The following is a 144,179-nucleotide window of genomic DNA, read 5'->3' on the forward strand; positions in this document are numbered from 1 at the left end:
ATTTCAGAAACTGATGCACAAACTGTTCAAGAACACTGACGGCGTACAGTACTTCCAAGATGACATCTTGATAATGGGCAGGGACAAGGCAGACCATGATGCAAAACTGTCCACGGTGTTGAAGGTCTTGGAACGCAATGGACTTACAGCAGAATGGGAGTAGTGTCGATTTGGGATGACGTCGGTCACTTACTTGGGCCACGAGATCAGTGACCAGGTTGTCACGCTCAAACAAGCCAATGCAAAAGCTATATGTGATGCACCTCCGCCGAAAAACAAGGAAGAGGTTCGCTCGTTCCTAGGAATGGCCGAATTTTATAGTAAATTTGTTCCACACTTCGCCACAAAGACGCACCACTTGCGTCAACTCTTCTGTGACAGGACATCCTTTGTGTGGACGGAGGAAACACAGGAAGAATTCCAGAAGATCAAAGCTGACATAGGAATGGCTGTTCCCCTACATGGATTTGATCCTCTAGCGAAATCCATACTGACGACTGATGCAAGTGAAAAGGGACTGGGTGCAGTCCTGATGCAGGAGACGCAGGAAGGAGAAGTGTCCACCATTAGCTTTGCGTCCAGGTCGCTGTCGCTGACGGAGCAGAAGTTCAGTGTCATCAAAAAAGAGATGTTGGCAGCAGTCTGGGCCATGGAGAAATTTTGTCAATTCATTTGGGGCACGAGATTCAGGCTCAGGACGGACCAGAAGCCCCTGGACAAAGTACTCACATTTGGAGGACATGCAAATGCTACCCCACGCATAGCAAAGATGACCTTAAAATTGCTGGACTACAGGTACGAAGTAGAAAACATCCCAGGAACAAAGTAGCAGATTACCTCAGCCGAGCATCTGCCATGGAGGAGGCTACATGCTGCCCTGAGGAAGAGGAAGTCAGCGTGGCCTTCATGGAGGATCACGAAAAGGTAATAAGCGCACAGGAGTGGAGAGAAGCATATGAGAACGATTCATATATTATAATGGTCAAGCAATTCATACTGCGAGGATGGCCGAAAAGAGGCACTTGAAGGCGGAATACAGGAAGTTCTTTGAAGTGAGGGATGAGTTGTCCATTGGAGACCAAGGGATCTTCCTGCAAAGAGGTGATAAAGTGATTCCACCCTATTCCTTGGTACCTCACTTACTCGCCATTCTGCATGAAGGGCATCTGGGCATTGTGAAGACAAAGCAGAGGGTGAAACAAACGTACTGGTGGCCAGCCATGGACAGCCAGGTAGAAAAACATGTCCGTGAGTGTTCGCAGTGCCAAAATGCTGACAAGTCACAAAGCATGATGCGCCCATCCTTGGGTACGTTTGACAACCCCTCTAACCCATTGGAAGAGTTGTCGATAGACATTCTCGGACCGGTGCTGGATGCACAAGGGGTCCCTAAATACGTGGTAGTGCTCGTGGTCAGGTATTCCAAGTGGCCGGAAGTCGACGTATAAGAGGACATGGACACGAAGAACGTGCTGAAGTTCCTTACCACCACATTCCTGAGGGAAGGGATCCCTCGTTCCATCCTGAGTGACAACGGACCTCAGTTCACGTCAGAGAAATGGAATACCTACATGGGAAGAAACGGCATCAAGATCACAAACACGTCAATATATCACCCCGCTGACAATGGCTTGGCCGAAAGGTTCAATAGGGTTATCATGAGCTCCATACAATCAGCGATAGGAGCAGGAAAAAACTGGGAAACAGAATTGAGAAGCACGTTGTGGGCCTACAGGATCACTCCAACCAGCACAGGATACAGCCCCTTCAAAATCCTAAGAGGACGAGATCCTTTCACGAAAGACAATGTTGCTTGGAAGGAACGCACCATCACGAGCAAATGGTTACCATCGGTGGTCCACTACAACTTGGAAAAAGCACCGAAAATATATACGGAACATTTCAACAAAAGGTGCAGTGTGAAGGAGGCGGTGTTAGAGAAAGGAGAATGGGTCCGGGTCAAACTGGCCCAGTTGAGAAGGAAGGGAGACAGTAAGTTCAGTGCACCTTTGCAAGTAAAGGAAGTTTATAGCAGAGCAGCCTTGCTGAGCGACGGTAAAGTTTAGTCTCAAGATCGGATGTCCAAGTGCAACAAGATATTGCAGGAAAGATCTAGCGAAGCGCTACAGAGGGAGAGTACGCCGAGGATTGAAAGAATCGGAACAAGATCTCTCCCGTGAATTAACGGAGGACACAAACAGTACCCTGGTGCGACGTAATTTTGCGGGCAGAATTGTGGTAAGACCAGTGAGGTAGAGACTTTGAGATGAGTGAGCTTAATGAGTGAGCTGTATATCAGACTTTGGGACATTAACTCTTTAGTTGTTAAGCATTAATTCCTTTTGTTGTTCTCTTTGTAAAGGAAGGAGATTTGTAGTTGTAGTGGGGGCCAATAATGACACAACTAAGTATGATATATAACTAGGTTTATTAACTACAAAGGCCCACGGGGAGCCTGGGGAAATAGCTGGCAGTAAGTAGCCGTGACAGCTGTCAGATGCCATTTGACAGCTGTGACGTCATATATATAGCCCTAATAACATTGGCTGATGACAGTGACGTACAATCATGGAAATAGACAACACATTCCATTACAGTACAAGATACGTGTTCAACATCTCCCTTTCCCCCAAATACAACTACTGAAAGAAAATACAAGTTATTCCAGAACGTAGTCATCAAAGTGTTTAGGCATCCTAACAATTCTTCCACTCTTAGACTGCACCCCAGAGGTACTAGGGCACGCAATGTCATTTCCGTGTTCCTTGGGGGATACAACTCTGTCCATGCTCCTAACTAACACGGACGTATCATTTCCTGAAGTACCACTATCTGTGTCAGTCATGCGACTCCTGTTTCTCTCCCCTTCTTCCAAAGAAACATTTGGGCTAGCTACCTGGCTGGAGTAGCTTTGTTTTTCGGATACGTTTTCCCACTCCAGTATACTATCATCTAGACTTCTCTCCTCACTTTCGTTATTTCTCATTATTATTTTTTCTTGACCTTTCTTTAAGATCACCACATCGTCTTTGCTCCGCCATCCACCTCCTTCGACATGAACGGCACCTTTGGATGCATCGCAAAATTTAACTGGCTTACTGAATTTTGTCTCTCCCTTTGATACCAAACCAGGTTTTCTCAATAACACCCAATCACCAGGTTGTACATCTTTTACTTTTACTCTGTTAACCATGTCTGAGTACTTCTTTGCCTTTTCTTGCTTTTCCACTATTTTTTTCCTTACCATAAGGTTTCTGTCATCAACTTCTTCTGAAATTACATACTCTTTGTTCCAGTCATTGAATTTGGGTGTAATTTGACTGTTGCATTTCCTCCCTCTCATTAGGAAGAACGGTGTTTGCTTAGTAGTTTCATTTGGTGTATTATTATATGTATTGATTTTCACCCTTATGAACTCTTTTACATCCATCTCTGAAGCCACAGCCAGTTGGATGCCTTCCTTTATGTATTTATTAACCCTCTCCACCTGGCCGTTACTCTTTGGGCTATACAAAGGTGTTTTTACCTGTTCAATTCCTGCTTTTTCTAGAAAATCAGTCATTTGTTTTGAAACCAACTGTGCGCCGTTGTCTGATACGAATACTTTTGGCTGGCCTTCTTTGTCAAATACTTTCTTCAAAAATTGTATTACTATCTCAGTTGTTACTGCATTTATGAATTTGAAATAGACCCACTTTGAGTAGTAATCAGTGAGAACAATCAGATTTTTACATTCATTAGGTAAAATTTGGAAAGGACCAGCAAAATCAATTGCAACTTTTGCCCACGGTCCGCTTGGGATTTCTACCATTTGAAGTTCATTTTTTTCTATTCTCCAATGTTTATCAGATTTCAAACACTGCTCACACTTGTCAATGAACTCTTTTATTTCTTTATCAACCCCGGGCCACCAATAGTTCATCTTGATGATGTTTCTAGTTGCAGTACTTCCTGGATGACCCTTATGAGCAAGAGAAATAGTTTTCTTCCTTAATCCATTTGGTGGCACAAAAAGTTCTCCTCTCTTTAGATAACCATTCTCCAATGACAATTCATTGCTCACTTGCTGGTAACTCTTTAATTCATTTTGCAAGTTCCTGATATGAGGCTACTTGGTTCTTACTAAACACATCACTTTTCCCAAGGTAGCGTCCTTCTCCATGTTTTCTTGCCATTCCTCCTCTGTTATAGATCCTTCGTACATGACAGTTGCGTCAATTAATGCCACCACACATTCAATGTCATCTAGTGCCTCTTCTCCTTTTATGTCTACTGGTAAACGAGACAAACAATCTGCTCTGTAGTTCTTGCCTCCTTTAATATGTTGTATCTCAAAATTATATTCTTGGAGCTTAGACAACAGCCTAATTAGTCTTGAGCTCGCCTTGCCGTTGCCACGACCCTCACCATCCATCATGTATACTAATGATTTATGGTCCGTGACAATGGTGAACCTTTTTCCCCAGAAATAGTCTTTTAATTTTTGTACAGCCCATACACAAGCCAATGCCTCCCTTTCGATTGTACTGTAATTCACTTCAGTTTCGTTCAACTTCCTTGAAATAAATGCGATGGTGTTTTCTTTTCTTCCTTCTAGCTGACAAAACACTGCACCTATTCCTTCAGCACTGGCATCGACTGTTACAACATTCTCAAGTTCAGAGTTATAGGGTTTTAGAGCAGGAGCTCCTGCTATTTCCTCCTTCACAATTTTGAAAGCTTGCACTTGCTCATCCAACCAATTGTAGGACACATTTTTCCTTAATAGCCTCCTGAGTGGTTCTACTTTTTTAGCATACCCTTGAATGAATTTGGCATAATATTCACTAAGGCCCAAAAATGACTTTAGTTTATCTTTGTCTTTAGGTTCTGGTGCCTCTCTTATTGCTTGTACAAGATCTTCTTTAGGGGTGATTCCCTCAGAAGTCAATACATGTCCTAAGTATTCCACTTTTTCTGTCATAAATTTGCATTTTTCTTTTGATACAGTCATACCTCTTTTTTCCAGTATGCTCAATACTTTTTCAATCAAATCCAGGTGCTCTTTTTCGGTTTTTGAATACACCAGGATGTCATCCTGGAATGCCTCTACTCCGCTTAAGCCCTTAAACAAAACATCCATTAATTTCTGAAAAACTCCAGATGAGGAGGCTAAACCAAATGGTAAACGGACATATCTGTATGCCCCAAATGGTGTTACAAAAGTTGTTAGATTTTTCGATTCATTAGTCAAGCATACCTGGTGGTAGGCTGCTTTCAAGTCAATCAAACTGAAAAATTTCGAGCCAGATACTGACTGTAAAATTTCTTGAATTTTGGGGAGAGGGTGACAATTTACGATTATGTTCTTGTTCAGGGACCTTAAATCCACACATAGCCTAAGGTCTCCTGTCTTTTTCTTCTTGGACACTACGATAGCAGAAACTCAATCTGATTCATCTGCCTCCTCAATGACACCCTCTCTAGTTAACTTATCCAATACCTCTTTCAACTCCTTCTTTATTGACATAGGTATGGTCCTTACTTTATGTCTACTGGGAATGGCTCCATTTTTCACTTTTATGTCATGGGCGAACCCCTTTACACATCCAATCTCATTCTTGAACACTTTCTTAAATTTGTCTAATGTACCTTTTAGATCATTTCTGTTGACATCCAAACTCACACTGTTCACCCAATCCTCTCTTAGAATTATTGGATCTTTAGCACCAGGTACTAACATTACTCCTAATTTGGCTAAGTCTCTCCATCCAATTAAAATTCTCCCTTTTTCAGCAACATACACTTTAGTATTAATCTTCCTACCTCTAAAGGTGACAGTGTCATGAAAATATCCTAGCATGTTTATGTCTTTTTCACCAAATGCTTTTGGATTGACATCTGATTCAATTAACTCTATATTTGACCATTTCTCTTCAAACATTTTATCAGAAATAGTAGTTATGGGCGACCCAGAATCGGCAGTAAACTGTAACTCTATTTCACCAATTTTCCCTTCACCGATGGGCCCTTTTATCTTACCTTCTTCCATTTCTACATATAAGATAATGTTTGCGCACATTTCCTCATCAAAATCCCCAACAGTATTTACATTCACATTACTATTGGCTCTTTTAGTTTTGCACAAAGCTGTTAAATGTCCATATATTTTGCATTTAATACATTTCTTGTTGATTGCTGGGCATGTTTTGCTATCAGCGAGATGTTCTTTAGATCCACACCTGAAACAGCTTAATTGCTTACCTCCTGTCCTTTTCTCACCCCAGCTTTTCTCACCTCTCACGCTGTCCCCTTTCTTTTTTTCCTGCATATAAAATACATTTGTATTACCACTAGCATTAGATAACATTTTTGTAGACACTAATGATCTTTCTATCCCTCTAGTGATATCAATAACTTCTTGCAAGGTTGGCTTTTTACATGCAAGCAACCTTTCTTGCACCTTTTTAGAATAGCAATAGAAAACAATTTGGTCTCTAATATAAATGTCAGTCATGTCCTCGAACTCGCATTCCATAGCTAAGATCCTTAAACACGCAATGTACTCATCAATGGTTTCTCCTTCCTGTTGCTTCCTCTTTGCGAATTCATGCCTACCAACCATGACATTGTTTTCCTCATCAAACTGTTTTTCTAGCCTTTTTACAGCTTCCTCATACTCATTTAATGGAATAAATGTGCCTGGTGGACTTTCATATTCCGGTAGGCTATCGAATACATCCTGTCCGGCTTTCCCTAGTAGTCCAAATAAAATAGAACACTTCCTTTCTGCATCATAGGCCTTCCCATCAATTGATACAATATAGTTCTCAAATGCTCTTATCCATTTCCTCCACCTCATAGCTGGCTTTCCTGGCTCGTCAAGAAAACGTGGAGGTGCACATATATTATTACTTTGAGCCATGTTTTTCCCTTTTTTATGGTTGATATTTGCCTCAGTTACACTTGTTGTACTTAATGTAATTCTTCACACTTGTTAGTTGTTATATTCTTTACTCTGTTTTATTCTTATTTCGATGAGTAAAACACTTTGTTTTTTTTTTCGTTTAGACTTTTATTTTTCCATCACTTTTAAATGTATATTATATTTCTCAAATATGCTTATTAGTTTGCTCTATAAGTCGCTTCCGATTTTGGGTTTATTGCCTCTTCACTTTGTTTGTTCCTCGTTAACTCTGTTGTATTCATAGATCGAATACACAGGATCGGTAACACTGAGGAGATTTTTTTTTTTAAATGGCCGCTCGATGGTCACATGTGATGACGTTTAACCAGCTTATCCAATCCTGTTCGACATCGTAGTTTCCTCCCAGAATGCCTCACGCGACACGTCTGAGAGGAATATTTCACGGTGCTGGCAATTTCCCTCAGGACTTACTGATCCAGCACAGAGACGGCTTGAAAAGAGTTAAGCTTCCTCACCAGTTCACTCGATCTGTATTTTATTCTTACTGTACGTCAAATTAGCGCGATTTGTCACAGACTTGTGCGCGTTAAAGGCTGAGCGCTACGCTGAAGACTAGCGCGCAATGGCAGAACTCCTCTTAACTTCACTTTCTGCGCTGCGTTAAATGCCGTAAGCGCACTTACTTCCAGTTCATTATCTTCCTCAATATTTTCCCACAACTGCACTTGTACCGACAATTCCGCTACCAATCTTCATTCAAAGGTGCGGTCCGGTATGCAAATTCAACATCGTCATCCGTGGGCCTTTGATCTCCACGTCCTCGTCGCCAATTGTAGTGGGGGCCAATAATGACACAACTAAGTATGATATATAACTAGGTTTATTAACTAAGTCAAGTCAAGTCAAGTCATAAAATTTGTATAGCGCACTACATACCCAGAGGGTTTCAAGGCGCTTAGGAAGGGGAGGAGGATTATTTATCAAATATCCACGTTTTAAGCAGCTTTCTGAACGCTAGGTGGTTCTGGGTGAGGCGAAGGTAAGCGGGGAGTGAGTTCCATGTTTTAGCAGCCAGGTATGAAAAGGATCTGCCTCCCATGGTGGTCTTGTTGATGCGAGGTACAGTGGCGAAGGCTTGGCTGGAAGAGCGGAGTTGGCGGGAGGGGGTGTAGAAGGACAGTCGAGAGTTGAGGCAATCTGGTCCGATGTCGTAGAGTGATTTGTGTGCGTGGGTAAGCAGTCGGAAAGTGATCCTCTTATTGACGGGTAGCCAGTGGAGGTCTTTAAGGTGACCAGAGATGTGTTCGTTGCGTGGGATGTCTAATATGAGCCTGGCTGAGGCGTTTTGTATTCGTTGTAGTTTCTTCTGGAGTTTAGCGGTGGTACCTGCGTAGAGGGTGTTTCCGTAGTCCAGTCAGCTCGTTACTAGAGCGTGGGTGACTGTTTTCCTTGTTTCGGAGGGGATCCAGCGAAATGTTTTTCTGAGCATGCGAAGAATGTTAAAGCAGGAAGAGGATACGGCGCTGACTTGTCTGTTCATTGAGAGTGAAGAATCCAGGATGACGCCAAGGTTCCGTGCGTGGTCTGTCGGGATGGGTGCTTTTCCGAGGGCTTCCGGCCACCAGGAGTCGTCCCATGCAGAGGGGGATGTACCTAAGATGAGGACTTCTGTTTTGTCTGAGTTCAGTTTCAGACGGCTTTGTTTCATCCATTCGGCGACTTCTTTCATTCCTTCGTGTAAGTTAGTTTTGGCGGTGCTGGGGTCCTTGGTGAGAGAGAGGATCAGTTGAGTGTCATCCGCGTAAGAGATGATGTTGAGGTTGTGTTGGCGGGCGATGGCCGCGAGGGGGCTCATGTATACGTTGAAGAGGGTGGGACTGAGTGAGGATCCTTCAAAGGCCCACGGGGAGCCTGGGGAAATAGCTGGCAGTAAGTAGCCCTGACAGCTGTCAGATGCCATCTGACAGCTGTGACGTCATATATATAGCCCTAATAACATTGGCTGATGACAGTGACGTACAATCATGGAAATAGACAACACATTCCATTACAGTACAAGATACGTGTTCAACAGTAGTGTAACGCTCTAGTCATTGCGGGATGACGCAACGACGTAGAGCGTGGTGGCCATTTTGGCGATATATCGCGGAGTTTATGAGGAATACAGATGTGCTTCCGGTGCTCTCCCGAGTTATTAAATAAAGCCCATACTTACCTGCAAACAAGTCTGTTGTTCTCATTAGGGGTGAGCCTCGATCTTACAACAGGTACCATTCCTCACACAATTAGCCCCCTGAAACTAACCAAGAAATGTTTTGTGAAAGATTGCACGCCATGAATGTGGGCCACTTTTTTGGGTAGCCCGGGTCGATTTTTGGTCCCAATCCGACCCTGTACATAAATATTAAGCTGCAGCACTGTTTACTCTGCAGCACGGTTTACGCTGCTCCGCACTATGTACATCATACAAACACTCATGAATGGCCGAAACGAAGTGACATGTCAGAGCGCTACATTTACTAGATTGAGTGAATAAAGGGTTATTGAGGCTGATGATATTCCTTCAGGCATGCCCTAGCGTTCAGAAAGCAGCTTAAAACGTGGATATTTGACAAATAATCCTCCTCCCCTCCTAAGCGCCTTGAAACCCTCTGGGTATGTAGTGCGCTATACAATTTTTATGACTTGACTTGACTTGACTAGCACCACTTCGATACGTGACATTGACTTAAAACAACAAAAGCTGCGCCGACTAATAGAACAAAATGCTGTTATCGTCCGTTTTCCATTTCAGCTGTTATGAATACTTTTTCGGCTTCTCGTCCTTCTTCTACTTCGATGACAGCGAGTCTGTCTTCTGTTTGTATTCGTGAGGTGACACCGGAAGTAAATAATATGTGTCGGGTGCGCGCCGGTGACGGAGACGCAAGAACTGACAGCGCAGAGGACAAGCGTAAGCCCTGGGCCCGGTACCCGTAGTATGGACTGATCGGAAGACCCCCGCACCAACACGGCAACCCCGCCCAGGGCCCGTTAGCGACGCACGGGATAAGACTGACATAAAACGGCACCTGTAACGTCCATCCGTCTCGGTCTAATGTCCATTACTAGGTAAAGAGCAGGCCTCCCAGTACCGATGCATGTCTCCCGTCCGTCCAGAAGCAGTCTGCTTTGGAGCGAAAACACTTCACTTAGGATCAGCCTCCTTCAAGCAAAAAGCATAACAGAGCATCTCACCGAAGATCAGTCCCCCAGTCGCTGTCCGACCGCCCGACTGCAGAAACCCATCACCCGCTCACGACTAATCCACAGAAAATCAGACGTCGAAGTGAGTTCCACTGTTATTTTTTACTGCTAAATAGCTCTACTGCTTTACTCCCGAGAAGACCACAGTGACTGGAAACACGTCCACTCATCCTCGTCACATACAGGATACAAGACCTAAAACAAGCATTTGCAATGCATACGTTCTCACATTTGTTAAAGTTAGAGGTGTTGGCGTTTAAAATGACAGTCGTTTTTACTTTTTTTTTATTTGCAGTGAAGTGCTTATATTTGCATAGCGCTATTGCCATTGGTATGAACTTGCTGCGCTTGAGAACCAGAGAATGGGAACTAGGTTATGAGGGAGGGGAGAGGAGTAATATTCTGCCTGAAGTAATAAAAGTTACAGCATCCTGGAAAAAGCAAACGCTGATGGGGAATGCAACATTAAGTAAAGAATGTGAAATGTAAGCAGGAACAACATAGATTCAGCGCTGAAGTTGCAAGTAAAAGATGAAGCACAGAATAGTACCTCCTGGAATGTTGCACTGCCCCACTCACGGCGGGCTGCTTATAGATGAAGGCGCGGTGGGTCCCGGACGAGCGTAAAATTAGCTGCCTTTGTTTTGTGGTGGGACCCCACTGGGAAGGTGCAGCACCGAAGCTGCAAGTAAAAGATAAAAAGCGGCACTCGTAAAACGGGAGCTGCACTGAGAGTATGTTCCTAATTATTTAAAAAAATGGTGGTGAGATAGCCGCGCCTTGCAGAAGAAAAGAAAGGCCTGGCCTCCATACTGCTAGATGAAGCTTGGCACGCCAAGCTGCAACATTTACAAACCAGTAATAAACAACAAACTGGTAAGAGCTGTGGTGCTGAAGAAAAAAGCGTGGCTGCCATGTTAAAAGCTGAGACTCTACGGCTGCCGTTTTGCAGAAATAAAACAAGCCATGAACTGAAGCGCTTGTAACTGCGAACTGAAGCGCTTGCAACAAATGTTATCTCCTATGCTGTGTGACGTTGCAGTTATACCCCAGGGCGGTTGCGGAAGCTGGAGAGCATGTTGTGCCTGCAACGGCAGCTAGGAGAACGTCATTAGGAAAGTAATGCTGACAAACTGTAAATAAAACATACTGAGGAAGATCACATGTAAACAGGGCAGTCCTCATGGGAGGTTAGAAATGGAGAAAAGGAGGGACTACTAATCAAATTAACCAACAAAATGAAGCATATCCAAAAAACAGTGAAAGGAGCCAATTGAAATCATGGACGGGAAATTGGCGGATCATAAAGCCCATATTCTGAATACAGTATACAGCAACAATCGGTTCATTCAAGAAATGCACAATTTCTAATGGAAAATTACATTTATCCTGATATATTCAGAAATGCCACTCAATGGTGCACTGTCTACGTCAGAATAATGAAGCTGACACACAAAATATCCTACACAGTATATTTACATTCATAAATTGGGAAGGAACACACAGATCGTATATCCAAGGCACAGGACTGTTATATAAAATATATAATTATATATATGTGCCTTATAAAAGGTACATTGCATAAAACATAATCCAAAAAACAGGACACTGGACATGATGTAATACACAGAAAAATTACTCCGTTGGACTTCCATTCATTACTGGAAAAAAATGTTCAAACATAGCCTTATTCCTTAGGTGTAGGTATGTAAGACATTGAGATGGAACACCTATGCTTTTCGACGTTTTAATCCTCAACGCAAAGTGTGTGAGTACAACACATCACATTGGGTCTTCTTCAGGACAAAATAAATTCAAAACAGCCATAATCGAATAGGTTCGGCATTTAAATTTGTGTAGGTAGAGGTACATCAAAACCTCCAAGATTTATACAAAATGTGGGGTCCTCAATCTGGACCTTCAGTGAAGTAACCCGTGTGTATCATTAAAAAAGGTGCCTATTCATTTCACGACACCATAGCCATAAAATGGAAGCTAAATATTTCCTTTTATCTTCAAGGATTCAAAAGGATTCTCTTATTCAGTTTTCAGTTTATAAACTTTATTTCGATTTAAAAAAAAAATCACAAAAGTCAGCACAAACAAACATCAAATCCGAGTTAGACATACCAAAATATCACTATATAACCATACTTGTTTACTACAAGGACATATGACAATCATCATTAAGACAATACATAATTTAATAAAAGCTCTAAAACAATCTGCAGTCGGTGGCCAGGAACTTACATAATGAACATTTTCTTATAAAAAGAGCATCTAATCACACAATGAATAAATCATACAATGATAATAAAATGTCAGTTGATAGACATGGGAGTGAGTTTATCTATATCTCCCTTCGGTCCACCGGATCACCCATACCCGACCCATGAATTTGGCTGTAGCTATCATAATGGGTCCGTCTACTGATGTTTTAAGTAATCTAAAAACCTCAATGCATGACCTGATACCCAGGGCTAGACAAATAGGTTTCAGCCAGCGTCGCCGCAGGTTACTATATACAGGGCATGCAAAGAAGATGTGAGGCATTGATTCTTCTTTATCTAAACAGAAGGGGCAGTTGCTACTACTTTCATCTGGGTTAGACCATTTCGAAGTAAAGGTCTTGGTAGGTAGAGTTCCCACTCTGAGCTGGTGGAATAGTTTTCTGTCACATGTAGAGGTGATTAAGTCCCAATACAGTTCAAATTTTGGTTCATGTTTGGTCTCCAGAAAAGTGCTAGACAGGGTAAGACTGGAAGAAACTGTAAACCGTCTGATATTTAGCAAATGCCAATAGGCTGCCTTTAGCTCTGCTTTGCTTGGAAATGCGCTTGTGGCTGGGGAGGTCCACAAACGACTTAGCCCCAGCTCATAAAGAATATTTCTGACACAACTAAACCATGCAATATTCTTGTTTACATACAAATCCCTGACTTCTAGCAAGGCCAGGGCATAGTTGGCCAGCTCTGGAGTCACCCAGAGTCTCCTCCAATATACTAGTAACCTATAATGTGCAACATCCTTGATGGACTGACAACCCAGATCTAAATATAAGGGAACCAGTGGGGTCGTTTGCGGAAGGCCAATCAATCTTAAAAATTTGTTTTGACCCACCACTAAGGATTTCAAATTCACATACCCCCACAGTTCTACACCATAGAGGATTGAAGCACCAATTCTAGAATTTTAGATTTGCAGAATAGGAGCTACTGGTTTAGTGTAAGAGCATCTATGCTCCTTAAGCAGCGCACCAGAAAGTTGAGCATGTCTCACCGTTAGGCTGTCTATTTGCGGCTTCCAGCTAAGTTTTTTATCAGTATCTACCCCTAAATGTGAAAAAGTCTCAGCTTGCTCTAACATACCTTCCTGCATTCTAACTTCACCGATGGATTTATTAGAGTTCTGGAGAACCATAAACTTTGTTTTGTCTACATTAACAACAAGGTCATGGTCTGCACAGCACTCCTCGAATCTCGAGAGGGCACGTTGTAGGCCCTGTCTTTTTTTTTTATGAGAGAGAATGAGGGTGTCATCGGCGAACATTAGAAGGGGGATCTTTGTTCCTGCCAGACTCGGGGCATCCGTGGGGAAATTATCAAAATATTCCAATACCCCATTTATGTATATTGAAAATAAGGTGGGAGCAATACACATCCCTGCCTTACACCCTTCTCTACGGGGAACTTTTCTGTAGTACTACCTGCCAAATCCATCTAACTTGGCCATAGTTATCTGTATAAAGTTTAATAACAAATGTCAAGATATCCAATGCCATACCCATTTTTAGGAGGCTATGCCATAGTTTCGAACGAGGGACTAGGTCAAAAGCGGCATAAATTGAACCTTTACCCAGGGTAACAGTGCACCAGGAAATGAGGACAAACCTTAAAACCTGGTCCACTGTACTCATACCCTGTGGAAACCCTGCTTGTAGATCGGAAAGGATGTGGCAATCCTCCAGCCAAGTCTGCATTCTAGCTAGAACCACCCTGGCTGATACCTTTTGAATGCAATCAATCAGGCTTATAGGCCTATAGTTACCTGGTAGGGAGCAGTCCCCCTTTTTGAAAATAGGGAGGATTACTGCACCCTTATCGATAGCATTCATTAACACTTGTATATACGTTGCCTAGGAGTCTATATCTTGGAGAAAAAGATCTGCAGGAATGCAGTCAAGACCCGGAGCCCTGCCCTTGGGGACCTGAAGGAGCGCATTTTCTACCTCATTCTTAGTAATATTGAGAGCAGGGGGAGGGGACGGCATTACAAAAGTAACCTGTGGACCCGAGTCCTTTGCAAACTGACATTTAAAGTGGCGGACCCACTCAGGGCTCGACAAATCTGAAAAATTGTACTAGTCCTGCAGGTCGAGTAACTTGGAAAATCCCCTCGACCCAACTTGACCTCTGTCTCTGAAAACGGAGCAAAAGTGACAAGTTAACAAGATTTAAAGGCATCTTTATTGCTCAGTCCCGTTGTGAGAAATAAAAATGCCTTTAAATCTTGTTATCTTGTCACTTTTGCTCCGTTTTCAAAGACCAAGGACAAAAGTTAGTTTGTCTTCCTACTCGCCAGAAAGGGCGAGTGGGACCTAAAAATAGCTCGTCCTCATCCATTCTCCCTCGCAAATGCGAGCGGGCGAGTGGATTTGTCGAGCCCTGCCACTGATCCGGTTCCACATGGTTCGTTGGCACATTTCTCGGGTCTCCACTTCACCAAGTGCCAAAATCTCGTCCTGTCTCTCCCAAACCACGCACTAAGCAAATCAGCCCAATGGGCTTCATCCCAGTCCCTTTAACCTGTAATTGTGCTGCCTTATAAGCCTGCCTCTTCTCTTTAATGGTGTCCCTTTCTTTACTCCTAATTGCCACTGCCAGAGTCCTATAGGCCAAGCGACAGTTCGAGTTATACCAGACTGCAGCCTTATGGTTGGATAATGCGGGGCCTTTTTTCTTCTTTATTATAACATTTTTTTTAAGTTAATTAAAAAATGCTCATGTGCCTGGCCAACTCTATCCAGATGGACCCCCTATACAGCATCTTCCTGGAGAACAGCTAGAGTATTAGCTACCAGATTGCTAATTTCTAGCAATTTCTCTGGGTGCAATCTTGGCCGAGTTAAGGCATCTTGTGTCGTTAGACAAGTGACCTTCTACAAAATCGACACAAGGTGGCAACGCATCAACATGCTTTAACTCCAAAGCCCGCAAAGTAACTAAGAGTGGATTATGGTCACTTTCTATCCGGGTTTCTACCACCATGTCTAACAATTTTGACCAAAACTCCTTGTTTCTGATAAAATACTCAATTTGACTAGAGCGATGCCCACTATTATAGGTTGGCGTCCCTGTTTTATCAGAAACTGTACGACCATTTGCTGCCCTCAACCCATGCTCCAAGCAAAATACTTTCAATTGGGGTGCAGCACTGGTCCATTTTTTTATGGGAGGAAGTTCCAGGGGTGGAATCAACCACTGAACATCCTCCTCTAAGATAAAATTCATGTCCTCGCAGTCAAGAGGTTCATAAGTGCAATTGAAATCCCCGGCTATTACTCTTATTCATATGGAGAGATGGAATAAAGCCAACCTGTTCCGCCTCACGTCTGGAATAGAGCAGGTTGGGTTTATTCCCCATTGAGGACCCCACATTTTGTATAAATCTTGGAGATGTTTTGATCTACAGCTAAAAATAGAGCTTGGCCACAACTTGCAGTGGTAAGGTGAATCTATGTCACTTTTCCTGGATCCTTGTATTACACTTATTACAGGTGAAAGGTGATCTCTTGTATTTGCGGTTGGTTTCCCGATGTTTATCACAGATATCTCATATTAACCTGGGCTTGCGGGAAGAGATGAATCTGCATTAAAAGGTTCTGTCATCAGTGAATTTGTAAACAAAGTGACCTGCTTTTGCATGTCTGTAAAAGTGTACCTGCAGGTGCAGCTTTGTTGACTCTTTCTACAAAAATCTGATCTTTAAGAAGGTTTCTGATGGATACTCGTCTGCATTAGTTTATTATTTAGTATTTACCTGTTGATAGCATTTAAACTATTATTTCTTTCAAGTGTGTACATTAATTATGTTTTGTTGGAGATAGGAGAAAATATCCTACTGATCTCAGGGCAGCTGCTGACTTATTAATTCAATGTTGCATAAGCTGTTGTGATTTCATTTCGTTTTAAGCTCTTGCATAAATATGATTTCAACTTTGTGACCTTTATAGTGGATGTTACTTCTAGTGGACTGTCTGAATTATTTCTCCATTGTAAAATAATGTATTTTTCCCTTGGATCCTGTGCCTTGTTAAAGTTGTAGTCTTTCAAACTAGTCCACCTGATTGGCAGTCTTGTTTTTCATTCTTCCAAGCCAGCTGTGGAAGTAAAGCATTATGTTCATATATCACCGAGGATCAATTTCTTTGCACTCTGTTGCAGAAAGAAAATCTCTATGTAAATAAGGCATGTTTGTGTAGCTACTGTCCTTTAAAACATTTTATACCCTAGTAAAGTGCATTACTTTCTTAATACAAACTCAAACTCTTTATTTGTTTCTCTTTGGACTTACATAGTACTAAACCTCCTTTACTTGTACATAAAGACTGAGATTTCCAGAAGGAATTAGAATACTGGGTACATTTCACTTGCCTTTGGTGGCGGTGTAGTTCTTTTGTTTACAGAGCTATGCTGGAGAGGGATTCCTACATTTGCCCATAACAACAGTAGGTATGTGTTGACTTGATTGAGTCAGATTCTCTCAGACACCTTCAGATCAAGTTGCTCCTTGGTCTACGGTTTCATGCAATTCATTCTTTCTCCTCACCTTGCAGTATTCTTAGGTATGTTACTCTGTTTCTGCTGCCAATAGTAATCAAACATGGCGGTGTTAAATGCAGACGGTATGGAGAGTTTCTCTATATTAAGAATGCATTTCAAACAACTATCGCTATAAGGGGGTACAGAAATGAAATGTCAAGATCCTTGGCCTGTTGGTAGCAATGTTACTTCCATCCCCCATTCTACATGCTGGACTCGTAGTCCGTTATCTAGTCAATGACATTGTAAGTGGTATCAATGTTGATCAGTTGTAAAAGAAATGTTGATCAGTAGTTCCTTATCCTCCAGTTAGCCACTGAGCCACTGTTTCCTCTTCTCTGTGACACTGACCTGTCTGTCAAACATCCCCTCTTTTCGTGTCATTCCGTTGGCTCCAGGAAGTCTGATGTAGATCCAGGAGGGCTGGAACCATGTCAGATTTTCAGATATTAACATAAAATAAAAACGCACACAATGAAAATGAATCTCGATGGAACGCCTCTTTATAGTTAATTGTTATCCTGAAAATCTGACATGGGTAAGGAACTTCTGGAACTACTTTTACAGTCCTGGCGTAGTTGTGTTTTTATTCCAGGTAGGATGGACAGAACAATACTGCTGGCCTGGTTTACTCAGTAGGGCGATGCAGATGAAGGTTTTTTTTTAAAGATTTTTCAGAATGCAGGAGTTTGTCTTGTTTTCATAGTTTATAGTGCATCTTATCAGTCTCTTGCCTCTGTACTTCGTTCATGCCACAGATTTCCATTTGTCAGCCTATCCTTTTTGTCATCTGGCTCATAATACCCACAGGTGTCCCCCAATTGAGTCCACAGACTGCCAGTACATTTTTTTTCCTGATCTAGTGGGTAAGGACCATCTCATTCCCCTGTCCCTTGAGGATCTGTTGCCTTTGTGTACAGTTCAGTTGAAAATTGAACTCTGGATTCTAAGGGGCAGGCAACACAATTTAGTAGTAGGCAATGTCCTCCTTTCTTGAATGGGCTTGGTTGAAGTGACAAGATTCTCATACAACCTTACCCATCCCCGGACACAGACCACTTGTAAATAAAGTTCTGGTCATAGTTTTATAACATTCGAGATAACCGAAGGGAATATATTTAATTAATAGGCATTTTATTGTGTGTGTGTGGAAAACGTCCAGGGTTGCATGTCCTTAGCTGTCCACTAGGCCAACCATACAATTTTCTGCCCTTATCTACACCTATTTTTTTCGCATTGGCCTTCTGGTCCTGAAGACCCAAGTGGAAACAGAAATGAATAGTCTCCCATTTCTGCAGATGATGGCCGGTGAGTGAGGGACACCAGAATTGTGACACCACACTTGCTCAAAGAGGGCGGCCCATCCCCACCATGCTATGAGTAGTTTAATGGTTGAAGACCTTGATTTCGTATTTCCGCGTACAGACTGTTTAACCTGCCTTGCTAGGAAAGAAGCTTGTTAGCACCCTCAATAAAAACATTTTAGTCCCCCATAACTGTGCACTCTCCCTGAATGGGTGCTTTTAGTTATGCATGGTTTACTGCAGTTCTGTTTCACAGTTCGATGCATTTGTGTGTTATGTAATGGACTGTTTTTGCACAAGGGGGTTCCTCACATAAATATAGAAAAAAAGGGACAACCTGACCCGATTCACCTACCCCCTGTTTGTGTTATTGGACGTGAAGGCCAAATCTTATGTCTAAATTCTACTTAAGGAGTTGGTGTCTTCGGCACTCCGGGCCAAGTTATCCCCTTCTATCAAACGGGATTTAGGAGACACTCTTTCATGCTGTAAAACACAGCAGCCCAATCTTACTTGGTTGACTGCAGCTTTCGACCTTCTCGGCTGCACTTATTTACATGTGTTTTTCACTCTGCCGCCTTTGATGGCATAATTCGAAATAAATGTGGTCTAAATTAGCGGATTGGAGGTATTAGAATAAAGTGAAGTTTCGATGTATGACTATCTAGGTGTGTGGTTCTCAGACACTGGCAAGGCCAGCCAGGATTTCTGCTAGGTTCATATTTGCCTTATCCAAACTAAACTGTCATCTTTTTGCACCTTGAACGGAAGCCATCACTCAAGTCACAGGGGCCAAGCTAATACCTACACTTTCATATGGTCATCTAGCTGATCTAGGGAACTTTGCTTCTATTTTAGATATACTACAATGTACTGCCTATAGAAGATAATTCCATTTCTTAAATGCAACCACTGTTCATTACTTCTCCTGAAATTTGATCTATCTGACCAAGATCTTAAATGCAAGGATTTCTTTCTTAAATATTATTATTCGTTACAGCAAGCCAAACCGGGCACTCTGAAAACTGCCTTACAAGAGGTCTTCTGTCAGTCAGACAATCCTTGGTCACAGTATTTAAAACAGATGATCATAGATTTACACGTGGATGTGCCCACCTTAACCACTGTCTTAATTCCGTATTCAGGTGTAAAAACCACCTTATGATACAGGCCCGATTTCTCTTGAGGATGGCGGATCTCAATTCGGTCCAAGATTGCAAATCCTATGAAGGAATGGCATTGTAATCCTATTTGAAAGCTGCACTCAGTAGGGGGATCAGACTTAAAGTTCTCTGCGCAAGACTGATAGTCTTACCAATCAATGACTTTTCACTCTAGCTGGGATTATGATTTCAGGACTGGTCCTTGCAGATTAAGTTTCTATAAGAGAAAGTCCATGCTTCTTTTACTTTGATGCTGTCCAGAATTTTTTAATGTACGACGCACCTTCCTGAGCCAATGTTCCAAAAATGTGGGGTATCTATCAGTAAGGATGTTTGTAATGTCTGTTTGACATCTGACATCCCGATGACCTTGACTTGCTGTGGCAAGTGTATGGATTTAATCTTTACTTCCTTCCCGTCTCCAAACCTGTTATTAGGAGTTTGGTAATGTGGTTGGATGAATCACTTAAATTTGATTCCCAAGTAGTAAAGCTTGCTGCTGTCTGTTTTGGTATGTGGATGATGCTTTATAAAATTCTCCCTATCCCACGCTCCTGCCCCCCGACCCCCACTTCGAAGAAGATGGCAGTCGAGGCGCTTATACTCTCTTGCATGGACTACGGCAACTCTCTCTATTTGGGAGCACCCAAAGCCACAATAATGAAAACGCAGGTAGTTCAGAACACTGCTGCCTGGATACTGCCCAATATTCTCAGGCACCAATCTGCCCGGCAATCTCTCTGCCTTCTCCATTGGCTCCCTGTTGCAGAGAGAAATACATTTAAATCACTGCATTGCTCATAGCTCCCGCCTTTAGAAAGGGCCTCTGATTTCATGTGCACTGATGTCCACCTACACTACCGGGCGATCTAGGCGTTCCTCCAGTGCTCATCTTGCCAAAGTACCTGTCATGAAGAGGGCAAAATACAAAGGGCCCTGCTTTGTATACAATGCTGATAAATTGTGGGAAAGCCACCCACTCTCTTCACTCAATCAAAAACTTGGCATTTTAAGATCGGGTCGCTTTCATTTTTCGTAACGATTCTATGCCACGCCTTTAGCGCTGGGATGCCTACAGGTAGCTTTTCAAGTGCTTCTTAGAAGAGAATAGACTTCCATTAAACTAACTGTGAGTGCAGGCTTCAGGTGCATTTGATCATGGTTGCAGCCGTTTTCAGTATCGCACTTTTTTATGGTTTTATTTGTTTTTAAATTGCTCTGCTTGCACTTTGTGAAACTCTGGGCACTTTATTACATATTTCATCAGACTACTAAGTATCCCATGCGCTGAGATTGTTAGTGATTTTTACCACCCTTTTACGTATCTGTGCAATTTGTAATTAATTTGCACATTAATTAAATACATACATATGCATTTATGTGTTATGTAACTGACTGTTTTTGCACAAGGTGATTCCTCGCATAAAGGGCATTGTAATCTTGGTAAGGTAACAGTTCCTCAGGTCTTGATAAGGAAACCTCATTGTTGTTTTCGAGCTATCTGGCCTGTGATATTAAATAAATGTCTAGCTGGGCACATGTTGTCCCCTCCTTTCTCTTCTTAAAAGCTTTTGAAAGGGAGACCCTCCTTTGTTTGTTAGTCACCTGAATTCAAAGATGGCATCAACATGTTTTTGATACTGGTGCCCTTAACCTTGAATACGTGCTCTCCCTGTAGAGCCACCATCTAGCAACGTTTCTAAAAGTTCAACTCACTAAAAGCGTTTATTTTTAGAACAGTTAAACAAGGACACTTTTTAAACGGCATTGTCAAATAGGTTACAAATGTATTCAATATGAAGGATAGATTAGGGAATACAGTTTTAGACAAGGTTTTATGAAATTCTGTTTCACTGCAGTGAAATTCATTGTTGCTGTTTCGCTTCAGTAGTTCAATTGATCATTTTAAGAAATCTATGTTTTTGTAGTAGTTTTTTTTATCAAAGATATTCTGCATAATGATACAGTTCGTCCCCAAAACCTGGGGAAAGGCCTAACAGAATGTAATAGAGGAATTCGAGTAGGGTACTTTAGACTACCTTTAGAAAAAAAGAAAATAAGGACAGGCTATATGGGTCAGTTGATTTACATGCTGCCTCTTGTTAGGTTAGCAGTTTTCCTAAACAATTTTCTTTCTGTTGTAGGCGTGAATGACAGAGGAGGTCCCAATCACAGCGCTTAGCGAGACAACATTGCGTCTTCTCTGTCGCGATGACATAGACATTGTAAAACAGCTCTGTGCTGACTGGTTCCCGATCGAGTAAGTAACATGACTGATTTCTGTTTTTTAAAGTAGTATTAAAATTATGGGTATGTTTCCTGACATAAGTAGTGGTTGTGCTTTTGATAGTGCATTATTGTGGAGTGCAGTTGCAGAAAGATGGATCTCTGTGTGTCCGATAGAAGGGGCGGGTAGATAAAACTAAAATGGCTGTTCTGTATATTTATGAAGCCTTCAAAGGAGGAGGGAGTTGTGTGTGATTATTAATTAATCAGAGAACAGGCTAATCATACTCTTCCTCCCTTTGTGCAGTATTCCTAAGTTTGTTGAACTTCTGCCTAGATTGTGGACATGCTGGGTTCTGACGTTCCCAAGACACAGATCGTTAAGCTCAGTAGGCTGCAGAATTTGAAATTTGGAATGTGCCCAACTCAAAAAATAAATTATCATACAACACTTTACACACATTTCTGTACTGGCTTCTGGTTGTACAAAGGACTTAATTTACTGTACTGTGGAACGTGTGTAAGGCAGTTTGTGACCGAGGTCCCAAATGCCTGCTATCTGACCACAGGCCATAACCCAGCGGAAACCAAAAAGCTAGTTGCCCTATTATAAGGCAGCATAAGATTAGAAAGAAACAAAGACAGCACAAGTACCATCCAAGAGCAGGGATCCATTCTCTGGAAAAACATCCCTTTTTCTCAAAACGTTTGGCCATCAACAAATTGGCTACTATGAATCCTCTCCTTCTAATTTTCAATTTTTTTTCCAATTTTATTTGATTTGATTCAGACCTCGACTGAGATCAACAAATACAAGGTAAAATTATTGTTAGTAAATTAAACTGACATTTTAAAAACTCTTTCTAAGATGGCAAAATGACGATATGTTGCAGACTGCTTATACAGCGTTTCATTGTAGAAGTATATTAACATTTTGCATTTTACCTTTAAAACAGCTTTAAAAAACTTTTAAAAAACGTCTACAGGTTATAACCTACAAATTCATCAACTGGAAAATTACACAGCAAGACTAATTCATTTGAGAAACGAGCATTATACTTCAATTGAATTGGAGTTATATATCGTCGTCGAACATCTACCATACTTGGATTAGGACAAATTAATAAAACGTGGAGCAAATCTTGCCGTCCACCATGGCATAGTTCCTCTCCTTCCAAATTTTTCCCATCCCCTTCGGACAAACTTTAATTCAAGAGCATGTCTGACCGTCGAACTATAGAGAAGCCCTCATAAGTAATTGACTCCTTGCCTATAAAAGCATGTTTTGGTCTAAGATGGTCTGGAACCATGCCATGATTAGAACCACACAGCATATGATCCTTTCTAAGAACGTCATTGATCAACACAAAGAAGTCTAAAGTAGATAAAAGGCAGTATGTTTAGCACTATATAAGACTGCCGTATAAATAATTCAATATTTGAAAAAATGCTATCGCCGCTACAGATGTTGTTTCCTGGAAGCACTCTTTGACGTAACACACAACTTACAAACTAGAAAGCAGAAAGGAATGAAGTTTTGCTGTGTTTCTGAGGCATACTTCAGCTCACCAGGCTGCATCATTTGTACAGGCCATTGCATCTGCAAGTAAATCATATTCAGATGAATAATTTACATTTTGAAAAGCACACCTTTTACCGAGAGGAAAGGTGAACTGTAACCAATAAGAGTGTCTGGCGTTAAAATAATACCAGAAAACCTGCCTGTAGCTAAAAGGAGGTTGAGAACAGTCTGATTTGGGAGCTAATTTTTGAATGATAAGACTGTGCAGAGCTCCAAGAGCTGCAGGGAGGCGGGTTGACAGGTTAAACAATGAAAACGAGCTTAGTTACCAAAGTAAACTTACTCCTGAGAGGACCCTTACTCAAAGAGACCCCTTCATTACTTAGTGGCACCTCACCCCTGATTTGTGTTGAGAACCCAATAGGAATGCATACTTTTTTCGAGCAGACTCCCTTCCGTACTTCTGTCCCCCTGCTCTCCTCTCCGTCGCCCACCCCCTCCCTGCTGCACTTGCACATGTGCATCTCCTCATTGCCTCCATAAGTTACTTCCGGTGTTGAATCGATAGTACAAGCAAAGCTGCTGAAGCGTGACACACATCCATCGTTTTGGCCTATTGTTTTTGGATGGCACATATCAACTTGTTTCTGTTGAGGGGCACCGTACGGATGCTCTGTCAGTGTGATCTCTCCTTATGGTTTTTATAATTATAATGTGATGTTGTCCATTCTTTGTCCCTGCACCATGTAGTTTGCTGACATTGACCCTCAAGGTTTTGTAACATTGTTTCAGTCTCGTTATTGCGCCGTGTGCTTGTTAGAGCAACAAAAACAAAGCTGGTAATACGCATAAAGTGAAAGATTTGCCAGTCAGCATCTATACTGCTAGTTGAAGCCTCCCTAGCCAAGCTGTTGAAAATCTTTTTATATGTGGCGCGGAGAAGGAAGCGGGTTCATGTTTAATTCCAGAACGAAAATTATTTCTGTTACAAGTCACGGCCTGCGGTAGTGAGTGTGAGTCTGTATACTGCAGCACCTTTGTTTGACAGTGGCTCCTCCATAAGCTATCCTCGTCGGCCATTCCCTAAGTTGTCAAGAAAAATGTAGTGCCTTCCTTTGTAGGTTTATTTTCTAAATGAGCAACACATCATTCAGTAGACTTGTAATAAATAGATTTAATTCATACATTGGAAATGCCTTCTGATTTACTGTCCTTGTCATATGCACTCTCATGGCACTATGGAAAATGCCTTGCTTGTAGAACACTGACACCTCTCTTGTCTCTTGAAAGTTCGAAGACATGAAAGGGTATCATAAACATGCCTGATTAACTTCCAAATAGTAAACCAAAGCCTGCTATAACCCAAACCTCACTAATCTCCATGTCACACTGCAACCATCATCATTCCAGCTGTGTCTTAAAAAATGACATTTTGCTGTTGTGAATAGCACATTAGTGTCCACTTGTGAAGCTACAACACCTCCTGCCAGGGTAAAAGGCACAAAAATGACATTTTCAAAATATTGCTTTGTTCGATAATGTTATCTTTGGGCTTCAGACTTACTGTGACATTTTTTTATCAGCTGTCCCTGTTATTGTTTTTGCAACAATATCTAAACTGTATATTGTCATGGTTATTTTCATAGTACTAACTAAGTCTGTCATCATTTTATTTATCCATAGCGAAAGGTCCTTTCTTAGCAAGGAGAAAGAGTTCAAGAATGTAAACAAAACGTGTAGGCAGAATGGGTGTTGCCATGTATCAAAATTAGTAAAATGTCCCCTTGTGTACATATTATATAATATTACAAGACATCTACTATTTCCGTAACCTTAAAAAAGAGCTTATCTTTGACCCATTCTTCTCTTGGGTCACAGAATTCCTCCTTGGTGACATGCAATATCCTCATAATGTACAGTATGTTCAGGGCCACTAAAATTATCTAGCAAGGCAAGAAAAAATTTGCGACCGTTTTGACTGAATTATGCGGCAACAAAAAGCAGATTATCTGGTGTAAGGTAACATATTTTGTACTAGTAGAACTTCGATATCCTGTCATTTTTAATTCTGGCATGCCAGACAACCTTTTAGTTTTGTGTAGTTAAGAGCCTCTTGTGGACCTTACCAAAAACCTACAGTGGGCTTGGAGTCTGACCATTGCTGACCATTTGTTCACCTTATTGTTACTATCATTTGCTTGCTAATTATTAGATAGCCTTCCTTCCTCCAATGTTTGTACCTTCACTGGAGCATAGCTTCCCTTCTTTAGATTGGCTGACTTGTATCCTTCCACTGCTCTCTTTAAGAAACCACTTTTTTTTTCTTGTTAAGCACCTCTTTTATCACTTTGAGAGAGTGCATTTGTTTTCCATCTCTCTCAGGCTTCTCCATCCGACAAATACTCGCACCCATGTGCTCCGTTTTGCTGCCTCTTTATGTGCTTCTACTCCTGCCAAACATCCATTGCGCTTTCTTTTGCTCTCTCCCTCTTGTGTTGTTTTTACTCTGCTTTTCCTCCTTCTCCTCCACTCCTTTTTATTTAATTTACCCCCACCCCATTCACTCCCTTTTGCTCCCCCCACCCACTCTGCCGTTGGTCACCCACCTCGATCAGCCCTTTAAAATATTTTTAAATCATTTTTTAAAGGGCCGGATACCTCTCATAGGCTGCTGGACTGCGTTGCTTGCTAAAATGCAATTAAAAAAAATGTTTTATTTACTGCCCCAAGTGGTGTTTGCCTTCTCAGATGAGTAAATAATACTCTAAATAAAATGGCACCCTCATCATTCAGTAGGTGCATTCATATGCCATGCATCCTCACTCATCAAGCATGCACAAGCGTACTGAATGCAGACACCATTAGCGTCATGACCCAATTTAATTTTCTTCATTTGTAAACCCAAAAGGTCCCAAAGTCGAGGCCTCTTGGCTTTAACAGTGCTTTTTAAATTTTCGGTCGAGCCTGAGCCAGGGCGCATGCGCTGCTCTGCGAGGCGTCTTGTAAGCACTCTAAACTACTTTGTGTGGGTCTGACCGCCCCCACGCACTGGGTTGTTTGTTACCTGTCATTTCATTATCGTGGCCTGCAAATGGCTAAAGGCGGACGCATGTCCAACCTCTTTTGCAAAGGTTCACTCCCACAGCGTTTTGCTCGCGGGAGCGAGCAGCGGCGCCCAGGGTGGTAGATGCATTCCTCTTTTTTTTCTTCCTTTCAGCGCCTGTGCACCACTTGCAGGACTCTGTTCTTTATGTAAGGTGCGTTTCCGATATTTTTAGGTGTGTCCGCAGGATTTTTTGTCTTCACAGTGTCGGTTTAGCCCCACCCTTCCCTTCTCATGCCTTGCAGTTCATTTGTATTTATTAAGGCGCTGCAGCGATTTTGGGCTTGAGGGTGACTGTGTCCGTGCTGCTTCAGCCCCACCATTTCCCTTCTCATGTTGTGCAGTTCATTTGCATTTACTAACCATGCGAATATTGATTTCTTCATTTTGAACAGTGCGCAGACCGCACTTTCACTTTCCTAGTAGCTGCTACACGCTCTACGCCTTCCAGTGCTGCTGCTCCCCCGGACTCCTATGACACCCCCACTCCTGAGCAGCAGAAGCCAGGAGCAGCGATGCCATCTGGTCTCAAATGCCATCCTGCACGAAGAAAGCAGGCGGCAATGCAAGGTAATTGGCACGGGATCCGCTTTTGTCAGTGTATCCCCTTAAAGTGGATGTGTGGACATTGCAGGCAGGAGTTACCCTCGGAAGTATGAACTTTTGCAGGTCATTCTGAACATAAACGTGCAAATATTCCCTTCCTTCAGGTCCTTCAATTTCACGGCACTAACCGCGCGTGCCATCATTCCGTCATGAATACATGCCTCGACCAGTTAGGGACGCGAACTTCGGGTCTGTTTTTGTTGGTGAATAAAATATACACTGTATAACGCAGGTTTTGCAATATTCTGCGTGTACAACTTTGGATCAGAGTCTCAATGTCTCATTTTTTGTGTTTGTGAAATCATTTGTAAAACACGCTACTTGGGCGCCATGTGCTCCTGCTGTCTAAGAGTGCTTGTTTCATGGATCTCATTACAACATACTTGTTCCTCTTCATTGTCCCCAGTAAGTCAGATAAGCTTTATGCATCATGCCTCAGTATTGGTAAAACAAGTGAAAGTACCAACGGTGCAGTACAAATGAGCATGTGCAATGCAATGACAGTTTGAGCTACTGGCGTTGCATTATTATTTGCAATGCCAATAGTTCAGACTTTTAGCATTGTAAGACCTATTGCATTGCAAATGCGTGTTATTATTATTGCTTATTTATTGCACAGCTATGAGACATGTCATTTTCTGTTATTATACTTCACTAAATCAAAAAGACAAGTTTGCCTTCAAAAACTAGGCTGCAAATTTAGGAACCTAGCAGGTGTCAATTGGTATGAAGCAAGAGAAGTAGCATGCTTCTGCAGAAATCTTGAGTTCTTCTAGTTTTTTAGGTCTCGCACCTGGCGATGCAGCGCGAAGCGCTGTCTCGCCTGCAAGACCTATAGTGATCGCCTATGCTTTCAAGGAGATAGGCACGCGCAGCATGCCGGAATGGGATCAGGTCGCGCGCGTGAACAGCGCTCCATTGTGACTGTGAACAGCATGCCGGAATCGGATCAGGACGCGGACACACAGACACACACAGACACACACACAGACACACACAGACACACACACACACAGACACACACACACACACACACACACACACACACACCCACACACCCCCACACACACACACACACACACACACACACACACTTTCTCTTTTTCTCTCCGCATCACCTGGCACACGCTGCTCATCCTGGAAAGTGAAGGTACAGCCTATTACGCTGGTTGTCCCTCTCTCCCTCGTCAGCTGGTCAGTCTCGGCAGCAGGCGGGGCTCTCCATGAGCATGGGAGCCCCACTAGCTCTTATGCTCACTTCCGGCTGGCTTCAGGAGCGCGGGGTAGGCTCCCGTCTGTGAGTTTCTCAATACGTGACTTCTGTCTTTGCTGGTGCAGCACGTCTTCGCTGCAGGCAACTCTTTTCTCTCGAGGATGTCATCATGGCTGCCAGCCACTAGTATCGCCGCTGCCTTTCTGCTTATGTTCAATCTCCAGGGAAACATGGGCAGTGTCCTTCGCCACCGACGCTAACTGTAGGGTGAGTTCTGCGTAAGGAAATAAGAGGCAGCCAGCGTCCCCACCCACAGGCGCCTGCCCTGAGCAGGGAAGGTGAAGCAATCTCACGGTTATGTTCTCAAATGCTGTGGCTTACCAGCAGTTCACATTGCTTCCTTTTCCGTTTTCATATGTTCACAATTCGGATCACTGCATAGAATTATGTTAGTTCTTAAAGTGTCCAAGTAATTACAAAGCCTCTGGATGTGCTTCACATTACAACCAACCCATTATTGTTTGTGTTTCTGTGTTTTATTTTCCTATTCACTTTCCACGTTCTCAGGGTTATTCCTATTTTGAGTCTGCTTCATTCTGCAGTTATTCAGAAGCGGTCAGCTCCATTATTTCTTTCGTTCGTGGAGCCTTTCATTTCGGGTCAGGCAAATTCAATCTTTCACAATTGCCCAGGGAGAGCAAGCCGAGATCAGTGGGAGCATATCTACATGAGCCCTCACTGTAACCATACTACTTTTGTAATTGTTACAAATTCACGGCTTAACTAATGTGTTTACTTTAACTCTGGCTTAAGCACTTATAATTTGTCTCAGCCTTGCAAATGAGCTCCCTGCCAGAAACGTGACCAGCAACCTAGGTTTAATTCTCGTCGATAGTTTCTGTACCATGCTGATAGAGGCTCGCCGTACCAGTTTCACTTCCATGAACTGTACATGCCTTTGTGCACGTTGCTGTTCTCTAAAACATGCTATAGTATATTCCCTTCCTGATTGGGTATTACATTAAAAAAAAAATCTTGAACATTGTTTTTAGAAAAGGAAATATGCATCCAGTCAGGCCACAAGCCCTAAACAAGCATTTGCAATGCAATAAGTCTCGCAGTTACTCAAGTTTAAGCTATTGGCATTGTAAATGACAATGCCATTAATTTATGTTTAAAAAAACAAAAACAAAAGGCATTGTCATTTGCAATGTCAATAGCTCATACTTGCGTAAATGCGAGACCTATTGCATTGCAAATGCTTGTTTCTTTAATTCGTCAGTCTTCCGGCTTTGACAAGAACTGACCTGATAAGCGAGAATTAGCCAGAGAAAAGCTTATTCCCGGATTCCATGTTCCGTCAATGGCTAATTGAATTAGGCATGTTGAAGAGACTATTTCTTCATAGGTTTTTCCCTATTTCCACAGTTTTTATTTAGTGGCTTCCCTCGAATAGTTTCTTGATCTGCAGTAATATTTGGAAATTTTCTATTTCTTTGTTTAGGCTGTGCCATTTTCACAGGCATTTCTGTTAAGTGTGCTTGACTTGAATTTTCTGATCTTTAGGGTGCCCTTCATATCAAGTGCATGGTGAATTAATGCGTGCTTGTTGCCTGTGATTCAGTGTGTTAGACCTCAAAGACTATATTTTAATTTTTGCAGTGGCTTGTGGGTTTCTTTTCCTTCAAACAGCTATGGGCTGATTCCTGGGCTAAAGCCAATGCTTAGTCATGAACAGAGACCATGCTTCTTTCTGCACCTTCTCAAGATGAAAACTGGGTATTTGTTGAGTAGTCCATTTTTGAAAGTCTCATCAGTAGTTTTTCTCACAAGGATGTGCACTTTTCTGGTACCATAATCCATTTTTATCGGTGAACAGTACAGCCCGTATCAACAATGCTTCCCCTGCCAATATACAGGCCCTCCAGGTAGTCGTCTAGTTTTTTTTTTTTAGGTGGAAGCACTGCTAAAGACATTTAGGGGCGTTTGGAAAGCTTGCTGGGAACGCATTCCGCCCATTGCTTACCATTGGCTTTGTGGTTTGTAATTCACATTTGCCTGGTTTCTATTTGCTAGCTGCTTTTGTTTTCAGCTGTCCAGTTTGAGTTTGTCCTTCCGGTAGTGTATCCCTTGTTTACTGTATCCTTTCATCGGTGTTTGATTTCTGTCACCAGGCCTTTAAATCTTGTTCTTATCTTGTAACACTTGCTGTGCATTCCAACACCAAGGTCAAATGCCAGGCTCTGTCTTCCCATGGAGCTTGGTGTTTATCTTTCTGTCTCTGGCACCAAAGTGAAAGGATGTATATGACAGTCATGCTGCCTACATGGGGGGGGTGCTGAAGTGAGGATGTGGGATGCTATTTCTTCTAGCAAACTACAACATTTAAATGTCTGTAAATTAAACGTGCAGATATTAAAAAATGTAAGTTTGGTGGAATAAAAAAAAAAATACCATAACAAATAAAAACACTAGGTAATGACATTTCCACACATTAACATTTATATGCTGTATAGTTTTATCAGCAAAACTGTATGTCTGTGCAAACGTAATGGTCATTCAAGTGAAGATGTGTTGTATGTAATGGCAGTGTACTACCACACCATGCGTACACCACTTTATGGCACTCCACTTCACTCTGCACCACTCCATTCTACACCTCTCTACTCTGTACCACTCTTCTGTATGCCAATGCACTCTACCCCCCTCTCCAGTCTAGCCTGTTGCACTCTGCTCTGCACTACTCCACGCCATGTCCCTCCACTCTTCCACTGTACTCTACGTTAATGCACTTGACTATGTACCACTCCACTCTACACCAGTGCATTCTATGCCAATCCACTGTACACCACTTTAATCTACCCTGCACCACTACACTCTACACCACTTTACTCTACACCACTCTACTTTTTGTCACAACACTCTACCTTGCACCACTTCCCACCACGCTACTTCACTCTATTCTGAAACACTCTATGCCACTGCACTCTACACTGTACCACTCCACTCTAATCCACTCTACACTATTCTACTCTTGTAGTGTAGTTCCTATATTCCCAATAGGCTCTGCGCATTGGAATAACATAAACAATAGCTTAGACGTAGGACTGAGGTCGACTAGGTCTCTATTGAATATGTTAGACTTAATTGTGTGTGCCAGCTAGCTCAGAGGTCACTAGAAACTTTCTTGAGTAAACAAGAAGGTATTAACTTTCCTGAATAGACAAGAAGGGATTAGCCTCTGACAACCATATAACATGACAACTTTGTTCCCCCTGAAATAAGGAATATCTCCAGAGTCGCGTAAACAATAGATAGTTATTTCACTCAGTCAATCGTGCATGCTTCGTTTCACCAGAAATGCAGAGAAAATAGAGAGACGGGCGTTTTCAATAAAAGGGTTATTTATTGAGCAGTCTTCTTTCTCATGCAAGAGAAGTGGATTGCCACAATTGCAATACTTGTCATAAAGTAAAGTGCGTACAGTAAAAGGAGTATTATGAAATAATACTGTAAAGCATTTATATGGTTTCTAAGCCATAAGATACTTAAAATGGATAAAATACATACAATGATAAAATGATGACTAAACCTACTCAACTGGTGTTTCTAAGATACGCCTACCCCAGTGTACCTAACCTAAACCTAGTACGTGGGAAGGAGTAGATGAGTTACAGTTTTTGCCAAGAATCTGAATCAAGAATTCTCTAAGGGTCTAATCAGCTCCGTACCTTGGGTATAGAATGAAGGAGGTCTTGTATCTCCCTCTCAGTACTCGATCTCCCAGTAACCCGCGAGGGTAGCAGGGAAACACTGGAGCTGGATTTCTCGGCAGGAGAAAAGACAGCGTCTCTCTCAGTGCGTCAGCAGGGAGGGTCGGCTTCCTTCGGCACTCGTTATCAGCTGGGCGTCGGGCAAGTAGATAGCCGATCTACTCCAAACCACCATGTGTTGCTTAAGGCAGATGTTGGTATAATTATACCTGGAAGGTGCCGAGTTTGACGTAAGGTTGGGCATAAGACGTCACTAAGAACTGGCAGTTCTTTCAGGACTCTCAGGAGTTCTAGGACAAATCAAAACAGAAGCAGGGGGAATTTCCGGTTCTGCTGGAGGCTTGGTTTGTTTAAAGAACGCGTTGTACTTTCTAGGAGTCCATGGGAGTAGCCTTGCTGTATTTGGACTGCATTGGCTATGACTTAATATGGATATGATTCTTATGCCTTTTATAAGGATATGATTTGTTATAACCGCATAAGGGCATAAATCGGGAATATCTAATTAGGGTCCTAGATACATTCACAACACCCACTCCACGTATAATGTCCATCATTACTAAATACTAAGCAATACTAAACATATAACGATGCATGTGTTTTTCAGCCCACCCCAAAATACATTTGTAAGCATTTGAAATGGTGTATACACGAAAATGAGTATAATACTGTACGTTTTTTTTGTAAGCAGTGGTGTCATTCAGATAATGCATTTTTTGTACATTTAGAATGTTGACTGAATGAATCACGAAATCTACATTTATGACATGGCTTTTAATACAGAAGAGAAGGTCGAGACCATTTCATCACATATTTATACAAGACTTTACATGTGCTAGAGGCTAAGTCAAAATATTGCCTCTAGATATTTCAAAAATAGAAATCTTGTTCTCTAAGAATAGTTCTACTTTAAGCAGAGTATCATGTGCCAAAAAAGGGGTAAATATTTTGGGAACTGGAGAAAAAATAATTTTGCTCTCTGGAAGTGAGAAAAAAATAGTTCCAATGTTTTTTAGAAGTTCTGTTTATCAAAACTGAAGGCCGAATTCAGAATTTCAGGGAACGCTGTGTGCTCGCTATTTCAAAAGTTATTCTCGTTGTTAGGAGAGAACATTAACTCAGATAGGCTGGTAAAAAAATTGTCTACATCAGTAGGTGAAAGTTGGACCAGGTCCGAAAAAGTAGAAATAGTGCATATGTGCGAAGCATTGCCATCTTCGGTGTTTAGATCAGCAATGGTCACGGAAGGTTGTACCTGTGTGCCGCTTTCATCTCGTACTTCACCACCACCTAATCGTAATGGTGAAGTCTCAACGAATGCCGTCATCAGAATGGGTAGCCGCTGGGGACAACACGTTGCATGAGCCGTTACCGAACCAAGAAAAGTATCGACATCCATAGGTACTGCTGATGGGAGTGTGAGACTGACGTCTAACACGCATTCTTCTCCGCAAAGCAAGCATCGTAGAACAGGTAGGATGCAATCTTGCCAGATTGGTCTGAATGAAAGAAACCAGGTCGTATTCAGATCTCTTAGCCGAGCCAAGCCGAGGACTTTAGTAATCCGCTCTCGGTATTGCATAGCTGGGATCGTGTCTTCCATTGTAGCCTGAGTTTTGTCTGCGACTTGACTTGCCATATCGAAGCAGAAGGAACAAAAATAAGATTCCTGCTACGAGTCCCAAGATCAGAGGCAGGCACCGAACACAGAATGCACGAAATTCGGGAAGATGCCAAGAACTGCTGCAAAGGGTGCTAACAGTCCCGAAAAAATTGTCTTAAATACATGTGCGATGCCACTGGTATCTGACATGTTTAAGATTTGACTTAACATTTCTACGAAATGCACGGGGCAATTTGTTGATAATATTGCATGTATCCCTGCTGCTTTCCTTGCAACTTGCAGATCATACGTTTCTCTAGACAAGGTTAAAGGCACAGTTGTTTGTAAAAGGATAGATTTCATTCTGCTTAAAGTATCAATTCGAATAGAAGAGATATTCAAAGAAGGCCATATTGCCGCCTCCATGTCTGGTTTGCTGTTTGGATACAATACTTGCATACAACAAGTGACCATGGAAGTAACGCTCACGAGATACGCTTTTCCTGGCACCATGCCACAACAGCTGCGGTCACTTATTATAACGTAGCTGCCGTTGGAAAGCTGTCTGAAAAAAGGTTCCATCTGTGTAGCAGGGGTGCCTTGCAGGTGACATGAAAGGTTATTTGATGAACCTTCGCAGGCTCCATGCAAGTTAATTCTTTGACACAGAAGTGTACCGCTTAGTGAATTTTTACAGTTGTTACCACTAAGAAATACCTCTTTCTGGCCCCCACTCCAACATCTATGTGTATAAGGCAAATTCCAGGTTGACTTGATGTATCCTTTACCCAACCTTTCATACAGGCCTGCTGGTATATACTTTTGGCAGTATCGAAACTGAAAAGTTGTGATCGGAATTGTAATTGTGCCATGTATTATCCATTTGATGACCAGTCGTTCTGACATTGTCAATGGTAATTTGTCTAGTTTTTCAATGCTCAGCACCGTATAGTCTGCCCCTCTTTGTGCCAAAGAGATTTGTTTATCAGTAAGGTTAAAGATTGAAAATAAGGACGTTGTGTTGATTAGACGCCATGGCACGTTGCCTGAACGCAGATTTTGTAACGTCCAGCCTAACTGTACAATAGAACGTACTTGGGACTGGCCATGTTGTAACATTAGCATATCCTGTTCTATTATATCAATAGCAGATGATACAATGCTGTCCAGTGAATAAATTCTGGAGGACAGAGTTGTTAACCCATTGTCCACTACAGACAGTGATTTTTCCAAATTAATGCGATCAATTTCTCGTATTTTTTCAGCAGTTTCAATTTGTGTTAGTTTCCAAGCTTCGTTGTAAGCTGCGTATATACCGGCGTATATGAAACGTTTTTGACGCTGTTTGCGAGGTCCCAGTATGAAATCTCGCAAGTCAGCAAATTCTTTAAGTGAAGTTAAGTGTTGCTTAATTTCGGGTAGTGTGGATTTCTGTAGCCATTCGAGGCATAGTTTTCCTACACTGTATGTTATACTTATCCCTGGATGTTGTCTCTGGGAATATCTTGGGTCTGGCCTATTCTGTTTGAACCCCTGTATTTTGTTCAGGAATCTATCTTGACAGTTATTAGTGTCTGTGGGCCAGATCAACCATTTGTTCCAATCAGGATTAGTTCTGTTTTGTTTTAATATATAGGACACGTCTAACCCCTCATCTGTAGTGTTATTTCTATCAGGCATAGGCTTTGGTATAGACGGGTTGTTTAAATCTTTTATCTTGGCTAGGCCAAGACAGGTTGTTTGCTGAATGGTGTCATTCAGGAACATCATTTGTTCTGGGATCATGCAGGCTCTGAATAATGATTCTAAACATTGTACCTGCCATTCTTTTGTACCCCAGACAGTTTTTGTCTCAATGTTGTTTTTCCAAAATTCAAAACCAAATGTAGACATTGTTTCATAACATTTTTCAGAATAAATCAATTTAGTATTTGTCAACATGTTTTTCACTCCTGTCTTATTCATAATTTTAAAATAAAACGTTTCTGGATCAGTGATATTAAACCCTGAGAAGTACGGGAATTTCTCATAAAATGTTTTTAAACTGCCTTTTGGCGGAGTTGGACAATGTTCCCACTGATTATAACTGAAAACATTTCTAGGATTAGCAGATTTATGCAAATAATGATGCCCAAAATGATTGAAGCAATACATTTCTTCATTATTCGATGAACCCTGTAAATAATAATGTTCTGTACATTTTGCTGACATTTCTAAATCTGACATCATATTATTAATATTTTCAAAGTCCCAATCATCAGAGAAAGTACTAGGTGATACAAAGTCACTTAAAGAAATCTTGAACTGATGTGGATATTTCAAGAGCTCAACCGGGCCATAGATTTCGTAATCAGTATTGTCCCATGCTACACCACCAGGTATAGGAATGGCTGTGATGTTCACTGATGATAGATCTCTTTTTTCAATGTGAGAGGATCTGTGAGGTTTTAGAACCAAGTTGATGTTCTGACTTGCTGTGTCCATTGTACTGTATTTTCCATCAATCATTCTTCCCAAGCTTAACACTAAGATGAGCCAGAGCAGGAGGAAAAGAACACCTAACACAATCCACAGTTCAATCCAGGGTGAAATCAGATATGTTTCTCCATGTTGATGAAAGAGTTCTGTAATTTTGTCTTTGAAAGTTTTTTTGTTTGCTGGCTTGTCTCCATGTTCACTTGGATCATCAGAAAAGTCATCGAAGTTGATAAAGTAGCCAGATGCAGTTCTATCAATTGTTGGAATTGCTTCCGGATTTTCATTATCTTTGGATTTGCTTCTTCCTTTGTCATTTTAGAATAGTCTGAGGCTACATCATTGTAGACAGGTGTTTCTTGACGAACTGTTGCAATTTGGGTTTCAAGAGGCACAAGTTCCATGGCTTTGTTGCATAGTCCTTTTTTATTCACTGCAGGTTTATCAAATGTGATTAGTCTTTCAGTTTGAACGTCTTGGATTGTAGCAAGGTTTGGTCTTCTGCTACTTCTTGGGAGTCCACTGGGCCTACTACTTATTATTGGCCACATCGTTGTGGTTTTAGCAGATCGATTGATACAACTCGGTTCTCCTTTTTACCAGCAAGGGGCGGTAGTACTACTGATCTTGTTCCGCTGATAGCTAAGACAGGTACTGCTTTTCTGTAAGAAGGCCCAAATTCCTTCTTCACCGCGATCTTTTCTCTGACCAGATCCCCAATCTTTGGAATCCAGACAGGTCTTGCTGGGACAGGTGGTTTTTCTTCAGTGGCCGTTGGCTTTAGTTTTGTGTTACTTAGACTTCTTCTTGTTTCATTTAAGTCCTGTAAAACAGCCAAACGATCTTCGATATCAAAAGCTTTTTGTTTCGCCACTGAAGTCTGACAATCGAGATCTTCGATTATCATTCTTGTACCAAACAAAAGTTCATACGGACTGATTCCCCCCAGAGAATTTCTTGGCAGATTGTTAAGAATACGTTGGACACTTATTAGATGTTTGACCCACCCATCACCCGAACCTAATACCCTCGCTGTTCTAGATTGCTTTATGTCAGTTTTTTCTCTCTACTACCGCATTTCCCTCAGGATGGAATGGACTAGAGTACCGCAATGCAATGCCCATGCTGGCCATGGCCTCTTTGTAAGCTCGAGAGCTAAACGCAGGACCCTGGTCAGAGTGTAGCATGCCAATTGCGTATGTGCCGATAAAGACTCGCAAATCTTTTATAACAGTTCTGGCCTCAGCCGAGCTCTGAGGCCACATCCAAATGAATCTTGTGCAGGAATCCACTGCGACCATGATATATTTATAGTTTCCATCCCTTTGTAAGGGACCACAGTGGTCCAGGTAAACACATGCTAATGGTTTATCTGAGATTAGAAGGGGCGTCTGCGCAGGTCGTTTCACTGTTGATACCTTCATTTTTTGGCATATTTCACATTCTAAAACATAGTTTCTAGTCTGTTTTCTCATGCGTGGCCACCAGTATCTCTGTTTTAATAACGATACTGTGGCGGAAACAACTGCATGTGCGAGCCCTTCATGTGCCGCTAAGATTAGTCCTAACCTATGTTCCATGTTTGGAATTGCCATATCCCCCACTCCAAGGATTACAGCAAAAGGAACATTGTTTGCATCAGTTTTGTATGAGTACTTTACTGGAAAGCCTTTCGGGAGTGTCTTACCACTGTCTTTTACTGAAGCACTGACAGCTAGCAGTATATCGCTGTCTATTTTTGTTTTTGACCGGGTGATTGCAGCTACGGAAGCCGTTTGCACAGCTGCCTTCGCGGCCTCATCAGCCAATGAATTCCCTGCAAAGTGAACGCCATCACGCTTATGACTCAGTGTATTTATCACGGGAGTCTTTTGTAGTTCTTTCTGCAAAAGAACTACTTGTTCCCAAAGCATTTTATGTTTGATTGTGCCACCTTTTGCATCTTTGAAACCATTTTGAACACAGTTCAGCAAGTATTCATTGTAGGACTGGACGCAGTAATATGAATCGCACACTATTAGTGTGGGAATTCACGATCGCTATTTTCAAGCGCCATTTTGAAAGCCTGTAGTTCAGCTCGCTGATCTGTACAATCTCCAAGTAATTGAGTTTTATTGACCAATGGTCTAAATTTTCCTTCGTGCCATCGACCTTTAACAATCGTGCACGCAGCACTATATGCTTGTTTACCCCCAACTGCGGGTTGTGCTGAGCCGTCTGTATATATTATACAGCTGTAATGTTCCAGAGGCAGAATTTCGATCGGCAGAGGACATTCGTATTCGTATTGGAGAAATTCTTGCATTTTTAAGTTAGGATCAAATTGTATACTACGTCTGGTGCAGCAAGAGAATTAACCCATTGTATCCATCTAGGATGTAAGGCTTTAGCATTTGGAATGCTTGCTCTTGTTACTGCCTCCAAGGCAGGTACTGGTGTAACGATTATTATACGTTTACCTTGTGCGAGGGCTCTTTCTTTTGCTACAGCTGTTTGAACCGCAGTTAGAATTTTTTCAGTAGAACTGAATTTCATTTTAGCTTGTGTGTACAAGTGTGATTTATAAGCTATTGGTACCGTTTCTCCCTCATTAGAGGTCAGGTATGTAAATCCGCATCTTCCTGGGACGACTCATTACAAGGTTGCGTTCGTTTGCGCGTGTTTGCAGTTTTGTTTCAGTTAACATGTCTGTTTGTAATGATCTTAAAATTTCTGTGTGTTTATGAGTCCAATTAATTGGTTTGAAATCAGGTTTTATTAATTTGTAGAGTGGTTTAACCCTCTCTGCATAATTTAGAATGTAAGTTCTTCCGAAATTCAGAAAACCTAGAATTGATTGTAAGTTTTTCAGCGTTTTTGGAGCTTGGAGTACTGCACACTTCTCTAAGAAGTTGTCTGCTAGGCTTTTGCCTTCACTTGATAATTCATATCCTAAAAATAGGACAGTTTGGTGGGCAATTTCGTGACTTTTTAAAGTTAAATTTGTACCCTTCAGATGCGAACCCAAGTATGATGGTGTTCACTCTTTTCAAGTGTTTCTCCAGGTCATTGTCTGTAAGATAGATGTCATCGACATAAGATAATGCCTCATCATCATACATTTGTAGTAACTCTGTTACCCTGGGTGAAAATAATCCTGGGCTATACTTGAATCCCTGTGGGAGACGACAAAATTGCTTTTGAGCCCCCATGCTGGAGAAAGCGGTCAAATACCTGCTTTCTGGTGCAATGTTTTGAGAGAGAAAACCATTTGAAATATCTAAAGTCGTTTTATATTTTTTGCGCACGATACTATTCATTAGTGCTGCGCTGTGTGAGTTTTGTACTGCAAATGTTTTGCAACAAGTGTTTAGATGTCTGTAGTCCAAAACTAGACGATATGAATTGTCTGGTTTGGAGACAGGAAACAAAGGATTGTTCATTTGTGAGGTGCATGTTTCAATCACCCCCTGATACTCAAGTTGATCTAAGATCTCCCTGACTTGTTTTTTAGCTTCTTGCTTAACAGGATACTGCCTCTGTGCAGTAGGTTGGTTTTTTTAACTGGATTTTATGGTGAGGAGAGTCCTCATCCCATCCTACATGATTTTTATATAATGCAGGGGCTTGGGCCACTGCCCATTCTTCTTGCATATGTGTATTTTATATGAATTAGAATGTGTTTTGAGAAGGCAGGCATAATCATTTCTTCGCCATGTGGGCACTCCCTAACAAACTCTGGTGGCCAGTCTTTCTCTGCTAGAAGGATATCATAGCCTTTAGATAGATTCTCCCAAAAGAGATCTCTTATTTTCCTAGTTTTGTCCCCTTCTATACGTAATGTTATTTCATATAATTTATGGGGCACGCTAACTCTGGTGTCTGCAGTTTCCACCTGAATGTATTCATTCGTGTCCACTGTCTCCAGAAGATTCATCAGGATCTTCCGAGCTATGGTCACTTCTGCTGCGCTGTCTAGCATTGTTTGGGCCCACAATCCGTTCTTGAGTTGTGTCCTCAGGATCCTCGGCATGTTTTACTTTAATGCTTGCTACCTTCTTTTTTGGAAATAGTAATTTTTTACTTTGATGAGCAGGTTCTTTGTCTTTGGACTTGGACGCGCTCTTCTTTATGTTCTGACCGTCCTCTTCTTTCCGATTTCTGTGAGGGAGTCTGAAAAGATCGAGAGGGACGTGTATAAATATCTTGATATCTTTCAGGTTTTCTCAAACTGTCCCTATTTCTAAGGTTATATCTTTTTTCAGAGGGCTCCCGTTGTGGAGACTTGCCCCCCCCTTCTGGAGATCTATCTCTTCGTTGGGGAGACCTTCCTCTGGTCTGAAAATGTTTTTCTCTGGGAGTGGTTTGCTTATTACCCTCCCACTTCTTCTTTTGAGAATTGAGATTATTTTTAATGAAAGTCTTTTCAGGATTTTCAGTTAGTTGTGGTTTTAGTGGTTTCCCACCCAAACTATCTCCACCTAATTCTTCATAGGATTTTTCAATTATTCTGGCAAGTTCAAAAGGTTGTTCTGCTATATCTGTTTCTTTTAATTTTTGGCGGATCGCCACAGATGCTGCTTCTCCTTTTATGTTGGCTAGTAGTATAGCCGAGACTTGCTTAAAGTCTTTCAGTAATTTCATACCTAGAGTTAAAGCAGGTTCTGGACCGTATTCATTTTAAATCGGTCTTAGTACATCTGGTATAACCGCCATAGACGGAACACCATGTGTTTTTGTGTAGATTGAAGCAAAGACTGTTCCCCAAGTGTCCCAGTTCTCCACATGTGGTGCAATCCCCATTGGCAGGCAGATTGTCAGAATTCTGTGTTTTTCGTGAGGGGTAGTATCAGGAAATACTGCCTCTATCTGAGTAATCTTTTGAGCTAGCCAGAATGGAATTTGTTCCAGTTTTGCGGATATTTTACCAATGCATGATTGTATATTCCGTGGTATAATTTTATTTGTGTTCCCCTGGTGAGGGGTGTGCTGTGGAATTTTTATTGCTGGTTGGACTAGTTTGAGTCCGCATGACATTGTACCAATTGTCTATGTATTTTAATTAGTTGTTTTAGTTGAACTAAAAGTTCTCTGTCTGACATTTTTTCAATGTCAGGATGTGGTGTATAGCTGGCTAGAACCGGCCATGTGGCTCCTGGTCTACCTAGTGGACCGAGCCTGGTAATGTAATTTTGATGTTTTAGGGCACCATTAAACCAGAGCTCATGCTCCTGGTAAGTTAGTGGAATTTCAACGTCCTCGAAAGGGGCGTATTCCTCTGGAGATTCCTCTATTTTGTAGTAGTGGAACTCGTGTGTCACAGCATTTGCTGCTGGAAAATTTATCCATGAATAGAATACCTCTGTCTGCCGATATTCATGTGCCTCGACAACAAATATGACTGTACCACCTCTTGATGATACTCCACTTTCTATAAGTTTTATAGTTATGGTTTTCCTTACATTTGCCGGGATGATTATAGCACCCGGGTCATTTTGTTGGAGTGCTGTGTCATCTAAGACTACTTGAGCTGCTATTCTAGCTCTTTCTCTTTCTTCGTCACTTTCCGTCATTTTTGCTGACAGAAAGTTTGCAGATCAAGTTTCAAGGAAACAAAGATTAGGTGCACAATATTTTGGAACACTGTATCCTTCAACGTTGACTAAACCAAAAACTAATACATAGGAATCTCTTCCTACTAAGTTCTTGCGGATATTAACCTTTTACCCACTCCAGACGTCTATTGGAGTTTTTACATGAAAAGGGGTATGTGTGAAAAGCACGACTGAGTTACTCTAGTATTTAGCGTTAAATTATCGCCTTACCAAACGTTGGGCGCCATGTAGTGTAGTTCCTATATTCCCAATAGGCTCTGCGCATTGAAATAACATAAAAGATAGCTTAGACGTAGGACTGAGGTCGACTAGGTCTCTATTGAATATGTTAGACTTAATTGTGTGTGCCAGCTAGCTCAGAGGTCACTAGAAACTTTCTCGAGTAAACAAGAAGGTATTAACTTTCCTGAATAGACAAGAAGGGATTAGCTTCTGACAACCATATAACATGACAACTTTGTTTCCCCTGAAATAAGGAATATCTCCAGAGTCGCGGAAACAATAGATAGTTATTTCACTCAGTCAATCGTGCATGCTTCGTTTCACCAGAAATGCAGAGAAAATAGAGAGACTGGCATTTTCAATAAAAGGGTTATTTATTGAGCAGTCTTCTTTCTCATGCAAGAGAAGTGGATTGCCACAATTGCAATACTTATCATAAAGTAAAGTGCGTATAGTAAAAGGAGTATTATGAAATAATACTGTAAAAGCATTTATATGGTTTCTAAGCCATAAGATACTTAAATGGATAAAATACATAAAATGATAAAATGACTAAACGTTCTCAACTGGTGTTTCTAAGATACGCCTACCCCAGTGTACCTAACCTAAACCTAGTACGTGGGAAGGAGTAGATGAGTTACAGTTTTTGCCAAGAATCTGAATCAAGAATTCTCTAAGGGTCTAATCAGCTCCGTACCTTGGGTATAGAATGAAGGAGGTCTTGTATCTCTCTCTCAGGACTCGATCTCCCAGTAACCCGCGAGGGTAGCAGGGAAACACTGGAGCTGGATTTCTCGGCAGGAGAAAAGACAGCGTATCTCTCAATGCGTCAGCAGGGAGGGTCGGCTTCCTTCGGCACTCGTATCAGCTGGGCGTCGGGCAAGTAGATAGCCGATCTGCTCCAAACCACTGTGTGTTGCTTAAGGCTGATGTTGGTATATTTATACCTGGAAGGTGCCGAGTTTGACGTAAGGTTGGACATAAGACGTCACTAAGAACTGGCAGTTCTTTCATCGACTCTCAGGAGTTCTATGACAAATCAAAACAGAAGCAGGGGGAATTCTCGGGCTGCTGGGGGCTTGGTTTGGTTAAAGAGCGCGTTGTACTTTCTACGAGTCCATGGGAGTAGCCTTGCCGTATTTGGACTGCATTGGCTATGACTTAATATGGATATGATTCTTATGCCTTTATAAGGATATGATTTGTTATAACCCCATAAGGGCATAAATCGGGAATATCTAATTAGGGTCCTAGATACATTCACAACACTCTAACCAATGCACATTACAGCACTGCACTCTACACCAGTGCACTCTTAACCACTTTACTCAAAACCAATGCACTCTATGCCACTCCAATACACTCTACGCCACAGCACCCTATGCCATTCTACTCTACGCCACTGCTTTCTACGCCACTCTGCACCACTGCACCCTACTCTATGACCCTCTAATCTCCAACACTGTACTCTCTGCCACTGAACTCTGCGCAACTCTGCACCACTGCACTCTATGCCACTCTAGTCTATACCACTGCACTCTCCGCCACTCTAATCTACTCGACACTACTCCACTCTAGGGCACTTCACTCTACTCTAAAACAATCTACTCTATGCTGCTGCACTCTACCCAACTCAACTGTACGCTACACCACTCCAATCTACTCTGCATCACTCCAGTCTATCATGTGCTACTCTACTCTGCACCCCTGTATTCCACTGCACTCTCCACCACTACACTGTACCAACAATCTACTCTTCCCCGCTGTACTCTAATCTACACCACTGTATGCCACTCCAATATACTCGGCACCACTGCACTCTATGCCACTGCTGTCTACTTCGCACTGCACTCTGCAGCCCTCTACTATGCACTCTACGCCACCCTATTCTACTCTGCACCATTGTACTTTATGCCACTCTACTCTGCACCACTCTACACCAGGGCACTGTATTCCACTCTATACTACTGCCCTCTGTGACACTGAACTCTACGCCGCTCTACTCTACACCACTGCATTCTATCTACTCTGTGCCACTCTCCTGCATGATCCACCAGTGCACTGTATGCCACTACACTCTCTATACCACTCTACTCTGCATCACTGCAATCTTCACCACTGCACTCTACTCTAATTTGCACCAATACTCTGCGCCACATCACTCTACAACACAGCACTCTGCACCATTGCACTCTGCGTCACTGCAGTCTATGCTGTGCCACTCTGCGCCATTCTACTCTTCACCACTCTACTCCTAAGCTATTGCCCTCTACCCTAAACCAGTGCACTCTATACCACTTCACTCAAAACCTATGCACTCTATGGCACTGCACTCTACGCTAGCCAACTCTTCACCCCTGTACTCTCTGCCACTTCAATCTAGTCCACTCTACAACACTTCACTCCGACATTACGCTCCATGATACTCCACTAAGACACGCTACTTCATTAAACTCTACTCCACTCTGGGCCACTCTGACACTTTACTCCATACTGTGACTCTCTACACCGCTCCATGCCACTTTACTCCACTATGTTCTGAGACACACTACTCCACTCTATGCTGCACCACAATACTCTATGCCACTTGAATCTATGATACTCTGCACCACTCCACTCTACTCCATTCAATGCCTCTCTACTGTATGCCAATATACTACACTCAAACACATTCTATTCAACTCTCTCTGCCACTTCACGTTACTTTATTCCACCCTGCGCCACCCTACTCTTCTTTACGCCTCTCCACTCTGACACACTACTCACTTCACGACACCCTAAGCCACACCAATCGATGACACTCTACGTTACACCATTCTCTTTATGCAGTGAACTTTTAGCCATGCTAAACAGTAGCCACGCTAGTGTACAACATGGCTAAAACACATTGACAAAGCCAATAGCTTATGTATAGTAAAGACCTCCTGGCTTTGCCGATGCTTGTTTTTTTTTTAAACCGTGTTCTATTGATTTTAGCTCAGCACTATACAGCATACAAATAGTGGTTATAGCATACATATATAAGAATGTTTACATTTCCTTTCGAAAGTTACTACTTAGCAGAGTATCACTGAGTAACTAAAGTCTTACGAGAACATTAGAAATGGACCTGCATAAATCAGTTGCTTACTTGAGCAAACAAACATTACACAATGTAGTTTGACAGGGAGTTGATATTCTCATGGTGACATGACCTGTATATATTGATATATTTTAAATTCTTTATTTGGTTTTGTAACTATGAAAAACAATGCCCATGCAATTTCAGTACATTGTTTATATATAGGGATCATTTGTGCTGTAATAAATACAGCTGGCTTATGCAGCTCAAAATCAGTCCAGTTCAGGATGACACATTCAAGTATGTTTCAGTGCCATATAAAATCAGCCATATATAATAAGTTGTGCTTAAAAGTAAATAACATTTCCCAGTTTTGTCTATGTAGCTATCCAGAAATGGGTGACAGTAGGGCTGAAGTGTGGGCACCGGGGTGTATCTCAGATACTAACTGGCATCAAGAAAGCCAGGCCTCTCCAGTTGCCTGTGGATGTCTGTTGCAATAGGAAGAGGGCCCTCACAATTGGCACTGCGGTCAAGCCTCCTGGTCTACTGTCTCTGATTCAGTAAAGCTAGCTACCACCTCCATCCACGGATCTGCCAAGAGTTTGCTGCGGAGGCCTCTGTAGTCTTCTATGCACTATGTAGCTCCCTCAGCCAGCACCCAGCTCACATCCTCTGTCTGTGTGGTGGGCCATCTTGAGATTTCCTATTGTATGCAATGTCCCTGCTGGCCAGGCCCAGAGCGAAGTTCAGGTACCTATTACCAGTTTCCCTCACCTCTCTTCTACTTGAAGGCCAAGCAAGCAGACATCTACTGTATGCAGCCTTTGCCTATTTAGTGTTCTCTTTAGCTCCATTGTAACCTGAAGCCAAAAGTGAGTTATCACTTGGCAGCTCCACACCATGTGGGCAAAGTCCGCATCAACAAGAGCACATCTGGGGCAGCTTTAAGTCAGCTGTGTGTAGCATGGCACTCATTCTGTGGGGTGTTTGGAAGGGTGTACGAAGGGAGTTGAACTGTGTGAATTTAAATAGTGTATTTTGTTAGATAATGTGCGTGCATTTCTAGGGTCTGTTCCCACTCCTTCCCATGAAATTGTGTGCCTATGATGGTCTTCCATCTGGTGCTCAAAGTTGTCAGGTTTTCATATATCATGGCAATTATAGTCTTGTAGAGCCAAGATAACATATGGTGGCCATGTCCGAAAGTTAGTAAAACCTGCAACAGGCCATGTGCGGGAGGTTCTGTATCTAACGCGCCCAAAATTGGCGCCATGGCCAGCGCTCCATAGAGTAGGAATTGGGTACCCGGGAGCTAGCTCTCTATAAACAGGTTCTCTAGGCTCCGAATGGTGCTCTCAGAGTAACAGTCCCCTATTGTTATAATTTCTGCATCTGTCCACTACCTCATCCAGCGGTCAGTGAAGAAACTCCCCTTTAGGTTCGGCAGGCCCACTAGGGGGCATATAGGGTGGTGCGCACCAAGCGCTAGAGTGCCCGCTCTAACACCTGAGGGTGATGGTGAGGAATTCTGGTTTCCTTCATGAGCCAGTTCCGCCCCCAGGAATGGCGCCAAAAGGGCACCCTCCTGTTGGGTCTCACAAACTCCCCCACTTCAGCAAGACCAGTTCCAGCTAGGTATTGAGCAGGTCATTTTAACTGTGCCACAAAGTAATATCACTCGTAGTCCGGGATACCCAGGTTCCCCTGCATGTAGGTCTTTGAAGTGGGTGCAAAGAAACATGTTGCACCCCCCATCAATTCCCAGCGCAGTGTATTTAAGGATCAAAACCAGTCCCTTTGAGTTCAGATCAGCAGATTTGCGAAGCAGTTGTCTACTCTGGGCAGTGCGATCAAATCTGCCAGCCCCGTTATAGCTATAACAGGAAGACTGAGCGTCTGCCAGAAGACAATATTTCCCCTCAAGCTATGGAATACACAACCCAAGTTATCCTCTTGTAACCATATTGAGTGGTACACTTTGACTCCCAGGTATTTGAAGATTCTGGGCTCCCACTGGAAAGCCCAGACGCTGTAAAGGTCTCTGAGAGTATAGCAGCTACAAAGACACATGGAAAACACATGACTTCCTCCAGTTGGAACACAGCCTACACACTCTTCCAAGTTCTTCTAGGAGCATCACACACTACGGAATCCTCATTTGGGATTCTTTTAGGTATAAGAGCATGCAATTTGCACATGCTCTCTGTTGCGCAGTTGGTTTCTCCATTACGTTTCTCAGCTCTTGATATGCTAGCTAATTGGTCAACTGCCAGCGCGAAAACTGAGAGAACAGGCAACCCTGTCTGTCCCATGATAAATGGTAAAGGGGTCCTATATGCACTGGCCCATACAGACTTGCGCTTGCGTGTTCGTATACAGTAAAGCGACTCATTTGTTCCAGCGTTCACCCAATGACATCCCATTTGTGACCACTCTCAAATAATCCCATCTCATGGTGTCAAACGCATTTCAGATATCAATCGACAAGACCACTGCCTCTGGGTAATGAGACAGGGGCGTCTCATCCAGGACATAATATAGACGCCATTTATTGTAGTAGGTATTACTTTGAAGGATAAAAGCATTTTGCCCCTTGTGTGCCAGAGTAAACAAGTGGGATTGCAGCCTATAGGCTAGTATTTTACTGATAATTTTATAACTCAAATTTTACATGGAAAGAGTTCTCCACATCGATTGCAGCACCCAAAGGTTTGGGAATGGAGACTATTAGGGCTTCTCTAGTCTTGTATGGCAGGGACCCATATTCCATCACTTAAGCATACTTTCTGCTATTTTCGACAGAAAGAGCAACGGGTACATCTGATGAATTTCTACCTGTAGGCCATCCGTATCAGTCGATTTATCCCATGCCAATTTCTTAAGGGCATCTCTTAATTCAGGTTCAAAGATAGGCACTCCAATATATCCTCTTGATTAGCCTGTTGAGTGTTGATGATTGCTCCCGTCGGTCCAGTTATCTGGATTATTGGGTACCCCACCACCCTCTGTTCGACTAGCCAGGAGAGCATACTACCTGCCTGGCCTGCCTCAGCGCGAGGGAAGGTCAGATATTCACATCTATGCAGGACATAGATGGGACCATGGGTTATGTGGAGATTCCCTTTCCAGTCTGCAGATTCCAGTGTGGACTGGTCATTCCTGAGTGATTTCTGAACCCCTACCGAATGACTGAGGCAGTAGCCTCAGATCACTGCCTTGAAGGCATACCAGTCGACATTAGCGTGTGATGTCGTATTTTGATTAATGCAAAATTTATCTCCAATCATGTCAGCCAAGGAGTCTCTGAAAGTTGGCTTGTATAGGTAATTTGAAGAGAGCTGCCAGGTGGGAATAGGCGATGCATGTTTGCCCCACTGGATACCCAGGAGCAACGGGTAGTGGTCCGACAGCATGCAGCCCAGGTATTCTATAAGTATGACTTGTGCATTAATTTCTAGAGAGCACAGAAGCTTATCCAGTCAGGCATGCAGATCATAAACCAGGGAGGAAAATAAATATTCCCCTGTTCCATCTTTCTCATTCTCCATTTGTTGTGGGGGCTCCTGTCTCCCAGCTACTCCCTGAAATCAAGCACCAACTGCACTGTTGGGAAATCTGCAAAAGGGGGGACCAAACTATCCAGGGTGGTATCTGCAACACAAGTGCGATTCGTACAGACCACTGTCACTTATCAACACAGATGCCAAGATTCTAGCAAAGGCTCTAGCAACACGACTGTTTACTATTGCCCATGAGGGTTCTGCCGGAGAAGTCCGGTTTATGTCTGAACCGTCAACCTCATACAATTTGCACACTGTTCGCGGTTTAGCATCAACTAGAACCTAGACTCCCAGCTGTGGCTGCCAAAGCTTTTGATTCACTTCAATGAAAGTACATGTTTGCGGTGCTACGTTGCATGGGGGTACCATCAGCACACACAAAACGGATTACGCTATTGTACAACAACCCAGTCACTCGGGTGCACTTCAATGGGCACACGTCGGGAACATTCTCGATTCACTGTGCCGTTCGACAGGGGTGCCCACTGTCACCCCTGCTATTTGCGGTGCCGCTAGAGCCTCTTGCATGTGTACTGCGGCAAAGGCATGCAGACACGGTGTTACGGTTTTGTCAGCAACCGCTGGCAGTGTCGCTGTATGCTGATAAAATTGTGCTGTACATCAGGAACCCCAGGGAACCCTCGGAGCGTCTTCCACATGAATAAGTGTGTTTTGAATGGTACTCTGGGTTAGGCATCAATTGGTCCAAATCGGTCATTTTCACTTTAACTGTAGGCACAATACCCTATGAACTAGGCTACCGTTTGGAATGGTGTGAGGCACGGTAAAGTATCTAAGGATATGGATTCATAAGGAACCCCAACTGGTTCTGCAGACAAATTATGGCAGGGCAATCTCACTCTTTGAAGAACAAGTGACGAGGTGGATAAGACTCCCGCTATCGCAACCCGATAGAATAGCATTGATGAAAATGGTGGTACTACCCACATTTTTATACTTATTTGCCAATATGCTTATCCCAACACTTCTTCACTACACTACTCTCACTTCTTGTTAGGCTGGCTTGGGCGGGGAAGCAGCTGTGACTCAAATGGGAGATATTAATGCTCCCATATGGCCAGGGAGGTTTTACAGCCCCATATCTAAGTTGTACTACTTATGTGCACAGGCTTACTTCGCCTATTACTGGTACCATGCACCGAATTATACCCCACACTTAGATGTGGAAGGAGATGCGGTGCACCCTGTCTCTCTCAAGGCTATGATCTCCAAAGGAAGCTTAATCTTTGAACATGGGGAAATAGACACGGTACAATGCACGGTTCATGCTTAAAAGTGACTTGGGCATAGAGCACAAATTCACCCCTTGTATGTTCTTGCCCTAACACTTGTGCACCATTTTTATATTTCCGTCACGAGGGAGGTAGGCTCGTTGACCACTCTGAAAGCGATGGAACTTCGCACCATGGGAAATGTCTACCGGGAGGGCAGATTGATAGATTCCTTTGTGTTATCAATGGAAGGTTAATGGATCTCCCATGCTTCTTTTTGCATACAGCAGACTTCAAGCAGCTCTGCGTACATAATATCCACAGTTTCCAACTGAACCTGGGGCTCTGGGGGCACTCCACCTGATCACACACCTGTATAACACACCACAGATAGATACACAGACCATGGCGGAAGGGCCCCTGGCCAAGTGGAACGCTGTCCTTTTCTAACCAATTGACATGGATGATTGAAAATCCTTCTGTAATCTAACAGGACAGCTAACCGCAAATGCTAACTTTAGGATTATAAATTTTAAGTACCTACATTAATTATATAATACTCCAGCACAGCTCTGTAGATTTGGGTTACGAGAGGAAGCAGAATCTGTTTGATTTGGGGCACCAACCGCAGATTTTATACATTTGGTGGGTGGGCTTGTCCAGGGATACTGACATATTGGGAGCAGGTTACAAGCACACTTACTGCAATAGTTATGAAGCAAGTGGAATGCACCCCACAGTTGTCTGCTAGGCCTGACCAAAGCCATACAACCACTCAACCGCAAAATAGTAGCTATAACTTCATTGCTGGCCAAACTGAGGGTTTCCATTTACTGGGGGGGTAAGGTCATCCCAAAACATGAGCATTGGATACGGGATATGACGTATTGTCGTGACCATCTTAACTGATATGCTGAAGAACTACCTCGGGCTTCGCACCCTCTGGATATATGGGGCCCCTTTACTGCATATTTGTTTGCCAAATCGCCCAACTAATGAATACAGAAATAATTCATAACGAAATAGAGGTACTGTTTTGATATGAAATTTAACTTACAGGAAATTGAATGTAACAATTAATGTATTGTACGAATCATGCTGCACAACGCTATGTAACTGGAAAAATGGCTATATTGTTTTTTGTGATGTTTATATCTGAAAACTTTAATAAATAAAAAAAAACATTTAAAAAAAGGATTCTTTCCCACCACAGCCAAGTGTAACTTTTCCTTCAAATAATGCTTAAAGTGCTCGACCAAACCTTTGCATTGTGGCTCATATAAGGCTGTACATACATGCTATAGCTTGTGAGTATGAAGAAACGATGTCATCTAATTTGAAATAAATTACACACCATTGTCTGTGACCAATTTCTCAGGATATCCTTCTCTATCAAATACTTCATGAGAAATTCAATCACGGCACTGGTGCTTACTTTCTCCACAAACTTTACCTCTGACCGCTTGGAATGAAAGTCTATAAGGACTACTGCGTACCTCATCTCTCCTGGTAAGTTCACTGATGGTCCCACAATGTGTAACCCCACCTTTTCCAATTGGCCGTCCAGTCATGGCATTGCTTGCATAGGTGGTATCAGGGTTTTGCAATTTTTGTCTGAAAATTTGCATACAATACACTGTCTTACAAAATGATCAGCTTCACCATCTATCCCCGGTCATCAGTAATATTTCCACATTTGGTTTTTGAATGCAGTCATTCTCATGTGCCCTTGGTGACTCCATTCGAGGAGACGGTTCCGCAATTTCACTGGTCAGATAAGTTTGACATTGCAAAACAGGGATTCCCCGTTCAGATAATTTAGATGCAACCTGGGCAAAGGAATGTAAGGGACCTACAAGACCTTTAGTACTGAGCCAACCTTCCACAAGGTACGTTTTGACCATATTGAGTTCCACATCCTTAGAATATTCTCTAATCCACATATCTTCATAGTCAATGTCTGCATTACCTCAACACACATCACTTACACTGGCCGCCGTATCAAAATAATCCCCCTCATTCATTTTTTCTCTTTCATCACAATGGGGTAACCTGAAGATAAAAATCTTCTCTTTGTTCAATCAGCAAAGGCACATAACTAATATCAAAAGCATTCTCCTGTAACCTGGAGGACAATCTTGCAGTACAGACAGTAGAATTTCTTGCACCTCTTGGAGATAAAATGGGTATAAGGGGCATGTAATCTGCCACAGTATCAAAAACCCACACAAAATATCTTAAGTGATTTGTAGCCCTCACACATGCCAATAACCTGCGTTCAATAATTGAATACTTGCGTTCCGCTTTGTTTAATGTCTTAGAAGCATACGCTACCACCCACTCTGTTCCACCTGCTCTATGCGACAACACAGCACATAGCCCTAAAGCACTTGCATTCACTTATATCACACACTTCTTTTCTTCACAAAAGGCTGAAGGGCAGGCGCATTTACTATTTGCCGTTGAATACACTCAAATGCATTCTGTTGATCAGTTTCCCACACATACTCGCAATCTTTGCGTGGCAACTTCTTAAGCTTCCATCACAGTGGCAAAATCTTTCACAACCCTCCCGTAGTATTCACCCAGCCATATAAAGGACATCAATTTCTCTTTATCATTAGGGGCTGGTGCTTGTTTGATAACATCTGCAACACTCTCTTTGGGTACCATACCTTTGGCAGATATTGTATGTCCCAAGTAATCTAACTGGGACTCAAACATTTACATTTTTCAACACATAAAACAAGATCTTTTTAGAGAGTCTCTTGCAAACCCCTTGCAGAACCCAAAGTGCTCCTCCTCTGTTTTGGCGAGCACCAAGATATCATCCTGAAAGCCCCTTACTTGAGTCTCCATATTCCTGAACATATGTTGTATGGTTTTCTGGAAAACAGAAGATGCTGAAACCAGTCCGAATGGCATCCTTTTGAACTGGTACACACTACAGGGCGTGATAAAAGCTGTCAAATGTTTTTGCCTTTTTTGCCAAATTTATGATGGTAGGCACTATGTGTCTAAAGTGGAAAACACCGTGGCACCATTGAACATAGAAAGCAGATCATTTATCTTTGGCAAGGCATACCTGTAAACGATGATGTTTTCATTAAGCGCCCTCGAGTCTTAGCATAACTGTAGTTTGCCATCATTTTCTTGGCCAAAACCACAGTGGAAATCCATTCTGATGTTTTTATCTCCTCAATGACGTACCCTTTAAGCATATGATCTAATAGTAAATTATTTTCTTACACTGAACGGTAACATCCTCACTTTTTGTTTGAAGGGTTCAGCACCACTTTTCAATTTTAATTCATGTTCATACCCGTGCAACTTTCCCAATTTCTCACTCAATACTTCAGGAAAAGATGAAATTATCTTTTCTTAACTTGTGGTTCATGTACCACCAGTACAGGATCCACAGCATTAGGATCGAGTTCACTGCCTATTTTTCTTTTGTCCCTACATCCAATCACATTTGCTCCTTTTTTGGCTACATAAATCTTTAACTGGGCCCTTCTTCCTTTGAACACTGTCATGGCCCCTAGTTAACCTGTGAAATCATTGCGTCGTCAATCAAAAGTGACCGTTGTAACGTCCGGTTTTAACAAAGGTGGCTTTTTATTTTTACACTTGGTATCAAAGTATGCCTGAGATATTATACAAGAGTCTGTCGTAACAGACAACTCTGTCCCCAGCACTTGCAAATTGCACCTAGATGGTTTAATGGGTGCATCCTAATCTTCCCTGTTTTCTCCATGCACCATTAGCACCACGTTTTTCTCTGCAACATCACTTTCTCTCAAATATGTTCCTTCTGATACCTGCACAACGCAATATTTGGGTTATCTTTTCACATCCCTGCACATCTTTGAAAAGAGATCTTCTCTATTGCAATTATTAGACTACTTGTTAAGTGCAAGACAATTTCTTGAAGGCGTTAAATGGTTAGGATCACCACATCTAAAGCAGTACGTCTTGCTGTCTTGCTGTCCTTGCACCCACCTTTTTCTCTCATTTTTCACATCTTTTCCTGTAACAGCACAAACTTCCTTCTCTTTTTTTACCAAGTTGAGTTTAATTTACTTCCTTTACTCAGTTGATGGATTGTTCTCTGTCTTTGGCTGAAGCCACCACTTCATCCATGGTGGGATCTCCCGTGATCCACAAGCGTTCTTGGATGCATTTATTGTTCGTGCTAACCATTAGTTGATCACGTATCATTTTGTTGGTTTTGTTTCCAAAATTACATGTGTTGGATAAACTTCTCAGTACAGTTAGAGATTCATCAATAGATTCTTCTTCTTTCTGTTTCCTCATATAGAAGTAATATCTCTCAAGAGAGGTACTAATAGTGGGCTAAAAGCGCGCTTCTAGTCTCAAGTGTGTCATCAAATGAATTAATACCTCATCTTCATTCTTAACTCTCGGCAAGGACCTGAAGACGTGTTGTCCTTCAGACCACAAAGAATGTAAAAGGATATTTTTTTCCTAATAGCTGGCATTCTGTTACTATCAATTGCCATTAAATGTTAAAAACTCCTCCTTCCATCTTTTCCAGGGTATTAGGTGGTTCACCTTTTATTTTAATTTTTTTTTAAATAAAGACTAACTGCATGTTTATACTTCACTCATTTCCAATTACAGGTATAAAGTATATATATATATTTTTTTCCCTCCAAATGGCACTGGATCTCTCAATTTACCAAGGAAATGTTTAAACTGTCCGTAGACATCACTTAAGATGCCCACCGATATAGCTGGAACGCATAAACTGATAGGTATAGACTGGGATGTCAAAATGGCAGCCATAACCGAAATGAGGCTTGAAGCGCCATGTGTCTTGCTCTTGTCTTGAGGAGGGTTTCCACCTGGCTCCTTCTAGGAGGCGTGTTCATCGTCGAGAGCTTCCTCTCGGGCGGTCCTGGCCACCTACCGTAGCAGGGAAACACCCAACATGCTAGAAACGCTAAACTAAGCATGGAAATACCCACCGTGCTGGACACTTACTGCTCACTCTGTGTTCTTCCTGCTAGTGGCACTCACAGGTCCCGTCTCTCGTCGCCACAGAATTATGTAGTAATGCAGGTAGATTTGAATGAAGATATCACAAGGTCCTTGTACGGTAATAATCCCAACCGTCACATACAACTGTCAACCCATAGAACCCCCTTGACATGAACATTCCGGGCACGAGCCCAGTAACCACTCCTTGCACAGGAGGGGAAAAGGGTAGAAGAAAGAGAGGAATGGAACACGGGAACGGGCTATGAAGTGGAAGGAGGATATACTACAGTATCTGCGCTAAATTAAACATGACAAGGACATTACAGGTAATGTAATTTAGCAATATATTGACTGATAGAAGGTAGTGATTGAGGGCCAGCTGAGCTAGTCTCCACAAAGGTGAAAGGGGAAGAAAAAAATGTACTGCCAAAAAGCATTTTATAATAACACTCTTAACGATGAGCAGCCAGTCTAGACGGGCAAGATGACAAGCAACAGAAGTCAGGTGATTGATCCCTAAATAAAATGCTTGGCTCTGTTCCGAACTAGGTGCAGTCTGAACACTAGATACTCAAATAGGCTTAAATAAAGGCAATTGTGAAAGATAGCTGTAGGAAAATTATGGGTTGAACTATCGACTTCCAACAGGAAAAAGATGGACAGGGAAGGTATATTTTGCCTTGGAACTTTGAGAAAAAAATACAGTTGGTAGGAGCTTTATTAAATTGAGTTGTAACAGACAAGATCAGTGCCCCAAATTGAGCTTAAATAGTGGACTAAAGTGGTGTAAGGGAAGGGAACCCATATTTCGGGGCGGCTAGTCATCTAATGAGAAGAAGAATGGGACTACTCGCACTAGGACCTCTGTTCTTCTGGAGTTTAATTTCAGAGAATCTGGGCTACTTATCAACTGGCACTCTTGATAAAGGGTTGCTATATATTTGTGCCCCCTTCTGCCGTGTAAAAGGGTAGGGAGGCGACCGTCCCTGGTTTGGCAGGGTGGTAATGTTAGTTGCCCTTGCCGTTGCATTGAACAAGGCGGGCAAGGGGGAATTTCTCCCCCTCGTATTGGAAGAGGCAGGGGTTAGTAGACACTTCATTGTCACCCCGCCTGTTTTGCCTAACTGCCCTCTTTGTGAATTGGTTGTTCCCCTTACCGAGCCCCCTTCCCTTGCAGAAGGGTGATGGAATTTTAGAAAGAAAAGGGAAACAAATCATCCCGTTGTCTTCACTCAATCTTGATTTCCACCTTTGCCATACACTGTCTGTCATTTCGTTCCCACATATTACAAGCCATGGCAGGCGTGGGAGTTATGATGATGGAGAGGTGATATGTAAACTACACCTGGCATCACTGGCGGTAAGGAGAAAATAAGATGTCAGTGAGCGATAGAGGAGTGAATGGATAACTGTGCTCTGGCTAAAGATTTTACTTCAGTTAAACAAGAAAAGAGAGTGAGGATCTGAAAGTGCTCGGCCTTCTCCCCTGAATAATCCATATAAACAATAAGAAAGGGCTCGAGAAAGACAACTGCATCCAAAAGCAAACGTGTGTTTCTCCACAAGTTTGCTTTTGGATACAGCTGACTTTCTCGAACCCGTTCTTGTTGTTTCTATAACGATTTAATTCAACATTTTTCATTATGTCAATCAATCAATCAGGGGTTTTAAAGAGCACTACTCTCCCGTGAGGGTCTCAAGGCGCTGGGGGAGGGGGTGGGGTGCGAGCAGCTCCGTTTGTCATTCAAAAAGCCAGGTCTTGAAGTCCTTTCTGAATTGGTGCAGTGTTGGGCTTCATCGGATGTGGTAAGGGTGTTTGTTCCAGGTCTTGGCCACGAGGCTGGAGAAGGATCTGCCACCTGCTCTGGTCCAGCGGATGAGGGGGACCGTGGCTAGAGTGAATTCGGCAGAGCGGAGGTTTCTCTTGGGGTCATGGAAAGAGATTTGTTTGTTGAAGTATTGGGGACCTGTGCTTTGTCCGCATGTGTGAGCAGTTTATACTTTTTTCGACGCGGAGGTAATGGAGGTCACGGAGGTGTTGGGTGATGTGGTCATGTCGTGAGATGTCAAGGATGAGTCTGGCTGCGTCTTTCTGGATGGTCTGGAGTTTGCGGAGGAGTTTTCTGTTGATTCTGGTGTAGAGAGTGTTTCCGTAGTCCAGTCTGCTGGTAATGAATGCGATGGTGACGGTCTTCCTGGAGTCGGGGGGGATCCATTTGAAGGTCTTGTGAAGTATGCAGAGGGTGTTGAAGCAGGTGGAGGACACAGCATTGATCTGGCGGTTCATGGTGAGTGAGGCGTCCAGTACGATGCTGAGGTTGCATGCGTGGTCCTTTGGGGTGGGTGGGTTTCTCAGGGCGAGGTGCCACCAGGTGTTGTCCCATGCAGAGGGGGTAGAGCAGAGGATGAGGACTTCTGTTTTCTCTGAGTGGAGCTTCAGGCATCTGTTGCTCATCCAGGTTGCTATGTCTTTCATCTCTTGGAAATTGCACCTGGTTATGTTGGGTTCCTTAGTGAGGGAGAGGATGAGCTCGGTGTCGTATGAGACTATGTTGAGTCTGTGTTTTCTGACAATGGTTGTGAGGGGGGCCATGTAGACATTGAAGAGGGTGGGGCTGAGGGGGGATTCTTGGGGGACTCCGCATCTGATTTCGGTTGGTTCAGAGAGGAAGGGCAGGAGTCTTATTGTTTGTGTTCTGCCTGAAAGGAAAGATCAGATCCAGTCTAAGGCTGTTCCTTGGGTGCCAGCGTCATGGAGCCTGGAGACTAGTGTGCAGTGTCGAAGGCTGCTCAAAGGTCCACGAGGATGAGGGCTGCCATGAGCCTTGGTCGAGGAGGGCGCGGATGTCGTCGGTGGCGGCTATAAGGGCGGTCTTGGTGCTGTGGTTGCTGCAGAATCCGGTATAGGGGTGTCTAGGATGTTGTAGGTTTCTATGAAGTGTGCTAGCTGGGTGTTGACAGCTTTCTCGATTAGTTTGGAGGTGAAAGGGAACAGTGAGATGGGCCTGAAGTTCTTGAGATCCGTTGGGTCTGCGGAGGGCTTTTTTAGGGGTTGACTTCGGTGCGTTTCCAGCCATCGGGGTATTTGCTGGTCTCGAGGGAGCAGTTGATTGTTCGGGGTAGTTCGGGTGCAATGGCTGTGGCAGCCCTGTGGATGATGTGCATCGGGCAGGGGTCAGTAGGTGTTCCGGAGTGGATGCTTGTCATTGTCTTCTGTGGTGAGAGGGGTCCAGGTGAGGAGGGTCTGTTGGATGATGTAGCTGGGGGTGGGTGTTGAGGCAGTGCTGTGATCTTGGTCGTTGAAGTTGTCGTAGAGCGTCTTGATCTTGAGGTAGAAGAAGGAGCGGAGTTTGTTGCAGAGGTCTTGGGAGGGAGAAACATTGGGTCTGGCGAATTCTTGTATGAAGGCGAAGAGTTCCTTGGAGTTGTGGGAGTTGGAGAGGATTCTGTCTTGGATGAAGTTTCTCTTCGTTGATTTGATGAGTTGGTGGTGCCGGGGAGGCTGCCTTGCAGGCAGAGCGTGCTTCTGGGGTTTTGCTGTTTCTCCACGTTTTCTCCAGTCGTCTACAAGATTCTCAGAGTTCCGTGGTGAACTAGGTGGCTTTCGTGTTGTCGTCTCATGGTGTTCTGGAGGGGGGCAAGAGTGTTGGGGCAGTTGGCAATCCATTGGTGGAGGTTGCTGGCCCCTTTGAAGTCGGTCATAGTTGGGGTAGGAGTGCAGTTGAGGGCGGAGATGAGGTTTTCTTCGGAGACGTTGTTCCAGCTTCCTTATGGGGGGCGAGAGGCGCGCTTGTGTACAGTGGGTTTCGAGAAGGAGAAATGGATGCAGTTGTGGTCTGTCCAGAGCGGTTCCATGGCGTGGCTGAAGCGCATGTTATTTCCTCTGGCAAAGATGGGGTCGAGTGTGTGTCCTTCTGTGTGAGTGGAAGTGGAGACAAGTTGCTTAAGTCCTATGTTGGTGAGGTTCTCTAGGAGGACGGTGGTGTTGGGATCGCTATGGTTCTCTAGGTGGAAGTTCAGGTCTCCGAGCAGTATGTAGTCTGTGGAGGTGAGGGCATGGGGAGCGATGTGGTCTGCAATGACGTTGGTGAAGGGGGTGCGGGGTCCTGGAGGTCTGTAGGTGACTGTTCAGTGGAGCGTCGTTCTCGGGTTGGGCTGGATCTGGAAGTGGATGTGTTCCATGAGGAGCGAGGCGTCTTCCGTGTCGGTGGTTGTTAGTCAGAGGGAGTTTTGTGGATGATGGCGAGGCCTTCTCCTTGGCGGTTGAGGCAGTCCTTCCTCAGGATATTGTGTCCGTCGGGGATGGCGGTTGCGATGTTGGGTGCTGAGCTGGCATTGGTCCTTGTTTCTGTGAGGAATGCGACATCGAGCGAGTGAGTGTTGAGGAGTTCCCAGAGTTCTACGGCGGGTATGTGCAGGGAGCGTACGTTGAGGAGGATGCAGCTCAGTGGCTTGTGTGCGTTGGCGTCCGGTGGGTTGGGAGTAGCTGCCTGAGTCCGGAGGTGGGTGAAAGTGCAGGGGCATTGTTGGCAGGAGGTCGGGCCCTGGCTGTTGCTCGGCGGTGAGAGCTGAAAGTTGTTGTTGCATCCAGGGTTGAGTGCATGGAGAGTGCTGAGGTCGTATCAGCGTGTGGTCGGGGGACCAGCAGGGGTGTGGAATTTAATAGAATATCTACTTGTCCATGGGACAGGTTGCTTCATAAATCTACTTGTCTGCAACAAAATCCACTTGCCCCTTTGGTGCCATGTAGTGCAGCAACAAATTATGGCAGCAATCTCTGATATAGTCTCTTTGATTACGCTAGGGCTCATACCATAGTAGTGTTTGAATACTTGCAATCCCCTTATGTTGCCCTGTTTCCTCAGATCTACCAACTGGGGCTGAAGGTAGTGATAATCAATAGTTCCAGGGTTACAATGCCCTTTTGAGTCTGCGCAAACCTACTAACTTGCATGTTTTAAGGGTTTTTTACAACTCTTCTCTAATCTTTTCCCATACTGATAAATGTTGAAAATTTACTCCTGACAATGGCAGACGGAAACCTTCTTCCAGAGTTGGGAAAAAATTGGTTGGAGGGAAAGTGAACTTGCAAACACTCAGATTTCCGCATGAGCAAATCTGCACATGCATATTTGTGCATGCTAAAATGCAGTTCACAAATATTTTTAGGGGTACTATTTCTTGTCCTACTTCTGTAAATTTTTGGAAATTCACGAAAGCCATACAGCTGCACTTAATGCAAGGACATATACCATGGGTGCACTTTTGAGGCTTTCTTTAATAACTGGGCACCTAATTTGGTCTGGCGTTGACCGTTACCTTTTGTGTTTATCAAAATTCTGTCTCTCTCTCTCTCTGAACGGCTGGCTTCACTGTGAATGACAGTATTCTGCTCTTTCACAAAGAGCATATTAGCACACAGAGTAGTTTTGTTTAGTGCCAGTAACTACTGTGGCAGTGTGTGCTTTTAGAGACCAAAAAAAACAACTTTTGCTTTTGCCAATGTTTGCTATAATGGCGAGTGCCCGGCAGCTCCCACACCAATAAGGTTTTCTAAAAACTATGCCAAAACAAGTCACATTGGCAAAACTAAAAAGCTGACCACCAATTTCAGACCTACTGGCTTTGCCAATGCTTGTTTATTGTTGTTTCTCATAATCTTTTTTGATACTGTTTACATTGATTTTCCATTATGAATGTTTTTGGGAAATACTAGCATGCATCAACACATGTTACTAAATGATGCTGCAAAGAAATGGTACCTGAAGTAATTTAGCAAAATGTATTTTTCCTGCTTTAATTTTTTATGAACATTTTATTTTGAAAGCAAAGAATCATCAAGCTTGCTTTCAAGCTTCTGCAAATATTTGCATCAAATCAGAGAACATTCTGGGAATATTATACATGGCCTCATATTGCTAAACTTTAAAAACGTGTTACACATTTTTATACTGTAACCAGTGTAAGTAGTGCTGTCAGAGCTTACAACATTTACTTAGATCGCTCACCCTGATAATAAAAGCTTTCAATTAACGAACCATAAATACAAGTTTGAACAGCATTAACATATGGGAAAAAATATTACCGTAACTGCAGACAGTGCCCTTCCCTGATCCATAATGTGGTACTGCAAACTGGCAGCCAAAGGGTTTGTGCTACAGGGGGTTGGGCCTACTTGTCCCAAGGGCAAAATGCACATTAAAACTTGTTGTCCTTGACCCCAAACAATATGTCCAGGGCGTCGGGCTATAGGAATTCCACATCCCTGGACCAGGGTCCCTGTCGCTGGTCGCGGTCGGATCGCAGACAGGCTTGCCTTTGACACGTCAGCATCGCTCATGCTGCGCACGGTCGCAGTTAAGTAGGGGCGAGGGTGTTGAGCACCTCGGAGACAGGAGCGGGAACACCCTGGGGAAGAGGGGCCACGGGGGCAGCAGCAGCGGGGGAAAAGGCAAACAAGAAAAGGCCAAACAGAAAAAGACAAAACAGAAAAAGGCAGAACAGAAAGGAGAACACACTCACAGCAGAGTAAGGCAGGCGTATGAGCTAAAGCTAAAGTCTCATAGTTAGTGAATTTTGCTTCTATTTGGATATGTACTGTAGCCCCCATTAACTCCTTGTCAACCACAACCCTCTCAATCATACCTTCCCATTAAGTGTATTGTTTATCAGGGAAAATATACCTATATAAGCATGCCAAAGAGGAGTTACTTTGTTTCACTCTTACTGGGAATTACTGTGCTTGACTCTCTTATTTCTTTGGCTAGGTATCCGGACTCATGGTATCGGGACATCACATCCAACAAAAAGTTCTTCTCCATCGCTGCGGAATACAGAGGGGTCATTGTGGGAATGATAGTAGCAGAAATAAAAGGCCGGACAAAAGTGCATAAGGAGGTTAGTGCTCTATCTTGAGCCTGGGCTGCTCCACAATTTGAGGTCTGTTGGTATGAGTAATGGAAGTTTTGGGGAAAGTGCTCACTGAGTTGAGGAGCAAGATTGCTTGATAGTTGGGCTATTTTTATTTTATGTTATGTTATGTTATAATGGCTTTTGTAGAGCGCACGGCTACTCAAAAAGAGTGTCCCGGCGCTTTTAGTAAGGAGGGCTACAGTATACTAACATAACACATTAAAAAAGAAAGTATCACAGACAGAAAGAACACAACAAGCAAAAAGGCCTACTGGGTAAACAACCAGGTTTTGAGGCCCTTTCTAAAAGCAAGTAAGCTGGTGGCTCCCCGAAGTATAAGCGGCAGAGAGTTCCACAGCTGTGGCGCCAGTAGTCCAAAGGAGCGACCTCCCAGGCGCGCTCTCTTCACTCGTGGAACAGTCGCCAAAAACAGGGATTCTGACCTCAGAGAACGAGCCGGACGGTAGAAGGCAAGTCTCTTTTGGAGGTACTTTGCTCCCGTCGCATGGAGGGCCTTGTAGGTCAGGGTCAAAGCCTTAAAGGCGATCCGCTTGCGGATTGGGAGCCAATGCAGGGTCTGCAACAAGCCCGCTGCACTAGCGCGTCTATTCAAGCCAAAAATCGCTCTCGCCGCAGCATTCTGCACAACTTGGAGCCGCTGTAGCAGGTACTCTGGTAGGCCCAGGTACAGAACGTTTGAGTAATCTAGCCTAGAGCCTATCAGGGCCTGCACAGTCAGCTTCCTGTGCTCCTCCGATAAGAGGGGAAGAAACCTCCGCAGCATCCTAAGGAGGCCGAAGCAAATGCCCGACACCCCCAGGATCTGGGACTTCATAGTCAACCCCTTGTCCATCTTGACCCCCAAGTTCTTAGCCATTTGGGATGAACAAGTTGGGGGGAACATATTAATAGGCCACCAAGCCTGCCAGTCTGGCTCCGTGTCACACCCAAAGAAGAGTACCTCGGACTTATCGGAATTGCACTTGAGGCTGTTCCGTTGAAACCATTGGAACACAGCCCCAAGGCAATCCCGGATACTCTCCCCATCAAAGTCTCCTCCTCTCTTACACGAGAAGAGGAGCTGGGTGTCGTCTGCATAGGATACGATCCGGGCCCCAAACGACTCCGCCAACGCCGCCAAAGGGGTCATGAAGATATTAAAGAGGGTCGGGCTCAAAATAGAGCCCTGAGGGACCACGACTCCCAGAGGCGGCATCACGGCGGAATCTGGCGAGGCCCAGACCGTTTGCCGGCGGCCGGCTAGAAAGGAGGAAAACCAGCTGAGCACCGTCCCCCGTAGTCCAATCTCACAGAGTCTTGTGAGAAGGCCATCATGGGGGACTGTGTCGAAAGCCGCCGACAAATCCAGCATCACCAGCATGGCTTTGCCCCCAGTATCCAGAACCCCTTTAATGGTTTCTGAGACCTCGAGGAGCGCAGTCTCCGTGCTGAGATTTGGGCGAAAGCCCGACTGGGTGGCATGCAGAATCTCATTCGTCTCTAGAAAATTGGACAGCACCGTCTGCACGTGCTTTTCCACAATTTTCGTGAGAGCTGGCAGCAGAGAGATAGGCCTGTAGTTGACTGGGGCCTTTGGATCCAGACCAGGCTTCTTGAGCAGCGGGATGACCATTGCCTGCTTCCAAGCCTGCGGAACCACTCCCTGGCTCAGCGAGAGATTCAGTAACGGGTTAGCCAACGGATTAATCACCTCGGCCAATTTCGCCAGAATTTTAGCAGGGCACGGGTCCAGGGGCGAGCCCGATTTCAAGTTGCCCATAAGTGCTAAAGAGGCAGGCGCAGATATAGGTGGAAACACGCCCAGCGTCAAGCCTGGCGAAGCCGGGGGAGATCGGTTAGCCTCAGAGTTAATCAGCCCCGCGGGTACAGCCGATGGAAAAGAATCCTGTATAAGTTGGATCTTGCTAGTAAAAAAATTAGCGAGATCAGAGGCCCAGGAGTCAGAAGGCCTCTCCTCAGAGGTGTTAGACCGTGGAGATATAAATTCTCTAACTATAGAGAAAATCTCCTTACAGGAGTTGGAGGCAGCTTCTATCCTCCCTGCCAGGTAGGCTTTTTGTACATGGTCAAGGCATGGATGCGGAAGACCCAAATAGAAAATATCTGCAGAACTTCAGTGATGTCCTCTATTATAAAGAACACACATTGTTAGGGAGGAGCCATCTAAAAACATATTAAATTACGTTGTTCTTATACTCTGGTTTTGACAGCCATTTACATCTGAGTAAGCGATGTGACCATATGCATTGGCAGTTGAGATCTTAAAGTATCAGTCACTGTCAATGACTTATGACCCATAGCCCTCCCCTTTGGACAGTTATTAGGGTGAGTTGCATGACATGTTCCAGCTTGCAATACGTCTTTTTTTATTGTCCTTTATTGTACTGCTTGGGCTGCCATTTTTTGATAAAGGAAAGCATATACTTTTGAATGGCATTGGCCCTTTTCTCTAATCTCTTCTCTGCCCTGTATTTCTTTCTGTCTGTTTTCCTTTCTGTCTTCTTCTCTATTTCTCTTTAGTGGCTTCCCCTAATCGCCATACTTGTTTTTCAGTTATTTTTGTCTTCCTCCTTCTCTCTATTACTGCTTCTCTCTCTCTCCCCTCCTTAACTACCTTCCTCTCAAGACTACGTTTGTTTACCGTTTTACAGTCTCGTCTTTCTCTTTTCCTGCCACCATGACTCCTCACTCACCTTGTATTTCCTCTTTGTCACTCATGCTCTCCCCACTGTTTTGTTTCTTTGTACCTTGTTCCTACCACTTTACACACATCCCTACTCCTTATTTCTTTATTTCCTCCTTCCTGTCATCCTTCCGTCTTCATTCTTTCTCTCCCACCTCGCTGTTTTTCCTTTAACTCTTTTTTCTACTCTCATCTGTCCCTGAGCTCCCTTTTCACTTCTCTTCTCAATTGCTCCTCTTCATCTACGTTCTGCCTTTCTACCATCTCTCTACCTCTGTTACTTCCGGTGTCCCTGTTTCCACTCCTTTCTTTACTATCTCTACTAACCACTTATCTCTTGCAGTCACGTTTGCATTTCCCACTCTGATTTTAAGTTGTTCTTATGCTACTTTTTGTGTCTTGTCTCTCTTAGGATGGGGATATTCTTGCCTCCAATTTCCCTGTTGATACCCAGGTTGCATATATCCTAAGTCTAGGAGTCGTAAAAGACTTTAGAAAACATGGAATTGGTAAGTATAAACTATCTAGAGGTCATTAGTCCTGTCATCTGATGAATGATCTGTGGCGGCGTGCTTTAGTCTCTTTTTGGTAGCTGAGCAGCATTTGTGTCACATTGATTACCCTGCAATACATTTTTGCATTGATGCCTATCCAGCAGGTAAATATTCTTGTTATGTTTTACACTGTTTAGCAGTAAAGTTTTCCAATTGTTTGTGGTCCTCTGCCTGATGGTAGTGCTTGCTGTTTTTGTTTGTTTTTAAGACTTTGCATCTGAAGTTGGAGTGTTCTCTGTATGGGTTTACTATTGTGCTTTTGTTTACATTCTTCAGATTGCAGTGGAGTGTTTTGCCATTTGGAGGTTAATCTTGTATGAGTCTGTGGTGTTTTTCCTATGTGTTCATATGCACGTCTTGCTCGAAGATCAAACCTCCACAAGCATGTGTCTGTCAGAAAGGTGTATTGCACATTTTTGTTTGTTTTTTCTTTGTGTTTCACCTATATGAAAAGCCACTCTATTTATTGGACACTGCCTGTTGTTTGATTCGTTTTATAAGCAGTTGCAGGGTGGTAATCGACCTGCAAGATGTTTGTGGATTTCCACTGCATTTTGCATGGCCAACCCTCTGCAGTGCCTTCCTTGATTCCCCAGCCCTCAGCTTAGGGCAGCGGAGAATATTCGTGCTGGCAGAATTTCTACGAGGCTAAAGGTTTACTAGACCTAATTCTATGAATCGAAATATAGTATGTTTAAGTGCAAGCAAGCTATTTTTTTGTACGGGGAAAAAGTTTAAAAATCAGGCTTCTCTGGTAAACTTTGTGAGTTTTCCCCTTGTGTCTTGGGCATTGAGTCTTGTGTTCACCTTGTTAAGGTTGTGGGTTTGCAGGTGTGCATGTGCTATCAGTTTTCTTTGACTGGTTTGCCTATGATGTGTACTTTGCATCCTTGTGTCTACCCCTTGCCTTTTTTTCTCTCTCTCCTCCCGCCATTCTTCAGTGTTGTATCTTTGAGTCTGAGTTTTTCTGTAGTAGGCACAGTTTCTTTCCACAAATAATCTGGTGTGCATTTCTGGCGTCCTTTGTCTGGCTGATATGTATATTTACTGGGTGCTTTGCCAGCCTTTGATTTTTTGTAAACAAACTTTATTCAATTTTTCATTTACCATATACACGACATTCCCCCTTTCTTGTGCATATTGCTTCTAAGTTTACATCATTACACCATTTTTGCCAGGCTTTGATGTATGGTTTGTGTGGCAGATGCATATGACACTTTACCCCTTTATCTTCCAGGCTCCCTTTTACTTGAAAGCCTAAAGGATCATATCTCCACCACAGCTCAAGATCACTGCAAAGCCATCTACCTGCACGTCCTAACCACGAACAACACGGCAATCAACTTCTACGAGAACCGTGACTTCAAACAGCACCATTACCTTCCATATTACTATTCCATCCGGGGTGTATTGAAAGATGGCTTCACCTACGTCCTCTACATCAATGGTGGACATCCTCCATGGACGCTCTTATATCCTTTACTGCTCTTAGTGCTTCTGCTCCTCTCTTATTCAGGAGCCTTTTGCATAATTTAGACATTGCCTTGCTTGATTGAGTTGTAGAAGTTAGTTACTGTGTGCAGGCTGAAGTTACCATAATTGCTGGAGGACAACAATTTCAGTCTAGCCCGTCTTACACTTTAATTTATTATTATAAACCTTGGTTGACTTTAGTTTAATTTTTACTTCCCATTAACTATATTGCATTCATATTACATTTTGTTGTATGACTCATTCTACTTGTGATAAATAATGGGTTGAGATCACAGCAAACCTAGTGCTTATTTTTAGGTTGAGCCTAGGCAGCGCATGCGCTGCAAGGCATGCTGTTTTCGGAGTTTGGAGGTGAAGCTCTGCCCACTCCCTGCCTACATTGTCCTTGGTAAGTGCTAGCTTCTGATTCGTTAACAGGCTTGGTAGTCCCTCCTTAGTACCGCCTGGTCTTAATTTGTAACCTCCCATGGCGACACCCCCTGTTACCTGTGTTGCTGCTCGGTAGGCTTTAATTACAGCCTCCGAGCACTATTTTGTTAAATGCTTTTCACTTGCCTCCAAACAGGCAGGACGCACTCTTTTGTAAGGCTTAATTTATTTTTTCCATAGCGCGGCACGCCACAGTGGCGGCCGTGCCTTTGGTTTTTTTTGCGGCTCGGAATGCAGCTGCATGTTTTTTTTCAATTTATTATCTCTTGTTTGTGAAAGCTCCCCATGCGGCGCTTTTACGTTAAATTTCAGCCACAACCCTTTCTTCAGACGAGCCGTGTCTAAGGAAAGGGGCATGCAGCGCTTTTGCAAACAACCATTTGCAATGCAATAAGTTTTGCATTTTTGAGAGTTTAGTAAATGCTCAACCTATTACATTGCAAATGATTGTTTGCCTTTGTGTATGAGGTAGTGTTCTGTCTGGCAGTGTGGTATTCCTTCGATAAAGAGAGGAAGTGCACCTTCCGTCACTGTGATGTGCTTCCGGTAAATAACGATTCACGTGGTGTCTGTTTGTGAAGAGTGATAGTGGCTCTCAATATTACATAGAAGTTGTGAAACAAAGCAAACACTAGCGTATCCAAAAACATGCTTCAATTAAGTATTATTAGAAAAACTGTTGTAGCCTGCGGTTATTGCACAATTTTTATTAATTCGAGGAATATCTAACTTTTTACATTGTCTTGAGCACATTTGGTTTATAACTGCAAACTCCTCAATAAAAAAGTTATGAAGGTTCAAGCCATGTTGGCACTGCTATTAAAATTGGTTAATTTCAATATCTCATTGAGGATAAAAAAGTGCTATTCGATTTAACAAAAAAAGTGGCAAAACTGCTGAATGAACCCACAAAAATAAAACCTGTGCAAAAACAGCATAGAATGCCACCCTTCTCTCTTAACAATCCTCCACTTTGGTCATTTGGTTGCAACACAACAGGTGCAGAAAACCTTGTGAATAGATTTAACGGAAAGCTTTAGTAAGTTTCCCAGAAAGGGAGCAAGCCAACACTTCTTATTTTATGTAGAGTGCTTCAGTGTAACTCCATAGGAACTGTGAACGAAGGAAGAATTCAAATTCACCCACCGCAATGTTTAGAATTACCATAGAACAGTGGAAAATCCCCCTTGCTACTCTGTACCCCATGTGTTAGCAGACCTTACCATCCCAACAATGAAGGTGACTTTTCCTCCCCATTAATGCGGTCATTTTTATAACGATGCTGTTATTTTTGTAGCATCTTGGTTCAACTTAAGAGCCAGGCTACAGGGCATCCACATCATAGGAAAATGGTTTCACTTAGCTGTGGCTGTCGCTCAACATTTAAATGAAGGCATATTAGTCAGCAGGGATATTGCCTGGTCGACACAGATCTTAGGGATCCTTCTTTTATGCTGCACAGCCATACTTCAGGTTAAAAAGAAACTTGAAAGAATGAGTTTTACACGTTTTTAAATTACAGTACAGATCATACAAAACCACATAGTTAAGTTTTCATTAAAAAGCAACAATAACTTTAAACTTAACAGATCTAAGAGGCAGATGGATTAAAGTGTAGCACTATCTCCAACTAGACATTTACAGACTTAGTCATATGAAATGTTTCCGAGCTACAGAAACCCATTCAATTATGTGCATGAGCGCAGTACAGCTACACTAACGCTGCTCAGTGCTGCACTGACTCACACTCGACTGGCCTTCAGTGAAATTAAATAAACAATGGCAAAGCGAGGATGTCTCGACTCTGCAAGTTCTTTTTGCATTGTTGGTATTTTTTTTAGCAATGTTGTACAGCAGTGGCTGTGCAGCATGGTCGAAAGTAAATTAAAATTATAGCGCTATAACGTGGTCAATGCTGGCCGCATTGTAGCGTTTTGGTTTTACTTTCAACCATGCTGCACAGCAGCTGCGCCATTGTACAACATGCCTAAAAATATTGACAAAGCTAAGAGATCTACCATACCCTATTGGCTTTGCCAATTCTTGTTTAATTTACTTGCTGTACATACATTTTAACTGCTCACTCTCTACCCTTGCATGTCCGTACATTGGCTTATTCTTTTTTTTTTTAATTTTAAAGCTTATTGGTAAGATTTTCACTTTCTGTTGATCTCTTGAGTTTTCGTGGTCCCAGACATTTTACCCTTTCCAATGCAATACCATAACAACACATTCTTGGACCTTTCAGGAGTACTTCTAAATAAACCAAACTCCAGTAAATGCAGTATTTACAGATGGTTCAGTGTGGAATGAAAAGGGTCATTTTCCTTGGTCCTTGTGGCCTTAATGATGTAACAAATGCTTTCATTTCAAAATGTTTTTAAAAGGCGATTTCACAGTTGGGACCCTTCATTCTTATGCCCTTTTTTGGGAGCCTAGTAAATGTTAAGCTTTAAACAGATTTGGAATGTTCTGTCTTAAAGGCATTTCTCACCCATGACATCAAGTGACAGTGGAGCTGTTGTGGTCCCTCGAAGGCCTCTCAGGATCGGCTCGTTGCTCAAATGGGTCCACCTATTGACAACCTCAGTTCTGAACTGCCATAAGGGCATGGTAGATTAAGGGGGTCAATCGGGGGAAGGAAAGGATGGGAACAACGGGGAGGGAGACCTGTAAAGAATTAAAGGTTTCCGTAAGACATAGGTTCAACATAAACAAGTATAACAGACCCTGATTATTTCCACATAGCCCCTGTCTACCTGTAAAGAAAATTGACCATGATGTGCAGCCATGCAAAGAAGGACGATTGGGTAGTCATCTGAGCCTTCTCTGGGCTACCTAGTTTTCTACGTTGTAGCAGACCTTTATATAAAACTCAAGACTGGGTACTGTGGATAAATAAACAACATATGAACATCACCTCACCATGATTAGAATTCATCACTTATGCATTTTTTATGGGGGGGGGGGAGATAGCGATGTCTGGTACCCACCCGTATGAGTGTGAATGTAGGCTTCACAAGGGAAGAAGGATAGGCTACTCCAGCTACCACTCTATTTATTTATTTATTTATATGTCTGATTGCCGCTCTCGGCGCAACGTGTTTATTTGATCGCCACCCTTGGCGCAACGTCTGTGTTTTAATCGCCACCTTTGGCGCAACGCCCTTCACTGGTATTGTTGTTAATCTTTGCTCTACGCTTCCGGCACCGATCCGCCACGGCTTGTGCCGTTTGCAGCGGCGGTGGCCACACGAGCGCACTCATTTCCGCCCTACATCCCCACTTCCGCCCTGCTGGCCAATTGGCAGGTTAGCGGTCTAGTGGATATCTCCACCAGTGTACTTAATGACACAATGGCGGAAGCGCAGCGGACGAGCGCAGCGGGAGCGCCGACTTCGCGCCGAAGTCGTGCCAAAGTCCTGCCCGTCTGCGCCCGTCCGCGCCAGCACGGGCCCAGGGCCTTGTCCCTCTGCCCACACTCATACCTCCTATTCTCGTTCCGCCTTACTGCGGCTGCGGGGGTCACCATGTCCCTCGCACACTGTCCTGAACTGCCAAAATGCGCCCATTTCTTGTCCTTACTGCTCCCTTGCCCTGGACTCCCTCAATTCATGTACAGACAGCATGTCATCCACGTTTTGGAATTTCCCCCCCCCCCTAAGCGTACCCCTCCTCCCACTTTGCACAATCCCTCCCCCGTTCTGAGCTTCATCAGTATTAACTGTCGATCTCTCTCGAAACATAAGAGATATTTTCGACCTCTTGGAGACAGCTAGTCCTGCTGCCATGTTTGTCACCGAAACTTGGCTAAATGATAGCTCTGGCCCTGATATCGCCATGGCTCTCCCCAATGACTACACCTATGTGGGGCGAAATCGAGTACTTAAAGACGGTGGGGGAATTGCCATCATCTTCAAGAGAGAATTCTCTTGCAAATGGGAAGACCTTGACTTTCCAAACTGTGAAGCTGGTCTGTTTAAACTAACTCTCTCTCCTCAGTTTACCTTAACCGGCACTCTGATCTACCGCCCGCCAGGCTCTGCTAGTAGTTGGGCTGCCTCACTTCCTGAACTTATTGCCCCGTTTTTAGTACAATCAACCAACTTCACTATCGTTGGTGACCTAAATATTCATTTCAATTCTGCCTCTTGTGCCATTGCTAAACGCCTCATACAGGATCTTGAAGCACTAGACCTACATCTTCACAATTCCGACCCTACTCATAAGGCCGGTAATCTCTTAGACCCCATCATTTCCAACCTGACTGGCATCTCCTATCAATCTTCTACTCCAGTCCTCTGGTCTGACCATTTTATTGTTAATTTTTCAATTAAAACGTCCGTGGCTGACTCCTCTAGGCCCGACCTCCCCCACAAAGCCAGTAGGAACTGGAAACGTCTAGATTTAAATAAATTAAACTCTCTTCTCGCCAATTCCAAACCCACGGTTTCCAATATGACTATTAAAGAGCTACCTGCTGTTAGATCATGGTTAACTACCGCTTTGGACTCCTGTCTCCCTACCCAAAAAAATAAATCTCAAGTTCATCACCCCCCGGCACCCTGGTTTAACGACTCCCTCCGCCTAGAAAAATCCAACTGTAAAAAATTGGAACGCATATGGCGCTCAAATTATAACCCTGACCACAAAGTAAAATACAAGTCCGCCCTTAAAGCCTATCATGCGGCCTGTGATACCGCCAGAGCTAATTTTGCTAACAGCACTATACTTACAGCTCAAAATAGACCTAAGGCCCTGTTTAAAATAGTCAAGGAGCTCTCAGGTGCATCCTCTGTACCCAAGGATCCTTGTCTAGACACTGCTCAGTGTAATGCCTTAGCCAACTTTTTTCTCGAAAAAATTGACAAGATCTATGCCATTTTTAATTCTACTCCTGCTGCCTCCACTCACTCTGTTCAAGATCTACGCAATTCTCCCCCCGTTACTATTCCCTGCTCTTTGTTCACCACCTCCCCACTTCATGCTTGGGATCCTATTTCCCCCGCGCTTCTAAACAAGTATCTCCAAGACATCAAATTTGGTTCCCCCCTTGACCCTATGCCCCCTCAAGTTCTGAGTTCTCTGGACCCAGCCCTACTCCACATTATTTTGGATGTCTTGAACGCTTCGCTAACAGAAGCGATTGTCCCAAATGAATGGAAGCACGCAATGGTGGTCCCATTACTAAAAAAGGCCAACGCAGACCCCAACAACCCTTCCAATTTTCGCCCTATTTCTTTGCTTTCATGTTTTTCCAAGATTCTGGAGAAACACGTTAATTCCTTACTTAATTCCTTTGTTGAATCTTCCAATTTTCTCCATGGTTCTCAATCCGGGTTCAGGGCTGGCTTTTCCACGGAAACCACTCTCCTTGGCGTGTCGGAGACCATCAGACGCCAAGTGGATAATGGTGAGACTGTGGCACTCATCTTGCTTGACTTGAGTGCCGCATTCGACACCGTCTCCCATTCCATCTTACTGTCCACCTTGGAGGCTGTTGGTGTCGGTGGTTCCGCCCTGGCCTGGATTGCTAATTTCCTTTCTGATCGCACATTCCAAGTTTTTTCTTCCACTTCTGTTTCATCCATTCTCCCCTCCACTCACGGTGTTCCCCAAGGGTCTATCCTTAGTCCCCTTTTCTTTAACCTGTATGTGAGGCGTCTTGCTTTTTTGGCGGAACAGGCTGGCCTCACAATTTATTCCTACGCGGATGACACTCAAGTCATCTATTCACTTTCCACCAATAAAAACCTCCCCTCCTCCTCTCTGCAATCCGGGCTGAAACAAATATCGGATTGGATGCTGAAGCACAAATTAAAATTAAACGGGGACAAAACAGAACTGCTTCTGTTTGGCCCAGACACTTCGCTCTGGGGCCCTCACCATTGGCCACCGGAGATGTGTCCTCTACCCATTCCATCAGTGTCTGCTCGCAATCTTGGGGTTCTCTTCGACAACCAACTAACCTTCAAGCAACACGCTGTGAAAGTCTCCGCCACCTGTACCACCATCATCAGGTGGCTGAGAAAAATCACGTGGATGCTGCCTGCGGACACCCTGAGGACCGTAGTCCAGGCTCTTGTCATCTCACGCCTGGACTATGGGAACATCCTTCTCTTGGGTGCCGCCAAGGAGGTAACCAGGAAGTACCAGGTGGTACAGAATATGGCAGTTCGCCTTATCTGTCAACTTCCTGCCAGATCCTCGGTCACTCACCATATGCGGAATTTGCACTGGTTGCGAATCGAGAACAGAGTCAATTTCAAAGCACTTTGCTACATGCACAAAATCATGACTGGTAGAACCCCTCACTATCTCTCTGCTCTGGTGCAGCAATATATTCCCCCCCGTACACTTAGGTCCTCCACGCAGAATAAGTTTAAGATTCCGCGCATCAACAGAGCCAAAATGGGAGGACGTTCGTTTTCCCTGCTGGCCCCTTCCTTATGGAACTCTTTACCCCAACTTTTGCGTTCTGAATTGTGCTTTCTGACATTCCGTAAGGGAATTAAAACTTGGCTTTTCAATACCTAATTTTATGGTTTGACGCTCCTCCCACCCTTTATACCGTTCAGTTTGCCTTAGCGCCGGGAAACCTCCGGGTAGCTGCGCGCTTAACAAATGTAATTATAAATAAATAAATAAAATACCACCTGGTATCAGAGTTCACCCACAGATGCGAGTGAATTGCAGTAGAAGGTTACGCATAGTTCTTAGCTTTGGTAAATGTTCTAGCAAGGCTATTGTCTTAAGGACATGCTATGTCCTCGTGTAGAATTTAACTGCTGCTTAGGAGCGAGCACTCAAAATTTGCAAATTGACTCTTGGTGGTGTCACCTACACCCGTAACTGTCGCTTAGGAGCGAGCGCTCGAAATATGCAAATTGACTCTTGGCGGTGTCACCGACACCCTTACCCCACCGCAAAGGAAGATTCGGCAGGTCTGAAATCGCTGGTTGCCTCCAGACGTGTGCATCCTTGCACTCGAATAATCAGCAGTGTTTTGGTCTCTGGCTTTCATAACTGACCGGAACCTTCTCGCCGCGTCACTTCCTGTGCGCGTGCGTCACACCGCAAAGGCAGCTGGGAGCGGTAGTTCCAGGAATGCCGCCTCCCCCTTCCATTCCTCCCGCATCGCGCGGAAAAGGACGTGGGCCCTTTTCCAGTAAGCGGGGGAAACGGGAGGCTCAGTGGTCGGGGTCCTGACAATGACAGGAACCTCCTAAAGTTTCCACCTGGCTGAAGTCATCTTCAGAAGTGCACCATCTTTTCTACTTAAAAGGGGAAAGAAAGCCAGACACCTCCGACACCTCAAGCTTAGATTTTAAAACTCCTGGTTTCAGGTATTTTGGGGGTGAAAACGTTGGTAACTGGGGTAGGAGTCCTATAGGAAGTATCTGAACAACAAGGAATCATGTCAATTTTGGTCAGACCACTTGTATATGAGCAGTGAAAAAAGGTAAGTTGCATTATTATGTATAGTTTATTTTGAAGCATGAAATCCCCACAAAGCTGATTAGCAGTTATGTCTTGGCAGGGTATTTTGGGAGTTTTCCATCGTACAAAAATAGATTATGTAAATAAGGCAGCTTCATTATGTTTGTGTCCTGTTTCGCCACTCTTAATACCCATATTTTATTATGGCAGAGAGCCCCGCCTCATCCCTCTTTTTATTATTGTTTCTGTAGGTTGACTATTAATCATGGATCTAATTGAAGGTTTGACAGTGTCAGCATGTATAACTTTGGAAAATGTAGAGCACATCTGAATATTTGTGAGGTTGCCAAGATGTATTGCCATTTTGGACAGACAAAGGCATTTTGGCCCTTTAGTGGAAGTGTGTTTTTTTTCCTACACTCAAAATCTATTACAGTGATCATACTCCTAATGTTGTCTAACATAGTCCCTTTAACAAAGAGAGAATGTTCTTTTTAGGTTGTGCATTCGAAACCTCTTTTATATTCTTTAGCATATACTTATTATATACTTATATGTGTATCTACTATGTGGGCTTTGGAGATCAGCACTAGGACTTGTCTGCTTCCGCTTAGGGACTTTTTTTCTGTTCAACTACCTCTATTTAAGTGTCTTGATATAAAACGACCAGCAAAGGTCAGTAAAATACCAAAATTGCTTCATGCTAAGAGACTTTCTTTTTATTTTTTTCTGGCAACTGCCTCTATTTAACTTTCTTGATAGAAAACGACCAGCAAAAGTCATGAAAATACCAGAATCACTTTAGCATTCTCTAGATTCCAGTCCATATAATTTGTCTTCCACGAGCACCAGTAGACAATAATACTTTTTCAAATCTTGTATTTTCAGTGATATGACCACCGAAGGCCCTGATTTTATATTTAAAACAGAGCTCTGAACTATACAATTTCCAGTATTTCTCTCCATGTGTTCCCATACCTGGTGTGTCCCGCTGTTTGGTGCTTACTTTCCCTACTTGTTAAAGAACAGTAGATGTTTCAGCACCCAGGCCAATGTGCTGCACAGCTAAATACATATAAGGCCCCAAAGGCGAGACCGATTGCGTTGCAAATGCTTATTTAACCAGATCATACTGACATAGGCACCAGCTCTTACTTTGCGGTTTGCAGGCATTCATAATGTTTTGTGCGGACTAGATGGGGTATCTTACCCACCCTTCAACAATTGTTTGCATGTTTCACCCCCTCTCTTCTTAAGGGTGCCCAGGGCTATCCCAGTTCTGTGTAAAATCCTTGTTATGTAAGCTGCTCTGCCTCCATCCTCCTGCTTTCTTCCTCTCCTTTCATGCCCCTTCCTAATATGTACTTGACAATTTCAGGGAAGCTTTCCAGTTGATATGGCCAAGAGGCCCATCACTGCCCACTCTGTGAGCTCCTCAGTCTTTTCTTAATTTTTGATCAGTCTATCCTCCGCTATTGCCCTTTCTGTTAAATCTTTTGCCAGGCCTGCTTCTGCCGACCAACTTGCTGTAGCAAATGAATAGCTGCACATCAATTAGCTAAAATCTTAACCGGCATCACAAAGTTGTATTTCATCTTTCCATTTTAGGCTTAGGAGCTGCTTCAAGTATGCATTGCTTTACTGTATATGTGAGTATGCCACCTGTAATGCTGTTTAGTGTATCTAGTTATTATAGTATTCCAGTATCTCTCCACTGTGTTCTCTGATCGGTTAAGCGAACACAAAGAGATGATGGACGGAGCGCTGAAACCTTTCAGACACTCACCCCCAGTCTCAGATCTGGGTTGAATCCATCATCATTCTTTAGCTCACTTCACCACCCCAGTTCCGACACAGCCATGTGCAAATCAGTCTTGACCCTGTCCCTCATCGGAACAGTCCAGCCCGAAATGCCAAGCCAGGTCTTCCCTGTACCGGAAAGAAGAATCCTGGGATCTGTAGCCAATGGCTTTATCATACACTTTCACATGACAGTTGAGGACCACTTTAGGTTAGTTTGCAGAATAATGGGCTGGATCTTTCGTTTTCAGTTTGATCCCGATTTTATAATTTTGTTTAGATTTGTTTTTGGAGTCTTGTTGTTCATTTCAGAGCAAAGCGTTTTCCTCCTCGGTGACTTCTACATCCTCTATCAAGACCATTTGTTGATAGGCTACATCTATCATCCTTGACTCCAACTTCTTACCTCTATTTTCAGCTCTTATGTTTATGCTAATATTAATATCCGAGCTATATTTAGTGAAGACCGTTTCATAGGTGTCTGTTTCTTCTTGTGCCTGACTCTGTAGTGTCTGGTGTTTCTTCCCTGTGACATGAGGATGGCCAATATCAACTCTAAGGTCTAGGAATCTTAAAGCCTAATCTTAAGATAGTGTCTCCTTCTGGACAGTGACGACCTCTAGATCTCTTTGGTACAATGCTGTGCAGATTAATGTTAATGCACACTATTGCTTGTAATTGATGGAAAAACATTGGAACTTGACCTAATTGCAAGTTGTTAGTGATTTGTCTACTAGTTCTTAGTTATTTATTTTTAACTGATGAACAGTATTATTAACCTCCCCGTTTAAGGGCCTTGGGCTATCTTTAACTCAGATAGGGCCTGGTTTATAGTTTGGCGGAGAGGGTACTCGGTCATAAAGGCGATGGAGTACCTTCTCCGCCAAACTGCAGGTCTGTCCTTCTCACTTAGTTGGGCGGTTCTTCAGTATGTCAACCACTGTCTCCCCACTGACATACACCTTTGACAACCAGAGGGAACAATGGCCATCAGAGGTTTTTCCATTTGCCTGCCCTATTTAGAGGAAAACTGCAAAATGACCCTGGTATACTGTAAAAAACACCCAATGGCAGGCGGGAGGGGTGGTTATTTATTTATTTATTTATTTATTTATTACACATAAACAAAATCCTGGTTTGTTTTTTGGGAGAAAAAAAATATGTTTAAAGCTTGGTATACTTTTTAAAATGTTTTCACTGGTGGGCATGCAACTCCTTAATTTGGTACACGGCCCACTACCTTGACCACCGAGTCCAAGAGTAAAATCGGCCTGTAGCAGTGTGTGCGGTCACCATCACCCTTTTTAAAAACTGGTACTATAGTCGAGGTGGCCCAGGACTCAGGGCATCCATTCCAGGCCGCTGCATTGAATATGGCCACAAGGAACGGGGCCCACAAAAGGGGGTCAGATTTAAAAAGATCTGGGGGGGTGCCATCTGGTCCCGGTGCTTTGTTGCTAGTTAACCTGCAATACCCTCCTCAACCTCCATCTGCTCAAAAACTAATGAGGGACGTCCATCTCACGGCCTGCCTGACAAATTTGCTCACGCGGAATTTCGAACATGGTTTTAAAATGGAGCACCCATTCATCCTCAATGATGTGCGTACCTGGTTCACTACCTTTTTCATACTCTAAAAACGGTCTATTAACAATACTCCAAAAACCTAGAGCTATTCCTCAGGGTACTTGACTCAATCAACTCCCTCCAAGCCTCCTCCGCCAGGACGCACTTTGCCAATATCAGTTTATACTCTGTACGGCAAGCTCAAACCAAGGTTTGATCTCTCGGGTTACCATTAAGGGCTTCCCTCAACTTTCTAGTCACCTGTGAACTGGTCGAGCCAAACCATCCAGGGTCGGGATGGCTGTTCTGCGTGCCGGGGCACTTAAAAATAGTGTTAAAAGCACTGATCACCTCCCCGGGGATATACCTGAAGAGGTGCACAGCACTAATTCAGTGGTACAGGATTCTTTTACTGCAATATAAAAAGCATCTGGGGAGATCTGCGTCCATCTGAGCCGTCGTCTGCCGTCTATTGGTCTTGTCGTCTCATTATGCTCCACTTTTCTTTTTATGTCATTAATGGTCCACTCATTTGAACACAGAGCATGTTATGGTCGCTGTAGGCACTTTCCAGAATGGTAAAACCACAGAATAAAGACTGTAAAAAAGATGAAATTATAAAAAAAACCTATATAAGAACCACAACCTCTCCCTTTAAAAAAGGGAACAGGTGCCTTGCTGTACGGGTCAGATAATGACATGAGGGACATTAAGTCAAATTCATGTAGTAGATTATTCAATACTTCCCCCTGGGTAGAATGTTCGAAATGGTTCCCCCTCACCCGAGGGCAGCCCAAGTCAGCTATGCTGGTGGTCCTTGGGTCTCCGCAAGGGTGTATGTTAAAATCCCCCAAGACCATGAAATTTTGTAATTCGACAGTACAAAACTGCCTTATGAAAGAACCCAGCAAGGTGATATTACACCACCTGGGGGACATGCCACAGAGTTATACATTTTTTTTAGCCCCAGTCTTAAAGCCAAAGACTGTAGACCTGGGCTTGATGACGGCAAAACCTGTATCTGGCAGTCTGCCGCCAGGAAAATATATATAACAAGACCTCCCTTAGGTCTACCAGCCGTAGAAGGGAAGGCTCGAACAAAGAAAGTTTTATAGCCTTCCAGAAATAAGCTACAATCCACCAACCGCGTATTGTTTCATAAATTGCATCCAATTAGGATCAGAGAACTTGTTAGCCAGACCTACAATATTCCAGGATAATATATTATTATCAGCTACACGAGGGCCCCCTTGTCTTGCACTGGGGGATCCTTCTGGTTTGGGACTATCTCTGGGCCAGTCAGTGGGGTGCTTAGAAGTCAATTGCACGCCTCCATCATCACTATTGGGGAAAATCTGTTAAATAACTCCAAAGAGGGCGGAACAATGTGCTGGTGAGCCGAGGGCAACTGGTTTGAGTGAGCTGCAGATGGGGGCAGTTGTGAGTAAACAGGAGGAAATCTCTGTGACAGACAATCTAGAGGGGCCTCAGTGTTGGTGTTCCTGTGGGTTTACCCTGTTATATTTGGTTTATAAAAGAATCCAAGTGGTAACGGCCTAACGGACTGCCTGTAGCCGGGAGGAGCAGAATATGCGCCATGGACAGGATCATTTCAGCTAAATGAGGTCTATTACAATTTCAATAACACAATCACCCGTTCCGGTTTTATGTGTACTACCTATCCAGATAACTCTTCTCACCATGTTGATATTTTTTTCCACCCTTAGTCCCAATGTGGTGTTATTTGATAACCATTGAAGTGCTTTGTTCTTCAACTAGCCAAAATCCTGTTTAGTACCCTGGGGGAGAGATGGTACATTCCCTAAAACCACTACATAAGGGGTAGATTCAGGTGGCAGATGGATAACTGGTAGGCACTGAGAGTGGATCTCACGTGGATCTCACTTCCTGCATCCGGCTATCTAAACATTGATTTCCTTCCAGAGTCCGCGCCTGTATAGGCATATCCCTGCTATTGCTTAGGCCTTGGCTCGTTGTTGCAAGCCCCCTGTGCTTGAGACTGCGGCTAGGACTGTAACTGTTCCATGTTATTATTGGATGGATTTGCCAAAGTAAGGGAGTCCATTGCAGTGCTCTGTCCCAGTTGGACCCTTAACCCTCCTATTAAAGAAGGTAATTCAGTGTGGTTGAAGGCTGATGAGCTTTTCTCTGTCATTGTCAGCCGATCGATTATCGGACCCAATTTTGAGTCCAGCAAGTTTGTCATCACTGCCTGGAAGGATTCCAGTGCACCCATTAGATCCGATGTGGGGGGTATTGAGGAGGATCCCGAGGGTTTTGGATTCATGTTGGGTTTAGATTTCTTGGCTTTACCCCCAATTACTTGAGATTTCCTTTTAGTGCCTGCACCTAACCGTGGGCCCTCCTTGTCGGCCAAGAATAAATCCACACGCCTAGTGGCTGATGAGGTTTCCGATTGCTTACTAGTTGTGATAACCAGTTTTCTTTGTGTTGGAGAGGCTTCAAAACCCCCCTTATTGCTTATTATAACAGCAGGAAAAAAGGGCAGTGGCATGGACGGCGGATGAACTATTGGCTGGTTAATGTCTCAACACTGGCCTGCATGCCCTCATGATTCCCGGTGATATTAGACGGGCTCAAAAGTTCATCGTCACCCCCTGCCTGAGACACTTGAGTATCAACATTCTGGGGATAAAAGGCAATATTTGAAGACCTAGAAATATTACCCAGCTCAATCTCCTTGTCTAGTTACTGAAGCTATGGTACCAGTCTTTGCCCTTGCAGTAGCTAGTGTTGCCTTGCGCCTAACCATGGCTCAACAGATAAAATACCAATAAATGGTTCCAAGGACAATGGGATAGAGCGTTACACCATAAATAACAAATAAAGCAGTCCAGAGTCCTCAAAGTCATGGGACAGTGGGACAGGAGTCAGGATGCGTTGTGACAACCCGCATGCAGGCAACTTCTCTTTCAGTCATACCTCCCGGTACCTCCCGGTACCTCCACAATGCGCCAACTGCTACTGACTTTGTCTGCCCTGGTCACAAAGGACACAAATATTGCGGGGTGAGCGTAGGGGGGGAAAGGGTCCAGCAACTGCAGCCACAGCGAGGAGACAAGCTGTGTCTCCTCAAGTCAGCCTCGCCATTGCGTCTCCCTCCATTCTAATGAGAATTGCCTCCAGAGGCGCATCGGGTGTGATCAGTATTATGCCACCCACAATCTCTGTGCTTGTCAATAGCCTACTGGGCACTCAAGGCAGTCTACGGATGGGCCCCCGTATATAGGAGGGGGAAGGTGAAGAGGAGCAGAGAACCGTAACTCCGCTTAGGTGCCCTCCTAGGCACCTCCGGTGCACTTAACAGTCAATCTCCAGCCCTGGGGGTCAAGGTCCGGGTCCGCAGCCCCCACCACCAGACGCTCTCTCCATCTGCCAGGGAGCGATGAGGACAGCCGGTGAACAATCGTTTGAGGCGCCCTTCACCTCAGAGCCCCAGCGGCCTCGCCATAATCAGTGTTCCGCTCTCCCAGTGCTCCGCTCCGTCACTGGCTCCGCCTCCCGCCCTTCCAGTGCTCCGCTTAGTCCATCCAGAAAGCACTCCATGATGTCCTTCGCTCTTAGCAGCCACCGACTGTCGACGTCTGCACTCGCTGAGCCGGTGTAATCCGTCAATACTGAGGGCAGGTTCCCGGCAGTAATGGCAGGCAGGGGGCAGGAATCGGGTTGAGCCGGAATCGCGTTGAGCTGGGCAAAACAAAGCCCGATAAGCTCACTTACATAAGTTGTCTTGAAGGCTTTTCTCCCGTCATTCAAGACCAACTCTCTCCTTGTTCAAAAAGACAATACAACAACCATGCATCATCTGAACAAACAGGGAGGAATGAGATCCAGACCTCTGTTCTTGGAAGTATAAACAATCTAGAAATGGCTTTTACCCAGGAATCTCAAAATTAGTTGGCCACCACCCTGGAACCCAGAATGCTTAAGCGGACACTCTAAGCAACATCATTCAAAAAAATCATTAATGAGTACTAAACGACGCTGTACTTCACAACCTCTTTTTCGATTGGGGTTTTCCTGAAATAGATCTTTATTGCAGATGAAGAAAAGAAGAAATGACCAAACTTTGGCCTAAGATTCTACCAACCAGGCACACTGGAGAATGGCCTATGGATCGACTGAAAAGTTAATTTTTTGAACCTCTTTCCTCGGATTCCCCTACGGCCAACATTGATCATCAAGTTCTCACATTCTAGGCCAGAACAACTCTTGTTGCCCCAACAGTGGTGGTTCACGGATCTCCCTCACCTCTGAGTGTCCACACAGGAGGCTGCCATGCAGACCAGAGCTTCTTCAGAAGTATGAAGGCCAGATTCATCATCCCAACCTTCACTTTGTTGAATTTGGCTGCATAACTCCTGAACTTATACAATATGGTCACCTGAATCTCCCTCAAGAATGCATCGATGTTCTGAGAGAAGCCAAAAGACCATCCACTAGAACTTCTAGAAAATCAAAGCAACTCCTTTGTCAACTATGGTCGTATGTAGACAGGATATGCCACATCTAAACAATCCTTCTCTAGATGGATTGTTTCCTACATAATCCTTTGTTATCAAAAAGCAAACAAAACCCTATCTGGTAGATCTAGAGCCCACTCCACTAGAGGTAAATCATCTACTGCTGCTTTATTTAGGAACATCCTAATTGCTGAGCTTTGCAAAGCTGCAACTTGGACATAAGTTCACAGCTTTAAAAGACACAATTGTCTTGATTCAGGCTCTAAGGCTGATGCCCAAGTGGGGCAAGCATCACTAAAGATTTTTTTGTCTGATTATACTATTCTTCATGTTGATCTCTTGCTTCGTGGGATTTTAGGGGGATGAGCTAGCTAATCTGTTCCGGGCGTATGATTATATGTGGCTATCCCCTAAGAGAGAAGGAATAGTTTCTTACCTGTAATCCTAGTTCTCTCTCATAATAATTTTTATTTTAAAAGTAATTATTTGTCTCTTAATGACATTCCTTTTTCTCTCTTCCATGGAATTCCTGCTAGCAGTTAGGCTTTCTTTCATATTAGTCTGTTTTTACCTAGGTCGCCTAAGATTGCCCAGCTTTCTCTGAGGTTTATGGGATAGTGGAAAGCAACAAGATGTCACCCACTTATATTGTTTATTCTTTTTTTGGGACATGACTGAGTTTCTGAGGTAAAGATTAACAACTGTTTTCTAGTTGCGCCATAGAAATGCAAATTAATTGACTATTTAACCTTGGTGCCGGCTTTAAAGTAGAAGTTTCTAGAGGGTTTCACCCCCAAAGGTGTTTGAAATTTCCTGCCCCGTCTGGGGGAATAAAAGACTAGTGTGAAACCCTTTGTAAGTGTGTTGAGGCAGCGTCTTTGTGATGTGCAAGTGTGGTAGGTCACAGCTCCTCCCCATCAAGTCAGGAATGGCTTGTCCTGACAACCCTTATTCCCCTTTGTCACACTGTCTGGGAGCAATACACCAAAACCAACTGCCAGATATACCCAGTCATGTGACTCATCGTAGAGGGTGCAGGCATCAAATCGTTGGGACAAGAAACTGTCAACTTTGTACATGTGGCATTTTCAGAATTGTGACTTAAATTCCAAATGTACCATTTAATTGGATTTTAAATTGCAATTCTTTAGACACCAAACTCTCAATTGTAAGTCATCACTTATGAAATGTAATAAGGTTACCCAATGTTATCCTATCTGAGAGGTAGGCCTTGCAGCAGTCAAAAACGGATGTGAGTTTTTCACTACCACGACACGTAAAACCTAAAAGCTTTTTAAATACACTGTACCCTGCCCTATGAGTTGTTTAGGGCCTACCTTGGGTGCAAATTGTATGTATTAAACAAGAAGGTTATGCCTGGAGAAAGGTTTACTTTGCCAGGTTGAAATGTCAGTGTAAAACTGCATACATGAGCTGCAATGGCAGGCCTGAGACCTGTTTGAAGGGCTACTTTAGTCCATACACAATGGGTGTTGCAGGCCCACTAGTAGAATTTAGTTTACAGGCTCTGGGTACATGTAGTACTTCTTTACTAGGGACTTAAAAGTAAATTGAATGTGCCATTTGGGTGTAAGCCAATTTCACCATGTTTAAGGGAGAGCATTAGTACTTTGTCACAGGTTAGCAGTGGTAAAGTGTTCAGAGTCCTACAAGCCAACAAGAACTGATTCAGAAAACAGGTGGGTGAAGGCAAAATGTTTGAGGATGGTCATGCAGAGTGGAGGGACAAGTCCAACCTGACAGCACTCCAGCCAAAAGCCATGCCAGAGTAACCAATACCTTGATGGGATTCCCTGCTTAGGTAAAAGAACATGGCTGAAGTCCCTGTTGTGTAGGGGTACATGTGAGTTCAATGCCTCTCTGAACTCAGTTGGACTCCTCTGTATATACTCTCCTGAGCCACTGGACTGATTCTTGGGGAACCCTTTGTCTTCCTTATAGACTCCATCTCTGAAAAAACCTAACCATAACTTGTTCAAAAATGCATCCCAATAGGCAGAAAGTACCACCATGACCAACAAAGTGATGTGGTCCATTCCGCCCTCTGGATCAGACTTCTGTCCCCAACCCAAAGAGGACTCTGCCCAGAAGGTCGGCAACCAACAGTAGCCGCTGACGGCTGTCAGTGTCAGGAGCTAGGCCTGGGCAATCCACTGCCAGGTGGAAATCCAAAGCTGGGACATTGGGTAGACCTCTGTTCCATCCTTGTGGCTGGCATGGAGTTTCCTATGGGCTCCAAGGTATCTGAGTGGGGGGGGGGGGCGGAGGGGCAACAGGCCCTGGTGTTAGGCACCCTACTTCCACTCTATCTTCCACCAGTCCCAGGCTGGTATCCTGGGGCTATCTTTATCCCAATGTCTGTACCATTTGGCTGAGCAGGGGTGGGGTGAGTCCTTCTGACCACCGTCCCTCCATCTGGGCTTCCTTACCCTCTGTTTGGGAGTGATACCGCCATAAAACTGACTTCAGAGACCCCTAGGTGACTGCCCCTTCCAGGTCACTGAAAACTGGTGGTAATGTAGTACCTAGAATGCGGTCTATGGGCATCTGAAAGCTATCCGCTATTGGGTGGTACCCTTTAGTACAGATCAGACCTCCTCACTTGTGCTCCAGCTGGGAGCAATCAAAGCACTGGGTGTTGGTAATGGGTCTCCCTGGGCAACCATCCACCTGAAAATCCTCTCCAATGTTTAGAATCGGAACCTTTTCCCCACACTATTCTGTGACATGTCTGTGTCACTCTATACCTCCCCCTCACTCTGTTGGGGAAACCTGTGCCACCCCCTTCAGGATCACTTCTAGGTACCTTCTCAGACACTCTCGTACTAACTCAGAGGTATTTTTCTTTGCAAGCCCCCTCGGATCAGTGAGCTTACAGTCAACCAGGTGTTTGTACAACTCTGAGAAACAGTTACTGAGCAAGAGCACTCTCAAAATTAGATTATATAGCCCTTCATAACTACTCACTTGGCTTCCTTCACCCAACCATTCAGCGCCTTTCTAGAGAAGTCCAGAGCATCTACCAAAGACTGGTCAGTCAGCCAGGGACTGTCCCTAAACCTTAAATGGTATCCCTGTGTGGTGCGGCTAAAGTTAGTGATAAGGGCTGCTTTCACAGGGGTTTAGGACAGCAAGTCATTCCTAAAGCCAACAGGGTATACCTCCCTACAGCTGGCATGTGCTCCAAATATTGCCATTCCCCCCCCCCCCCCCCCCCCACCCCCCAAAAAAACCTCCTCTGGGACCCTATATATTCTGAGGGCTACCTCATAGGCTGCAAACCACCTATCAGTATCACCCCTCATCTCAAAGCTGGGCACCAGGTCTATGGGTATAAGGACTCCTTAATCTCCATTGGACACTGTGCTGTTGCTGCAACCATTACTGTTGAACTCTGAGGCTTATTTGAGCTTTAGGTCCAGTTCCTTTTGACTCTGTTCATGAGTCCATACCATCCTCTTTTCTGCAAAGGCCCTTTCAGCCTCCGCCTTATTTAACACTCTTTCTGTCTTAGCTCTTCTCTCTTCTATAGCCAGCTCAGCTAACTGCAGCTTCAGTTCCATCTCAGCCTGTCTGTCCTTTGCCTCTTCATGAGACTGGATGTGGGATTACATTGCTTCCTGCATTAGATCCATCAGGGGACTCCATTTCTGGGGCCCCTCCTCTCTCCTCTGGAGCCATTCCCAATTAATTTCCTTCCTCCTCATCCTTCTCAGGGACGTTATGGTCCTGGATTCATGTTGAAGCCTTCCACCAGCGTGCTTCCTCAAAAGCATACAGGACAACCCAAAGGTCCTGCTTAGTGTTCCCCTTTTTTACGGCCAGCCCCCTCTTTGCAGAACTTCTGCATCTCAGCCTTGCTAAAGTCATCTGTGTGGACCAGATTCCACATATCGTCATCCGATAGGCAGTTTGGATCCATTTCCATTCTGGCAAAGTATCACAGGTGCAACAACAAAATTACATTTGTAAATATTACCAATTTGAGAGGAGAAAAAAGGATAATTTAAAAAGATGTTGAATCTGGTACCAAATTTTTTAACTGGGATTTTAGCGTTATACAAATTCACAGTATTGCACCACACAAACATAAGTACTGAATCTCACTGCTGAACACCGATGTAGGAAATTGGGTTACTGGTTGAGGGGGGTGTGAAATACTACTCAAGAAGCACCCACAATTCTTGTCAGGGTGAAGTCTCACACAAACCCCACATTAACCTTCTTTTAGCTTGACACAAAGCAGTCGGCTGAACTTACATGCAATGTGTTAAGTACTTTTGCTACACTTCCAACAGTAATAAAATTAAACCACATCACAAGAACTATCCCACACCAATTTAGAAACGTAGAGTAACATTTTATAAACTATTTCAGACCAAAACGACAAAAATCCAATTAGTAAAACCGGAGATATGCAAATAATTTTTTGGGGTAAAAATAGTGCTTAAAGACTCAAGGCGCCAACTGTGGTGGACTGGGACACAGTCACAATTTCAGGCTAGCTGTGATGGAGCACAGGCTGGCTACATGGACCCAGTCGAGTCTGCTGCATAGTACCTCATGTCTTTGATGCACGGTCTGTGTGGAGTTGCTTTGCGAGGTTTTGTGTCCCCTATCGTCGGACCCAGGTAGCTGCAAGGGCTGAGATGTGAGGTCCTGTGTCAAGTTGTGTCATGCTGCATCGGTCCATTGAAGAGCTAGGAGGGCTGCAATGTGAAGTGCTGCATTGGGTTGGGTTGGGTTGGGTTGCGCTTTGTTAGCTCCTATGAAGATGTGTGGCAAGGCTTTGCATCAAGTTGCGTCTGTTCCAATGGGGCTTGGAGGCGAGACTTTGCGTTTCTTGGTATCGATTCTGTCGAGGCTGACATCTGTGGCGGGGCTCTTTGTCGCTAGATGTCTGTTCCAATGATGCTTGAAGCTGTGCGGTGGATCGTTCCACCGGATTTGATGACCACAGCTGGACTGGCAAAGCACCTTTATTCCAAATTCCAAGGGTCCTTGCCTGGAGGGGCAACCCTTCAAGGATAGGACTCGCAGCAGGCAGAGTCCAGGTGCAGAGTTCAAGTGAATTGGAGCCATTTCTATCCATGAGACTTCGATTAGAAGTACAGCCAGCTAGTCGCCAGCTAGCCCATGGAGTCACTCTTTTGGTCCTGGTTTCAAGATGCAGGTCCAGTCCTCTCTCAGGCAGGAGGGCAGCAGGGTGGCAGGGCAGCAGTTTTTCTTTTAATAGAGTAGCACATCAGTCCTTCTTAGTCTTCCACAGGTCTAGGTGTGTACTGAAGAGTTGGGTCTGAAGGGACCAGCTTTGAAGTAGGGCTTTCTAGAGGGTTTCACCCCAAAGGTGGCTGGAATTTCCTCCCTCCCTGCCCCCATCTTGTCTGAGGACGCAGAAGACTAGTATGAACACCTTGAGAGTGTACTGAGGCAGAGTATTTTTGATGTGCCGGTGTATTAGGATGACAGCTCAGTCCCCTCCATCAAGTCAAAGATGGCCCATCCTGCCAACACCTATTCTGACTTCGCCTTCTTGTCCAGAAACAATATACAAGGTCCAATTGCCAGCCACACCTAGTCATGCGATACAGGATGCAGGCACCAAATGGTTTGGACAAGAAAATGCCAACTGTGTAAAAGTGGCTTTTCAGAATTGTTACTTTAAATCCGACTTTACGATTAAAGAAGGGTTTAAATTACAATTCTTTTGGTGCCAAACTCGATATTCCTACCTGTTCCCAAGTGAAAGTTATCACTTATTAGTTGTAATACCATAACCCAAAGTTATCCTATGGGAGAGGTAGGCTTTTCAGTAGTGTAGAATTTATTTAGCTATTCTTTATTACTAGGACATGTAAAAATTAAAAGTACATGTCCAACTTTTTCATTGCACTTCACCCTTCCCTATGGGCTGCTTAGGGCCTACCCTAGGTGTGACTTGTATGTTTTAAAAATGAAGGTTAGGCCTGGTAAAAGGTTAATTTTGTCAGGTCAAAATGGCAATTTACAACTGCACACACAAGCTTGCAAAGGCAGGCTTGAGACCTGGTTGAGACCTATTTAAAGGGCTTCTTAAGTGGGTGGCATAGTGAGTGCTGTAGGCACACTACTAGCATTTAATGTACAGGCACGGATACATGTAGTACCACTTTACCGGGGATGTGCAAGTAAATTAAATGTGCCTGTTGGGTCTAAGCCAGTGTCGCCATTTTTAAGGGAGAGAGCACAAGCACTTCATCATTGGTTATAATGGTAAAGTGCTCAGAGTCCTAAAGCCAACAAAAACAAGTTCTGAAAACAGGAGGGTGTAGTCAAAGCTGGGAATGACCAAACCGAGAGAGCCAAGTCCAGGACTGTTCCCAATCCAGCGTAAGCAACAGTAGGGAACTTTGGAGGGGTCAAATGTATTCATCTCAATCCAAGATAAGCAACAATATGAAAAGTGTTAGGCTTTGGATGGGTCAGAATTACTATTCTCACTCCAGTATAAGTATCGGAAGGTATTTGTAAGACTAAGGGTACCCATGACGCAATTTCCGAAATCAGGGTGTGTTAAGTCAAATGTAAACGAAACAAAGTAGGAAATTTGAAGGTAATTCATGGACCAAAACAGCATACACAATATAATACAAATACACCCTGTCAAATTGGATATAGAAAAAAGTATTTTTTATTTATATTATTTATATAGACTATTATATTTCTGTACAATTTAAAAAGAACATGCTGAGAGGATGATGCATTTCATAATGAAAAAATGCATAATTCAACATTTATTGGATTTTTTCTATATCGAATATGACAGGGTGTATTTATATTATGGTGTGTATGCTGTTTAGGTCCATAAATTACCTTCAACTTTCCTAATTTGTTTTGTTTACATTTAAGCATCTGAAGGTAAAATGTTAAACTTTAGAAATCTGAGTTTGAATTTTCCCTATTCTAAATGGAAATAAATAAATTATGTATATATAAAATAAATAAGCATAAAATATATCTCTCTAAACAAATAAAAACATGTTTTCATATAATTTATATTAATAGTTAAACGCAATTAACATATAACAGTATGCATAGAATTATATCAAACAATTAAAACATTAATTAAATTAGTAAAAGACAAAATAGCAATTCACTTTAGTGTTAAAAGTAATAACTCCGTAAAATTATTATACAAAAAACATAATATACTTAATATCCAAATAATTAAAATCAACTAATTATTACAGTCAAATATCTAATTATCCAATTACCAAAACATTACCATAGTTGGCAAGTTATTAATTAATACAAGTAATATACATAATTAATAAAGTAACATAAAAATAACTCTTATAATCTATAAAAAAAATGTTAACATAGAGGGGTGGCCCTACTCTTTCGGGCTTCCCTTCATTTTCAGCCCCTGGGTGTGAGTGCGGATAGAGACGGCCGTTGGCTCCTGGTGAAAGGTCTGTTGCGGGACCGCCTGTGTACCTTTGCTGTCTTGTATGCCCCTAACGCGGGTCAGAATGGCTTTCTGCAGGATTTGCTGGACAGAATGGGGGGCTTTGTGGAGGGTCACTTAATAATGCTAGGCGATTTTAATATGGTGTGGGACGGAGGGCAGGATAGCTCTGGGGGCCGCAGGGCGGACACGGGCGTCTTTTCGGACAAAACTAAGCAACAGTTGAGAGATCTAGGGTTGTTTGACGGTTGGCGCTTTCTTCACACTCAGGCCAGAGATTACACCTTCTTTTCCAACGTACACCACACATACTCCCGTATTGACTATGTCTTACTCAGCCAGGCTCTTCGGGGAGATATACGACTGGCGAATATTTTTCCACTTTCGCTATCAGATCACAGCCTTGTTGTTCTGGGATTGCGCTGGGCCGCTGGGGGGGATGGTTGGCGTAAGTGGTACTTTCCGGCGGCTCTGGTCCGGGATGAGACGTCGTGTAAGGCACTACGTAAGGCGATTGGTGATTTCTTCCTCCTTAACCCACCTTCGGACACGTCGGTATATACCACGTGGGACGCGTGCAAGGCCTCCTTGCGGGGCACGTGCCTCGCTCTCAACGCGAACCTGAATAAACTGCGGCGCGAGGAGAGGGAAGCTCTGGAATTGGAATTGGCTACCTTGGAGCAGGCTCACAAGGCGAACCCATCCAGGGTGACCCTACGCCCCCTAACGGCGGTCCGAGGGAAACTGAGGGCCCATTACAATAACAGGGCAGAATTCACCCTTCTGCGACTCAGGCGTACCTCCTACTCCCAGGGCAACAAGATCGGGCGTCATTTGGCCCGACAACTACGGGACAAACACGAGAAGGAATATGTCGGGGGTATTCGCGATCAGGCGGGCTCTATCCGGCATAGAGACGCGGACAAAGCAGCCATCTTCGGGCGCTTTTACGCGGCACTCTATTCGAGTGACGCTCTCGACCCCGACGCACAGTCCAAATTCCTGGAGGGCCTGTCACTCCCGAAGGTTTCTAATGAATGGAACGAATTGCTATCCTCCCCCGTCACCCGTGAGGAGATCTTGGAGGCCATTAAAAACCTGAAGCTGCACAAGGCCCCCGGGCCTGATGGCTACACGGCCCTCTTTTACAAAACATTTGCTTCTGAAATATGCGACTACCTGGTTTCCCTCTTCAACGCAATGGCGATTGAGGGCAGGACTTCAGACTCTATGGCTGAAGCACTAATCAGCATTATTCCTAAATCGGGGAAGGATCCTACCCTTTGTTCATCCTACCGCCCGATAGCACTCCTCAATTTAGACGCCAAACTGTATTCCTCCATCTTGGCGACTAGGCTGCAGGACTTGATGCCTGCCCTGATCCATCCTGATCAATCGGGATTTATCAAGGGCAGACAGACCCATGATAACCTGCGCCGCGTCATACACCTCATAGAGAAGGCGGAGCGCTTCCACATACCCGCGGTGCTCGTGGGGCTCGACGCGGAGAAGGCTTTCGACCGCGTCGACTGGGGCTTTTTACATCGGACTCTAGTGGCTTTCGGCTTCTCGCCCGCGTTCGTGAAGATGGTTGAGGCTAATTACAGTGGACCCACGTCCCGTGTATTGGTCAATGGCCATAGATCCACGGCTTTTCGCCATTCCCGAGGGACGCGCCAGGGTTGTCCCCTCTCACCCCTTCTCTTTGCTCTGAGTATTGAGCCATTAGCGTTAGCAGTCCGGGATAATGAGGGGATTTTGGGTCTTCCCTTTACGGGCGAACAGCACAAGATCTCGCTCTTTGCGGACGATGTTCTGCTGTCCATCAGGGATCCAGCGCTGTCGCTGCCACATGTCCACTCAGTGCTCTCGGCCTACGAGGAAGTGGCGGGCTTTAAGGTAAATTTCGATAAATCCTACATCCTTAACCTGACTCTCTCGGCGGGGGAGGTGCACGCGGTCGGACTGCTCACTACTCTTTCCTGGGCTTCGGAGTCCTTGCTCTACCTGGGCGTACGACTGACCTCTACCGTGAATGCCCTGTTCCACGCTAATTTCCCCCCGATGCTATCCTCCGTGAGGGCTGAGCTGGAACGCTGGAAGCCTAAATACATCTCGTGGCTAGGCAGGGTGCACGCCCTTAAAATGGTGCTCCTTCCCAAACTGTTGTATTTGTTTCAGGCGTTACCTATTCCGATAGGGCTAGACTACTTCCGCCAATTGAAGACCATGATGCTCCGGTATGTCTGGCAGGGTGGCCGAGCAAGGCTCCCATTCCACGTCCTGAGGCGCCCACGTGCAGAGGGGGGGGTGGGCTTTCCGGACATGCATTTATATTACAAAGCCGCCCAACTGAGGGTCATGGTAGAGTGGTCCCAAAAGCACTCGGAGAAACACTGGCTCCACATGGACCGTAGCGTGGCGGGCCGCTCCATTTGGGACTTAGCCTGGAAATCCAAGACGGACCGCCCCAGGAATGCCTACATTAGCACCCCCACGAGCACGGTGCTGAAGGTGTGGGACACGGTGAGCGGTGACGACCGCTGGACCACGTTCCCGTCCCCTTTCACCCCAATTCATTTCAATCCGGCTTTTCCACCGGCTCTGGAGGAGGGACCGTTTGACAGATGGAGGAAGGGTGGCTGTAGAGCACTCACCCATTTGTTCCACGGCGCCGTACCCCTCACTTTCCACAACTGTATGAGGGACTATGGCGTCCTCCCGACGGAGCGCTTCAGGCATCTCCAACTCCTGCATTGGGCTACATCGCCTGCAGTGGTGGGCGCGGCTACCAGGCCCTTGTCAAAATTTGAGTCCTTCCTACTCCACACTACTACCATGAGGGGTGCGATCTCCTTCTTGTATAAACTGCTATTAGACTCTGTCGTGTCACCACGCCCACGATATCAAGATCACTGGGAAACCACGCTGGGGAGGGACATCTCTGCTGTCGAATGGCGGACCCTATGGAGAGACGTGACAGCGCACAATCACTCTGCTGATCTCAGAGAAGCACATATGAAAGTCATCTTTGATTGGTACCTATATCCCTCCAAATTGCACCGCATTTTCCCAGCTACTTCGGATAGGTGTTGGCGGGGCTGTGGGATGTTGGGAGACTTTAAACATATTTGGTGGGACTGCCCTACCATCCGGCCGTACTGGGCTGAGATTCTATCCCACATTAGAGACATCTTGGGTTACCCGATACCGAACTCCATGGACTTTGTCCTACTGGGGCTTAGAGACCCGCTACTTGAACACCAGACTAAGGCGGATAAGCGGGTGATGTGGTTGTGTTTGGGTGCGGCCAAAAAGACCCTAGCGGCAGCGTGGAAATCCCCGTCTGCCCCGGCCATTTCCTTGTGGCATGCCCGACTGTGGCGTCTGTTAAGCATGGAACGCCTTTCTGACATTTTCCTGGGGCACTTTAGGAACTTCATGTATAATTGGGGCGCACTTGTGAGATTTCTGTCCCGAGGTTTGCCCTCAGCTGTGTGCCCGCCAACGCTGCGATCTCTCCATCTTTTCCAGATTTGATTTCAAGAATGCCTGTGTTGAGTGCTATGAGTGCTAGTCGCCGCCACTGGGGGGAGGGAGATGTTGGGGTGGGTTGTGGGTGGGGGATAGTTGGGGTGTTCGTCTTCTGTTCTCCTTTCCCCCCTTTCTCTCGCTGCGACTAACTGTGCCTGGGGAGGGCTGCGGTGCCGCGTGCGGACTTTGAACGTTGCCTCGCTCTACCACTACCTATGTTGGACTAGAATCCCTATTATGGATGGACTGTGGAGCTCTATTGCCCTTCCCCTTTGGATGAGTCCCTCCCCCTTCTTTGCGCCCCCTGTGTGGGGTTTCGTGGCGGTGTGTCGCTTTTTTTTTTTTTTTTTTTCTCTTTTCTTCTTCTCTGTTATTTTTTCCCTTTACTATACTGCAAAATAAAGATTTCATAAAAAAAAAAAAAATGTTAAACTTCCCATCCCCCTTCAAACCCTACAACCCCCCAAAAAATTGACATAAAATAAAAAACAAAATCTATTATTAAATTTAAAAAGCACAAAAGAGAATGAAGTAAACTTGAACATTTAAATAATTAATACATGTTTAAAACTAATACAAGTAATACAACTAAAAACCGATTTATTATATACAACTTTAACACTAAAAATGATGTTCTCATTTCTAATCTTCTGTCCCAAGATATTTTTAGCACAATGTATATGTCTCACAGTATTTTGTAAAGATTCTTTTATTTGAAAACCTATACTGTGAATATTAAATCCTATAGAGCATAGCCATAGATATAGGCCAGGGGTACATTGGAATTAGTTTAAACATTATCCCTACAAAGTGGACGACCATGCAGACAGTTATCTTCCTCACTTCTAGATAACTGACTAGGTTATACTGAGGAGACACAGCCACTGCTGGTACCCTTTTTGGTCTTTAGCAGCTCTGGCTGCTTAAATGTCAGTAGTGAACAGAAAGGTATCCACAGAATTCACACTGCTATATACAATATGTACACCAAAACAGGCTCATAAGATACACCATTTAGTCTGCCCATTGCACAATAGTGTTGCAAACTCATTGAAGGGGCAAGGGATTGGAAGCGTGTAACTTTAGATGCTCTAAGCTGAGACATTGACAAATGCTCACCAGTCTGTGCTCTTGGAGCTAGGTGGGAGTGACAACCTTAGGGCAGCATGAATGGTGCAGATAATGCTTGGTACACTTCTCGTAGTCCTGGATGAACGAGTGCAACACAGGTTTGCATTGGAGTGCCAGCCCACAGAAGTCACTCAGAAGTAACCTATCTGGAAATGGACGCATATCTAGATGACGTTCAGGGACTGAATTCTGTTGAGACGTATTGCGTGCCTTTGTGGACCTTTCTGATATCATTAATATCCCACTATCCTTGTAAAATTCTGTTAAGATGTGACTGTAGTTTCATCTGCTGTTCCATATGCTTTCTTTTTCGAATTTCCTTGACTAAGGTTTACTGATTATCTTCAGCATTTTGGGTCTACATTAGCGAACCTCAGCCCGTGTTCCATTCCCCAGCGAATTTACCGGCAAGCACAGACTCTTCTGCGTAGCCTACTGCCCTGGTCTGGCATCTCGGCAAAGAGTGGCATTGCCTACAGTCGAACTATGTGACCACAAGGAAATCTGGGCTGAAGTCAATGATGGAGGTACTGTGGCAGGAGCCAGGGATCTATAATTCTTAGAAGGCGATGTTGAGTGGAAGCAGTAGAGGCCAAAGACAACACTAAGGGAATGTGAGTAATAAAGGTATCACTTAAATACAACTGTTAGACTAAGGAATAGGTTACAAGTAATTGTAAGCAAATGCCATAGAATGCTGATAAAAAAGGTGAGCGTGGAGATATGCCTTCTGCATAGGTGCAAAACACTGAAATCGGACAGAACATCAAGAGAATATTTATTACAAGGGCTTACTAGGAATATATGATGGTGGACTGAGTGAAAAACGTGGAACAAGACTCTATTATGATATCTAAGAGTAGTTTCAGTTGTTGAGTAGAATGAAATTAAGTGCCTAAGAATGCAGTAATCCTTTTTGTACAAAATGACAGACCTACCCCTCTTGAATTTTATGAGCCAGTCCTGACATCCATGGTGTAAAGAGTATACAATTAGCCATATGTCCCTGTAGCCCTGTTACTTCCTCCACAAGCTGCTCATAAGACCTATGCACCGATAGTCAAATATAAAAAGGAATTCTTCTTTATTATTCAAAGTTTAGTACAATGTTTATAAAATGCATTGCTAGGGTATACTGATGCCATAGTTTTGGATCTGTTTCTTGGTCCCTTCTATTTCTAATGTGCTATTCAAGCTCACTATGATGAGTGCCATTTATTTTCACTAATCATTAACACAGTCCACGGCCCCTTCCTTGGTTTTTCTTGGAGACTTAAAGCGCATGTATTTGTTTCTAACTGCATGACTATGTGACCACATTTTGCCATAGTCTCTTTAATGGGCAATCTAACTGAAAATCTCTCAAAGTTCTATTTTGTGCTTTCCACGGCTAAAATCGTCTATGAGACACAACTGATTTCATTAGCCCCATAGAAACTCGAGTGGCAGTCTTCATACTGTTTAATAGTCCTGGACATCACAAGTCTGTACACTTGTATCAATCATTCACAAGGTGTGAATGCTGTCAAATACTTCTTGCAGAAACGACCACTGAAATTCGCTGTCCACAATGATATGGTATTGGAATTAATTGAATTCTGCTTGTTTAACAATATTTTTCTCTTTCAGGGAGAACTTTACAGGCAGGTCACGGGGACCGCGATGGGCACCTGCTTCGCCCCCAGCTATGCAAATGTATTCATTGGCTGGTGGAGGAGCAGGTGGCCTGGTCCCTTGACAATGAGGCATGGACCACCAAAATAGTGTCAAGGTATAGATATATTGATGACCTTTTTTTGGTTTGGAAGGGTTCCATAGAAGAGACAGAGCAATACATCGTACATCTCAACAGAAACAATGTTAATCTGCAATTCTCAGGTGAGGTGAGTTTAGTGGCAGTAAACTACCTTGACCTGAGGGTTGAGATTATAGAGGGAAAAGTCACCACGGCTCTGTATAGGAAACTCACAGCGGGGAACAGCACGCTACATGCGTGTAGTAGTCACCTACAAAAACGGAAAGACAGTATTCCCTATAGGGAGCTACTAAGACTTAAGCGCAATTGTTCCAGAGAGTTTGACTTTGTCACAGCATCCAGAGAAAGCATAGATCGCTTTCTGGCAAGGGGTTATAATCCAGGCCTCTTAGAAAGTACTTTGAAGAGTGTGGGATCACTCTCGAAAGGATCTATTAGAACAGAAAAAGCCAAAGGAGGACAATGGAAAGTTTCGGATGATAACCACATTCTCCGAGGATGCCGACACATTACGAAACATAATGAGAAAAAACTGGCATGTGTTGCAAACTGACACGATCATAGGCAAGGATGTTCCTACTACACCTTTTGATCACCTTCAGGAAGGCACGTTCACTAAAAGATAGTTTAGTGCACAGCCACCTAGATACCATCCCGGTGAGACAGGGAACCCTAACTGCAATGAAAGGATTCTATCCTTGCGGGAGGTGTAGGGCCTGCACCTTCAGTAAAAGGGTGTTAACCTTGGAAGTCAAGAGTCTAAAAAATGGCAAAAGAATAAACAAATTTATGACCTGCCAAACACATGCAGTATATTGCTTAAAGTGCCCCTGCGGATTGAGATCCGTAGGGAGCACTATACACTGTGTCAAAATGAGAGTGCTCGAACATATGCGTGCCATTGTGAACAAGGATTTTAACTATCCGGTGGCACGTCATTTTGCCATAAAACACAAAAGTGACAGGGATCTGTTACAGTATTTCAGCATAGATTGTGTACCTCTGAATGCTAGAGGAGGTGACAGAGTGCTTAACCTGAGGAGACTCTAGTCTCGCTACATTGTAGACTTACAAAGTCCCCCAATGGACTAAATAGTGGAGAGGAATTGACGATACATCTGGGAAATTAATAAATCTGTATAATCATGGCTGTTTATTGAGAAGAATCATGTGCATTAGTGAATCTGGTAGGAAGGATTTAGAAATGTGAACAGACTATATATGGGTCTTTCTTTCCTTTTTTCTTTTTCTCTTCCTTTTCTTTCTTTCTCTCATCTTCCCTGATTTCCTTTGTTTGGACATAAACCGCATGCGCAAGCCGGAGCACGGCAATATTTTACATGGAACCTGGGCCATTGTGAGCAACCAGTCGTGATGGGTTGCGAAATGCCGTTACAAGGCAAGATCATTTTCTTTCTGATAATTGCAGAAACAATGTTCATTTGCATTTAATCAATTTCGAGCTATAATGATTGTGGCTTGTTTTATTTTGGTTACAGAATAAGAAAGAGAGATGTTTACTCCATTCAAATATGGCGCGCATTACGAAGCGCGTCTTTGCTGGCTCATTCTGTTGCCATGGTAATATGTAAACTTAAAATGGTGCCTCGGCATGTGTAGCGCTAACACTGAAGAAGGAATTTCTCCGAAACGCGTTTGTTTACTTGAAAATTAAAACTCTGCTGCAGTAAAGTCCAGTGAGTGCCGCCTTTTCTTTTGTGGAGACAAGAGGATTTTTGAGCGTTAATACTTACACGGAGCACTACCGTGAAGCGGCACCCGTCCGTTGAGTGACTCGCGCTGAGTGCAAACCGAAGCGTTATATATATATATATATATATATATATATATATATATATATATATATATATATATATTACCTAATGGCGGTCGCCAGTAGGTATATATAGTTAGGATTTTTTCTCTATGGGATTTTTGAAAATTCTATGTCTAATAACTTTGGCGTTTGTGGACGGAATCGGCTGAAATTTTCAGGAAAATGGAACATTTTGTTTCTGAGCAGCCCCTGACAAATTGGGGGGGTTTCATCAAGGGGGGGCCGAGAAAAAAGGGGGGTCCCAAAACGCGTTTTTCCCATGTTAATTTCCATAGGGCGGTTGGCCTCACTTTTAGCTCGAACGGCAGAATGGATTTGCACGAAACTTGGCAAAATTGTAGGGACTGTTAGCCCGATGTGCCTTTGCTAGGTCTCAATATATGTGCTCCAGTGGATTTTGAGTAATTTAGGTTCAAAAAAAGATATATATCTGGGCGGAGCCTAACCACACATCTGATCTGATTGGCTGCCAGCACTTCATCCAAGAAGTGTTGGCAGCCATCTTGGGACCAATATACATGATAGCACCTCATTAAAAAGCATTGTAGTTAATAGAGGGTTTTAGGACTTTAGTTACATTATAAATCATTTGTTGATGGTACCATACTCGTTTTAGGAATTGTGGTGGGTTCTAAGGTGATTTTACCATGTGAAAAAACCTTCTGCTGTGATATCATGAATATTGTTTGAAAGAAAACTAATATCTCATGATTTTCCCACAGTGGTTTGGAAGGGGATCTATAAGCTAAACTGAAAGCATATTTTCTGTAAATTCACATTATCTTTCTCAGTCATGTGAAAATGAAGTCTGACATTCTCAGTAAAACATGTACATCCAACAAGGACAGAGACTGTCAGTTGATTCCTTTGTGTTCTACTGCAGCCTCCTAGAGTGTTCTAAAGAACAACTAGAGCGCTAACAGTCCTACTTATTACAAAGGTATGGCACACCTGAAGCCATCTTGATTGGAATAAAGTGGTAACTCTTAAAACATTTAATTTAAAAAGAAACAACATGAGGGGGTATATTTTGCCATAGAAAGTATGATTAATGCTGCAGAATGAAAAATTAGGGCACATTTTGAGTGACTTCTCAAATCCTTTTCTATTTCATTAAAACATTCTGACATGCAGTCTCCCAAAATGGCCACCAGAGACAAAAGAGCCCAAATGTAGCCCAAATATCACCCAGATGTAGCCCAAGTATAGCCCAATGACAGAATGTCCCAGAGTGTTCTAAAGAACAACTAGAGCGCTAACAGTCCTACTTATTACAAAGGTATGGCACACCTGAAGCCATCTTGATTGGAATAAAGTGGTAACTCTTAAAACATTTAATTTAAAAAGAAACAACATGAGGGGGTATATTTTGCCATAGAAAGTATGATTAGTGCTGCAGAATGAAAAATTAGGGCACATTTTGAGTGACTTCTCAAATCCTTTTCTATTTCATTAAAACATTCTGACATGCAGTCTCCCAAAATGGTCACCAGAGACAAAAGAGCCCAAATGTAGCCCAAATATCACCCAGATGTAGCCCAAGTATAGCCCAATGACAGAATGTCCCAGAGTGTTCTAAAGAACAACTAGAGCGCTAACAGTCCTACTTATTACAAAGGTATAGCACACCTGGAGCCATCGTGATGGGAATAAAGTGGTAACTCTTAAAACATTTAATTTAAAAAGGAACAAAATGAGGGGGTATATTATGCAATAGAAGGTATTATTAGTGCTGCAGAAAGAAAAATTAGGGCACATTTTGAGTGACTTTTCAAATCCTCTTCTATTTCATTAAAAAATTCTGACATGCAGTCTCCCAAAATGGCCACCAGAGACAAAAGAGCCCAAATGTAGCCCAAATATCACCCAGATGTAGCCCAAGTATAGCCCAATGACAGAATGTCCCAGAGTGTTCTAAAGAACAACTAGAGCGCTAACAGTCCTACTTATTACAAAGGTATGGCACACCTGAAGCCATCTTGATTGGAATAAAGTGGTAACTCTTAAAACATTTAATTTAAAAAGGAACAAAATGAGGGGGTATATTTTGCCATATGAATTATGATTAGTGCTGCAGAAAGAAAAATTAGGGCACATTTTGAGTGACTTCTCAAACCCTCTTCAATTTCATTAAAAAATTCTGACATACAGTCTCCCAAGATGGCCACCAGAGACAAAAGAGCCTAAATGTAGCCCAAATATCACCCAGATGTACCCCAAGTATAGCCCAATGACAGAATGTCCCAGAGTGTTCTAAAGAACAACTAGAGCGCTAACAGTCTTACTTATGACAAAAGTATGGCACACCAGAAGCCATCTTGATTGGAATGAAGTGGTAAGTCTGAAAACACTCAATTTAAAAAGGAAGAACATGAGGGGGTTAATTTTGCCATAGAAAGTATGATTAGTGCTTCAGAAAGAAAAATTAGGGATCATTTTGAGTGACTTCTCAAATCCTCTTCTATTTCATTAAAAGAATTCTGACATGCAGACTGAAACATGCACTTTGAATACCAGCAGCAGACGTCCCTGGTGAGCAGTAGCTTTACTACAGTGATCTAATGTGCAACTAGAGTGTTAACATTCAGAATTTATGGCAAATGTGTGACCCATCTGAATGCCTTCTTGATGGAACCAAAGTAAACAAGCATTGAAAATGCAATAGATCTCGCCCTCGTTTAAGTTAAAGCCATTCTGTTTGTAATGAGGTGGCTTTTTAGCTTTGCTTTTATTAGTGTTTTTTCAACTTTCATGTAAATAACATGCATCTGTATGCATATAAGTATATGTATGCATGCATTTATGTTTGTATTTATATAGATATACAGATGATATATGTTTATATATGTATGTATATATATATATATTCACTGAAAAAACCATAGGCTATAGACCATATATAGTTAGGAATTAGCATTTACAAAACCTTGAAAATTCACTGAAAAAACCATAGGTTATAGACCATATATAGTTAGGAATTAGCATTTACAAAACCTTGAAAATTCACTGAAAAAACCATAGGTTATAGACCATATATAGTTAGGAATTCGCATTTACAAAACCTTATTTTACTCACACAAAACCATTGAAATTCCATATATAGTTAGTTGCACTAACTATATATCGCGCACCCGCAATCCACTGCTGATGATGTCACATATTACATCATTCATGACATGGTCAGTGACATCACTGATGACATCACTGATGACATCTCAAATGACATCACTGATGACATCACTGATGACAACATCCAGTGACTGTATGTTTCTGTAAAGTTAAAATATGTCTTACATATTGAAGAATGAGTGGATGTATAAGTGTCTGGATGAAGGATTTAGTAGGTGCATGACTGACTGTATGAGTGAGTGATTAAATGTGTCTCACTGAGTGCTTGGGTTAGTGACTAAACTGTCTTAATTTGTGCATCATTATGTCTGTTGTTCTGTAAACTGTTGCATGTGTTGATAAGTAGCTATATGAGTAACTATATGGGTAATTGATTGGTTGCCCAAGTATTTGTATGGGAGACTGAGTGTGTGTGTGGGTGGCTGGGAGGTGAATGACTCTGTGCATAGATGTGTGAGCAGTTGATTCACTAGATGTATGGTTTCAAAAGTGCATGTGGAAACAGCTGTATGGGCGGTTGACTGTGTGCATGAGTGTATTGGTGAGTGAATGGATATCTCAGTGCTACATGTCAAAGTAAGTACATATGTAAAACACAGTACATGTGAGAGTTGACATATATAAATAAGAGCCAGTGAATGTGTGAGTGGCTGTATGGATCATTGTGAACTTGTATCAGGGATTGTATAAGAGAGTAAATATGTGTTAGTATATGTTTGAATAAGTAAAGTTTGTATAACTGTATAGTTGAGGAAATGGAGGTGTGATTGATTCTTTGCATGACTGGCTAGGTGTGTGAGTAACTCCATGGATGAGTGACAGTCTGTGAGTGTCTGTTTACACTGATTGTATCTAAGGTTATATTAGAGTCTGAAGAGGTTCATCGTATTATCACATGAATGATATCATCAGTGATGTGATCAGTAATGTCAAATGAGATGTCATCAGTGATGTCGTCAGTGATGTCATTTGAGATGTCATCAGTGATGTCATTTGAGATGTCATCAGTGATGTCATCAGTGATGTCACTGACCATGTCATGAATGATGTAATATGTGACATCATCAGCAGTGGATTGCGGGTGCGCGATATATAGTTAGGGTAACTATATGGAATTTCAATGGTTTTGTGTGAGTAAAATAAGGTTTTGTAAATGCGAATTCCTAACTATATATGGTCTATAACCTATGGTTTTTTACAGATATCCAAAAAAGCGCTCAACTGGCAGGTGTATTAAAAAGTGCTGAGATATTGCTCCTAGGAAAAGTAAGAAAACCAGTTGGTAATATCACTGAAACACTCTTCCGTGAGATAATTGGATTTTTTTGTTTACAGAGTTCGACAGGTACATCATCTCGAATCAAAGCTTTTTATATAACTGAGTTATACAACTTACTTTGGTTTCTTTGTGAACAAGCAAATCTAGTTATCAGATTTAGCCAAGGATGTGATCCAGGTACTCACGATCATTCAGAGAGTTCCCTTTATCAAGCTAGTGAGATTAAAGATTCACATGTATCTCCAGCTGTTTGACTCTGCCACTTCTCGTGCTGAGACCATTACCATGTTGGTTCTAAAACAAATATACAATTCCCCCGCCATCTGATTCTTAAACTACTACTTTTCTTTCATGGTGTAGAACCCAGTTGCTATTCGGTTGTGGAGAAACTGGGCAATCTTTTCTATAGCTCAGCTAATGCACTAATCCAGCCTGTCCTCATCATAGCTAAAGTAACCGGACGGAGGCCTAAATATATTGGTACAGTCAACCAGATATACTGCCAACAGAATTTAATGTCCTTCAGAAAGCATATATGTAAGAGTTTCAATGAGTGTAGCACATCCAGCATACTCCATTGTGCCTTACTCTTTTGCTTGAAGGTTTCTGGGTGTAGTTTATTGTTGGGGCGATCACAGCATAATTTTAATGCACTGCATCGTTCACTGGCCTGGAGAAAAGGCCATCCTGAAGTGCTCGTCTTAATTTCCTCAAATATAATTTCAGGAGCTATTCTCTAACTACAATTTACATTACAGCTGTGATTGTGTTTGTGACAGCCTATAGAAGGGGCAGTATTAGTCCATCATCACCAGCTTGTTTCATATGATTTGTTCCGACATGATGCGAAAAGTATTTAAAATACTTTTAGAGTAAAGATACTTGAGCTAACGCATGATTGCAAACCAGTTTTTCTGTCTCTGAGAGAGTTCACAACATCATTACATCTAATTCAGGTGGGGAATAGCCTCCTCTAAATCACTGATGTACTTGTTGAATCTATTTCTGTCTGGATTTTCGCTCTAACTGGTTCATATCCCACGGACAGGTGTGGAACAGCTCAAATTAGCTCATCTTCTTCCAGTTCTTCATAACTTAGCCCACAAGGAGTGGCTCTCTTCTAGCTGCCTTCATCAGGAGTAATTTAGAGGTTTTCGTAACCAATGTATATTAAACCCTTGATTAGCACACTGGTAACATCAAAACTATGGTTCCGTTTTTTAAAGAGATTCAGGATGAACTCCTTCAACAGCATGGCAACAAGCAGACTGATAAGTAGAATGATGTCTGTGGGTTACTCCATCATTTTAATGGCCTTAAGTGTACTAGACCAGCGGTTCTTAACCTGTGGCTTGTGAACACCTAGGTCTGTGACAACTACTTACAGGACCACGACTGATTTGAAAATTAAATGATATTAGCAGATTAATAATGCATATATAATGTGAAGGAATGTATATAGGCAAAACTGTAAGATGGTATCTTTAGTGTGATTTGTGGGAGAAGTGTTTATACAGCAAACAGAATAAAGTATGCAGGATGTGTTGCCTTAATTGAAGTGCTGACAAAAAGAGAGCATGCATTAGGGATCAAAAAAGACCGTGAATATGCTAGAGACTAGCATATTGCTTCATCTTTTATAATTAGAAAGCACATTTTGAAAAGTTCTAAATGTCCCATTAAATGTTATCTTTTTGTATATTTGGGAATTAAATTAAATATTTCATAATTTCTCTATTTGTTTAGCGTCTACACGTTTCTGTACTACTGTGTATTGTTTTGAGTTCAAGTCATTGAAATCGCTTAGACCAGAGTCCCTGACTTCTAGTAATGCGTCTGGTAGGGGTCCGCAAATTCTAGTAATGATTCATTGGATGTTCACAGCAGTCAAAAGGTTAAGAATAGCTGTACTAGACTGTTGAAAACATGTACTATGTTTGTATCCATGCTCATCCTTCTCCAACTTATGAATAGGGTGAATATGCTTCTATTTTCTTACTGATCTCATCATCCTATGTGGTGAACATAAATGTGTCAGCAATATATAAAATAATACCAGCCAAATCATCGTGTCACAATCAAATATGTAACATTTATTTTCATGCACTTGCATCGGAGCAAAGTCCGCTTCTGCAGCCTCCAGCAGTATATATTACTCTGGACTTTATCTGCAAGGCTCCTACATGGGACACTCAGCACACCATTCCAGAGAACATGGGTTGTATATGAGCTCTCATTTAATCACACATTAAGGTCATTATCTATTGGGCTTTGTCCTTTTCTCTGGTTAAATGCTTCCACTGCCATGTAACTGTGAATATTTCATATGTTCTCAATGAGCGTGGGAAAAAGTACAAGACCCTCTTTCATGTGTAACATGCTAACTGGACCCCTTTCCTCCAGTAAAAAACAGTGCTATTTCTGTCCTGTTCAAAGAATATTGTTGACAGGTTTAATGTTTGATATATTTTAAATAATTTGTATCAGGAGTTCATGATTTGTTTGGCTGTTACTAACAAGGTTACATATAGTAAATTACAGGGTGGGCTAAGAGTGATGGGCAGTGTCTTCCAGTTCATCAGTGTGGAATGGGGGGGGGGGGTCTTGTGAGAAATGAGGTGGAAGTAAAACATCTTTTCATTGTACCACATTTACAGTCTATGCATATGAATCCGTATGCAGTAGTAATAGAGTATGTTTTCTCTCTTTTTTGTTTTTTAAGGTTCTTCTTTTCCTGCTGGGCTGAGAATGCTTGATTCCATATTTGCTTCTGATTGGACAATGAAGGCCTACACAGTTGGGCTCCCTGCTCTTCTTGACCAAGTTATAATAGACACCTTTCCTGGATGGCATTTTCGTCTTTTTCACGTTCGGAAATCTAGTCCTGCAGACTTGTGCCAGAAATCGACCAACGACTAACATTTAAAGTGCTGTTTCCAACCCATGCGCACAGCGCTGTGTGCTCCCATCCTGGGCCACTTTCGTGTCGTGTCATCAATGTGATGTATTTGTGCTGTCTGTGTTTTAAAGAAACAAGTGGAAAAAAAGGTAGTTGCTAGTCTTTTGATCATTGCTACCGGGCAGTCTTAACTGTAGTGCACAATTGTTATATATTTTTAAAATATTAGTGAGGAGTCTTATAAATTCAGGGGCAGGAATGTGTTTGGGTGTACACTGAACCAGGTCTGCTGCAATATATCCAAAGAACACACCCTAAACCATCATAATTTCTAACATCAAATACCTTTTTCAAGTGTTCTTTTATTATTTGACCCAATTCGGTCTTCACCTGAATATTCATTCTGCGATATATGCACCAGGACACTTTATTGACTAATGCCATAGGAAGTTACTAGAAGGATACAGGCATGAAGTATTAACACATACATCGGCCATCAAAACAGCAGTTCATATTGAGCAACTCACCAAAGATCTTATTTTTGAAAATTAGTAACCTACTCGAAGGCTACTCATTTTGATCATATTAACTAACCATTTTCCAAGAAAGGCCATGATCATACCTGCAACTGATGTTTCTGCTTTGTTTTTTCTTCGAATTTTTATTCAACATTTCGATTGACATCTCGGCCACACACACCATCTCCAAACCTATCTAGAGTATTCAGTGACCATCTACCAATGTATTTATTTCACTCTGTTACTGGTCATCAAAAGTCCTGGTTTGCTGCTGTCAAGCTTTTGGAATATTTTATGGAAGTCTTTGGAAACCTAGTCGTCTTCAGAGTTGGCTGTTAACTTTAACTTTCTCGTCAAGTGTTTTGAGTGGTTTAGATCTTATTTGTTGTTTTGCTATGAGTAATTCAAACGTTTTCAGTTTTTTTTTTTTTACTTATTAATATGAATGTGGGTTTACCTTCAGAAGACCTGCCAGAAATAGGACTAAAATACCATGGAGGTGATATGAGCCAGGTACATTTTTTTAAAATGTTCATTATTATTACAAAGACAGTGAGAAAGATTAATTCGGACTTGCCGTGTGTCAAGAACAGCAAATCATGTAGCCCATAAACCAAGAGACATTTGCTGCAGAGTCATTAGCCCTCCATGATAATGCAGGTAAGATCAGGAGATGTGTACTACTTTTAAATGTAGAGGAATGTGGAGCCCAAAAGAAAGTCATGAAGAGCTCTTTCTGCTTAGATGGTATGTTCATGACGTTGAGACCCTGGATAGTCAGCCATCTCTCTGTAAACACTATGTGAAACCTTTTTTTATAGACACTATGCTCTTGGCTTTGTCAATGCTTTCAGTATTGAGGAGTTTTCCCTCTGCAAAGATCAAGTGTTTTTGAGCATTCACCTTCCTATATTCTTTCTTCCACATTGAGCCTTGCACTATCATTGTACAGTACATGAAGGGGCCATTTTATCTTACCTTTATATCATATTATTTCGGCCTCGTCCAGTCATCTACCTATGTTTTCCAGGAATATTAAGGGGCAGAGGTCAGCCATTTCCATTCAAATGATAGACCAGAAAGAGGCTTCTTTTGGAGCAGGAGAACAAACTGACTTTTATCTATTTTAGAAGACAAAAACATGTTTTAGTACTCCTTTTCTATGGATACTGGATTTCACCATCATTCTTACCAGTAGGTAATATTGAGATGTACTGATTAACTGTAGAAATTGGATACAGCAGTGTTGGTTTTGCTGTAAACTAACTTCAAAGTTGGCTTAATTGAAATTTAATTTCTAATCTAGAATTCTATCTTGCTTGACGACCCTTTATACATTTTTTCCTGTAGGCACACGAGGAATTACATTAACTCTTGGAGGGAAATAATCTTCTTTTTTCGTTAAATTGTCCTTTTAGTTAGTGTTCCGCTTTCAATTTTTCTTTATTAGAGCATTACTTTCCGTGTTGATTACCTTAGAACTCTTTCTCTCGAACATCTGGAATTAGGTAGCAATGTTTGTTGCTGAACATTGGATATTTTTTGCAATTTATTTTTAAAATTCTACATTGTGTGGCATAGGACCCTCCTGCCAGCGGGTTTTATAGGTTTTTTTTATGGTGTCATTAAATTCACCTTGCCCTCAATGAAATTCATCAGAATTTAATATTGGTCTCCGTGCATTTCCACAGGACTTTTCTTCCATTAAGCTGAAATGACTGTTAAAGTAGTATACAACTAAAAATTATTTGTCTGACACGTCTTTAATAAAAACTCAGTAAAACTAATTTTATCAACTTGTGAAGGATTGTATATGAGGCGGCCATGTTAGGAATGAATCAAACTTTTGATTGATGAGTTTCCGGTGAGTACCTCATCTCCCTTTGCTCTATTCTCAAAAGCACTTGCAGTTCTTACTGTTTTATATTGGTGTCTTTTTTCAGGACATTGTCCTTTTATGGCTATTGATCATTGTTTTGAAAGGTTAAGACATTTTAAAGAGGGAAGCTATAGCAGGCAGTGAGGTACCTTCTAGAAACATGTCTGAAGTCTTTATCATATGTACCCAGTCACTACTTCTGTTCTGTAGAGATTGTAATTTTGGTGCTGAGATGTCAGCAATGACACTGCAAGTTGGTATAGAAAGACTGGCAATCCAGATAGAGAAGTATGTTGGCTAATTCTTATTCTGAAAGAGCCGCCTTTTGAGTCCTAGGTTTTTGAGGGTCTATTTGTTTTGCAGCTCTGGCATTCCTTCTTCCTGCACCGTCAAGGGCTGCTGAATGTACATTACTGTGTTATACATTTAATTGAATGCTGTTAACATTTTCATAACATTCTATATAATTCCAGCAACTCCTGCTTGTTGCCCTGGTATCCAGTAGTAGTAGTGCATGATTCCTCCGGTCCCTTTCTGGGGTGTTGCTTGGACACCGTTATTGCTTCAGAATTCCGTGGGTGCTCACCCCTTATTCCTCTTCTAACTCAAGTGCCTCCTAACTGTGCTGTCTTTTAATTGTAGTCCAGTGCTTCTCCTTAGACAACCCACCTCCTCAGCTCTCAAGAAACATGTTTTTAATGTCATCTATTGAGTATGGCTTCCACCTCTTGAGAAAAAGAGTGAGCCAGAGTTTAATGCACTTAGAGAAAGTTGGGTTTTATAAAAAAAATATATACTTCTAGACAATGAGGAGATAATTGAGCAGCAACAGCAGAGGGAACCCTGTGACTTGTCTGAAGGATATCCCATTATGATCACATTAATGATAACCTGCCCTGGAAATTCCAGTTTAGGGAGGGCAAGTCCTAAATCTCAAAGATTCCTCCATCAGTCTTCAATTCATCACAAGATTGGTTTGCCTGTTGTTGTCGTAGTTCTGTATCATTCATGTAATATTAGCTTTCTTATAATCGTATAGCTAATTGTAGGTTTACTATACTTAACTGCACTTGTATGTATCTGGACACTATATGTGCAGCTTTCTAACAGACACTCTGTAGAGTCAACCCACCAATTTCACTAAAATTATAAGATAATAAAGGAGACAAATACGTTTTTTACATTCTGTACCAAGAAATACATGTATTAGAGTTTCCATTGACAGACCTAGGTCTGCTCTATAACTGAGAAGGGATCAGTAAGAATGGTCTTCTATGGGCATTGTATCAGTGCCCACGAATCTTGTGGGCACTGATACAATATCCGGTATGTCAATGTATAGTCCAATTATAAGCACAGCATATGGTCTTATATGAAATTGTTTTCTAGGACCGCTTTTAATTGTTGCAAAGGGTTATGGAACCGGCAACACAAAATTTCACACAACCCTTTAAGTGTGCAGACCATGCTACTAACGTAATGACAAAAGGAATGCCTAGAAGGAGGTATTATTAGTTGGAAGGACATGATCTTACATCAGTGAATCTTCAGGTCATACTCTTGCTAGGGCAGATAGGTGTGCATATGTCTCTTACACCTGCCTCTTAGACATTATTATTTTTTAAATAAACTCTAAATATTGTGCCTCTTATTTAGGTTTAGAAAAGCTTTTCAACAAGATTTCCTCATTCCCGCCAGAAGGCCAATTTACTGAACTATTCTTTGTAATTCAAAAACTCTGGGAGAATGATCTACCTCTTTCTCACATTACTCATTTCTTCTTTTTCATGCATTGATGAAGATATGTGAGGATTCATTGATTTTATTATTTTTGTACGTTAGCACCTGGAAAGGTTACACTCTTTATTTAGTAACATTTATAATTGCACCCTGTTGGGGATAAAACAAATCATTAAATTCTTCTCACCTTCTTCATTGTCTGGAAGTCAGTACAATGCTTTAATCAGAAGCTACTGAGAAAATGCTCTGGTGGGGAAATTAGACCTGGGTTTCTGATATTGGCAAAGAGAAAGCACAACAAATTATTTTGTAGATCGTTAAAGATAAATTAAAAATCAGAAATTCAAAATTGTAACTAAGATTCTTCCAAATGTTAAAAAATAACTTGTTTGCCCTTGATTTGAAATTTGGACGCTTTGCTACCCATATGCTGCCAGGAACTTATTGTGTTTGTGAGCATTCAGATCCCATTATAAATGAAAAGCCTTACTATTCATTCCCCACACTGCCCCCGCTGTTTCAACAAACGATGGTAGTAGCAGCACGCATCGAGATGGATTGTACATATTTTTCCATACTTGAATTACTGGCTAGGAAAAGCATCTAAAGGAGAAGTATTTCTGAACTTATTGAGTTTACTCACATGATAGTTTTTGAGCTTGTCAAGAAGACTTTTAGATTATACCACTAAGTATGACCCTCTTCTTCACCGCTTGGGATGTCTAGGCCAGCTTCTGAAATCAGTATCTTAAACCCAGTCTGTACTAGTATTTAATGTATGGAAGCCCTTTGAAGCTCTAGCTGCCACTTAATCACCGGACCTGGCCCTACCTGATCAGACGTCCTGCATTAAGTCACGGGAACAAGCAGCAAAGTCAATATTGAAAGTAGTCCAATTCTAAGAAGGTGAGAACCCTCTCATTTGCATGCTCTTGAACACATGCACAACTACTAAGCATACGTTTTTTTTTACATTGGCTTATGTTTCTAACATGAATATAGAATGACATAAATTGCAAACCTGTAGTTAATGATTCAATCCCTAAGGTATACAGATGTGTAGAAAATGTATTTTGAAGGTTCACCCCCAATTTCTGCTCCTACTTTTTGATGACCTAAGTGTAGTTTTTTGACTCTGTAGTGCACTGGGCCTTGTTGTCCAGGCACCAGTGAATGTGCTCCATCCTCTTTCAAAGTCTGTGCACAATTAGCTAATTCCTGATTGGCATATTTAACTTACCAATAAATCCTTTAGGTATATGGTAGAAGAGGTACTGAGGAGGCTAGTAAGTTAAATGTCACTAAAAGACTGACGCACTTAATTGTGTCACAACTGCAATGATAAGGGGTAAACGTGACTCTAGTCCTTCCACTACAGCCTAGTTGGGCAGCTTTAAACTGCCAACTCAGTGAGGCAAGATAAACCCTTTTTTTCCAGATCAAAACCTTCCTTTTTTATACTGAGAAGACAACCCTAGGTAAGTCCATGGCAGGCCACCAGGCAGTGTGGTAAATATTAAAAAGAAGGGCATTTTCCTTTAGTGTTTAAAATGCCCTTACATTAAAATCTCCGTAATATTAAAAAAATGAGGGTCCCACTGCTAAGGATGCTGCGATTTCAGGGGCAAGGAAAAATGTATACTACAAAGAAACTCCATCTAACCTACTATATCACTTTATATTACTAAGGATATATATATATATATATATATATATATGTGTGTGTATATATATATATATATATGTATGTATATACATACATACATACATATTACCTACTGGCGGTCGCCAGTAGGTAGTTATAGTTAGGATTATTTTCAATAGGGAAATCGCAACATTCTATTGGGAATAACTTTGGCGCCGGTTGAGGAATCTGCCTGAAATTGTCCTCGCGGCGCACCGGTCCTTTCCTGAAAGTTTGGGGGGGATTCGAGATAAAAGGGGGGTCCCAAAACGTGTTTTCCCCATGTTAATTTCCATAGGGCGGTCGACCTCACTTTTAGCTCGAACGGCTGAATGGATTTCCACCAAACTTGGCAAAATTGTAGGGACTGGTAGCCCGATGTGCCTTTGCTATGTCTCGAGATATGTGCTCCAGTGGATTTTGAGTAATTTAGGTTCGCGAGCGGAAAGCTGATTGGCTCTCGGGTGTCTGTCAACATTCCAAACAGTCCGGAGCGGCCGCCATCTTGTGTCTCGGTAGGATCGAGACACAAGAGGTGGCAAAAACAAAGGGGGAAATGACCAAAAGGGGGCAGGGTAGACCCCCCCTGACCCCCTAGGTTTGATGTGGGGGCCATAAAAGGGCCCCGCGGGGCAAAAAAAAAAAAAATTTATTTTCCAATTTGCGCGGGGGAGCGCCCGGTACGCGCACCAGGGAGCGCACCATGGGGAAAAAAGAATGACAGATTTTTATGTAGCATTTTTTTTTATAAATTGGAGGTAGTTTTAAAAAAGAACTTTTTTTAAAAAATTCTTTTTGTTTTGTATTTTTTTATTGTTTTTTGAACATTTTTTACTTTTTTTGGCTTTTCTGAACAATTTTATATTTTTTTTGTACTTTTTCTGGGGTCAAACAAAACAGGGAATTGCAAACAGCTCAACTGCAGCAAAAAAATAGAAAAAAATTAAAGTTGCTTGCTGCAGTGATGGTTGTCTGCAGCTCGATTGAGTAAAATGATGCTTTGCTCACCATATGAAATTGTTTTGTTGCAATATTTGCAAACAAATTTAAAATTTGCAAACCTGGTTTGTACATTAGGGACCATCTCCCTAGCCTCTGCACCCGATGGAGTGGGTTAATTGGAGGCGCTTGAAGAAAAAGAATGGGGAGGGTTCTTGGTCAGTTCCCTGACCTCTGCTGCCGAATAATTGTTCGGGTGCTTCCTCTGCATATGTCGAATCATAGTGTGGTTCCCAAAAGAGTACTTCTTGTTTGGGTTCCCTCTTGACAGTTGTTCGCCACAGATGAGGCAAGTCACCTTAGCTGCATTCACTTTTTTTGCACCCCTTGGCATCTTGTAAAACTCCTAAATAAAATGTGCCTTGGGTCTGTATGGGGGATTGTCCTCGGGCAGAAAGTGCATCTCCACCTGCTCCTCTTCGTCGTCCTCTTCTTCTTGACCACCAATGTGGTCTTGTGGTGGTCCTTTTGGTGGTGGTGCAGATGCACCTGCAGCTGCTACTAGTGAAGCCATTTCTCACAGAATGAATGCAGGTCTTCACTCAAACAACAAAGTGAAAATGAGGAAAAAAGGTGGGGTCTTTAATCATTTGGAAAACAAAACTGTTGTGAACCAATCAAAAGTGTTATTTCCAGGTCAGATGACCCGACGCGCTTACGCTACGCGCCCCGGTGCATGCCCGGGGGCGCGCCCAGCGGCGCTTACGTTGCGTAATCGTATGCGCCCGGGTGCGCTTACGTAGTGCGTCATATGACGCATCACGCGGCTACGCGATACGTCACGATGTTGTTTTCGTTCGCGAGAATAGTGCTAACGGGACGCTTACCGGTACGCGCCCCGGGGTGCGCCAAAGCACTGCGCTTACCGGTGAGCGCATCGGTACACGCCCCAGGAGCGCTCCGGGGCAAAAAAAATATACTATTACATAATTATACAATATAAAATTTGTTATAAAAAATATTACTTTTCATACCTATAGAGATTTGCTATTAAAAAACCATTGAAATTCACTGAAAAAACCATAGGTTTCACACCAGTTATAGTTAGGAATTAGCATTTAAAAAACCTATTAAATTCACTGAAAAAACCATAGGTTTCACACCAGTTATAGTTAGCTGGAAATTTTATCCGCATAAAACGATTGAAATTCCCACATTATAGTTAGTTGGACTCACTATAACTTGCGCCTGCAATGCACTGCTGATGACGTCACATATTACATCACTCATGACATGGTCAGTGACATCACTCATGACATCACTGATGACACCATCCTTGTGACACTGACAGACCTCCTTTCACTGTAATGTAACCCTTAAAACAAATATTCAAAAATAGAAACTAAAATTTTCAAGAAAATGGAGATACCCATACCAGTTACAACCAATTCAATAATTCCACCATCTATATACACATGCACTCATTCACCAACAGTTCTATATAGTCACTCATACATATACTCACTCATTATATGTAGTGATACACCTATACATCCTGTTACACACCGACAGTCATCCAAAAGTTACTCACACACATACTCACACATGCAAATAAACTATTGAATATCCATTTATTTGCATATACAGCTATACACACACTACCACTTTACTTCTAAGGAAACTTACACATACTTACTCTCTTAAACAATCACTTATAGAAACACATACTAATTTAAACAGGAACTCTTACAATCCCTCACTCTCACATATACTCACTTATATACATCAATATTCACATATACTAGATTAAAACATATGTAGTTACTGATAATCACACTAGTGACACAGTCATTCACTCACTAACACACACATATACACACTCATCCACCCATACAGTCCTGCACATATGCTATTTTCAAAACACATACAAACAGAGTCAGTCATTCATGCATCTATGTGCTAAGTAATACCCCCACCAAACCATACAGACACTCATACTGATACTAAGAAAAACATCTAATAACCCATATACATACACATGTAGCTACTCACCAACCCATGCAGCCACTTATACACAAAGTGAAACACTAATACAAATATTTAAATATTTAAACATTACTCATTAATATTTATTTTTCAGAAAGACAGACATTCACTGGATGGTGTCATCAGTGATGTCATCAGTGATGTCATGAGTGATGTCACTGACCATGTCATGAGTGATGTAATATGTGACATCATCAGCAGTGCATTGCACGCGCAAGTTATAGTGAGTCCAACTAACTATAACGGGGGAATTTCAATGCTTTTATGCGAATAAAATTTCCAGCTAACTATAACTGGTGTGAAACCTATGGTTTTTTCAGTGAATTTAATAGGTTTTTTAAATGCTAATTCCTAACTATAACTGGTGTGAAACCTATGGGGTTTTCAGTGAAACCAGTAGCATATTCTGTCTCTCTGCAGCAGTTTTCACCTGATATATGCTGCCCCATTGCTAGGATATGTGAATCTGAAAGAAACAGGTTAGTATTAGATTCCTTACCTTAGAATATCCCCAGGCGTCAGACTGGATCCGGAAACTTTTGCGTAGCAGTACCCTTGCGCGTCGGTAGGCGTCTGCGGCTCCGCGTCCCTCGTCGGCTTCGTTGGTGCTGGGATGACGTCGCCGGAGTACTTAGACGCCGCCCTCGCGCGCTGACGTCAGTTCTTTTTTCCGCGCCAGCAAGCGCCGATCCGGAAAAAGTGGTACCCTTAGTCAATTTTTGACTAAACTTTTTCAATCATTTTTGATCTTTCTTCGAAGTCGAACGACTCCGACGGTGCCGGTAGGGATGCCCGGGTTTGAGCCCTGCATCGACTGCAGCCGACTGATGTCCGTTACTGACCCCCATCGCCGGTGTCTACATTGCCTGGGGCCCGACCACGATGACAAGTCGTGCCCCGACTGCCGGGCCTTGACGTCGAAGGCTAGGCAGGAGCGGTCCTGCAAACGCCTCGAGCTCCGGTAGTCGGCCCGCGACGTTCGAGGTCCCGGTCCGGAAGAAGGACGAGGGACTGGTCGCGGGGCCGAAGTCGTCATAGCTCAGAGAGTCAGCACCCCTCCTCGGGCTCCAAGTCCTCAGGTAAGAGGCACAAGAAGTCAAAGAAGCAACATCGCTCTTCTGACTCCCCCCGACGCTCGCGCGAGGCCGGAGCCGCAGGCACCGCGGCCTGCTCCATACCTGCCGGTCCCTGGGCAGAATGCGACACTAGAGGAGATTGATGCCTTCCTCACGGCCATGAGGTCGCTCACTCCTCCGTCGGGTTCAGCTGCGCCTTCGGGCCCTGCGGTCCCGACTGGGAGCCCAAGCGGGCCGGGTGCTTAGGCCCCGGCGCCGTCGGGTGCTTCGGCCCCGGCGCTGTCGGCAACTTCGGTCCCGCCGCCGCAGGGCCCTGCTGTATCTGGTTCCGGATCCGGGTCGTCACCGGTCGACCTTACGACCCTGCCGGCGCTGGCCCCTAGGGTGTCGCCCCCAACGCCGTCGTCCCCGGTCCCCCCCCTCGACCCGGTTCCGACGCCGGAGCGGCGCTGCTCGACGCCTCATTTGACGTCGAGAAAAGAATTTTTCTTCTATGATCCGGCCCCATCATTTGAACCTGAGTACCAGGAGATGGGTGGTGAGGCGGATTGGGAGGGGTCTGAGGACCCTCTGGCACGTGAGTGCCAGTCTTATCAGGACTGGGCAAGTGAGCTAGGGGATGCCAGTGGTTTGGACACTTCGCCAGACACTGGTTTTTTCTCCCCTCCTACCGTGGCTACGGAGGAGGGGGCTGCCTATAGTGTGGTGTTGGCGCGGGCGGCCAAGGCCTTATCCCTTGAGCTCCCCGTCGCAGCCGTGAGGGCTAACCTCCTCACTGAGGTCCTTAAACCGCAAACAAACTCTTCGGAGCCTCTGTTGCCGTTTAATGAGGCCTTGTCCGACGTTCTTCTGGGTACTTGGTCCAGGCCCGCTACAGGTCCCCCTATAGATAGGAACGTGGCCAGACGCCACCGCCTGGCTCCGGGCGACCCTTGCTTCCTGTCCACCCACCCCACTCCCGAGAGCCTGGTCATACAGGCCTCTAACTCCCAGACCGCATTCCAGACGGCTCCCCCCGATCGGGAATTCAAGAGGTACGAACAGTATGGTAAGAAGATGTTCTCCTCACTGAGTTTGGGGTTGCGGTCAGGTAACACCGCGTGCCTCTTGGGCCGTTATTCCCACTCTCTGTGGTACACGGTCGCGGACTTGCTGCCACAATGTCCAGAGGAGGACTGGACTAAACTTGCCCAAGCCCTTGCGGAGGGTCGAGATGCGGCACGGTATTCCATCCGGTGTGGACTGGATACAACGGACGCGCTAGGCATGGCGATGGCAACGACGGTGGTGATTCGTCACCACGCCTGACTGAGGTCCACCAACTTTTCGGCTGATGTCCAAAACACCATTATGGACATGCCGTTTGATGGCGGTCGCCTCTTTGGTGACAAGGCAGACAGTGCGCTTGAGCGCTTTAAGGACTCCAGGGCTACAGCCACGTCCTTGGACCTGTCGGCCTGCGCCAGCAAACTGCTGCCTTTCGTGGCCAAGGAAGGGGCGCCCCCTCACTTCCTGCCAGCCACGGGCCGCAGACTAACATTCAGCGCGGTGGCGAACGTGGTAACCGCCGTGGCGGTGCCCGGGGACAACGGCGAGGCCAGTCCACATCCACCCCCTCAGCATCCGTCTCAAAGCCCTCCTAGTCCGAGCTTTCAGGCCCATTCGACGCCAGTGGGGGGCAGGGTCCTCTATCACCTCCTCCACTGGCGCACCATCACTTGGGCAGGTGGGTGCTGCAAATCGTCCGAAGGGGCTACTCCCTCCCCTTCGAGGCGACGCCTCCAGCCATGCCACCATAGTACCACCGCGTGTCGGGGGATCACTTGCAACTTCTGCAAGAGGAAGTTAAGGCCCTCTTGCCCAAGGGGGCCATCAAGCGCGTTCCTGGGCCAGACGTAGGGTGTGGTTGCTACTCCCACTACTTTCTGGTTCCCAAGAAGGGCGATACTGGCTCAGGTCTTAGCTGCCCTGGACCTGGGAGACTGGATGGTAGCGTTGGACTTGCAGGACGCTTATTTTCACTTCCCCGTCCTGCCGGCCCACCGCGCTACCTGCGGTTCACGGTAGGCCACGAGCATTTTCAGTTTACCGTGCTCCCCTTCGGCCTTACCAGCGCCCCACGGGTGTTCATGAAAGTGATGGCGGTGGTCGCAGCTCATCTGCGCAGGTTAGGGGTTTCAGTCTTCCCCTACCTCGACGACTGGTTGTTGAAGGCGGGCTCACCCCAGACAGTCGTCCGCCACCTCCAGACTACGGCCGACCTCCTGCACCTGCTGGGGTTCTCCATCCATGTGCCGAAGTACTAGACTCGGCGCAGTTTCGGGTTTATTATTACTATTAGGGAGATTTATAAAGTGCCTGGTTTACGCCCACAGGCGTGTCCCCGCGCTATGTTTATCCTCCCGAACAGTGGGTTCGGGATATTCAGGCTCTGATTCTGATCTTTCAGCCGTTATCCCGAATCTCGGTCAGGTTGGCGCTGCGGCTTCTGGGGCTGATGGCCTCCTGCATCCTTCTGGTGCATCACGCCAGGTGGTGGATGCGGGCTCTGCAGTGGGACCTGAAGTTTCAGTGGGCCCAACATCAGGGCAACTTGTCTGACCATGTCTTGATCTCGGAGGGCACTGCAAGACAGTTGCAGTGGTGGCTCACGGACCGCGATTGGGTCAGCGGCAGATCCCTCTCCCTACCCCAACCGGAGCACGTAGTTGTGACGGACGCGTCCCTCCGGGGCTGGGGGGGCCAAATGGGAGAGGCGGAGATCAGAGGTCTCTGGTCTCCAGCGGAGTCCCGGCTCCACATCAACCTTCTGGAGCTGCGGGCAATCCGGCTTGCACTGAAGGCATTCCTCCCCTCTGTCCGGGGGAGTGTAGTGCAGGTGTTCACGGACAACACCACCGCCATGTGGTACTGCAACAAACAGGGCGGGGTGGGGTTGTGGACCCTATGCCAGGAGGCTCTGCGCCTCTGGCAGTGGCTGGAACATCAGGGCGTGACCCTGGTGGTTCAACACCTGGCAGGTTCCCTGAACGCCAGGGCGGACGAACTCAGCCGTCGGTGCATGATGGATCACGAATGGCGTCTGAACTCGGAAGTGGCGCAAGGCCTCTTTCAGCAGTGGGGAGAGCCTTGGTTAGATCTACTCACCACAGAAGAGAACGCGCAATGTCATCAGTCCTGCGGGTTGGAATTTCCAAGGCGGCACTCGCTCGGAGATGCTTTTTGTCGCGAGTGGAGCTGCGGTCTGTTGTACGCCTTTCCGCCTATACCACTTCTGCCAAGAGGGCTGAAGAAGATCAGGGGCGACCGGGCCCAAGTCATTCTTGTGGCTCCGGACTGGGCACGAAGATACTGGTATCCCGAGCTACTCAGCATGTCTGTCGATCCCCCAATTCGTCTGTCTCTTCAGGAGGACCTTCTGTCACAGCAGCAGGGGACGGTCCTCCACCCGAACCTGTCCAGTCTCCACTTACATGCGTGGAGATTGAGCGGCGGCAGTTGAGGTCATTTGACTTGCCTCCTGAAGTCTGTAATGTGATTCTGGCAGCCAGGCATTCCTCCACAAAATCGGTATACGCCTGCAGGTGGAACAAATTTGTGGCATGGTGCACAGCAAAGGCTGTGGATCCCCTTTCTACCCCTCTTTCAGAGGTTCTCCTCTTTCTTCTTTCTCTTGCCCAGCAGGGCTCTGCTCTGGGCACTCTGAAGAGCTACCTCTCTGCCATTTCTGCCTTCTTAAGGCTCCTTGTTCAGCCCTCTTTGTTCAAGTCCCCAGTTGTAAATAGGTTTTTGAAGGGTATCACTCACATGTTCCCTCCTGTTCCTTTCGTGATGCCTCAGTGGGACTTGAACCTTGTTCTGACTTATCTGATGTGCGCTCCCTTCGAGCCACTTCATAACTGTCCTCTTCGTCTCCTTACTCTTAAGACTGCATTCCTGGTTGCCTTCACCTCTGCCAGGAGAGTGAGTGAGCTCCAAGCCCTTTCTTCTCAACCTCCTTTCCTTTCTGTCCATCCGGACTTTCTATCTGGATCGCACACGCCAGTTCCGGGTGGATGACCAACTCTGTTGGTTATGTGGGTGCTAAGAAGGGTTGGGTGGTGCACAAGCGGACCATTTCTCGATGGGTCGTCTTGTGCATCAAGGCTTGTTACTCTCTGGCTAGGAAGGAGCCTCCTGTGGGGCTACGTGCCCATTCCACTCGGGCCACTGCGGCTACTACTGCCCTGGGTCGGGGAGTCCCCTTGCTGCACACGTTCGCAAGACACTACTGCCTGGACAGCCTAGTCCGGAGAGATGGCTTATTCGGCTGTTCCGTTCTCCAGGACTTTCTGGTGTGATCATTGGTTCGCAGACCCACCACTGGGGTTGGTATTGCTGGGGTATCTATTCTAAGGTAAGGAATCTAATACTAACCTGTTTATTTCAGATGCACAAGTTACTTACCTTCGGTAACCATATATCTGTAAGAAACAGTAGTTAGTATTCTGTTTAAAGCGCTCCTTATGTGCTATAGGATCATCACGCACAAAGCACCGTCCTACCTGACAGATCTAGCCGTCCACTACGTGCCGAATAGAACCCTGCGCTCTAGGGGAACAGGCCTACTCAAAATCCCCCGCACTAAAAAGGCCAGAATGGGTGGTCGCTCCTTTCGTGGGTTGGCGACCAACAAATGGAACTCTCTCCCCATTAACATTAGGCTAGCAGACACTGAAACCAAATTCAGAGGACTCCTGAAGACCTACCTATTTTCCCTTTAGTTCCTCCCTGTCTTCACCTTTCTCTGACTCTTTCTCCACAGCGCGGGGACACGCCGGGAGGGCGTCACCATGCGCTTTATAAACCCCTTTATTATTATTATTATTATTATTCCTTACCACCCCACCCATCCTCCCCGTTCTGCGAACCAATATCTAGGGTTAAGGTTCACCCCTTTCAGGGCCCTAGTTTCTTGGCACCAGTGTTGGTTTTTATCATGGCTCTGCGTTTCTGCTGCGGAAAAGCTATGTATAAGAACTGACGTCGGCACGCGAGGGCGGCGTCTAAGTACTCCGGCGACATCACGCCGACGACGGACGCGGAGCCGCAGACGACGCCTACCGATGCGCAAGGGTACTGCTGCGCAAAAGTTTCCGGATCCAGTCTGACGCCTGGGTATATTCTAAGGTAAGGAATCTAATACTAACTACTGTGAATGAGGCATGTGGGCTGCTGAATTCACATCTTAGCATAGATCGCCGCCTAGTGTTGGGTCCGAATGTTTGCACTTTGTTGTCCTGGAAGAGTCTTCGAAGTATCACGAGATAGGTGACTCCTCCCCTGGACTACAGTGCGCATGGGCATCTTCTCCATCTTCAGATTGTTTTTTTCCGCCATTGGGTTCGGATGCTATTCCTCAACTCCAACTTCGGAACTGAAACTTTTCAACTTTCTAAGGCCAAAAGGCCTTCTACCTCGACGGTATTGTTCTCGTTCGGTAAGCCTTTACTCGATAACACTTCGCATCTCTATCCGGTCGTCGACGCGGGCCGTTGGGCCTTTTTGACGCCACGTGGGCCTGTGGCCGATGGAAAGGACCCCATTCAAAAGGTGCCCACAATGTCACTCCAAGTTCCCACATACTGATAAACATACAGAATGCAACAAGTGCCTCTCTCCCGAGCACAACGAGGAAGATTGTCCAGCTTGTGCTCAGTTCCGGTCAAAGAAAACTAGCCGGAAGCGGCGGACTCCGACCTCGAAATTGTCACCGTAGAAGACCAGTCGGACTCCGATGACCAGATCACACAGGGGCAAACCATGAGTACCACGCCCCCTACCCAGCTTCCATCTAAAGACAAGGCTCCGGTCGAAGCATCGCCTAAAGGCCTTAGCCGAGATCGACAAACCCCTTCAGAGACCCCGCCTTCCGGCTTGGCTCCGAAGACCAAACCCAAGCCTTCTGAGACCCCGGGAACTAGCTACACTATTCCCAAAAAGGCCGCCGAACCGAAAAAGGTTGTCGAGCCGAAGAAAACCATCGAAACAAAGAAGGTCGTCGATCCCAAGAGAATAGTCGACCCGAAAAAAGCAATCGAGCTAAAAAAGAGTGTTGACCTCCCAAAAATAGGTCACACTAACATTCCTGGTGACCCGAAGAAGGCAGCAGAGTCGCCGAAAAAAACGGTCGATCCGAAAACACCAGTCGACCCGAAAAAAGGTATAGAACCGAAAACACCGGTCGATCCGAAAAAGGCTATCGAACCAAAAAACACGGTCGACCCGAAAAAGGTCGTCGAACCAAAAAAGACAGTAAAGACAAAACACGTCGAACAAAAGGGAGTCGCCGAGCCGAAAAAGGTCACCGACCCGAAAACTGCTGTCGAGCTGAAAGAAGCTCCACAGCCTAAGGCCCTCGAGCCAAAGACTCAAAAACAAGTGACTAATCCAAAATCATCGGCGCCAAAACCACAGACAGTTGAGGAAGAACTTTTCCACCCTGATCCATTGGAGGAAGAGCAACCTAAACTGTATATAGACCCTAAAACAGCACAGGTAACAGTTTAGCACAGGTAACAGTTTACCACAGGAAGAAGAGACCTTTGGACACTGACACTTCTTCCCCTGTTCCTCCAAAGAAGAAAGACTTTGCAACATCTCCCTCAAGGCCTTTCACTCCTCCTCCTTTCTTTACTGACATGCCTTATGTACCTTACTCTCCTTCACATTATGATGAGGCAGAAAACATAGGGGACGATCCTCAAGATAACTCTGGAGACCCTGAGGATCAGGATGTGCAGGATAACACATGGGATGACCAAAATGATCCCTATGATGCATATGACCCACAACCCATCCCTGACACCTCTACATATCCTACAAAGCCGTCGCCTACTGACGACACCATTGTCTTTAACCAACTAGTGGATAGGGCAGCTAAATATCACAATCTAGACATGCACACTGACCCAATAGAAGAGGATTTCCTATTCAACACTTTTCCTACTGCAGAACGTACGTACAGTTCCTATGTTAAAAGGGGTACTAAAACACGTGCACGACATATTTAAAGATCCAGCCAGAGCGCGTGTCCTCAATCCCAGAATTGAGAAAAAGTGTAAGGCATCCCCTACAGACCCATATTAAATCACAGTTGCCTTTAGACTCATTAGTGGTAGCAAAGGCTCGAAAGTGAGCTAATTCACAGACAACAGGAGATGCTCCCCCTCCTGACAAAGAGTCAAAGATACTAGAATCCTCAGGCAAAAGAGTGGCATCCCATGCAGCAAACACTTGGAGAATTGCGAACACACAGGCTCTATTAGCACGTTACGATAGAGCACATTATGACCAGCTGGAATGTGTACTACAACACCTCCCAGAACCATTCAAATCTAAAGCTAAAGACTTAATACAGGAAGGCAAATTTATAACAAATGCTTCCATTAAATGTGCACTTGACGCAGCTGACACAGCAGCTAGGTCTATTAACACTAGCGTATTACTACGCCGTCATGCGTGGCTACGCATTTCCGGATTTTAAAATGAAGTGCAGTCAACCATCCTCAACCAACCAGTTCTGTTTGGCCCTGCAGTAGATGCCATCTTGGAAAAGATGAAAAAGGATACTGATACTGCTAAGTCAATGGGCGCACTTCAGTTCCAACAATCCAGAAGTTCATTTTGCCCCTCCTCCTTTCGAGGCTCAGGTAGAGGCAACACATCCTCTACTTTCCAGAGTAATACCCAGAGCACCTTTAATAAAGGCTCTAACAGAGGAGGTTATAGAGGCAATAATAACAAGGGCAGAGGACGTGGTGGCAACAACACTAGAACCTCCACCGCCACCAAACAGTGACTTGCTCACACTCCCTCCAGACCACTCAACACCGGTCGGAGGCAGACTAACACAATTCCTACCAGTCTGGAACACAATTACCACAGACAGGTGGGTGAGACAAATTAACCAGTAAGGTTATTGCCTGGAACTCACTTCTACACCACCCAAACACCGTCCTATTTCCAAGTAACACGTCGCGCTGTTGCAACAAGAGGTATCTTCCATGCTAGAAAAGGGAGCCATAGAGCCAGTCCCTTTTCAACACCAAGGGACAGGAGTATATTCCCTATGCTACCTTATTCCCAAAAAGGACGGGTCCCTCAGACCAATATTGGACCTCAGACCTCTGAACCAATACATACTCTCAGAGCATTTCCATATGATCAATCTTCAACAAGTACTCCCGTCACTCCAACAAGGCGACTTCCTCGCTACATTAGACCTCAAGGATGCATACTTTCACATTCCTATACATCCAGTTCACAGAAAATACCTCAGGTTCACGATAGAAGGTCAACACTATCAATTCAAAGTTCTCCCCTTCGGGGTAACTACAGCACCAAGGGTTTTCACAAAATGCCTTGCAGTAGTTGCAGCACACCTAAGAAGGCAACACATCCATGTGTTCCCCTACCTGGACGATTGGCTCAAAAAGCCAACTCATACGCACAGTGTCCAAACCACACATCCCAAACAATTCAGCTGCTGCACAGTCTGGGTTTTTCCATAAATTACACAAAATCACATCTGCAGCCCTCCCACATAGAACAATATCTGGGAGCAACAATAGACACCTCAGTGGCAAAAGCATATCCAAATCCAGCCAGGATAGCCAACATGCAGTCTCTAATTCAAAGATTTCACCCACAACACTCCTTGCCAGCTCGAGTGTTCATGCAGCTCATAGGCATGATGGCTTCCTGCATATTCATTGTCCCTCATGCCCGACTTCAAATGCGTCCATTGCAGGAATGCCTAGCACGGCAGTGGAACCAAGCTCAAGGACAACTAAAAGCCCTAGTGTTGGTAGACAGTCGCACTTACAACTCTCTGCAGTGGTGGAACCCACAAAACCTTTCTAAGGGGCGACTGTTCCAAGAGCCGGTTCCACAGGTAGTGCTAACAGCGGACGCATCACTGACAGGTTGGGGAGCCCACCTATTCAATACACAGTCCAAGGGCTCTGGACAGCCAAGCAGAAGACACTGCATATAAACCACTTAGAGTTGCTAGCAGTATTTCTAGCAATGAGAGCCTTCCAGAAATACTTGTACAACAAGGCTGTATTAATCCGGACGGACAAAATGACAGCCATGTACTACATACAGAAACAGGGAGGGACACACTCTCCGCAGCTGTCTCACCTAGCACAGAGCATATGGAGGTGGGCAATTCCAAAAAACATCTTTCTCCTGGTAGAACACATCCCAGGAATAGACAATCAGATCGCAGATCTACTAAGCAGACACAGCCAACAGATACACAAATGGGAGATTCACCCTCAAGTCCTCCAACCATTCTTCAAAAGGTGGGGCCATCCAGAGATAGATCTGTTTGCCACAAAAGAAAACTCAAAATGCCAGTCCTTTGCCGCCAGGTTCCCACACCCGTTGTCACAGGGCAATGCGATATGGATGAACTGGTCAGGCAGATTTGCGTACGCTTTTCCTCCAACCCCACTGATTCCAGTAGTGGCACGCAAACTAAAGCAACAGTCCATCACAATGATCCTAGTTGCTCCCACATGGGCAAGACAGCCATGGTACACGACACTCCTAGAACTCTCAGTAGTTCCACACCAGAGGCTGCGCCTATTGCCACAGCTGTTAACGCAGAACCGTGGAGAAATCAGGCACCCAGATCCCAATCAGATGAACCTAGCGATCTGGCTCTTGAAGTCTTAAAGTTCGGATATCTTATCTTGCCCCCAGACTGTATGAACATTATCAAGGAAGCAAGACGCCCAACTACTAGAGCATGCTACGCAGCTAAATGGAAAAGATTTGTAATTTACTGTAATAATAACCAAATCAATCCATTAGATGCCTCCATCCAAAACATAATATGTTACTTATTACATCTTCAAAGATGCAATTAAGCATACTCTTCCATAAGGCTACACCTTGCAGCTATAGCAGCATATCTCCAGAACAGACAACACCTGTCCCTGTTCAGAATACCACCTATCAAAGCTTTTATGTAAGGACTTAAAAGAATTATCCCTCCAAGACATCCACTTGCGCCAGTCTGGAACTTAAACGTAGTACTTACCAGACTTATGGGGCCACCTTTCGAACGACTCCATTTGTGCGGATTACAATTCCTAACAGGGAAAGTGGCATTTTTGGTGGCCATTACCTCCCTCAGGCGAGTGAGCGAGCTACAGGCACTAACAATTCAACAACCTTTCATGCAAATACATCATAATAAGGTAGTGCTCCGTACAAACCCTAAGTTCATGCCAAAAGTTATATCAACATTTCATCTCAATCAGTCAATAGATTTGCCAGTTTTCTTCCAAAACCTGCAATCAGTGGCTGAAAGGGCTCTACACACACTAGATGTAAAAAGAGCTCTATTATATTACGTTGACAGAACTAAAGCTTCAGAAAGACAAAACAACTATTGGTTGCTTTTGCTCCACAGCATAGGGGTAATCATATTTCAGAATCAGGAATAGCCAGATGGATAGTTAAATGCATTCAAATATGCTATCAAAAGGCCAAGTGGTCCCATGCATACAAGAAATATGAAAAGAATGAATATAGACAGAGTCAATCTATATTACGAGTGACATGTCCAGCCGGACAGTGGTCTTCAAAGTTTACTCAATATACACTTTGTTATAACACAAGGAGTACCTTCCACAATTCAGCCAGTGTGGTACACAAGCCTGTGCCCAGCACGAACAGAACGGGTACAGAAGGTGAATATAGAAAGCGAAGAAGGGCTTTTTAAGGCAAAGCACGTTTTCTGTCATTGATACAGTTGTACAGAATTTTTAAAACAAAGCACCATTACATCACATAGTAATCACGTTTAGTATTAGGTGCTAAATAGGTCGACGGCGTTTCGGACCCCCCTAGTAAATCACGGGGACCATCATCAGGACATTTCAATGAAAGCCTTAACAATAATTAGCCTCTAATTGCCGATGAGACCCAATCGGAAACGGCAGTGGGAAGGTCTGGGATGTGAACGCTCACAATCGAGCGCACAAGTCCGCGGAACGAAATGGTATCCGTCGGAGCCTAGGGAAACCGGGTGAGTCGGTGGGCAGGTGTGCTCCCTGGCGTGAGAGACAACAAAGAGCAAACATCCGGACCCAACACTAGGCGGCGATCTATGCTAAGATATGAATGTCAGCAGCACTACATGCCAAGAACAGATGCATACTGGTAAGTAGCATTTTCCTTCTTACAGATATATCGTTACCGAAGGTAAGTAACTTGTGCAACGCTACCAGGAACAGGGAACAAAGAGACCTGTTGGTGGGAGGAGCTGTGACCTTCTCCTGCAAGATGCTTACTAGGACGTGACCACAGATGGCCTAGCTTGAGAAAGACGACTGCCGCAGTGGAGCAAATGACGATCACACCTTCACCTGCCAGCTCCATTGTGTAAGCAGACAGGCTTGCATCCATTGCATAGCCGAAAAATCTGTTACAGAACCGGTCTTTCAGGAGTAGTGGCTCATTATGCTGGAAACACCACACCTGGGGTGTGCTCATGGCTCTTCATAGGGAAGACTTGCCCCATCTTGGATTTGGGTAGAGAAGGGTATCCTGGGATTGTTTGGTGGCCAAACCCACAGGAAGTGCTGTAAAGTGGGAATGGTTGTCTTGTGGGAACTATTGCCTCTTTGGCTTATGAGTCCTCCCCTACGATAAACACTAAGATGGCATTATCCCTGCCAGCCTTGGACAAAGATGCTTTATATTAGAGACTTTCATTTATTTGCACCAATGTTGTTGTTAGGCTAGTGTGCTCCCCTTAAGTCATTATGCTCCATTGTCTAGCACATTCTTCGTTCACCCAGGTGTATAAATGATCTGTTAGATGTTCAACATTTGATTCAATGCCTTTTAGACTCCCCATTTGACTCTTGTTTTGATTATTGTTTTGGGTACTACTTATTATTCCTGTATATGATTATTGTACGTACTCTCCTTATCTCTCTATGTTCCATCGCGTGGCATAGCCCATTCCTACTCGTTCATTCAGGTTATATTGAGCTGTTATGTTCTAGTTGATTCAATGCCCATTAGATTCCCAATGTTAGACTAATGTTCTGATTTGTTACCTTTGCCTCTGATTGTAAAGCGCTCCGATATCCTTTGGGATCAAGTTCGCGCTATATAAAACTTTATCAATAAAATAAAAAAATAAAAGTTTCACTCCAGATACACAGCCCTCAGATCCCTACTGGATTGGAAAATAGACAGAAGAAGTACTGCCCTGGAGTTCCCTTGACCCAGCAACGAGAGGCAGGACTAAAGAATGGATCACACTCCCTGCTCCCAAGGGACCCACAAAGGTGATTGTTCCAGCTGTGCCCACTTGTGAAAAAAGCTCCACTTGGGCGAGGAAGGATGACGTGACTTCAAGGGCTAGTTGCCTAGCCTGTCAAGCTTCAGGACCTCCAAAAGCTAAGCAACACTGCACTCAATAGTCCAGCTATGCTTGCCCTCTGCTGGATGCCAAAGTGCCTCCTGGGCAGCCAATTTCTAACCTTCCTGAGGTGTCCCTAAGTCCACTAAATCATCTGTAAATGGGATACTTGTTGACCAGTGGTGACTCAACCTGCACTGGACTCCTCAGCTGCCTCTTGTGGGATAGAGTCCTGAGGATTCAGACCACCCTTGGTGCTCATGGATGCAAGGGTGGACCCAGGAATTCTCACTGCATCTCTTCAGGATTAGGAACATTTCTTGGTTGGATTGCAATTCCGGATAACATTTAGAAAAGGCCCTGAGACTGCTGGACCCGCAGTTAACTGTCTCCCTGGACCTTAGTGGTCCTTGTTGCTGGCCCTCAACTCATTGTGGCTGTTTAGTGGAGAGAAGTGGCTGTGCTAGCCATATCGCTAAAGACTACTTAACTGCTTACAGCAATATTTGCATTTTCCATGAATAAAATTACTGCGATTTACTAATATATAAAATTTCATATCCTGTTTTCCTCAATAGGTGTAGGATTTTTATTGGGTTGCGTTACTTACTTATTAACTGTTTTGGTACTTCTAAGTGCTGTAAACCTGTTCCTTCGATTAAGCCCGACTTTCGTTTAATAACTTTTTTCGGAGGCAATTAGCCATCCATAAAAGCAATATATAAAACAGTACAAATCTAAAAACATTAAAAAGATACAATTCAATAGACCGTCTCGGAATATGTGCATAATTATACCTTAAAAACACGGTTGTAAAAAGGGGTTTACAATCAAATAATACCTCAATATGTTCATAAAAAGAGTTGGTGTGCAGCACTTAAAGGGCATTCACAACTGGGTAGATTGTTGTTCCTGGGTTAACACAAAGTTTCTATGACTGGGTTCACCATAATTCAGCAACACTAGGGTGGAGAAGGAGGACAAAAACCTTATATTGGGGCTGCCATGTGCTCCCCACATTCCCTAGCAAGCATACTAAAATCTAATCAGTTATAGGAACATAAAAATACAGTAGATGATGTGTACTTAGAACACATATTGCCACCCGGCAAAACACCATAGAGTTTGCACTCTAATCTCTTTACTGTGGGAGAGTTAAAAGGATTTTCTTTCTAACATTGAAGACCGCCCACATAAAAGACGACGTACTACAGCAAATCTCCAGAGAAGGCAAGGATTGTGAGTATAAATACGCAGCTCGACATTGCCTGAAGTGTGCAACTCTTAGTATCGGTACAATGTAGCGCTTCCTATGATGGTTATAAACTTTAAAAAAACACCACATGTATAGTATTCCGGGCCATCACATCACTACAGGGGCAACATGCCACAGCCGCTGTTATCATTCAACATGAGGTAACTTCCATTAGAAAGTTGTCCAAAAATTGGATCAATCACCGCAGCTGATGAACCTTGCAGGTGGCAGGATAAGTTGTTCGAGGAACCTTCACAAGCCCCGTGTAAGTTAATACCCTGACATAGGAGAGAACCGCTTAGTGCGTTTTCACAATTTTTACCACTAAGAAAACACTTCTTCCCCCCACTCCAACATCTGTGTGTATAAGGTAAATCCCAGGATGTCTTGATGTATTCTTTACCCAACCTTTCATACACGCCTGCTGGTATTCGTTTTAAGCAATACTGAAAATGGAAAATTCTAATAGGCAGAGTGATTGTACTGTGTATTATCCATTCTGTTGCCGGTTTCTCAGAAACAGTTAATGGCAATCTTTCCAGTTTTTCAATGCTCAGCACCATATAGTCTGCTCCCCTTTGCGCCAGTGTGATTTGTTTATCTGTGAGATTAAATTCAGAAAACAGTGATGTGGTGTTTATTAGACGCCAAGGCACATAGCCTGAATGTAAGTTTTGTAACGTCCAGCCCAGTAGCATTATAGAACGTAATTGCGACTGACCATGTTGTAACATTCTGGATGACTGAGTCGTTAACCCATTGTCAACTACAGAGAGAGATTTCTCTAACTTAAGACAATCGATTTCTCGTATTCGTTCTGCTGTCTCCCCGTGCGGAATTTTCCATGCTTCATTATAAGCAGCATATATACCGGCGTATATAAAACGTTTATGATGCGGTTTAGTAGGTCCTTGTAAGAAGCCCCTCAGGTCAACACCATCTTTAAGTAAAGATAAGTGTTGTTTTACTTCCTTTAATGTAGATTTTTGTAGCCACTCAAGGCACAGTTTCCCTACACTGTATGTTGTTATTATTCCTGGATGCTATCTCTGAACATATCTTGGATCTGGCCTAGTGAATAATGAACCCTTGTGTCTTTTTCAGGAATCTATCTTGACAGGTGTTTGTGTCTGTGGGCCAGATTAACCATTTTTTCCAACCTGCATCTGTTCTGTTTTGAAGTAAAATAGTATTTACGTCGACCTCCCTCTCTGATGTGTTGTTACTATCAGGTGTAGGTTTAGGTATGGACAGTTTGTTTAACTCTTTTATCTTGGCTAACCCACAACAAGATGTTTGTTGAACAGTGTCATTCAAAAATATTATTTGTTCAGGGATGATGCAGGCTCTAAATACTGCTTCCAATCCCTCCACATGCCAGTCTTTTGTGCCCTAGACAGTTTTTGTCTCAATGTTGTCTTTCCAAAAGTCAAAACCTAATGTAGACAACTGAGCATAAAAGGCCGCAGAATAAATTTGCTTGGCATTTGTCATCATACTTTTCACTCCTGTTCTATTAACATTTTTAAAGTAAAATGTTTCTGGATTTGAAACATTAAAACCTGAAAAGTACGGAAATTTGTCATAAAACGTTTTTGAGCTACCCTTTGGTGGCGTAGGACAATGTTCCCATTGGTTATGAGTTAATACATTTCTAGGGTTTGCAGATTTATGCAAAAAATGATGACTATAATGATTATAACAATAAATTTGTTCATAATCGGATGAACCTTCTAAGTATTCATGATTTGTAAATGTTGTAGACATTTCTAAGTCTGACATCATATTATTAACAGTCTCGAAGTCCCAATCATCAGAAAAGGTACTAGATGAAACAAAGTCACTAAAGGAAACCTTGAATTGATGTAGAATCTTCAACAGTTCTGACGGACCAAAAATGTCATCAGTTCTGTCCCAAGCTATACCACCTGGTATAGGAACGGCTGTGATGTTCACTGATAGCAAGTCTCTTTCTTCACAGTGATGATTTGTGTGGCTTGAGGAGTAAGTTGATGTTCTTACTTGCTATGTCCTTTTTAACATATCTTCCATTTATCAGCATTCCCAGAGTAAATACAAGAGTCAACCTAAGTAGAAGAAATAGTACTCCCAACACAATCTAAGGTTCAATCCTTGATGAAACCAGATAAGTCTTTTCCAGTTGATGAAAAAGTTCTGTTGCTTGTTCTTTAAAAGTTCTCTTTACTGGCGTCGTTTCAGGTTCACTGGGATCCTCAGAAAACGTATCGAAGTTAATGAAATAGCCAGAGGCAGTTCTGTCAATGGTAGGGATTGGTTCAGGATTTGACGTAATCGCTGGAACCACTTGATCACTTGTCATATTTGTATAGTCAGATGCTATTTCATTGTAGACAGGTGTTTCTTGATGAACTGTTATTTGGGTTTCAAGAGGTACAAGTTCCATTGCTTTGTTGCATAGTCCCTCATTTTGCACTGCAGATTCTTCACAAGTGATGAGTCTCTCAGTTTGAACCTCTTGGACAGTAGCTACATTAGGGCGTCTGCTACATCTTTGGAGTCCACTTGGCCTACTACTTATGATCGGCCACATGATGTGGTTTGACCAAGTCGATGGGCACGAACCTGTTCTCCTTTTTACCAGCAAGGGGCGGAAGTACTTGATCCGTGGACTGCTAGGACAGGTACTGCTTGTCTGGAAGAAGGCCCAAATTCCTCCTTGTCAGCGATCTTTTCTCTGACTAGATCCCCAATCTTTGGAATGCAGACAGGCCTTGCTGGGACAGATGGTTTCTCTTCAGTGGTCGCTGGCTTCAGGAACACGTTACTTTGGCTTTTTCTTATTTCATTTAAGTCCTGCAAAACCGCCAAACGATCTTTTGATATCAAACGGTTTTTGTTCTAAGACTGAAGTGTGTCAATCGAGGTCCTGAAAAATCATTGTAGCTCAAAAAGGATTTCATATGGAGTGATTACCCCTAGAGAACTTCTTGGCTGATTGTTAAGACTACGTTGGACACTTATTAGATGTTTGACCCACTCGTCACCCGAGCCTAGCACCGTAGCTGTTATAGATTCTATGCTTTATGTCCTGTTTTTTTCTCTCCACTACAGAATGTCCCTCAGGATGGAATGGACTAGAGTACCGTAATGCAACGCCCAGATTGGCCATGGCCTCCTTGTAAGCTTTGGAGCTAAACGCAGGACCCTGGTCAGAATGTAGCGTGCCGACTGCGTATGTGCTGATAAAGACTCGCAAATCTTTTATAAAAGTTCGAGCGTCAGCCGAGCGCTGAGGCCACATCCAAATGAATCTTGAACACGAATCCACTGCGACCATGATATATTTATAGTTACCATCCCTTTGTAAGGGGCCGCAGTGGTCCAGGTAAACGCAAGCTAATGGTTTATCTGAAATTAACAGGGGCGTCTGCGCAGGACGTTTCACAGTAGAGACTTTCATCTTTTGGCAGATTTCACATTCCAAAACATAGTTTCTGGTCTGTTTCCTCATGCGCAGCCACCAGCATCTCTGCTTTAATAATGATGCTGTGGCAGAAACACCTGCGTGAGCAGAGGCAAGCCCTTCATGTGCTGCTAAAATTAGTCCTAATCTATGTTCCATGTTTAGAATTACACTATTCCTCACTCCAGGGATTCGAGCAAACTGAACATTATTTGCATCAGTTATGTATGAGTATTTGAGTGGAAAGCCTTTTGGTAGTGTTTTACCACTGTATTGCATTGACAGCTTGCATTATTTTGCTGTCTATTTCCATTTTTGAACAAATGATTGCAGCTACGGAAGCAGTTTGCACAGCTGCCTTCGCAGCTTCATCAGCCAATGAATTCCCTGCAACGTGAACACCATCACGTTGATGACTCAGTGTATGGATCACGTGAGCTTTTTGTAGTTCTTGTCGTAACTGAACTATTTGTTCCCATAGCAACTTATGCTTAATTGTGCCACCTTTTGCATCCAGTTCAGCAAGTATTCATTGTAAGATTGAACGCAGTAATGTGAATTCCACACTATAAGTGTGGGGAATTCACGATCAGTATTTTCAAGCGCCATCTTGAATGCTTGTAGTTCAGCTCACTGAGCTGTACAATCTCCTAGAGATTGCCATTTAGTGACCATTGGTCGGAATTTGCCATCTCTCCAGCGACCTTTAAAGATCGCGCATGCAGCACTATAAGCTTGTTTACCCCCAATAGGGGGCTGTGCTGATCCGTCAGTATAAATGATACATTCATACTGCTCTAGAGGAGAAATCTCAGTAGACAGAGGACATTCTTGCTCGTATTGTAGAAATTCTTGTGTTTTCAAATAGGGGTCACAAACGTATTCAACGTCTGTTGCAGGAAGAGAATTAACCAATTGTATCCATCTCGGATGTAAAGCTTTAGCATTCGGAATGCTCGCTTTCGTCACTGCCTCTAAGGCAGGTACAGGAGTAACGACCATTATGCGTTTACCCTGAGCGAGGGCTCTCTCTTTTGCTACTGCAGTTTAGAACCACTGTCAGAATTTTTTCTGTAGAAGTAAATTTAATTTCTGATTGTGTGTACAAGAGTGATTTGTAAGCTATTGGTACTTTTTCTCCTCATTAAAGGTTAAGTATGTAAATCCGCATCTTCCTGGAATGATTCAGATTACTAAATTGCGTACGCTTACTCGTGTTTGTAAATGTGTTGTTGCTAGCATGTCTTTGGACGGAACGCAAAATTCAGGTTTGATTAATTCATAGAGCGGTTTAACCCTTTCTGCGCAATTTAGAATGTAAGTTCTTCCGAAATTTAGGAAACCTAGAATCAACTACGTTTTGCAGTGTTTTTGGAGGTTGGAGCAGCGCACATTTCTCTAGAAAGTTTGCTGCCAGGCTTTTGCCTTCACTTGATAACTTATATCCTAGAAAAAGGATGTTTAAGTGGGCAATTCTTGATTTCTTGAAATTGAATTTGTACCCTTCTAAGGCAAAACCAAGTATGATGGTGTTCACCCTGTTCAAGTGCCTGTCCAAGTCATCATCTGTTAGATAGATGTCATCGACATATGATAATGCCTCTTCATCATAGGTTTGTAGTAACTCTGTTACTCTGACTGAAAATAACTCTGGACTATTCTTGAATCCCTGGGGGAGACAACAGAATTGACGCTGTGTCCCCATAATTGAGAAAGCGGTCAACTACCTACTTTTGTGTGTAATGTTTTGACAGAAGAAACAGTTAGAAATATCTAAAGTGGCTTTGCATTTTTTACACACAATGTTATTCATTAGTGCTGCACTGTGTGCATTTTGTACTGCAAAAGTTTTGCAACAGGAGTTTAAATGTCTATAATCCAAAACTAGACGATATGTATTGTCTGGTTTGGAGACAGGAAACAAAGGATTGTTCATGGCCGAGGTGCATGTTTCACCCCTTGGTATTCAAGTTGATCGAAGATCTCCCTGACCTGTTTTTAGCTTCTTGCTTAACCGGATACTGCCTTTGCACGGTTGGTTGAGTTTTTAACTGGATTTTATGTTGAGGAGAATCCTCATCCCATCCTACATGATTTTTATATAATGCAGGAGCCTGGGCTACTGCCCATTTCCTGGCATAAGTATATTTTTTATGAATTGGAACATGATTGGATAAGGCTGGCCTAATTATTTCTTCGCCATTTGGGCACTCCCTGATAAATTCAGGTGGCCAGTCTTGTTCAGCTAGAAGAATGTCATAACCCTGAGAGAGCTTCTCTCAAATGAGTGCTCTTATTTTTCTTATGTCCCCCCCGGAGAGTTACTTCATATAACTTATGTGGGACACTAACCCTGGTATCTGCAGTTTCAACTTGGATGTACTCTTTCAAGTCCCCTGTCTCCAGATGATCATTCAAGTTCTTGCGAGCTATGGTGACTTCTGCTGCTCTGTCCAACATCGTTTGAGCCCATTCCCCTGTTCTTGAGTTGTGTCCTCAAGATCCTCGGCATGTCTGATCTTTAGACCTGCTACCTTCTTTTTAGTGAATTGAGTTTTCTTATTTTTTGCAACATGTTGATCGCCTTTGGACTTCACGCGTTCTTCCTTTTGTTTTGACAGTCCTCTCCTATCCAATATCTGTGAGGAAGTCTGAAAGGTACGAGAGGAACGTGTATCAGTATCTTGATATCTATCGGGTTTTGCCAAATTATGTCTGTTCCTGAGGTTATACCTTCTATCAGAGGGCTCCCTTTGAGGAGACCTATCTCTGGATTGAGAACGCTTCTCTTTAGAAGTTTGTTTAGTGTTCTCCCACTTCTTTTTAGGAAGAGTAAGAGTGTTTTTAATAAAGACTTTTTCAGGACTTTCTGACAGATGGGGTTTAACTGGTTTCCCACCCAGACTGTCTGCCTAATTCTTCATAGGAGTTTTCAATTATTCTGCCCAGTTCTTGTGGTTGCTCAGTTACATCAAATTCCCTTAACTTTTGGCGGATCACCACGGATGCTGCTTCACCTTTAATATTAGCTAATATTATTGTTGAGACCTGTTTGAAATCCTTCAGTAGTTTCATACCTAGATTTAAAGCAAGCTCTGCCCTGTATTCATTTTGAATCTGTTCCAGGAGTCTGGTATAACCGCCAATGACGCAACACCATGTGTTTTGGTGTAGATTGCAGCAAAGACTGTACCCCAAGTGTCGCAGTCCTCTAGGTGTGGTGCGATCCCCATTGGTAAAGAGATAGTTAGAATTCTGTGTTTCTCATGAGGAGTAGTATCGGGAAATACTGCCTCGATTTGAGTAATTTTTTGAGCTATCCAGAATGGAATTTGTTCCTGTTTTGCGGGTAATTTACCAATGACCGATTGTATAGTCTGTGGTGTCATTTTATTTGTGTTCCCCTGGTAAGGGATGTGTTGTTGAAACCTTATAGGAGTTTGGACTGTTAGAGTCCGCATGACATAATGAACCAATTGTCTATGGATTTTGATTAGTAGTTTTAGTTGAACTAATAGTTCTGCACCACCTGACATTTCTTCAATGGCAGGATGTGGTGTATAGCTGGATAATACTGGCCATGTTGCTCCTGGTCTACCTAGTGGACCGAGCCTGGTAATGTGATTTATATGTTTTAGGGCGCCTTTAAACCAGAGCGCATGCTCTTGGTAAGTTAGTGGAATTTCAACATCCTCGAAAGGAATGTATTCCGTTGGAGGTTCCTCTTCTTTGTAGAAGTGAAACAATTTAGTTACTGGATTTGCTTCAGGGAAGATAATCCATGAATAGAATACCTCTGTCTGGTGATATTCATGTGCCTCTATCACAAAATTTACCCTACCACCTCTTGATGATAGGCCATTTTTTTATCAGTTTTATAGTGATGGCTCTCCTTAAATTTTCTGGGATGATTATAGCATCATCGTCGGCTTCCTTAAAGCCTGTTACGTCAAAAGTTGCTACAGCATTATTGCCTGTAGCTCCATTTTAGTTGTTGTCCTCGTTTTCTCAAATTCACAAGCAGGGATTAGTTTCTGACAACCGCATAAACATGACAACTTTGTTTCCCAAGAATAAGAAATATATTTCTAGAGTCGTGGAAGCAAAAGATAAGCATTTTACTCAGTCAATCGTGCATGCTTCATTTCTACGGAGTTGCAGAGAAATAGAGAAACGGGCGTTTTCAATAAAAAGGTTTATTGAACAGTCTTCTTTCTCATGCAAGAGACGTGAACTGCTACAATCGTATGCAGACTGCAAAGTATAATGTGTACAGCGTAAACACTACAGTAATAATAATACTGTAAGAGCATTGTATGGTTTCTAAGCCATGTAAAAATACATACATAAATAACAGACTAAAAATACTCAACTGGTGCTTCTAAAATACGCCTACCCCAATCTACCTAACCTAAGTCTAGTACGCGGGAAGAAGTAAGTAAGGTGTAGCATAGGTTCTGTAGTAGGGGATCTCTGTGTATAGTCATAATCTAGTGAATAGTCCTGCCCATGTGCGTGGACCCCGGAGCAATCAAAAATAATCTCTTAAGCTGTCCTCAGTGCAGTCCTGCATAGTCACTTAAGAATAAATTAAAGACAATAATGCAGCCTATATTCACAAGGCAACACTGTCCAGTACTTCAACTAGAAATGCAAAGGATATTCCATCAATATCACATTGAACACAGTCTGCTAAGTTTCACCAATAAAGAAACTTCCCCTTCACAAAATCCTTGGAATGATGGAGAGGAAGGGATGGACAGACAAGCCCCATAGGCTGCCATTATGTGTCTGGAAAAAGGATACCGTGCCTTTAAGGAACTCTCCAGAGACCCTCGGTATCCCAGGATGCACAGCAATAGTCCTTTTACTTTCAGTTCTTTTTTCCGGCTCCTGCTAGCAGGACCCTGGAGCATTGAGCTCTCCCTTTTTGGGTTTAATTCGAATTTTCGACACTTTTCCAAGTGTTTAGAGTGTTTCACTCGACGTCTGCCTACTCCTCCTTCCATTTGCTGGGGTTTTTTGCCATTTATCTATCGAAAATGCCTGCATTGTTCAACAGGTGCCCTAAATGTGCCAGGAAGAAGGCCAAATCGGACGTCCACAGAGTGTGTATCCTCTGTCTCCCTTCATCCCATGTCCCTGAAGATTGCGAGATCTGTCAGTCCTTTTCCAAGAGGACCCTGAGGGACAGAGAGAGAATCCGGCTCCAAGGCCTGGAGCTGAGGAAACTTCAGGATCAAGGTGGGTCTGGGCATGGGAGGACTGGATCTGAGTCCTCTGCCCGTGCTGTGGCCTCTGGGGGACTCCCCAGTCAAGAGAAGACCAGAGAACGGCACAGATCTCCGTCGACGTCGATAGCCTCGACGTCAGTGTCGAGAGGGTTGACCACCGTGTGCTCCACGTCGACCCAGGGCTCTGGATCGAAGCGGCGTCGCCGTTCGATGTCGAGGGGGCTGACGTCGAGACCTCGGACGAGGTTGACATTGAGAACTACATCAACGTCGAGGAGTCACCGACATCGTGATGGGTCCAGGCACCGGCGCTCTCCGTCGAGGCGACACCGCCGTTCGACGTCGAGGAGCAGGCACTCGGCGTCGAGGAAAAGGAGGTCGGCGTCGAGGGATGTGCCGGCGTCAAGGCCTTCGACGTCGAGGAAGAGGTCGACATCCAGAAAGGAGAATTCAACCTCCAGGAGGCGATCCAGGGCAAGAACGGCGTCCCCGGGCTCGGTGGTCAGCCTGTCCTCTGCTTCTACAAGCCCCCGGTCGCGGCGGTGCCGGCGTTCGTCTAGTAGAAGGTCTGCCTCTAGGACTTCATCGCGAAGGCCTGCAAAGAAGAAGAGAATGGTTAGATCTTCCGACTCCGAGTACTCTCAACTCTGCTCACCTTCTCGGCCAAGGTCGCCTATGCGTCCGTTGCTGCAGAAAATCCCACTCTTCCACCTCTTCCTCCAATTCTGAGGACTCCTCCTCCTCCTCTTCCGAAGACTACTCCTCCTCCTTCTCCGCCACCTCCTCATGGACCTCTGGCTCTTCCGCCACGGCCTCCTCCAAAGTCCGTCTCAATGCCACGCTTCCCTTCACCACCTAAGGGGAAGCCACAGCCGAAGACTCCGGCTCTGCCTCCGCAGCTTCCAGTCCAGACCAGGCCGGTGGAGCGTCCAAGGCCTCGGAGGTCCAGATCGCGTTCCAGATCCCGATCGGGGCGAAGACACCGCTCTAGGAGTGACAGTCGTTCATCTACACGGTCCCGGCGTCGTCACAGGAGACGCAGGTCGAGAGCCCGTCATACGGATTCGTCCAGTGCTCTGGAGTATTCTCCCACTCTGTCGGACTCCCCCCACACGAGAGTGTTGCCAGTGGACGACATTGTGTCGTTTCAGGAAATGTTATTGCGGGGAGCGGCGAAGCTGGGTATTACCCTGAAGGTGCCCACACCTTCTAAGTCAGTGATCTTCGAGACCCTACATAAGCGGCAGCTGTCTCGACCCCTGTTGCCCTTGGTGCCGGGGCTGGAAGAACCGGCAATGGAATTGTTTCTGACGCTGGCATCAACAAGATCCGCCCCCTCACGGCTGCAAAAGAAATACAGAACCCCTGACTCTGATCCGGCTTTTCTCAGATCGGACCCGGTCACAGATTTGGTGATCGTCACGGCAGCCAGGAAACAACCCGCTACTACTCCATCATCCACGGTACCCCCTGATAAAGAGAGTAGGCAGATGGATTCTGCGGGTCGTAAGGTCTGCAGTACGGCTGCTACGTCCATGAAAGCCGCTAGTGCCATGGCTCTCCTAGGGCGATGCGACCGGTTGTTGTGGGATTCCCTAGAGCAGTTTCTGGAGCATCTCCATAGGGACAAGAGGGAGGATTTTCAGGAGATCATCCACGAGCGCATGTTGGTATACAATCAAGTGATCAGTGCGGCGGGGGATTCCTCGCTCTTGGCTGCCCATGGCTACTGCCATGGGATAAATTTGAGACGTCTTGCCTGGTTACGCCTGACGTCCCTGAAACCAGAGGCCCAGCAGAGGGTAGCCAACCTTCCGTTCTCTGGGGCGACATTGTTTGGGAAACACGTTGATGAGGAGATGGCCCACATGAAGGCGGAGGCTGAAACCCTGACGGCCGTCGGGTTAGAGAAGCCGAAGGAGCAGAAGAAGACTTTCCGCCCCTTCCAGAGGCGTTGTAGTGCACAGGGCAGGGGGCAGGGTCGTCAAACTGGCCAGCAGCAACATCAGCAGCAGCAGTACCAGAGGCGGCCTTTCCAGAAGCGACAGAGGGGCAGAGGCGGCCAGCAGTCCTCCTCGACGCCCAAAGGCCCGGCTGGGTCTAGGCCCTGAGGTGCTACTTCCTCCTCATCCGTTACCCACTCCGGTGGGGGAAGCATCCAACATTACCTGGCAGAGTGGAGAAAAATTACAAGTGGGTGCTGAATATTGTTTGCAATGGATACAGTCTTCGTTTCACCAGCCCACCTCCAGCAATTCCACTGGTTTGCTCGCAGTTCCAACTGCGCGAGCTCCAGGCGGAGGCCGATATCCTGTTAAGAAAAAGGACGATAGAAGACGTCCTTCTGTCTCAAAGGGGAAGGGGTCTTTACTCACGTTTCTTCCTGGTGCAGAAGAAGGACAAGAACGAGTTCAGGCCCATTCTGGATTTGCGACAAGCAAACAAATGGATTCGCAGGGAAAAGTTTTGCATGTTGTCTTTGCACCAGATCTATCCTCAGCTACAGAGGGGAGACTGGCTTTGCGCGATAGATCTGCAAGATGTGTACTTCCATGTGCCCATTGCACAGAAACACCGGAAGTTCCTGCTCTTCCTCATCGGCACCAATCACTATCAGTACACCGTACTACCGTTTGGAGTGAAGTCTGCACCCAGGACTTTTTCGAAATGCATGGCTGTGGTGGCAGCTCACCTGCGCAAGACCAAGGTGTTTGTCTACCCTTACCTGGACGATTGGTTGATCAAGGCCTCCACCTTCCAGGAAGCACAATTGCACTTCAACAGGACGGCCGTCCTGCTGAACCAGCTGGGGTTGCACATAAATATGTCCAAGTCTGTCCCGATTCCTGTCCAGTGCCTCCAGTACTTGGGAGCCTCAATCAATACGCTGTCAGCAAGCGTGTCTCCTTCGGAGGAGAGACGCTTATCGATCCTTCGGAAGGCTCAGGCTCTCATAGCTGCTCCCTCTACAACAGTGAGGACGGTGTCTTCTCTACTGGGGTCGATGGCCTCTTGCTTATTCCTCACTCCACATGCGCGCCTACATATGAGGCCGCTGCAGGAATGTTTGGAGGATCAGTGGGACCAGAAGAGAGGGTGCTGGGATGACAGGGTCCGGTTGTCGCTTCATGCCCGACAGTCCCTGAGATGGTGGTGCTCAGCGGAGAACCTCCTCAGAGGGGTTCCTTTCCACAAGAACATTCCCACTCAGACTATCGTTACGGATGCGTCTCTCCAGGGATGGGGAGCGCATTCAGATCATCTACAGATCCAGGGAACGTGGTCTCCGGCGGAGTCCACGTATCACATCAATTTCCTGGAACTCAGAGCTGTTCACTTGGCACTGAAGGCCTTTCATCCGTCCTTCCAGACCAACTCCTTGCTTGTGCAGACGGACATTACGACCACTATGTATTACCTCAACAAGCAGGGGGCTCAAGATCGCGCACCCTGTCACAAGAAGCGCAGGCGATCTGGCACTGGCTGCTAGCCAGAGGATTGACGATAACGGCGACTCATCTGCCAGGTGTGCAGAATGTTCAGGCAGACGCCCTCAGCAGGTTGATCCAAGAAAACCACGATTGGGTCATAAACGACGAGGTGCTCGACGACATCTTCGCCATGTGGGGCACTCCAGACGTAGATCTGTTCGCCACCGCCGAAAACAGAAAATGCCGCGACTTCGCCTCGAGATATTACCAACCGGGGACTCTGGGGAATGCGTAGTGGATCAGCTGGTCGAACAGCTTTCTGTACGCTTTTCCACCCATTCCCCTGATTCCGGCGGTGCTCATCAAGTTGTCCCAGTCCAGGTCGCGGATGATCCTCATCGCTCCGGAATGGCCCAGACAGTTGTGGTTCACGGACCTGCTTCACCGGTCGTTCCTACCTCACCCCAACCTCTCATCGTTTAGTTTGGCGGCATGGCTCCCGAGATAGTGCAATATGACCACTTGAATCTTCCTGAGGATTGCATGGACATATTGAAGGAGGCTAAGAGGCCTTCCACTAGGACTTCTTATGTTTACAAGTGGAAGAGATTTTGCATCTGGTGCACGTCTAAGAACTATGATCCGACGACCTGCAAGGAAGATGTCATCCTTCCATACCTTCTGCATCTAGCTCAGTCTGGCCTTAATTTTCATTCCATTAAGGTTCACCTCACTGCATTGTCTGCATACAGGAAATGCCCTTCGCAAACATCCTTCTTTCAGATTCCTGTGATAAAGGATTTTTTGGAAGGATTGAAGAAGGTGTTCCCTCCTCTTCGGCTTCCTTCGCCTTCGTGGGAGCTGAATGTGGTGCTGTCCAGGTTGATGTAGGAACCTTTCGAGCCTTTTCACAAGGCTTCACTGCACCACCTGTCGTGGAAGGGGGCGTTCCTCGTGGCCATTACATCGGCCCACAGGGTGAGTGAAATTTAGGAATTGCGTTGCCAGGAACCTTATACTGTATTTCATGCTGCTAAGGTTGTCATGCGTACTCACCCTAAGTTCCTTCCTAAGGTGATCTCTGATTTTCATGTTAATCAGACTACAACTTTGCCAACGTTTTTTCAGAACCCTTCCACTCCAGCGGAACGCTCTCTTCATTACCTGGATGTCAGAAGGGTGTTGAAATTCTACCTGGATAAGACCAAGAATATTCGTAGGTCCGACCAATTGTTTGTTAACTATGGTTCGGTCAGGACTGGTCTGGCTACTTCTAAACAGTCCATCTCTAGGTGGATTGTGTCATGTATCCAGCTATGTTATCAGGAAGCGAACAAGACCTTAGGGGGTAAGCCTAAGGCTCATTCTACCAGGGGCAAAGCAGCTACAACAGCTTTGCTTCGAAATGTTCCCATTGCAGAGATGTGCAGGCAGGGCCGGACTGGGAACCAGAACCGGCCCTGGCAAAGTGCTCGGCTGGCCCCCCTCACCCCCTCCGGGAGGAGAGGGGAGGGGGGAGAGGTGCGACCGCGCTCTGTGACAGGGCCGGTTTTCGGCCGTTTTTGTTACAGGGCCGTTTTTGCAGCATAACGGCCCTGTAACAAAAACGGCCCCAGGGGCCCAAAAGCGGCCCCCAACCATGCGGCCCACTGGGGAATTGCCCGGTGCCCTCAACGGGCAGTCCGGGCCTGTGTGCAGGGCTGCCACTTGGAAGTCGGTCCATACCTTTGCTAAGCAGTACTGTCTGGGCTCTGATGCTAGAGCAGATGCTCAGTTGGGGCAGGCTTCGTTAAGGAATCTGATTGCACAGTAGTGGTGTTGTCTTTTTCTCCACCGCCGGGTTGTTTGTGGTGATGGGCTTGCAATTCTATTCACTAGATTATGTCTATACACAGAGATCCCCTACTACAGAAGGAGTAGTTTCTTACCTGTAACTCCAGTTCTGTAGTAGGGGTATCTCTGTTATAGTCATAAGCGCCCGCCCTCCTCCCCGGTGGAGAAAATGGTACTGTAATGTATGCTACAGGCCTTGTTTTATACACCTTCAAAAAGAACTGAAAGCAAAAGGACTATTGCTGTGCATCCTGGGATACCGAGGGTCTATGGAGAGTTCCTTAAAGGCACAGTATCCTTTTTCCAGACACATAATGGCAGCATATGGGGCTTGTCTGTCCATCCCTTCCTCTCTATCATTCCAAGGATTTTGTGAAGGGGAAGTTTCTTTATTGGTAAAACTTAGCAGACTGTGTTCAATGTGATATTGATGGAATATCCTTTGCATTTCTAGTTGAAGTACTGGACAGTGTAGCCTTGTGAATATAGGCTGCATTATTGTCTTTAATTTTCTCTTAAGTGTCTATGCAGGACTGCACTGAGGACAGCTTAAGAGATTATTTTTGATTGCTCCGGGGTCCACGCACATGGGCGGGGCTATTCACTAGATTATGACTATAACAGAGATACCCCTACTACAGAACTGGAGTTACAGGTAAGAAACTACTCCTTTTAGTTTTTGCCAAGAATCTACCAAATATTTCTCTAGGTTCTAATCAGCTCCATACATAATGTTAGAATGAAGGAGGTCTGGTATCTCAGTCTCGGGACTCGATTTCCCAACACCCCGCAAGGGGAGTTTGGAAACACTGGAGCTGGATTCTCGGCAGGAGAAAGGCAGCCTCTTGATCAGTGCGTCAGCTGGAGAGTCGGCTTCCTTCGACACTGTAGCAAGCTCCATTCGGGCAAGTAGATAGTCAAACTGCTCCGGACCACCATGTCTTGCTAGAGCAAGTGAAGGTATATTTATACCTTGAAGATGTCTAGGAATGCCATAGTTTTGCGTAAAGTCGGGCATAATAACGTCAGGAAAGAACGCCTAGGGAATAGTTGTTCTTTGCAAAGTACAGGAGTTCTTGGACAAATCAATATTCAAGCAAGGTGAAGTTCCCTAACTGCTTAAGCCGATTTTCCAAGAAATCGTTTTGACGTTTGGTACGGGTGGAAATAGCCATGCCTGTATCTGGTCTGCATGGGCTATGTCTAAATAAGGGCTTGATTTCTATGCCTATATAAGGGAAATACCTATATAAGGGCATACATCGGGAGAATTCACTCGAAGCCCAAAATGCCACCCAATAGGGCTACTGCATGATCAGGTCTGTGATAAACGGGGCTCCGAGTTCAGCATGACATACATGTACTGAGGCACTTTTGGGAGTGGTAAGAAGATACCTAAAAAACTTGTTCTCAACAAGTTGAATATCACCACATTTCTCGTGTCCTCCCAGACCAGCCCCATAAAGTGCAACACTGAGGCATTTAGCATTATAAATTGACATTCAGCTCTGGTGGATAAGAGCCTAGTCTGGCAAACCCTCTGAGTCCCATACAGGCTTTACTGAATTGGAGCTTCCTATTGGATATTGCC

The 144,179-nt window shown here is 43.9% G+C and overlaps 1 protein-coding gene across 3 annotated transcripts; it reads left to right on the plus strand.

The window, feature by feature from the left end:
• The first annotated feature begins 9,778 nt into the window (after positions 1–9,778).
• Positions 9,779–109,567, plus strand: NAA60 (N-alpha-acetyltransferase 60, NatF catalytic subunit). Of its 3 annotated transcripts, none has more exons than XR_015300692.1 (7): positions 9,779–10,235; positions 21,586–21,701; positions 61,406–61,535; positions 64,667–64,763; positions 66,046–66,280; positions 94,511–94,789; positions 104,899–109,567. XR_015300692.1 is itself a non-coding variant. In XM_086941349.1 (7 exons), the coding sequence occupies exons 2-6, from the start codon at positions 21,592–21,594 to the stop codon at positions 94,665–94,667; spliced, it is 729 nt and encodes a 242-aa protein (XP_086797475.1). In that variant the 5' UTR covers positions 9,779–10,235; positions 21,586–21,591; the 3' UTR covers positions 94,668–94,702; positions 104,899–109,567. The 3 variants fall into 3 exon arrangements, 1 of the variants encoding a protein (XP_086797475.1); XR_015300693.1 differs by having other exon boundaries at positions 94,511–94,802; positions 104,899–105,227; XM_086941349.1 differs by having other exon boundaries at positions 94,511–94,702.
• The last annotated feature ends 34,612 nt before the right edge of the window (positions 109,568–144,179 follow it).

Source organism: Lissotriton vulgaris, chromosome 10 (assembly GCF_964263255.1).
Source record: "Lissotriton vulgaris chromosome 10, aLisVul1.2, whole genome shotgun sequence".
Classification (NCBI taxonomy): domain Eukaryota; kingdom Metazoa; phylum Chordata; class Amphibia; order Caudata; family Salamandridae; genus Lissotriton; species Lissotriton vulgaris.

Coding starts and splice junctions, on each gene's coding strand:
- NAA60 (XM_086941349.1), top strand. CDS start 21,592: ATGACAGAGGAGGTCCCAATCACAGCGCTTAGCGAGACAACATTGCGT. Junction 61,536..64,666: donor GGACAAAAGTGCATAAGGAG/GTTAGTGCTCTA, acceptor TGTCTCTCTTAG/GATGGGGATATTCTTGCCTC. Junction 66,281..94,510: donor CATCCTCCATGGACGCTCTT/ATATCCTTTACT, acceptor ACTAAGGTTTAC/TGATTATCTTCAGCATTTTG.